At 46.6% G+C, this 120,703-nt stretch overlaps 3 protein-coding genes and 1 long non-coding RNA gene across 11 annotated transcripts; all 4 read right to left on the bottom strand.

Annotated features, from left to right (window-relative positions):
• Window positions 1-3,414: 3,414 nt before the first annotated feature.
• Window positions 3,415-30,369, bottom strand: LOC128343380 (major histocompatibility complex class I-related gene protein-like). Of its 2 annotated transcripts, none has more exons than XM_053292363.1 (7): window positions 29,962-30,369; window positions 20,961-21,103; window positions 19,005-19,280; window positions 14,972-15,247; window positions 11,217-11,495; window positions 6,623-6,790; window positions 3,415-4,842 (listed from the first exon to the last, which is right to left on the bottom strand). In XM_053292363.1, the coding sequence occupies exons 2-7, from the start codon at window positions 21,025-21,027 to the stop codon at window positions 4,832-4,834; spliced, it is 1,077 nt and encodes a 358-aa protein (XP_053148338.1). In that variant the 5' UTR covers window positions 21,028-21,103; window positions 29,962-30,369; the 3' UTR covers window positions 3,415-4,831. The 2 variants fall into 2 exon arrangements, with proteins under 2 accessions (XP_053148338.1, XP_053148337.1); XM_053292362.1 differs by lacking the exon at window positions 29,962-30,369 and adding an exon at window positions 27,991-28,111.
• A 1,541-nt stretch (window positions 30,370-31,910) lies between these two features.
• On the bottom strand, window positions 31,911-67,195 carry LOC128343369 (major histocompatibility complex class I-related gene protein-like). 7 transcript variants are annotated; one of them, XM_053292330.1, is made up of 11 exons: window positions 65,342-65,416; window positions 63,212-63,413; window positions 58,481-58,623; window positions 55,556-55,822; window positions 46,575-46,850; window positions 45,321-45,599; window positions 44,840-45,013; window positions 43,462-43,737; window positions 37,570-37,842; window positions 34,575-34,869; window positions 31,911-32,440 (listed from the first exon to the last, which is right to left on the bottom strand). In XM_053292330.1, the coding sequence occupies exons 3-10, from the start codon at window positions 58,545-58,547 to the stop codon at window positions 34,586-34,588; spliced, it is 1,896 nt and encodes a 631-aa protein (XP_053148305.1). In that variant the 5' UTR covers window positions 58,548-58,623; window positions 63,212-63,413; window positions 65,342-65,416; the 3' UTR covers window positions 31,911-32,440; window positions 34,575-34,585. The 7 variants fall into 7 exon arrangements, with proteins under 7 accessions (XP_053148305.1, XP_053148306.1, XP_053148303.1 ...); XM_053292331.1 differs by lacking the exons at window positions 63,212-63,413; window positions 65,342-65,416 and adding an exon at window positions 66,756-67,192 and having other exon boundaries at window positions 58,481-58,635; XM_053292328.1 differs by lacking the exons at window positions 63,212-63,413; window positions 65,342-65,416 and adding an exon at window positions 66,756-67,192.
• Window positions 67,196-69,611: 2,416 nt separating this feature from the next.
• LOC128343395 (uncharacterized) lies at window positions 69,612-75,099 on the bottom strand. Its single transcript, XR_008315502.1, has 3 exons — window positions 74,889-75,099; window positions 71,929-72,223; window positions 69,612-69,790 (listed from the first exon to the last, which is right to left on the bottom strand). It is a non-coding gene; the product is annotated as an uncharacterized LOC128343395 (long non-coding RNA).
• Window positions 75,100-81,390: 6,291 nt separating this feature from the next.
• LOC128343841 (uncharacterized) lies at window positions 81,391-119,913 on the bottom strand. The gene is made up of 10 exons (XM_053293276.1): window positions 119,832-119,913; window positions 111,621-111,896; window positions 110,053-110,328; window positions 106,411-106,686; window positions 101,518-101,817; window positions 86,004-86,270; window positions 85,429-85,704; window positions 83,698-83,976; window positions 83,059-83,259; window positions 81,391-81,452 (listed from the first exon to the last, which is right to left on the bottom strand). Exons 1-10 carry the CDS (start codon window positions 119,911-119,913, stop codon window positions 81,391-81,393), a joined length of 2,295 nt encoding a protein of 764 aa, XP_053149251.1.
• Between the last annotated feature and the right edge of the window lie 790 nt (window positions 119,914-120,703).

Here is a 120,703-nt window from a genome sequence, read left to right as displayed (position 1 = left end):
AATGATGTAAAAGTAAAATAGAGAAAGAATCCCACATTGGTCATGTACACAGAGTGTGGCCATAGGGACCTAGGGTGGGACAATCATGGGCAATTGGATTTGGTAGTTGGCAGAAGAACTGGGTCTAGGAGGCAAGCCCTAAAATGTGAGACTTTGGGGACCAAAAACAGCAGAAGAACTGTCTGCCTGAGGTCCATGCTGCCTGTGTGAAAACCCTGTTTCCTCCATGAAGTTAGGAATCACAAATTCTATTTGTGCCTGGGTAGCATCATGGAAGACCCACTTCTTCGGCTTGGCTTTTAATGGTTTTAAATGGTTTTTAATGAGTAGTCTTAAGATTTTAAATGGTCTTACTTTTGATTGTGAACCACACTGAGCCATTTTTGGATGGGCAGTATATAAATGAAATGAATAAACCTATAAGTAAATTTTTAAAAATATGCATTTGTAAACATATAACTGAGCTTAGATCGTCACTATATGATGGCGTGTTAAGCTATGCCTGTGTTACTACAGAACAGGGTTTCCCAACCTTGGGTCTCCAGATGGTGTTGGACTACAACTCCCTTCACTCCCAGCTTGGCCATCTTATGACTCAAGGTTGGGAACCTGCTGTAGAGTGTCATATTGAACCCTTTCTCACAATCCATGAGAAGAACTTGAAGAGGTGAGGGGAGAAATCCTAGAAAAGCTTACCTCCCCCGCAGACGATTCTCTCCTTGTTGCTGGACGGGCGGATTGGCCGCCCAGACAATTGATGGCTTCTGCTGGCAGTAAGGAGGTTTGGGGGCCAGGAAGCGAGTGTGCAGTGCATTATGGGGATTCTTGTGACACTGGCCCTCTCGGCCCTGCCAGCACTCCACCTCCTCACCATGAGCCGGCAGGTGCACTACTGCTTACTGGATTCTTCTTTACAAGCAAGGCACTCAAATTGGGCCAAACTGGTTCAACAGCATACACCAAACCACTGGCTGGTTCTAACAAACCAGTTTGTGGACTGGGGGTTTGGTGCAAATTCAGTTCAAATTCAAACCGAAATGCTGCGGACCGTTCCGTGCACAAGGCTGCCCTTCTGGTCTTGCCGCAGCTGGAATGTGGCGACACAGCAGGGAGAGAGACACTGTTCTGCTGCAAGTTAGAGCAGGGCTCCCACTTGCTTTGTGTCCCAAGGTTTTTCTGGTTCCTCCCGGTGGCTGGTGACATCAGGACAAAGGGGGTGCTGTGTCCAGCTTCCAGAATAAAACACGTCCAGGGCAGGACCAGGAGGTGGAGGCTTATGGATCTGGGTCGGGGGCAGAGTGCACTGAATCACATGCCAGATGTAGTTCGGGTTTATTTGCAGTCAGTCATCCAAGGAACTGTACATAGGATGCCATGAGGGCTTAGTCCAGCTCTATTAGGAATATAGGAAGCTGCCATATACCGAGTCAGACCACTGGCCCATCTAGCTCAGTATTGTCTACACAGACTGGCAGCGGCTTCTCCAATGTCACAGGCAGGAGTTTCAGCCCTGTCTTGGGAGATGCCAGGGAAGGAACTTGGGACCTACTGGATGCAAACATGCATGTGCTCGTCCCAGAGCAGTCCCATCCCCTAAGGGGAATGACCTACAGTGCTCATATGTAGTCTCCCATTCAAATGCAAACCAGGCTGGACCCTCCATCGCAATGGGGACAATTCATGCTTGCTACCACAAAACCAGTTCTTAAATTTTATTTAAATTTATATGCAAGAGATTTATTGGCCCTGTTAATGTTTCCAGTAGGGGTGTGCACAAAACTGGCTGGTTCTGTTCGAGTCCAAACCGGGACCAGGCCAGTTCAGTGTTGCCCGCCCCACTGAACACTCGGTTTAGGGGGGTGGGTTCATGAACCATTTTCAGTTTTTAAAAAATATATATGAGTACTTACTCCTTCCAGGGGGCTTCTCCAAGGCCATGGGGTGGGAGATGTCCACGGAGGTTCCCCTCCCAAAAACCACTCGGTTTGGGCATTCTTCATTGTAGTGGCCATTTTGGAGGCCACCACACGTGCACAATGGGTTTCTGCATGGCCTGGGCCATGACATGGCTACACAGGCCCATTGCGCATGTGTGGCCCTGGCGGGGGGGTGGGGTGGGTTGGTCCAAGGCTGAGCTGAACTGGGTGTGATTTGGCTCAACCCCAAACCTTCAAACTGAATCGGTTCAATGTCGAACCCATTCAATGTCAAACTGGTTTGCACATCCCTAGTTTCCAAACACTCTTTGAAGGTAGCCCCACAGACAGAAGGTAGCCCCATTGTGGTAACATGACTCTGTGGACATACTGCTATAGAGTGAATGAGAGCTTCTGCAACAATAAACTTGTTTGGTATTGAAAATGTCCCAGGCACTCCTGTGTGTGTGTTATGAACTGAAGAGCTCATAAAATGTGGTGCTGCTCTGAAGAGAACAGGGGCTGATGTGAGAAAGAACACTGATGCGGTGAGAGAGAGCAGGCGAATAGCACTTCCCAACTCACTGCATTGGTGCACAGGAGAGAGGAAACTTTTGATGACCTTCCCTTCCCCAGGTAGCCCTTGGGAGCCCCCCAAGAGTCGGTCCACATCTATTGGCCTATTAGAACAGGAGAAGTATTGCTGAGCACTGAAAGATCAGGGGCTCACCACTCTTGGTGCAGCCTTCAGTTTCCATCCCACCTGTAAGTATTTATCAGCCGCAAAGTCACTGCATGATGTGTGTGTGTGTGTGTGTGTTTGTGGTTTTTTGTGTGTGCCTTCTCATTTATTTAAAATATTTATGCCCCGCCCCTCCAGTACACTACTGCTTGGGGGCAGCTCACAACAATAGAATAGAAACAATGTAAAATAAAAGTAACAGAATTAACCCAGTTAACACCTTAAAGTCAGGCTAAAACCACAATCAGAATTAAGTTTCAAATTAACAATTTGTTTAAAAGTTATTTTAAAAATTGAGAATTATAAACTAAAAATGTAAGGACCTACCAGATATAACCAAAGATGGAGCATTAACATGTGTGTGTGAGAGAGGGAGAGAGAGAGCGAACGAGAACCTACCTTCTCTGGTCTCTGCCCCCACTGCTGCGTGCCAACTTCCAGCTCCTCATTTAGCCTGCCAGGCACAAATTGTAAGCTTGCTGGGATACTGAAGAAATCCACAGTCCCAGCAACCCTACCTTCTCCTTCTGGGAGCGGATTAATAAAATATTTATATCCCACCCCTCAGTACACTACTGCTCAGGGTGGGAGTGGGGGTGTCACAAAACTAATTAAATAGATACAATTTAAAGAAAAATATTAATAAAATTAAGTTTCAAAGTAAAATGTATCAAAAAACTTTTTAAAAACCCGACCAGGTATAAGCATCAGATGAAATATTTAAAAGCCTCTTTTAAAATATGTGTTTTAATTGTTTTCTAAAAACACAGGGAGGAAGCATGGCGAAACTCTTCAGGGAGGGCATTCCAAAGCACCACCAAAAAGGCCCTGTCTCTAGTCCCCTGCCAAGCAGATGTTTGTTAGTGGCAGGGCCTGAGATGTACCCTCAAGGCCTGAGATGTACCCCTGGCCCCAAGCCGTGTAGGGTTTTAAGGATCAAGACCTGCACCTTGAATCTAGCCCGGAAATGGACTGGTAACCAATGAAGCTGCTGCAGGATGGGTGTGACACTCATGAAGCGAATGGCACCCACGAACATCCTCGCATTCTGGATGGTCCAACTTCAAGGGCAGCCCCACATAAAGCGCATTGCAGTAGTCCAATCTGGATGTTACCAACGCATGAGTGACTGAGGTCAGGTCCAATGGGAGTTGTAGTCCAACACGAGCCGGAGAGGCTGAGTTTGGCCACCCCTTTTTAAATATATCCCCTACTTCCGGAAGATGGAACATCTTCCTCTGAAGGTCAGAAGAGAAAGCAGCTAAACCTGAGGAACACCTGGCCTTCCTTGGAGGTCAGGGGGGAAAGCAGCACTACTCTTTTTTCCATTTCCCATGTTTGTGTTGCAGTCTGAGAACTATGCTTAGACAACAGCGCTGGGGTGCTTCTTTGAGGAAAACGCCAAAAAGCAGTATTATGATCTTGTTTTCATCTGTGATAGTGGCTGGCATTAGGGATGTGCAAACCGGTTCGAATTTGAGCTGGTTCAGTTCAAACTCGGTCAAACAGGGCAGTGCATTGGCAGTGCCGGTCTGAGTTCGAACCAATCGAACCAGATTTGGTTCGAGCCTGTTCAAGCCAGTTCGAAGGTTTGAGAAGCCATTTTAGATGTTGTCCTCCATTTTGTGTGACTTGTGTTCTTTGATTTCATTGAGAAGTCCATAATGCTGGGGAAAATTGAAGGAAAGAGAAGAAGAGGACCAGAGGCAGCAAGGTGGATGGACTCGATTATGACAGCAATGAATGAACCACTGAGAGACCTTAAAGGCCAAGTTGAAGAAAGATCATCCTGGAGAGAATCTATGTGGTCGCTAAGAGTCGATACCAACTTGACGGCACTCAATCAATCAATTAATCAATCAACCCTTAATGCCCCTTGTCGAGGCCAATCTGTTTGTTGCACCAGTAGATAATTAGTCAGGATGTTGGCCACTGACTGGAAGAACTCTAAGATACTCTCAGAGGAGACGGAGAAAGATGTTTTAAAAACAAGGGAGCAAGTAATAAAGATGGAGATCTGTTTGAAGAGGAAGAAGGCATTACTCATGGAGATGCTCCATCGAAGAAATGTCCAAAGAATTGGTCTTGGTGCCATAGCTCTTGGTGTTTCATATCTTCCCCGTGATCTGGGATAAACCCCTAGATTGTCCCTTCTCTTGCTTCAGGGGCTACATCATCTTCTACCTGGAAGATATAAAATAGGCATGTAAGAGAGCCAAGCGTTTGCCACTTCACAGCAGTCTGCAGCATTCCACTCACCTCCGTTGCTTCATGATAGCCAAAGCAGGCCTGAAACGCTTTCAGGGGCAGCACATGTTAAACAGGGATCACACGTGCATTTCTAGCAGGGGTACATAGGAAGCTGCCTTATACCGAGTCAGGCCATTGGTCCATCTAACTCGGTATTGTCTACATAGACTGGCAGCGGCTTCTCCAAGGTTGCAGGTAGGAGCCTCTCTCAGCACTATCTTGGAGATGCCAGGGAGGGAACTTGGAACCTTGTCCACTCAAGCAGGCAGATGCTCATCCCAGAGCAGCCCATCCCCAAAGGGGAATATCTTGCAGTACTCACACATGCAGTCTCCCATTCAAATGAAACCAGGGTGGACCCTGCTTAGCAAAGGGGACCAATCATGCTTGCTACCACAAGACTATCTCCCTGGGACAGATGGAGCCATGACAGTGAAAATTGGATACCTCCAACTTGGGGCATCAGCCACCACTGCTAGACAGAAGCCAGTGCCAGGAGTTCCTCCTCATCCCGTTCCTCATTGGCCAGTGAGCGATGTCCCTCAGAAAACTCTTCTGTTTCCCCACTTGCTCTCCATACATGGGAAACCATCCCATTCCCAGACATTAGGAAAATATACAAAGAGGCTATTCTCAAACACAGCCTAACCTAGCCTAGGGAAGCTCAGCCTGGGTTAGGCTGTGCATGAGGACCGACGGAATCAGGTTCAATCCTGGTGGGGTAACACCATCTAGCCTGGCTTGTCGCTGAAAGGCATCATCTCATATTGTGCAGGAGGAGGCAATGATAAACCTCTCCTGTATTCTACCAAAGAAAACCACATGCTGGTTGCTGACCGAAATAAAGAGATTGATTGATTGAAAACCACAGGGCTCTGTGGGCACCAGGAGTTGACACCGACTTGACGGCACACTTTACCTGAGTTGAGCACTCCTTTAATCCAGGCTTCCTGCTCGTATGCAACCTTGAGCTGCTTCCAGCCTGGCTGCAGAAAGAGATGGGCTCCTAGAGAGCCCGTCTCCTGGGGGCCAATGCACTGTGCATTAGGTGTGCAATGCATTGTGGGATACCCGGAGGCTGGAATGCATTGTCCTAGCTCTCCAAAAATGGATCATGTGGGAGTGTGGATGGTGCTCACACCATTTCACCAATCATCGGGGGGGGGGGAGGTGAGTGAGGCGAAGCCTTCCCCACCACTCCCCCAGTCACGTGAACGCCAGTCACGTGAACGCTCAAAGTGAACAAAAATATAAGGAAAGAATATGATGCCCTCCATTGTGCCAAACTGATCCAATTATATTGGAATTATACAGAACTGGAATTGATCAAATTATATCCAATACGGTATCAATATTGTATCAGATTAGACCGACTGATCCCACCACTGCATCGGTTCTGATCCAATGCAAAATTGTTTGAACTACAAATTTGCTACAAATCAGATTCAATAACTGCTGTGATGTGATGCACAGCTCCAGTCACCAATTCTCGAGGGCGCAGCGCCCATTTGGGCACATCAGTGAGATGGGGATGCCTGCCTGGGGGAGAAAAGAAAGCTGATGTGGCAGCACCCCATACAGATCCCTTGCTTGATCCCCAGGCCCAGTTCCTCTGAAGCAGAGGAGGACTTCAGGCTGGTCACGGCCACGGACTGTCTCCTGGCCAACTGGCTTCCCTCCCTGGGCTCAATAAGCATCTCAGCCTAGGACTCACCACAATTAGCATAAGCCGACTCATCGCTGTGATCAGAGCAGTCGAACCAGCCATCACACTTGGATGTGCGGGGGATGCACTGGTTGTTGGAGCAGTGAAACTCGCCCTTCTGGCAGGTGCCCTCAGGAGGCTGGACTCGGGTGGTGGCAGGAACGGAGGTGGTGACATCTGGAGAAACAGAGGTAATGACTTTGTTGGAGATGGACTTCCAGTGCATTGACCTTTTGCACCAACTATTCTAATGACCACTAGGCGTACTGGGAGCAGAGATAGTGAATAAGATTCTGCCTAACTGTTCTCCCTGTCTCTACTCTATGACCCCTGATATGACTCTTCAGGTATTTCCTGTTGAGTCTCAGAATCCCTCCCTTTCCTCTTAGAGAGCAGATGGAAACATCTCTCTCTCTCTACCTATTCATTATGTAGTTCTATAGATTAGGATTAGGTCTTTCCTGTCCAAAGTATACTTCACCAGTAAATGCTTAGTATTTAGTTCTACAAGAATCTCCATGTGTCTTCTATAAGGCCATGACAACTATGGGCCTATCCCAATTAGTTTCTGAACCAACTCATGTTGCTGGCCACGCACTCGATTTGGTCTTTTGTTCGGATCAGGGGGGTGTTCCATGGGTGGGGGAGCCTGTCGTTTCCCCTTTGTCATGGATGGACCACTACCTGGTTAAGGTTGGTCTCACAGCCACAATCCACCCCTGCAGGGGTGGTGGACCTATTAGGATAGTCCGTCCGAAAAGGCTGCTGGATCCAGTGGGATTTCAAAAGGCCTTGGAGGATTTTGACATTGGTGCGACCAGTGACTCTGTTGATGCCCTGGTGCGAGCCTGGAACAGGGAATTCATCAGGGCAGTAGACATGATTGCTCCTAAGCATTCCTTCCAACCTGCTGCAAAAATGGCCCCTTGGTATACTGAGGAGCTGTGGGGGCTGAAGCAGTTGGGTAGGTGACTAGAATGCAAGTGGAGGTGAACTCGGTTTGAATCTGACAGGATACAACATGTGACCCATTTGAAGACTTATGCAGTGGCGGTGCGTGCGGCGAAAAAGAACTTTTGGTCTGCGTGCATTGCGGCTGCAGGTTCACGCTCAGCAGAGCTATCCCGGGTTGTGAGGAGTTTGATTTCTGCTCCTTTTACCTCAAATCAGGCCCCGGGGTCGTTCTGCTGTGATGCTTTTAATAGGTTTTTTGCTAACAAGATCTCCTGTATTCGGGCCGACTTGGACTCCACTATTTTTCCAGTGTCTAAGGAGGAGGTGTCCAGCGATTCCTCTTGCAGTATTAGATTGGATCAGTTTCAAACTGTGACTCCTGAGGATGTGGACAAGCTGCTTGGGGCGGTGCGGTCTACCATCTGTTCTCTGGATCCTTGCCCGACTTGGCTGCTTCTATCTAGCAGGGAGATTGTTGGAGATGGCCTAGATAATATCATAAATGCATCGCTGAGGGAGGGTAGGGTGCCCCCCTCCTTGTTTGAAGGAGCCATTGGTTAGACTGCTCCTAAAGAAGCCTTCCCTGGATCCCTTAGCGATGGACAGTTACAGGCCAATCTCCAATCTCCCTTGGTTGGGCAAGGTGATTGAGAGGGTGGTGGCCGACTAGCTCCAGGCAGTCTTGGAGGAAACTGATTATCTAGACCCATTTCAAACTGGCTTTAGAGCTGGCTATGGGGTTGAGACAGCCTTGTTCAGCCTGAAGGATGACATTTACCGGGGAATCGACAGAGGGAGTGTGACTCTGCTGGTTCTTCTGGATCTCTCAGCGGCATTCAATACCATCGACCATGGTATCCTTCTGGATCGCTTGGGGGAGTTGGGGATAGGGGGCACTGATTTGCAGTGGTTCCACTCCTATCTCTCGGGTAGATTCCAGATGGTGTAGCTTGGTGACAGTTGCTCCTCAAAACAGAAGCTGTTATATAGAGTCCCCCAGGGCTCCATTCTGTCACCAATGCTTTTCAATATCAACATGAAACTGCTGGGTGAGGTCATCAGGAGATTTGGTGCTGGGTGTTATCAGTATGCTGATGACACCCAAATCTACTTCTCCTTTTCATCTTCAGGAAATGGCACTCATTCTCTAAATGCCCACCTACAGGCAGTAATGGGCTGGATGAGGGATAACAAATTGAAGCTGAATCCAAGCAAGACAGAGGTGCTCATTGTGGGGGCTCAGAATCTGAGGGGTGAGTTAGATCTCCCTGTGCTGGATGGGGTTACACTCCCCAAGAAGGAGCAGGTGCGCAGCTTGGGAGTACTCCTGGACCCAGGCCTCACCCTGGTTTCTCAGGTGGAGGCCATGGCCAGGAGTGGTTTCTATCATTTTCAGCTGATTCGATAGCTGTGCCCATTCCTCAAAGAGGATGACCTGAAAACAGTGGTGCATCAGCTGGTAATCTCCCGGCTCGACTACTACAATGCGCTCTATGTGTGGCTGCCTTTGTACGTAGTCCGGAAACTTCAGTTAGTTTAGAATGCGGCAGCCATATTGGTCTCTGGGGCAACCCGGAGAGACCGTATTATGCCTGTTTTGAAATAGTTACACTGGCTGCCGATATGTTTCCGGGCAAAATACAAAGTGCTGGTTATTACCTTTGAAGCCCTGAATGGCTTAGGTCCGAGTTTTCTTAGAGAGCGCCTTCTTCTGCATGATCCCTACCACACGTTAAAGTAGTCCATCTCCAGTTAGCACCAGTTCGTCTGATGGTGACCCGGAGGCAAGCCTTCTCTGTAGCTGCTCCTGGGCTGTGGAATGCACTCCCGGCAGAAATTTGTAAATTGAGATCATTGCTGTCCTTCAAGAGAGCCCTTAAAAGCTATCTGTTTGGCCTGGCCTTCTAGGGTTTTTAGATGACTGACAAATTGTTTTAAATTGCTGGCCTGATTTCCAGGGGTTTTTTTAGCTGTTTTAATTGTTTAATTGGTTCTATTCTCTTTTTATAGTTTGATTTTAACTGTTGTTTTAATTGTTTTTATCGTGCTGTAAACCGCCCTGAGCCATTTTGGAAGGGCGGTATATAAATCAAATCAATCAATCAATCAGTAGCTGCAACAACTAAATTCTGCAAACTATACTGTAACTGGAGTGGATGCCTTCCTTAGTGCTCTGCTAATTAATCTGCTGGGGATAAAAATTAACAACCCCCAGCAGACTTGGGGGGTAAACAAGGAAAGGTTAATGTCAGGGAGAAATCAGCTTGGTTTGGATGGGGTGCTGCTCCCTCTAAGGCATGTGCATGTTTTTGATGCACACTCAGTTAATTTTTGATCCTACTCAGGTTGAATCAGGAAAGCTCCGTTCTGAATGCACAAGTGCACATACTGACTTTATACTGCCGCCCGGAACAAAACTCATTCTGCACAGAGAAGGAAAAAATTAGCGGCAACAGTGATTGGGGGCTCTAGAAAGGAGGTGAATTCAGATTCTGTAGCAAGTCAGGAGAAAGGGACAGATAGAAGTCCAAAGGAAGGAGAAGGGAGGTGGTGCTGAGTCTGGGAGGAGAAAGCTACCGGCAGGGAACATGACACACTCTAGGAACCGGCCACCTTGCAGCAAAAAAGCAGCTTTGGATATAGGGTGTTGCATTGTCCAGCAGACTCCAGCCCCTAAACTCCAGCAAACAATGTGTGGGCAGGGGGAAGTAATGCAGAAATAAAGCCCTAAAACAGTTTGGACCTGGGTATTTAAGAGAACGCCTTCTTCGCTATGAACCACCCTGCCACTTGAAAGCATCTGAAGAGGTCCATCTGCAGTTGCCACCAGCTCGCCTGGTGGCTACTCAGGGGTGGGCCTTCTCCATTGCTGCCCCGAGGCTCTGGAACACATTTCCTGATGAAATAAGAGCCTCTCTGTCTCTTACAACTTTTAAAAAGGCAGTCAAGATGCATTTGTTCACCCAGGCTTTTAATTAGATATTGTTTTCCTTGTGTTTTTAATAGTTTTAACATTTTAAATTTTAATTGTTGTAATATATTTTTTAAATCTGTTTTATTGTTTTGTTGTAAACCGTCCAGAGACTTGTGTTTTGGGCGGGATACAAATGTGTTTAAGTCTACACACAAACAAACAAGTAAATAAATAAATGGCCTAGAGGGGATGTAGAGCTTCGGGAGCTTCAGAAAGGAGAGGAGAGCTGGTCTTGTGGTAGCAAGCATGACTTGTCCCCATAGCTAAGCAGGGTCTGTCCTGATTGCATCTGAATGGGAGACTTTATGTGTGAGCACTGCAAGATATTCCCCTCAGGGGATGGAGCCGCTCTGGGAAGAGCAGAAGGTTCCAAGTTCCCTCCCTGGCAGCATCCCCAAGATAGGGCTGAAAGAGATTCCTGCCTGCAACCTTGGAGAAGCCACTGCCAGTCTGTGAAGACAATGCTGAGCTAGATAGCCCAATGGTCTGACTCAGTATATGGCAGCTTCCTATGTTCCTAAAGGGTTGCTCTACCCACTGCCCCCAAAATAACGTGAGAGACATTCCTGAAGGAGCCCTCAATCTGAAGCCCAAATGCCCAGAAGGGAGCCACCTCTGGTACCTGCCATCCCCTCCCCAATGAACCAGCCCTCCCCTCCCCCAGCAGTCTCTCACCTGGCCCTTCCAAGGGAATCAAGTGGGGTTCTGGCAGACTGGCATGTTCCACAGAACACAGGTAGCGCCCCCTGTCCTTGGGATCAATCGGAATGTTCGTCCGGCTGTGGTAGGTCCCATCTGAGTTGGGGTTGACAGAGAACTTGCCCTTCTTCCAGAACTCTCCATCTTTCCTCCAGGTGATGTTGATCCCCTTGGGGTAGAAGCCGTAAGCCTGGCAGAAGAGGGTGTCCTGGCCACCAACAGTTGCTTTGCGTGTCACCTTCACCACTGGGCGCTCTGGAAAATGGGAACATTACTGACATTATGAATAAAGGCACCTCTCTAGTAACAGGCAGAGTGGATGCTGTGCCTTAAGAGCAGGAAGGGAACTCATGTGGCCATCCAATCTTACTCTTGAGATACGATATCTTAAATCTACAGCACCCTCTCGAGCAGAAAATCCCCAAGGAATTGTTATATGGAGACCATATGCACAAGAGTTTTGGTTTAACTTGATACAGCTTTATTATTGAACTGAGGGATCCAGCTGCATATATTCCCTATTTTGGAATTGTACATAGGAACATACGAAGCTGCCTTCTACTGAGTCAGACCATTGGTCCACCTAGCTCAGTATTGACTACACAAACTGGCAGCTGCTTCTCCAGTGTTGCAGACAGGAGTCTTTCTCAGCTTTATCTTGGAGATGGCAGGGAGGGAACTTGGAACCTTCTGCATGCAAGGAAATAGATGCTCTTCCCAGTGCTGCCACGTGCCAAGGGGTACATCTTCCAGTGCGCACGCATATAGTCTCCCATTCAAATGCAAACCAGGTTGGATCTTGCTTAGCAAAGGGGACAAGTCATGCTTGCTACCACAAGACCAGCTCTCCTCCCATGTAGACCCGCACTGCTGGGTCTACCTCTGTGTGTGTGTCTGTGTTGACCTTGGGTGTGGAATTGGATGTTGACTCTGTGCTAAATTGTAATTTATGAAAGGTTCCCAGATTAATGCAAATATTTTATCTGAGGTATTCCGCAAATAAGCAGTGATCTTAGCCATCGAGGCATATTCCCATAGCTTTAGTAGCCATTCGACCAAGGTCGGGGTTGCCTGTGACTTCCAATAGGCAGCATAGAGAATCCTGGCATCAGTAATCATATATAAGTGTTTAGTAGGTATATGAGGTTTAGTCATATTTAACAAAAAAGCTCAGGTGAATAGGGAAAGTTTGGAATTTATTGCATCTTAAGGGTGAATTTCAGCCACTGCTTGCAATGATCTCTCTCAGCTGTGCAGGCGTGCCTTGCAGATAGAAAGACGCCGCTGCTGCTGGGGTGGGTGGAGAAGGACATAGGAACACAGGAAACTGCCATATACTGAGTCACACCATTGGTCTATCTAGCTCAGTATTGTCTTCACAGACTGGCAGTGGCTTCTCCAAGGTTGCAGGCAGGCAGAGGCGTAACTAGGGAAAACGGCGCCTGGGGCAAGCACTGAAATGGCGCCCCCCATGCCCCCCTGCCCCCCCAACATATTACATTATACTTAGGTTTTTCCTCACAAGCGCCCGCCGCCGCCACCGCCAAGCCAGGCCACTGACTGGCCGCCAGGCGCCAGCATAGCAATGGGGGGGGGCGTGGAAGGGACTGCTCGTGGGGGAGGGGGCGCCGACACGCTCCCTTGACTGCTGCAGCGCTGCTGCACTGAGCAGGAAACATTTGTGCTAACAAAAAAATTTTAAATTTTTTTAAAAAAAAAACTCTTTTTTGTCATGGCGGTGCCCCCCACGTGACCAGAAAAGATGGCGCCCGGGGCATGTGCCCCCCCTATAGTTATGCCTCTGCAGGCAGGAATCTCTCTCAGCCCTATCTTGGAGAAGCCAGGGAGGGAACTTGAAACCTCCTGCTCTTCCCAGAGGGGAATATCTTGCAGTGCTCACACATCGTCTCCCATTCATATGCAACCAGGGCAGATCCTGCTTAGCTATGGGGACAGGTCATGCTTGCTACCACAAGACCAGCTCTCCTCTCCTCAGGACTACTGGGCTCACCCTCTGGCAGCCACCCCTTGGCTGCGCAGCGGCTGAAATTAAAAACAAAACAAAATGGAAGTTTGTTTTCCATTTTGTGGAAATGAAAAAAAAAATGGAAGTTTTGTTTTCCAGGGCAGTAGGCCCCCTCAAGTAGGTTTCAGGGGGCCTTGCACCAGGTGGGGCTCACGGCCAAAATTGTCTAGGTGCACCCCTGGCTATATCTGCATTCCTAAAGAGTTTTCCCCTCTTATCATGTTAATGATTCTACATCAGTGCCTCCCCCTATTTGTTCTGGCGTTTTCAGAAAAACCCACCCCAAACCAGCATTTTAGAAACCCAGAAATACATCAGGAGAAGCTAGAATTTGGAAGAGAAAGCCCAATTTGTATGAAGGGTATTTCCAAAGATCTCAAACGGACTTTGAGGTAAGTCTGGTCGATGTGTGAAGTGAATACACAAACTTTCTTCCGGAGGACATTCGGTGTAACAGCCCTGACTGTAAAGGCTCCAGGAAGTGACAAATAACCCACCACAAAGCAGGCTATTCCCCAGAAAAAGAGATCATTGTAGTGCGCTCTACACTGACTAAAAACCACAGGGAGCTGGAAATGAGCTCCATGGAAAAACAGTGAGGGGCTTAAGGGAGGAGGCAATAAGGATGTGCTGGACCAATAGAGATGAAAAAGGCTGGGTACAAGAAAGAACTGCCTGGTCAGGATAAGCCAATCATAATGTAGAATAAAACACCTTACTAAATATGGAATTTGATTACTGTGGGGTGAGGTTAGAAAACGGGTCTGTCCTCCCATGCCTTCTGTGTGATATCTGTCTGCCTTTTTTGTTTCACGTTGTCCGTTTCTGCATACTGCTACTTTAAACTGAACACAAGGCAATATATTTTACAAATTTCACTTTGCATCGAGTTTCTGTTTTATTCTCTATGGTAGTGGGCAGTCAGGTGCAGAAGACTTAAATTTAGTCTTGCAGCTAAGCTGTCGGCCAGGGTGCTTTCCAGATTAAACCCTACTAGAGTGTTACTATGGATCTGCTAAGTGTGCTTCCATACTTCCTGTGTTCTGACACCGCAACCCGTGTGCTGACAGCAAGGTGCCGATTCTTCATTGCCGATGCCTTCCTTCGGATTTTTTCTTTGTGTTATAGTGCTACAATGTTGGAAGGCCGTCGCAGACAACTAACTTTATTTCCCCATTGTAGGAGATTGAGATCCTGGGGATTGTTTCCAATACAATCCTGCCAAGCGGAAGCATTTCTTCCCTGTTGTAGCGTGTAATCTGGAAAGTGGCCAGGTGTGAAAAACTTCTTGGCAAGGGTAAGAGCTGTTCAACAATGCAACAAAATACTTAAGGAGATAGTGGGCTCTCCTTCGCAAAAATGACCAGTCTCCTTCACTGTTTATTTTTACATTTATATCCCATTCTTCCTCCAAGGAACCTAGAGCGGTGTACTACATACTTAAGTTTCTCTTCACAACAACCCCGGGAAGTAAGTTAGGCTGAGAGAGAAGTGACTGGCCCAGAGTCACCCAGCAAGTATCATGGCTGAATGGAGATTAGAACTCGGGTCTCCCTGGTCCTAGTCCAGCACTCTAACCACTACACCACGCTGGCTGTATGCCACGTGCCTGTTCTGCCTAGGATTAATGGGGGGGGGCAGGATAGGAAAGAATTGCAGCCCTACACCACACAGGCTCCCCACCCTGACCCTTTCCCAGCCTCACCTCTCCTCAGCAGGGAGTCATTCCCATAGCCCACCAATTTTTGCAGCCATTGAGTGCAGGGCCCCTCCAGATAGCGCTTCATGTTCCGAGTCATTCTCAGCAAAGAATCCCATTTCCTCTTCATCTTTTTGGCCGCAGCACCGTCTACCGTCCAGGTGATGTTCTCTGTGTCAAAGCTGATAAAGTCCTGCCCGTCATAACCGGATTGCCAGTATCCCCATTTCTGCCCATCCTCATGCAGTCCACAGCCAAGCATGCCCTGCCAGATGTGAAGCCCTGCAAGAGACACCAAAGGAGGAACATTACAGCAGAGTCAAGCTGTTTCCTTTCAGGAATCATCAATGCCTGACCCTTCCTTGAAGGGTTAGCTCTCATTACACCTCTCGTTTCCCCTACTCAGGTATTCGACATCATGGGCGGGCGGGCGGAGGGGTGGGAGTCTTTTCTACACTCTCACCCAAACTCTAGCAAGAGAAAGCTGACAATGAGGCAAGAATGTGTGTATTGGCCGTGTTCCAAGGAAAGGGATGTATACTGTCCGTCCTTGTTACGAACAGGCCTGGATTTTCGGGCCTAGTTTGTATTGGAGAAGAAGTTCCAGTGCATCGACCTTTTGCACCAACTATCCTAATGACCACTAGGGGCACTGGGAGGAGAGACAGTGAGTAAGGGTCTCCCTGACTGTTCTTCTACCTGTCTCTACTCTTTGACCCCTGAACTTGACTCTTCCGCACTTTCTGTGCTGAGTCACAGTCCTTCCTTTCCTCCTAGAGAGCAGATGGAAACATCTCTCTCTCTCCTTACCTATCCACTATGTAGTCCTTTAGATTAGATATAGGTCTTTCCTATCTAAGTGTATTTAACCAATAAACATTTCGTATTCAGTTATACAAGGATGTCCATGTGTTTTCTCTAAATAGCTGCAATAACTAAACCATCCTCTGCTACCCACTGGAGTGTGTGTGCTCATTCCTTAATGCTCTGCTGTTTTACCTATTGAGGGTTAAAAAACCCAATCTCTAACAGTTTGAACTTTGGGGCCTAGTTAAACAGGAGACATATCTGATTTAACTTTAGTTTGAACTTTAGCTGTTGCATAATAGGGATGTGCACGGAACCGCGGAGGCGCGGTTCAGTGCCGAGGGAGTGAGTCTTTCTTTAAGTGGGGGATATACTTACTCCTCCCATTGCTTTCCCCCCTCCGGTGCTCCATCCTTCTACGCAACGTGTGACGTGCACAGCAGACGTGCGCGCGGCGGCAGACGTGCATGGCGGCAGGCGCATGTGTGGCAGTTATTTCTGCCATTTCTTGCAAGCGATGGGGGCAGGGGCCTCTTGCCTGACATCTCAGCTAATAATGGGAGAATGGTTGGTACCATGATGACACAACCATGAGCTGCCACGGAGTCCCTCCAAGATTGATAGCGGCGTGGACGTGGCTTGGAGATGTGAGGCACCAGTGTGCTCACCCTGCTCTTGGATGGACAGAGCACTGTGCAGAATGTCAGCCTACATATCTCATGACAGAACATTTGACAAAGTCCTCCATGATATTGCTGTTGATAAGATGTTAACTTGTGGGCTAGACCAGCATTTCCCAACTGGCGTGCTATGGCACATTTCCCAACTGGCGTGCTGTGGCACATTTGTGTACCATGGGACACCTCCCGGAGTGCCATTCTGACTTGCTCTGACAGGGTGTTCTCCACTTTTGCATCTGACTTGCCCCATAATGCACCAGGATGTGTGTTCCCCCCTCCCAATGCATAAAAGAGCAAGTTGGCTATAAACGCAAGAGTTTAAGCTCTCAGCGTTTGCAGCCAACTCAATCCTTTAAGTATCAAAAAGGGGTTGTATCAGGAATCCCGTTTTTATCAAGAATCCCTAATGTATCAGAAAGTTTAAATTGAATAAATAAATAAATCGAATAAATAATAAATAAGTTTAAAGTTCCTGTATTTGGAGCTGACTCACCCCATAATGCAACAGGAAGGAGGTGCTCTGCCTCCTCCTCCTTCATGAAGCAAGTCAGCTTCAAACCTGTCTTGGGAGTTGACTCATTCCATAATACTACTGGAGGTTGGGTCAATCAATCAAATCAATCAATCGCATCAGGACTTGACCACTGCACAAAGGTGCAGAAGAGGGCAACCAAGATATTCAGGGGCCTGCAGTACCTTCTTTACACGACAAGGCTACAACACCTGGGGTTTTTTATTTTAGAAAAAAGACGATTGAGGGGTGACATGATAGAGGTCTATAAAATCATGCATGGTGTGGAGAGAGATAAATTTTTCTCCCTCTCATGTAACACTAGAACCAGGGGTCATCCTATGAAACTGATTGCCAAGAAATTTAGGACCGGCAAAAAAAAGGTACCTTTTCGCACAATGCATAAATAACCAATGGAATCCTCTGCCACAGGATGTGCTGACCACGACTCGCCTGGATGGCTTTAAGAAGGGCTTAGATAAATTCATGGAGTTATATCAATGGCTACTAGTCTGGTAACTATAAGCCACCTCCAGCTTCAGAGGTACGATGCTTCTAAATACCAGTTGCAGGGGAGCAACTGCAGGAGAGGGGCCATTCCTTCCTCTCCTGCTTGTGAGCTTCCCAGAGGCATCTGGTGGGCCACTGTGTGAAACAGGATGCCGGGCTAGATAGGCTTTGGGCCTGATCCAGCAGGCCTAATCTTATGTTCACAAAAAATGGCTCCCAGAGGGCAGGGGGCAATGTACCCCAGTTTTTTCCTAATCTAAGTGTACCTTGAGGGGAAAATGATGGGGAACATGGGGCTAGATCATTCCACTGGTTGGACAACTGTACTCGAGAGGTGCTCATTAATGGCTGCATGGCAACATGTGGGAGGATATAGAGTGGAAAACCACAGGACTCTCTCCATTGCCCCGTGCTGTTCAACACTGATGATTTTGGATGAGGGAACAGAGGGGATGCTTGTCAGATTGGCAGAGGAAACAAAGATGGTGTGGTGGTAGCTCTCAGTTCTGCTCTCCTTTCCTCATCCACAAGGTGAATTAGACGTGGGGTTTTTTGGAACTGCAATAGTGATTGGATTATTCATCGCTAGAAGCAAAGGGTTAATGTTACCCATTCCTCTTCAAGGGAGGTGGGAGGAGCTGATACCGTATGTACATTTGCTTCTTGTGGGTAGCACTCTGACTTCTCTCTCTCTCTCTCTCTCTCTCTCTCTCCATCCAAGCACACGTAACCCAGCTTCCTCAGCCAGCATGATTCATATATGCTCAAAGTAAAATGTCTTACAGTTATGAATATGATCCCATGTGGTTTCTTCAGAACCCAACTCATCTGACAACTCTGTTTTCATCCTCCGAAGGTGGAATCACACCCCTGCTAACTAAGCAAAGAGGCACCTTTTCAAAGTGGGGATTCTCTTTATTGAGCCACAAGCCCTATCCATCTCCAGCACAGCATCCCTCCAGTGGCTGTTGCTGGTGTCTATCCTAGGTTTCTTTTTTAGATTGTGAGCTCTTTGGAGACTGGGGGCCATTTTATTTATCTCTGTCTCTGTCTCTGTCTCTGACTCTATTCCTTCTTTCTTCCTTCCTTCCTTCCTAAACTGGATTGGGAATGTTTGTTGAAAAGCAGTATATAAATATTCATAATATTCTTATTTGTAGGTGATAGATAATTTAACCCTGCAGAATTCCTAGCTCCCCCCACCCCCGCATCCCTGATTCCTCCTCCTGAAGAACTGCCACCTTGCGGGGAGCTCTTATTTCATCCCTTCATACTATATGTGGACACTCAAGACTCTGCATTTGATCACTGGGGTGAAAGGGAGGCACTCTACTCCCCCACATGACAACCAAAGGAGATAAGGGGGTGGATGGAACACCCATGCCCTCTTCCCAGGAGAAGCCTCCCCACCTCCTTCCTTTTGAGGGACAGGAGCCATTTTTGGAAGGGCGGTATATAACACTAATAAATAAATAAAATAAATAAATTTTGGGGAGGGGTGGAATCTGTGCCCCTCCCACCCGCCACTCACCCTCACTCTGGTTAGGATTCTTCTGCCACTCTGCCAGGTTTCTTCCAAATATCTTCTCAAAGTTCTGCATGGCCTTGGACTCTGAGTCCCATAACTGGGCCTCTTCCTTCTCCGCCTTCTCCATCCACTGTGCTCGGGCCAACACTCTCTTGGTGCTGCTGTCATAGTAAGTGACAGGCTGGTCATCCACGAACTGCCCAACCATGAACTCAGGAAGCCCCTGGTTGGGCTCAGAGAGCCACGTGTAGAAAAGGCCTAAGGAATGTGAGGAGGAGCCTGCAAGAGAAAAGCAAGAGGGTTAGGGGACCTGCAGCCAGAGGTGCACCTAAGTAATTTTGGAGCCTGGACCTTAAGGCCTTTGGAGCCCCCACTGCCCGCCTTTTAAAGGCAGGGAGAGTTGCTTCTGGCCACGCTGCAAATGTGGCACTGGTCAGATTTTGTTTGTAAAGGGGGCAATGTGGCCCTGTTTGCAAGTGAAACCAGCACCGTGTTTGCAGCATGGCTGGAGTAGCTGGCAGAGAGAACCGCTTTGGTCGTGCTGCGAACTTGGTGCTGGCCAGACTTTGCTTGCAAATGGGGCCATGGGGCTAAGCTAAGCTCACGCCCCTGCATCTGATGTCAGAAACATCTGGTGCAGGGGGTGGAGCTAGGGTCATGGCGGTGGGTTGAACCCGGACCACTGCTGGGCTCCCTCCACCCCTGCACACACACACAAACACATAGATGCACACACACCCCCCATGGCACACACAATATTTTTAATATGTGAGTTCTTGAGGGCCCAAACAGCAATTGGAAGGCCTGTCCAAATGAAGAGAACAGAAAGGAACACAAACTCTGGCAAAAGAAATGCAAAGTGACAAAAAGGGAGGCAAAAAGAGAGTCTGAGGAACATTTAGCCAAAAGTATCAAGGGGAATAACAAAAACTTCTTTAAATACATCAGAAGCAGGAAACCTGCCAGGGAGGCGGTTGGACCATTAGACAATGAGGGAGTGAAAGGGATTATTAAGGAGGATATGGAGGTTGCAGAGAAGCTAAATGAGTTCTTTGCATCTGTCTTCACAGCAGAGGATACTGAGCATATACCTGTTCCGAAACCAGGCCTTTTGGAGATGGAGGCTAAAGAACTGAGTCAGATAGAAGTGACAAGAGATGATGTTCTAAACTGTCTGGAAAAACTGAAAACTAACAAATCACCAGGCCTGATGGCATCCATCCAAGAGTCCTCAAAGAACTCAAATGTGAAATTGCTGACCTCTGCCACAAGATGTGGTGGCAGCCCACAACCTGGATGGCTTTAAGAAGGGTTTGGAGAACTTCATGGAGGAGAGGTCTATCAACGGCTACTAGTCAGAGGGCTGTGGGCCACCTCCTGCCTCAAAGGCAGGATGGCTCTGAGTACCAGTTGCAGGGGAGTAACAGCAGGAGAGAGGGCATGCCCTCAACTCCTACCTGTAGGCTTCCAGCAGCATCTGGTGGACCACTGTGTGAAACAGGATGCTGGACTAGATGGGCCTTGGGCCTGATCCAGCAGGGCTGTTCTTATGTTCGTATGTTCTTATGTTCTAAAGACACCCCAAGTTCAAAATGATTACTTTAACAAATATAATATGCATTAGGTACAAATTTCAACCAGCAATGCTTTATAACATAGATCATTTACACATCATAAAATAATATTATTTTTTTCTGATCTAGTATAACCTTTCCCTACTTTTTCTTTTGTAAGGTCCCACTTACAGACCATGGAGGTCAATGAATAGGGACTTGCCTAGGGCCCAGCTTTGCTTTGAATGAGAAATCTTAAAATCTAACCCACTCACCTGCCACAAACAATCATTTTTACCAGGCAGATATACTGCATTAGAGACACTCCAGCAGGGATAAGGCTGGGTGCACATTCTGCTCCCTCTTGCCAGGCACATGAAGGACTTGAGCCCCCAGAGGTACTTACCAGAGCAGTGAGCCAGCAAGAGGGCAGCTGTCCCCAGGACTGAAAGCTGCCGCCAAAGCAGCCCCATTGGGATCAGAAGCTGATGAAGTCTCTCACTGCACTTTCCTTGCTCGCAATTCACTTACTGCTGGCTGGTGGAAACTCTGAAACAAGAGCTTTGGTCAGCTTAGATATATTCAGCCGAAAGGAAAACGGTGCTCTCTCATCTGTTGATGACTGATAAACAGGTTTTGCTAGGCTTCCGCAGTTCAAGATTTAGCAGGAAAGGCAAAGAGGAAGACAATTTACACAAGAATAATTCTATATTCAAAAACACACCCACCCACCCACAGAAATGTTTCCTTGCTCCCAGGACCTAGTTCCGTAATCATCATTAAAAAACTGCATGAGCAGCCTGAAAGAGGAACGGCTTCTTGCATGCCAGCTCATTTTGGGGGTTACTGTAAGTTATCTAGCTCCATTATCCTATTGCACAAGGTGCAGAAGAACTTAACCCAACTCAAAGTTTCATTTTTGAGCACAGTGGGTTGGAATGTGACCCCCCCCACACACTGGTGTAGCTGCAAATTCAGAAGTGTGTGTGTGGGGGGGGGGGGGTGTTCTCCATGGAAGACCCCATAGCCATGCCTAAGTCATTGGGCACACTCCCACTTAGACAGGTTCAATAATTTGCGAGGTTCTGCTACAAGAAGTTCAAGATCCTAATCCTACAGAGCTTGAACGTCATATAGTTATTTGCTCAGAAGAGCTGTCTGGACTGTCAACCACAAAGGGTGCAGGATACTCCTTCTAGCAGGAAACAGGAAGAATGTTACTAAAATCAGTTGTAGTTCAATATTCAGTTGTGTAGCAAACTGTTGGAATAGCAAGGGGCTATTATTTCCACCCAGAAAGCAAAAGATGTCATGCCCCCCATTCGAGGACATTGGAGAGTAGTGGGAGGCAGGCGACTTACTAGAAAGTGGGGAGGCACCTGAGGAGCAGCAGCTGGTGATGTGAATGGGGAGGTAAGTGAGACAGGCCAGGGCGAGTGTTTGACTCAGGAGGGGCCAGCAGGGTGGGTGATCTTTGGAGAGAAGGGACAGGATCTGAGCCAGAGTTTGAACAGGCACTATCTCCTCGAGGACGCAGGTAGGAAAAACGTCAACAGTAGGTGAGGGAATTACGAAGGAGTAGTCGGCTGGTGAGAAGACAGAAGCCGAATTGAATCTATGGGTGCTGGTGGTGGTGGAGTGTTGATTAAGTGCACGTGGCTGTTCACTATAAATCGGGCAGCCTGTGCCTTGGACAAACTGCTGGAAACAACATGTCAAACCTGCTTGCTTGCTTATTTATTTATTTAATAAATACATTTCTATACCGCCCAGAACGCAAGTTCTCTGGGCGGTTTACAAGACAATAAAAACAACCAATAAAAAGATTAACACATTTCAACAATTAAAATTTAAAATGTTAAAGCTATTAAAACACAATTAATACACAATTAAAACAATATCTCATTACAAGCCTGGGTGAACAAATGCATGAACAAGTGCTTGGAGCTTTTGTTGGAGAGATGGTGACTTTGGAATTTGGGCTTCTCACTCCTCACTTCTGTATTCTTGTTGAGACTCTTAAACCTGACTATTTAGCAATAAAACGGAAACTTGAGCTACTGGCTATTGTGTCATATATTTCTGGCCAGCGTCTTCCGTCGAGTGAGCTTGTGACTAAAGGTGTTGCATCCCTGCTGAAACCCTGGAGGAAAGACGTACTGGGAATAAACTCTTGCCCGTGCTTGCAGCACGACACCATTAGTGATTTCCAGATTACCCACTACAACCATGGTAAAATGCTTCCGCTTGGCAGGATCGAATTGAAACGATCCCCAGAATCTACAATGGAAAATATAGCTAATTTTTTGCAATGGACATACAATGCTATAGCACTAAATAGTGGCGATACAATCCGAAACAAGGCATCCGAAATGTGAATGGCACCCTGCTGATAGTGTAGGGAGTGTGATGTCACAACACAGGAAGTACGGAAGCACACTTCGGAGATACGTCATGACCTTATTGCAGGCTCTAATCTGGAAAGCGTCCAGGTCAGGAAACGTAGGCTTTCCCTACATGCACCACTGTGGTGGGGAGGCTAGTGTTGAACTGTGGAGAAGGGGAGCATCCCCCCCTCCGCCAAAATGAAATTGAAATGCACCATTTGCCCCATGGGGTTCTGTGATCCAGAGGTTACTGGTGTTTGGACTGTGTGGAAAGGGTTCTGTGGTAGTTGAAATGAAGAGAACAGAAAGCAACACAAACTCTGGCAAAAGAAATGCAAGATGACAATAAGGGAGGTGGAAAGAGGGTTTGAGCAACATTTAGCTAAACACATCAAGGGGAATTTAAAAAAAAACTTATTTAAATCTATCAGAAGCAAGAAACCTCCCAGTGAGGTGGTTGGACCATTATATGATATCTGAAGTGATACAGTCCACTTTGTCACCTTAGGACTCTACCACTTCAGTCTGGTGCTTGTCTAGATTCTGGCTGAAAACTAGATCAAGAAGTCCTATCAGAGCAGCCATTAAGTCCAGCTTTTACCTGGCCTGCTGGGCCATTTCAAACTACATGTAGGTGGGGGCTGCACGAGTGAACCCTAGACTGAAGGTGGTGGGCGGGGGGGGGGAGACTCTCCCATGACATGGAAAGCCACTCGATCGGCCCGGGGTGTAAATGCCCCCCCCTCACTGAAGCTCAGCTCATGAAGTAAAGAAATCTTAAATGAGGCTGAATAGTGGTAACAAAAGCATAGTAAAAGCATAGTTTATATATATATAAAACACCTATGTGCCACAATAGAACACCATCCTAAATTATATTTTAAAAGGTTTTGTAAATTGTGGATGATGCAAGTCATTTAATGCTACTAGAGAAAGACATCCTTTTCTGGTAGCTCCAGGTCTGAACACTCACATCAGTTTTGGAGGATGAATACAACTGCAGGAAGCCCGGGCTGGTCCGTGGCTGGGGGAGTCAGTCATACGACTTGCCTCGGGGGGGCCCTCAAGGCAGTGGGCCCCCAGACAACTGTCTCCCCTTGCCCTATTATAGTTACGCCCCTGCAATCAGCATCTTTTGTTTCTGCTCTAAGTGGTGCCCCACGAGAGAGTCCTTGTGATGCTGTTTGGGGATCCAGCACCATCAAGCCTTTGCTTAACCCTTGAGCTTCCTGGTTCAGGGAGAATGTCAGTGATGCTGGAGCAGTTTTCTTCACGGAGAAGGACGATGGACTCGAAGGCCTCTATGGTCCCTCCCAGTCCCAGCTCAACTGTTCTGTCCAGCCACCACATGATCACTGCTGATGGCTGCTGATTCCCTGAAGGACCAGTGAAGACTAAGCCCCCAGCAGTGTTACCTGTCACGGGGGATCCCCAGATGTTGTTGACTACAACTCCAATCATCCTCAGCCAAAGGCCAATGCAGCTGAGGATGATGGGAGCTGTAGTCCACAATCTTGGGGAAGCCTTGCTCCAGAGCACACCGGCTGGCCCCCACCCTCAACGCTTTACCTGACACGGGTACATAGGCAGCAGAGCACTGAAGAGGAGAGGAAGGATACACCAGCTGCACTGGAAGAAAGCAAGCAAGCAAGGACACCGCAGGGATTCGAACCCTGTCCCAGAAACCAGGAGAGCCAGCCGCCAGTGTCTTTTGCTTTTTTTGCGTGCAGTCCCACAAGGCGAAAAGCAAAACCTGAGAGAACAACAAAAGGTTGTTCTCTCAGGAAAAGAAAAACCTCGAGGAGTCCGGAAGAGACCTGCGCCCTCCGCTTCTGACCCCCGCCCTTCCGGCCATCTGGAAAAGTCTAAGCACAGAGATTGTAGACCCCCTCCCCAATGCCCCCGCCCGCTCAGCACAACTGATCTCAGGGTCAGGTTAGAGTGGGTGGTTTGTTCTTCAGAGCTGGGAGCCAGAGGCCAGGCCAGACCAGACCAGGCAGGCTCTCTGCCTATGGTAATCAGCTGATTCCTCCTAAAGGAGGGTTCTGCGGAGCTGGGTTAGGTTTAGCAATGGGGAGCTGAGTTTAACTTGAGGGTTAGAGTGAGATTTAGCATTAGAATGCTGGGTTAGAGTGGGGACTTTTTTGGCTATGGGGTGCTGGCTGAGGGGAGGCTTCCTTGCACAGGAATCCGATCGATTCCTGAGAACTGGGTTTTGGGTCCAGATGAGCAGAGGGCAGGAATGGGGAGAATGAAAGAAGGCCCCAGGCATGAGTTTGTTCCATCCGCATCGCTCTTCCTACCAGTTTCGGTCATCGTGGGGTCCCTTCGGAGGCGAAGAGCTAGCTTTCACCTCCCAACTGCCACCAGGACATCTGTGGGCTAGGTCCTTCTCAGCAGGCAGCGGGGTCACCCCCCGACTCTCTAGCTGGTCAAACAGGCACGGCCGTCTATCCTCCGTGAGGGGACAGGCCCTGCGGTACCCCTCACAGTCGACCAGTTGGTACAGATTGGACGGCCACCGGATGTTGATACGGATGAAAACGGTGGCGTGTGGGAAGTGGGCCATTGGAAGAGGGTGAGTGGAGGGCGGGAAGGGGAGTCCGTTAGGGTTAGGCTCTGGAGCTGAACGTGCCAATGGGCAAATCTTAGATTGGCAAACGAGATAAGGTGAGCTGTCAATCATCCCCAGTCTCCGCCCCCAGGGTTAGAATACTGCGGACTGGGGCCAATGTTGGGGTGTGTGGCTGGATGGCACTGCTGCTTGTGGGTGTTGCTGGGGCCAGTCTTGAAGGGCCTTGCTGGGGAGTGTTGCTTGGGGGGGGCGTGGCTGGCACTGCTGTGGGGTGGGTGGGTGCTGCTGGGTCACTCCCCCTCCCCTCCCCTCCCCCCTCCCCCATCACCTTTACCTCCCTCTGCTTGGGGCTCTGCTCGGAGCTTGGGTGGGCTCTGCAGCTGGTGGCTGGGGATGGTGGTCACTGCTGGGGCCTGTCTTGGCGGCTCCTGCTGGGGAGTGTTGCTGCGGGGGGGGCATGGCTGGCAATTTCACTGGGGCTCTTCACTGGGGCCCTCCTCCCTTTCCTCTCTCTCTTCTAGACACGGCAGACATCGTTGGGGCCAACCTAGGAGACCAGCCATGCCTTGAGTCAGTCTTCTGTGCCCCTGACCAGTGGTCTGCCTGCTAACTCTCTCTTTGCCTCATGTGGGTCTAAGTAGGAACGCAGAGCAACCAACATGCAAGTGGCAGGGAAGTGTGTCCGAGCTCCAGGCCACCAATCACACCCCTTTGGCTTGCAGTGCAATTAGAAGAAGCACTTCCCAGTTGCCCTAGGTTTGTGGGAACACCTTGCCACCACAGGTGCCCCCCAAAGCCTCCAGATGTTTTCTTTCTATTCACGGTAGTGGCGGGGTGGGGCGGGTTGCCTCTCCACATTTTAGCATCCCTGAACATGTTGAGATGTCTTGGCAAGTAAAGTGGCCAAAGGATGTCTAGACCTCCCAGGTGAAGGAAATTGTCTGTACCCAGACAAAGTTTACCGCACTTATAAGAGCCATTGGAATGCCAGATGCCTGTGTTTGAAGCATCTTCACTTGTTTGCAGATGCTGTCCCTTTGAGCAGCTGCCCTTAAGAACATAGTCCTGCAGGATCAGGCCCAAGGCCTATCTAGTCCAGCATCCTGTTCCCACTTTAACCCACCAGATGCCTCTGAGAAGCCCAAAGGCAAGAGGTGAGGGCATGCCTTCTCTCCTGCTCTTGCTCCCTTGGGGACAGTATGGTGAAATCCACCTTTGAGTGGGAACTCTGGACTTGTCCAGGAACTCTGAACTTGGTTACAAGAAGCTTTCCTGGAATATAGACTCTTAATTCTCCAAGTATGTGAGATTTGAGGAGCTCCCTGCTTCTGAAGGGTAGTGTTGCAGTCAACGTGAATTCTCACTCAACTGCCTTAGTGGAGGATTCTTTTGTGGGATCCCACTCTATTGGATTCAAGCCACATTGGTTGGCTATGCCCCTTTTAATCTTATGGACTCATTATCTATCTATCTATCTATCTATCTATCTATCTATCTATCTATCTATCTATCTATCCATCCAACTAACCAACTAATTAATCAAAACTGTTTTATACCGCCTCATGTGGAAATTCCTGGGCAGTTCACAAGCTAAAAACAACCATTAAAATATTAACATGATTAAAACAGTTTAAAATACAGATCAAAATTCTAAAACTTGTAGTTTTAAAACTAAAAACTAAAAGTCTGACTAAACTGGTATGTTTCCAGGGCCTTCTTAAAATTATCCAGGGAAGGAAAGGTTCTAATTTTGTTAAGAAGTGTGTTCCAAAGTCCCGAGGAAATCCTAGAAAAGGCCCAGTTTCAAGTTCCCATCAACCGAGCCACTGGCAACCGTAACCAGACCTCCCCAGATGATCTTAATAGGCGGAAGGGCTGAAGAAGAAAAAGGCATTCTCTGTCTTCTTTCCCCCTTAAATTTCCTTCCTTCATCATGTCTCCAATTATGATTTTAACCTTGCACTGATGTGTATCATATGCCCTGCATTTCCATCTTAATATGTACATTATTCGTTTTGAAATGGCAGGGTGCCTTCATTTCTCTTGATTCAAAGTGATTTTATTTTGTATTATTCTGTATGTTACTCATGAGTGTTAGCACATGAAGGGGTTTCTCAGTTTTCGAATACTGTTGTAGCATGCTTCTTTAAGATCACTCACATAGGCTTTGTAGTTATACTATAGGTTATTATTTTCGTTTGGCATTCATTCTTAGAAGGCCTTGAACTATTCTAGTTTGGTTTGGATTGGGCGTTCAGAGTTTCCGATCTTTATGGTAAGTTAAAAGTCCTGTGCTTCTAAAAGCATGGTTCGAAAGATGCATCATCTTTCAGGAGGCAGGAAGAAATCTCTGTTGGATCAAACAGCTTTGTCAAGTTGGCAAACCTATTGATCCTCCACTCTGACCATACGCCAACTGACCTAAAGTATGAAGTTGCAGGATTATATATTCTAGGTAGTGTAAGGATTTGTACCTCTCCTCTCCTTCAAGGTTGATCTCCCTGATTGCCCTTTCAAATGCTTGAGATGGGGTCTCCTGCTGCATCTGAATCTGGCCAGCAGTTGGCCTTGCGTCTTTATGTGCTCTGAATAGCTGGAAACACACCTGTCTTAGCCAGGAATGTTCAGCAGGAATGCATCACAATTCCTTTGTGATGCAATACAGCCTGGAAACCCCCCCCCAACTGTCAAACTGTGCCCCAAAAACAATGGGGTGTGCTGGAGACACTGGAGAACAATATTTCAGCACTGAAATATTCCCGATAGCACACTTCTATTAACCACTTCACTGCCCAAAATGGACTGGAATGGCTTGCAACAGCCTGGACTGGACACAAACAGAGACAACAAGGTGATAAGACTTCATTCCATGAGGGAAGTAGGCCCAAAGAGGGTGGGAGAGAACCTTGTAAGGGAGAAAACAGATGTCAAAGGAAAATATGATAGTCTCTATATTAGCAAAGCTGGAAATAAATTTTAAGGGATGCACTAGGCACAGACTCAATAGAAGTCAATTGTGTAGCATTACCTAGTGGTTGGAGAACACTTAAAACTATAAGTGCTCAAATATATTGTATTCTCCAGTCTCAAAATCCCTTTGCTGGACAGCAGATGGCTCAAATCTACACACATGGTCCCTTTTTAATGAAATTCTACTGTTTGAAATGCCCTCTGTGAAAATGAGAAGGCTATTTTACCACAATTTTACAAATCTCTACAGTTTAAGACAGATTTAAGTCCAGCTACTTATTTGTTTATGATTACTCATTGTAATCATAGATGGGCCTTCTCTAGGGCGAGGTTTAATGCCTTTCCATCAGCACTATTATACGGAAAGTATAACAAATTGCCCTATGAAAAGCGCATATGTCCTTGTGCCCAGGAGATCGAGTCAATGGCCCATATTCTTTTAAAGTGCCCACTTTACCAGGATGTAAGACAGCAATTAATTAATCCCCTGCTAAATAATCTGAAGGGAAACACCGGGTATTTCCTCGTAAAGTATTTATTAGCTGATGAAGATTCAGTAATTTCCAGAATAGTTGCTAAGTACTGTTATGTGGTTTTTAAAATAAGAGTCTCAAAGTTATGAGTGTATTTTAAAACTGCCATTTTTAGATATATGTATATGCTTATTTTAAGGATATTATGCTATTTTATGTCATTTACCATTGTCTATCTCTCTTTTGGTCATTGACCGTAAATAAGGTAATCTGAATCTGCCCTCTGTCTGTCCATATCATTTCCACAATGACACTTAAGAATGGGGTGCTGGAGATATGCTTTGCCTGCCTGGCCCGCTCCAAGGGGTAAAGATGGCCATACTACACCAGTGTGCACACACACATCCCACAGCGCTACATTCCTCGAGGCGGAGGGGGCTATGGCTCCCCTTCCCACATTCCTCCAAATGCTACTTTAAGTGCATGAACCCTGCCCACCCCCATTTGAGCAGCAGCCCACTAGTGGGAGACGTGCACACTCATGCACAGTACTGTGCACATCTTTCTCATGTGGAGCAGGCCAGCCAGGCAAAGCATCACCTAACCTGGCCCATTCCAACATGTGCTCATGTTTTTCGCATGTGGGGTGGGACAGATGAACAAAAGATGCATCCACATTGGCACCATCATCAGGCATGTTTACAGCCATCAAGTACGCTGCCAGCAACCTCGCCAGCTTCCTGCTTTACCACTGAGTTTGCCACAGGGAAATCTATCTTCATCCTTGACCACTTAACTTCCTTTTCTCTTTTGTTTTAAAATATCCCCCCTCATGCAAACTTGTATGTTATCCACTCACTCAGCCGGAAGGTGCTGTCTGTGGTGGAGGAGCTGTGATGTTTCTAGCAGAGTCAATGGGAGGGGACATATTTGCTTGCAGGGTGAGGGGACACGCTTTGTGTCTGGAGGGTTTAGGAATGAAGCCCCCACTTCCATGATTACCTGTTTGCTTCAGAAATCCAAACTTCTCTGGAGAGCTCACCGGGGCCTGGGCTCTGGGCTTCCTTGCAACTGTCCCTGTTCAGCCCTCCATCATGTCCCTCTGGTTTCTGTTGTTCTGTCCCTATAAAGAGGGCTGCAGCAATCCACTAGTCTACTAGTCTGTGATGAGTGGAAAATGATGCCTGACCAGTGAAAACAGTCCTGCTGAGCAATGCACCAACGGAGCTTGACGAGAGAAATATTTTGTCTGGCTGATCAACCGAGTCAACATTTCTTCACCCCTGCCTATAGTATGACTATATAAGTAGTCATGCTGTACATATAGTTCTTGTTGATTATCAAACAGAAATATAATGTGCACAACCTTTCAGCTTGTGCCTTCTTCAGTTGCTCTGATGCTGTCTGAAAGGCAACGGTCAGGAGCAGCAGTGACAGTTATAGAATGCCCGTGGTGGGGTGTTTCCAGATGGAGAAACCTTTCATTTGAAAGTGGAAGCTCTTTTTGCTCGTCCACTTTCGGTGCAGATCAAGGCAGGTGGCAGCTTAAAATTTAGGTTTCCATCCCAGACACTTGACGTTGTGTGTGTTTTAAAGTGAAATTGCCCCAAAAGAAAACAAAAAGCATCAAAATATTTGCCAAACCTCAAATGTGCACCATATAAAACCATGCCATTTCTGTCTTCTGATGAATATCAGCAACGTGATTTTTTAAAATCTACTTTCCTCATGGAAAGTAATTTTAGGGAATCACATTGCTGTGTGTGTCTCCCCATAACAACTGCACAACAGCCCCATTCACACATTATGTTCAACACTTGTACAAGTTTCTAGAGTACACAGGTACAGATTTGTACACAGTTACAGTCATTCACATGTTTTGCTGGATGAGATTACATTCCTATCTGTACCATGCATTTGTAGGGCCTATATCCACGTACATTTTAAAAATGAATACATACAGTCATTCACACAAACAGTAAACACGTGCATGAGTGTACAGACTCGTACAGCATAATGTCTGAATTGGGATTTGGACCAAATCCAGTACAGTTGAGGTGCCACATAGGGACATCTCAATGGTATATTTTGTGATGGCACTATCCACCCCAATACAAGATGGCAGACGTGTGAGCTTTTGAAGTGGAAGTGGGCTAACCTTTGAACTGCCTGACTAATTTGCACCAAACCTGGTACACATGTTCAGATTATAGAGGACATGAAACCTTGATATTCCATCAATGAACTACAGAACCAATTTCAAGATGGCAGCTGTGTGTATCTTCTCCCTTTACATCTTCGCAATGCCTGGATCACCTTGTAGCAAGTTCAGCACAGTTGTGGTGACTTGTAGGGAAACCTCAGGGGCATATTTTGTGATGATGCCATCCACCCTAATTCAAGATGGTCAACTTTTGATGTGGAAGTTGTATAACTTGTGAACCACCTAACCACCTAGTTATTTCTTTTCCGAGTACCAGCACTGCTGATAAAATGGCCTTTAATTCACCCATTCCTGTTCACTATAGAACAGAGCAGTTAGCAGCTTAAAATTCAGGTTTCCAGATGTTTGGTAATTCTTGACTATGACACTGACCAAGAAGGACCCAGAAAGCAGAGAATATCTGCAAATACTTCACATACATACGTAGCAGGTTGGGTGTCTAATGGGGCAAAGTATTGTACATACTAGTCCAGCCATGAGCATTTACCTTCATGCAAATTGGTCCTATATTCATTAGCCTGGCTAGAAACAGACTCATGGAAATCTTTTGTATTTGCATCTCACTAAGCAGCATTAGGAATAAGGTCAGAGAATCAATCAAGCTCTGCTCTCTCTAAATTTGGAAGTGGTACCACCTAAAGGTTCACAGTGGTGGCCTTATGCAGAAGCCACCTCCAAATACAGAAAGCAGATCAATGTGTCTGTTAATAATAACAAAATTCACATGGTCAGTAAAATGCCTTTATTAGAACCAAGCAAATGATGCATGCGGGCTTTCCAGTTATGCAGAACTGTTCCGACATGAGAACATACTGTAAGTTTAGGGCTGTGACTGAAGCTCTTTCCACATTCTGAGCATTTATACATTTTCTCTCCTGAATGAATTCTTTGGTGGTAGGTAACGCTTGAGTTGTAGCTGAAGCTTTTTCCACACACCAAGCACTGATATATTTTCTCCTCTGTGTGGACTCTCTGACGGTAGGTAAGACTTGAGCTGTGGCTGAAGCTCTTTCCATAATCTATGCATTCATATCCCCCACCCACAGCTGTATTAGTTATTTGATGTGTGAGAAGACTGGATGTACTAGGTAAGATCTTTACATGTTGAGGGTGCTTCTTCCTTGTGTTTCCTTTGCAACACCCTTTTTGGATTGGAATTACATTCAACTCAGAACATTCAAAAGCAGTGGATTTGTTTGCACATTTTTGTTTTGCCTGAGTTTTCTTTCTTTGCTGTTTACTCTCTTTCTCCGTCACCTGAAGGAATAAGAAAAGAAGTTTGTGAAGGGGGAAATAGAGCTTCCATTCAGAGGACAAACCCAGTTTAGCACTGTATGAATAATAAAATGTAAAAGTCCTGGTCGTTATTTTATTTTGCGCTCGTTTATGACAGCAACAATAAACTAAAATCTTTGTGGGGAAGCACATTCTAGCAGGTATTAAATATCTTCCCCAGTTGATAGAGCATCTGCCAGATGTGAAATTATTATAATAATGTATAATATCAAATTATTTTAGACACTTGTATCCTGCATTTCCTTCACAAAGCACAATGCCCAAGGCAGCTCACATAAAATCAAAACAAGGAACAACACATCAATATAAGCAATAAGAATAGCAGTAAACAAATCAAAATAAAGATGGATAAAAGCAAGAAGTCAATGCAGCTACAGATGAAAATAAGGACATCCTTTCCAGGTGGAAGGCCAGTAATGAAGGAGCCTCTCATCATTCCTCTTCAGAGAGATCTACATAGGAAGCTGCCTTACACTGAAACAGGCCATTGCTCCATCAAGCTTAGTACTGTCTTCTACGTGGTCTGGTAGTGGCTCTACAGGCTTTCAGGTGGGTCCTTTCCCAGGCCTATCTAGGGATGCAGGGATTGGACTTGGGACCTTTTGCATGCTAAGCAGATGCTCTTCGCTTGCAGTATGGTCCTTCCCCTTGTCCGTGCTCACTAAGCAAAGAGGCACCTTTTTAAAAGTGGTGATTCTCTTGATTGAGCGGGGGGCGGGATTCCTGAGTTAAATGCAAGCACAAGCAAAATGTGTGTCTTCAAAGTTTGGTCACCACAGCGACACAGCTTACATAGACAGATGTGTGGATATGCAGATGTGTGGAAGCTTAACAATGGAGACTGCAGGTTGGGGTTAAGTTCTCTTGCTTTGACTTGCCACTTTTGCAGACATCTGGCTGGCTGTCAGACTAAAAAAAAGTAATACTGAAGGGAGGCGTCTTCCGCCTCCTCCTGGGATGTGATTGGTTGGTGGGGGGAAATCGAAACAAACACTCACACAGGAGAAAGATCGCAGGGAGTGCAGGAGGAGCCCACAGCTGTGTAAATCGTCAATTTAATCCCTGAAGTAAACATCTTGCAAATCTGCTACAAAGCAGATTCGCTCTTCAGATACTCCAGGCATAAAGCCATGTGTGAAAAACCTCCTGGACACCTACTTTGGAAAAGCTCAGGAGACACCAGTAGCTCCTGAGCTTCTTAAAGCCAGCCCTTATTTCAGAGCATGGAGTGAATGAGATGCCCTAAAGGTTCATTGCAGTTCAAAATGATGCCTCCAACTTGGAGGCCATCAGCCACCATTGCTAGACAAAAGCCAGTGCCAGGAGTTCCTTCTGCATTCTCACCTCAATGGCCAGCTAGAGATGTAACTGAGAAAACTCTTCTGCTTCCCCAATTATTCCCCATACATGGAAAAATCATTCTATTCCCAGACATTAGAAAAAGACATTTTAGACTGAACAAAAATAAGAAAAGAATTTGATTCTTCCAAATATGCCAAATGGATGCACTAGATGCTGAGGCAGAGGAACTGACCCTTCCGGCAGGGCCCCGCTCCCAGGAGCAGGGTGGACTTTGCAGTCCATTGGGGTTCAGGAGCCTGCACTCGATGGTGATGCCACGAATCAAGGTGGTACCTAGCCATGCAGGGGTGGCGGCATCTGGAGAAGGAGTGCTAATATCTTGGGAGAGGAAATAGGGGGTGGGGGTGAATGGCAGGGAGAAATAGGCTTGGTTTGCATGGGATGCATAGGATGGGGAGCTCCAGGAAGGTGGGAAACCAGATTCTGCAGCAATACAGCATGAAGGGACAGATAGAATTCCAAGGGGAGATGAAGGGAGGAAGTGCTGAGTCTGGGATGAGAAAGCAAAAGGCAGAGCATGCAACACACCCTTGGAACCAGCCACCTTGCAGAGGAAAAGTAGCTTTGTATATAGGATGCTCCCTCTCCTAGCAGCATGCAGCCCCCAAACTCCACCCCCCCCCAAGATGTGGCCTGAGAGGCATTCTTGAAGGAGCCCTCAATCCACAGTCCCAATGCCCAGGTGAGAACCACCTCCCTGAGTTTGCTACCCCCACCTCATAGACCTCCTTACTTTGAAGCCTCCTACCAGTCTCTGCCCAGAGACTGAGGTCCAGAGGTCCCAGCAGGCTCCACATGGCACTGGTAGTGGTCCTTCTCGTTGGGGACAATGGGGATCTTGCTCCAGGTGTAATAGGTCCCATCCGAGTTGGGGAAAATACCACTAGGGATGACGTCCTGCACCAAGACCGTTCCATCCTTCCTCCAGCTGATCTCGATCTCCTTGGGGTAGAAGCCAAAGGCCTGACAGACGAGGGTTTCCTGGCCATCAGAAGCTGTCTTGTGGACCACCTTCACCACAGGGGCCTCTGCAAAAGTGGCAACATTACTGACAATACAGATAACACTACTTCTCCAGTAGCTGGACAGAAGGGTGCTGCACCTAAAAAGCAGGGAGGGGACTCCTATTTTCATCCAGTCTCACTCCTGAGATAGGATATATTCTATCTGCAACATCTCTAATAGTAGGGAAAAGCATTAATCCCCGGCATGTCTCAGCATCTTCTTTCAATGTAAATCCTCAAAGAGAATAATTTATTATTTCTCTGGGTAAAGCACCATAAGCCGTTTTGGGAAGGGCGGTATAGCAATTGAATATATATATATATATATATATATATATATATATATATATATATATATATAAAAGTTCTGCAGGTTAGGAGCCATTTACTTCTGAGCTTTTGGGAGGGCATCACAACGCAGGCGGGGATCAATGAGATTGGATCCATATACATTTTCAATATGATCTACCATGCCATTCAATACCATCAAGCACAATATCCTCAGCTCTCTGTTGGAGTTGAGTTTGGTAGGTACCACCATACTTTGGCGGTCCCATTCCTGCTTTCTGGACCACTATCCAAAGATGGTTTTTGGGGGACCATGATCAGTGATAGGGTACTTGTTTTGCATACAGAAGGTCCCGGATTCAGTCCTTGGCATCTCCAGGTAGCACTGGGAAAGATTCCTATCTAAAACAGGGGAGAGCCTCTTCTCTATATCAAGTTCCTGCATCATCCCCCATGATGATATCAAATCCTTCATGAAAACATTGGATGAAAAGATCTTGAGATTTGGTGGTACTTGCCATCAGTGTGTGGGTGACATGGAATTCTATTTCTCTTTTATATGGGAACCAGGTGAGAAAGTGCAGGAGCGGTATACCTGCCGTCATGTGACTGAGCCATGGCATTAGGGGGTGAATATCCAAAGCCAGGACTGAGAGAGCCAGGTAGATGATCAGAAGCCATATGGTCCATCAAGCCATATCCACAATCATGTTCCAAAAGTTTGAGCATGTAATCAGGAGCCCAGGACAAACCAGAAGTCACACCAAGCAGATAGAAGAAACAAGACAAGCCCACCAGAAGAAAGGCATCTTGATACTAAGGCAATTCCTGCTTCAGACAAGAAGCCGTTTATTCTCTTCCTGTGTGCAGGAAAGCCAATAACTGGCTTCACAGGGCAGGCCAGAGGCAGAGCCATCATTCAGCAGATGGGTTCAAAGAACCTGACTGCAAGCCATGGAAGGGTTGCGCAAGCCTTCTTGTCGTTCATTCCCAGCCAGATTTTGCTGGCCAGGTGCTGTGTTCCTGCTCCGCCGTCCCTCAGCGATGGCTTTAAAAGGTTTTCTAAAAAGCCCTACCCCTAGGTGGCCATGCCCCCTGCCGCCCCGGCCCCCTCTAGTCCCCATCCTTAATGCATCCATGCAGTGTTGGCAGCCAACTACACATGTTTGTGATGTCACGTGCAAGGGGGTTTCACAGACACATGGGCTGCAGGCATGGTGGGGCAGCTGGGGACGGGTTAGAACCCGGGCCTCTATTCCCTGACTCCGCCACTGGGGCTGGGCCAGGAGCCTGGAAATTCCACAACAGCTATAGTGCAGCAAGTCGCCACTGAGGGCAGTGTGGAGCAGAAATCCAGCCACCGGAAAGTCTGGCACTGCCTGCAACTGGGAATGGGCTGCTGGAAGAATGGCGTCCGGCCGCCCAGAGTTTGACTTAATGAGTGGCTCTCGTTAAGAGTAGAAGCAAATGATGCAGAGCAAGTGCAGCTTCTCCATGTGCTTAGACAATGGGCATTTCTTCTATGAGCCAACCATCACCAACACCACCTGTTTCTCTAAGATGGAGGAAAATCCCGCCCCCGGTCTGCTATGCCCCACCTGCAGTCTACAATGGTCCACTCCAGTAAAAACATGACCATACAATTGGTCTGATCCTGTGCTTAGCTCTAAATGCTGGAGTCACCCATTCAGCACAAAGCCACGGTAGAAGGGGCTGTGCCATTTCAGAGTGTAGGATGAGAGGGAGCTATTTTCCAAGCCCTTCCCTCGCCCCACACTTCAAAGAAAACCCGTGCCTGCAAACCAAGCAAGTAAGGAAGGGAAGGCTAGCTTGCGATGCTTTCTTCACTTGGCTAGCTTTCTACTTGAAGGGAACTTTTTTCTTTCATGTGGGGAAACAGTCAAAAGTGCAATGACCCCCCGCCCCAACCCACCCATCCCATGCAGGAGACTGATGTGGGCATGAACAAACTCTTCAGATACCTGGGGGACTGTCACATAGAAAAGGGCCAAGACTTCTTCTCTGCTGCCTCAGGAGATAAGACTAGATTTCATGAACTAAATCTCATGAACCTACAAGATGTTAAGTTTTGTTGAACTTTAAGATAAACTTTGCCAAGGTAAGAGCAGTTCAATAACCCAACACTAAGGGGCTAATTGGCTCTATTTCCTTGATCTTCAAGCAGATATTGCACTTCCATCTGTTTGGGGTGTTTTAGCCCTGGATTCCCTGCTCTGGAGCCAGATTAGATGGCCTGCAAGACACCTTCGAACTCTCATTTTATGACTCTGTGATTCTATGGTTCACGAATGACTTCCACACTTTCATATTGAGCAAAGTGTCTATTCAGTCTAGGATTAATTTAGCGGGTGGGATATGAAAGAATCATAATCCTACACCTAGAAGCTCTCCCACACTGTCCCTTTTCATCCTCACCTTTCCTCAGCAGGGACTCCTTCCCATAGGCCACTGATTTCTGAAGCCAGTTAATGCAGTTGTCCAGGTATTGCTTCTTGTCATGATTCATTTTTGGATCAGTCTCCCACCTCCTCTTAGTTTTTTGAGACACAGCATCAGTTGACATCCAGGTGAGGGTATCCATGTCAAAGAAGATGAAGTCCCACCCATCAAATCCATATATTTCATATCCCTTTTTCTTCCCATCTTTGCTCAGCTCACAGCCACCAATGTACTGCCAGGTGTGAAGCCCTGTAAGAGACACACAAAACCAGAAGCATCAGAGCTGGATCAGAAACTCCCTCCCAACCCCTGATTGTTCGCTGAAGGGTGAGAGCTTCATTCCTAGACTTTTCATTTCTATTGTGGGCTTTGATATCATTGGTAGGTGGCGGGGGGGGCACTGGATTCCACCCCCTCCCAATCTCTAGCAAGAGAAAGTCGACAATGAGGAAACAATGTGTGAATTGAGGTGTGTTTCAAGGAAAGGAAATGACACTGACCATCCTCTTCCCCCATGAGGCTTACTTCAGATCCAAATTTTAAAAAGAGTCTGTGTCTCCTCATGGCCCTGCTTTCAAAAGGAGGAAGGTGGATATTTTTCATCCCCCCACCTTAAAAGAGCCCCTGCAAACTTGGCAAAGAGGCACCTTTTAATGTGGTGATTCTCTTTATTTAGCAGGGGGAGAGTAACTGGCCCTATCCACCCCCAGCACAGTACTTCCAGTGACTGTTGCTTTTAGATTGTGAGTCCTTTGGGGACGGGGATCTTTCTTTCTTTCTTTCTTTCTTTCTTTATTTATTTATTTATTTATTTATTTATATCTATGTAACCCACTTTGGAAACTTTTGTTGGAAAGCAGTATATCAATATTCGTCATATTCCGATTCCACCACACCCTCCGCAATGACCTGCTCCCCAGCAGAATAAAAGTCAGAAGGACATTAAAAAAAACAGTTGTTGCTCAGGATGAAATGTGTGTTGCCCCATGATCCTGTGATCAACAACTTGCCAATTCCCCCACCTTCTGAGTGCTTCCCCTGAATCTCCCTTAATCTTAAAACAGACACTCCTCCTTTCTCCCAGTTCATCGCTGGTATTAAAATAATGTGCTGCTTATTAACAACATCACTTACTCCCCACCACCACCATTAACCTCCAGATGAATAATCTGCCTTCTGCCCTTTTTGCTTTTAGATTATGAGCCCCTATTGGACACCAAGCAATCATCTTTTGCTGTGTAAACTGGGGATGTGCGAACGGGTTTGACATCAAGCGGGTTCAACATCAAACCGGTTCAGTAGGGTTGTGCGTTTTGTATTTTTTCTGTTTCGATTTGTACCAAATCCGAATCAACCCCATTTTGTATTTTGTCCGAAATTAAGCCTTCCCAATCACCCCAGTTTTGTTTTGTATCCGAATTAATCTGAATCTGAATCCGAATTAATTCAGATTTAAAAATGGGTCTTGTGGTGAAAAGAGTGGGTGAGGGTTATAGTGCCCAATGAGTGGAAGCTACCACACAAATTTCAAAGGAATTGGGCAAACTGCTGTTTTTTGGTTAATTTTTGAAGTTTGCACATCTTTCAGATTTCCTCCATAGGGTATGATGTTGGTTTCAGGAAAAGTATAGCTTCACGCGGGGTGGGGGGAAAGGGTGGCCCAGAGTGGAGTGTGGTTGGTGGTAGTGCCCAGTTGGTGCAAGGAAGCTACCACAATTTTTTCAGAGGAATTTGGCAAAGGGCTGATTATGTGTTACATGTCTTTCAGATTTTCCTTGTAGGGTATAATGGAGGTTTCTGCAGTCCCATAACTCCACTTGAGAGGAACTGGGGTGGCCCAGAGAAAGTAGCGGTGTAGTGCCCATAGGGTGCCAACCACCCACATGGGTTGCCAACCCATGAAGTACAGGGTTCTGTTCTAGAGGTGTTCTGAGAGTAGATTCTCTGGTAGCATATGTGAGTGGATTCATGGTTTTTCATTAAAAATCTCATTTGCTACCAGAGAATCTAAACTCAGCACCTCAGAAACAACAAAGCCCAGTACCCCAATGGGTTAGCAATCTAGGGGATTGGTTGGCACCCACTGTGCACTACACCACCACTCGCTTCGGGCCATCCCAGTGCCCCCCAGGTGGAGTTATGGGGCTGCTGAAACCTTCATTATTCCATATGGGGGGAAATCTTAAAAATACGTAAACCTCAAAAATTCCTAAGAAATCAGCCCTTTGCCCTATTTGTAATCTGGGGGCACCACCCTTGGGGCACTGCCACCCAACCCACTGTTTTGCCCCTGAAGCCCCACATAAACAAGTTGAAAGAGAGAAGAGAATGACCAATGAGCCAGCGTGGTGTAGTGGTTAGAGTGCTGGACTAGGACCGAGGAGACCTGAGTTCAAATCCCCATTCAGCCATGATACTAGCTGGGTGACTTTGGGCCATTCACTTCTCTCAGCCTAACCTACTTCACAGGGTTGTTGTGAGGAGAAACCTAAGTATGTAGTACACAGCTCTGGGCTCCTTGGAAGAAGAGCGGGATATAAAATGTAAAAAAATAAAATAAAACTGCCTTGGTACTATGGAACAGCTGCAAATGTTCATTTAAGTGAACTGGAGTGAGCCGTAGCCCAAACAAATCAGCCTACTGTTCAGAATTGTTGAGATTTATCATCACTGCATTTAAGAAAGTGCAAAACCATGGATCATGGTTACAAGAAAGAGAGAAGCAAATAAGATTCCTAGGGATGTCAACAGATTGACAGGTGTGTTCCCCACCCCCCTCCTTTTGTCTCCTGTAGTCCCATGTGGATGACCTGTCCTTGCAATGGCAAAAGTTGTGAACCATTGGCTTAGACATCATGTCCCACCAAATTACATTGTGGCCTAAATTACATTAGACAGCTCAACTTGGGCATCAAAACTTAGACACCACTATAACTCATAAAAATCAGAAGAAAAACAAAATAGCTCTTCAAAAGAGCCCTGAACAAGTCAAGAGATTCTTTCTAAACCTTTGGAAAGAAAAACCTCTGTAATTTCAGAACTTTCCTAACCAGCTTCTCGAAAAGCTTCTCCACACAATTTATACCATGGCTTTTAGCAAGAGCTTTGGAATTGCATTGAGCTCCCAAAGATATTTGGGTATTTCTGTCTCAAAATGCTGTCTTCCAAATCCCTTTGCAAGGTCAGTTTGCATTTCAATCACACTGAATACAACACATAACTAAACTATTCATGCTCAACAGTTTTTGCATATCTTATCTTCTGCTAATCACTCAGTGCCTCAGCTGGAGTGGAGAGAGTCAGAGAAGTCAATTTCAATTGCAATGCTTTTCCGAAGAAAAAAGCATTCTGTCCGAAACACAGTCATTTCGATTTGGAAAGAAAAATCTCTGTTTTTTAATTCTTGATTTTGTTTTGGTTACAAAACCTCCAAAATTGCCATTTTCGGGCACAAAATGTTTTGTACCCGAATCAAAATGCACAAGCCTACGGTTCGATTCAACTATTCGGACCAAACCTCCCCAGAGGTTCACAAGATTTTTTTTCTTAATTTTTAATTTATTTTTAAACTTACCCCCTTCAGGGAGTTGTCCGAGGCGGTGTGGGGGTCTGCAGAGGTTTACCCTCCCCTGCCAGTCTCCCTTAGCCCAGTAATTGGCCTGCCAGGCCACATAGAAGCCCATTGCACAGGCAGTGGCCTCCAAAATGACCACCACACCAGGGAGAAAGGCCGAAAACCGGCCGAAGAATGGTCAAATGGCCTATTTCCGGACTAAGGGAGGTTGGTGAGGGGAGGGGGAACCTCCACGGACCCCCAAGTGCGGCCTCAGACAACTCCCCAGGAGAGGGTAAGTTTTAAAATAAATACGATTTTTTTTTTAAGCTCGTGAACCCCCCCCCGGACCAAACCAAACTGGGGGGTTCGAGGAGGTGCTGGACTGAACTGGCCCGGTCTGATTTGGACTCAAACCAAACTGGACCAGCCAGTTCTGTGCACACCCCTAGTGTAAACCACTCAAAGAATTATTATTATTATTTGGCTAAAAAGTGGAATATTAGTACTCATAATAATAACATGACACTACACTAGTAGCTTTATCAGCAAAGAAGATCTGGTTAATCTAGATGCTTTATTGTTGACAAACCATCCTGGGTCATACTAATCACCATATTCTAAGTGCTCCCATACCAACAGCATAATACTCCATTAATAATAATATTAAATTAAAATTAATTCATGTTATTCAATTTATATACCGTCTGGTATAGAAATCTCTAGGCGGTGTACAGAATTACACCACCTAGAGATCTGATTATTAGTAACAGAGTATTGAGCTGTGGGTAAGGGAGCACTTAGAATGTGCTGATTAGTAGGATTTACAGTAGCATGGTTTGTCAATGGTAAATCATCCAGATTGACCACATCATCGTTGTTGATAGAGCTATTAAGCTTAGATCATGGGGATGCTCTTGACAAAGGACATTCTCATGACTAGCCCTACCTGGGCTAGCACTGGGTAGGGTTGGCCGTGAGAACCGCTGGGATTGGTCCCGATCCTGACACTCCTCCACTGGGTAGCCCAGGTTTTGTACCAAAGATAAAAGTGTTGTAGGAGGGCGCTCACACCCTCCTACCTCACCTCCTGGTCATGTGGAAGCTCGGGCTGCCAGCAGCCTGAACTTTCATAGAGATGGGCGGAAGGAGCAGCCCGGTAGTGGGGAATATGGAAGGATGCAGCCTGCTTTCCCCCCACCACATTACTGCTCCAGGATAGCTTGCATGCTGTTCATAGGGGCGCGCAGTGGACTCGGAGTGGTGAGGATCAGGTAGAGAAAGCTCGGGAGTGTCTTGCCTTCCCCTCAGCCCTCCCTTGTCCCAGTGCCAAACAGTCGTGTGCACAACCTTCTCTTGATTTCAGCAAAGCATTGGACAAAGTCCCCCCTGAAATCCTTGCTCCGAGTTCCAACTCCATCCTGGAGATGGAGCCAGTGAAGCACAAGATGTGGAAGAGGGGCAGGAGTGGAGAGGAGATGGGGTGATGGCAGGCGGCAGCAGCAGGCAGATGGGGTGACACCTGTGGTGGCAGGATGTGGGGCTAGGTTCCCATGGCTCCCTTGCCGACTGAGTCAGTCACCTCATTTCACCTCATCGGGAGCCACCCCTGAAGCGGATGCAAACTTAGCCTGCATGAACAGAGGCACAGAGTCCAGATCAAGAGAAATAAGATCAGGACGGTTTCGTCTCCAGATGCCATCAGCTTGGAATGGGGTCAGGCCTTCCTGGGGTCAGGCCTTCTCAGCCACCACCCCAGATAGTGGAACATGCTCCCCGAGAGTATAAGAGCTCTGTCATCCCTCGAATGGTTTAAGGCGGTCATAAAGAGCTGTTTGTTGAGCTTGGCTTTCAGTGGTTTTTAAATAGCTCTAATGATTTTTAAGTTAAAAATTTACATGATTTTTCTTGGAATGTTAACTGCCCTGAGCGATTTTGAATGGGCAGTAATGCACATGAATGAATAAATATTTTTCATAGATGGAAGCTGCTTTCATCTTTGGAAGGCACAATATTTGGAGGCAACATATATCCCCCCCCCCCGGAAGATTTCTATTTCCCTGCTCCCTGGTGTCTCCTCCTGAGGAACAGCCATCCTGTAGGGATCCCTTATTTCATTTCTTGATGCTCCTCAGGGTCAATCAAGCCCCTACTCTTGATCACTGGGGTAAAGGGGAGGCATCTGAGCCCCATTCGACTTCCCCACAATATCCAAAAGAGATGAGGGAATGGATGGAGGACCCATGCCTGTGCTTGAGTGGTGAGGAGGACTACTGGATGGGGTGGAATCTGTTCTTCTCCCATCCTCCACTCACCTTCACTCTGGCTGTAGTCACTCTGAATGTTCATCAGGTCCATTCTGAACTTCTCTTCCCAGTCCTGTAGGCTCCTAGATGCTGTGTCCCAGAGTTGGGCATCATCCTTCACTGCCTTCTCCATCCACTGTGCTCGGGGCTGGGCCCTCTTGTTGCTGCTGTCATAGTAAACAAAGGGCTGGTCATCCACGAATTCCACAGCTGTGAATGCAGGTAACTCCTGGCTGGGCTCTGAGACCCCCGTGTAGGAAAAGCGCAAGGAATGTGAGGAGGAGCCTACCAAAAGAAAAGGGCGGGACAGGGTTAGGGGACTGGAAAAGGAGAGCACCACCAAAGAACTGTTCTTGCTCCTTCCTGGAACAAGGGAGATGAACAAGAGCGAGGTGTAGAACCCAAGGGAAAGAGTTGTGGTATGCACGGACAAGGCAGTAGAGTGGCATCAGGAATATTAATAGTTCAATGAAATAGATATTATGTACAGAGAGGCAGAGCCACCTAATGGCACAGTGGGGAAGTAAGTTGCCTAGGGAGCAGGAAGATGCTGAAAGGCATCATCTCATACTGCATGGGAGATGGCAACGGTAAACACCTCCTGTATACTACAAAAAAAACACAACCCAACATGGCTCTGTGGTCACCAGGAGTTGACACCGATTCGATGGCACAACTTTAACTTTACAGAGAGGCAAGTGCAGTGTGTTCAGTGCTGTTGCTGCTGGCTATTTGTTAGCCCCACCTGTACTCCAGGACTGGAATACAGGTAACTAAAGCTCCATTCAAAAGCTGGCCTGGATCAAGGAATGGATTAACCAGTGGCACACTTGCGTCCTCTCTACCCCGTCCTTTTGCTTGGCCCTTGAAAGGAGAACCCCATCCTGCAAGGGTGACAGACACACCGACAGAATTGGAAGAAGGTATACTAATAATCTCTCCCTCCCTCTCTCTCCTCCTTCCTAAATCTGCACTCCTAAATCTGGAGGGTCAGGAGCTCCAGAAAGGGGTGTTACATACCCCAGGTATGAACTGGAATACATTCCTGAAGGAGTCCTCAATCCGCAGCCCAAATGCCCAGGTGAAGACCACTGTTGCAATCTGCCATCCCCACCCCAAACAACCAGTCCTCCCTCCCCTACAGTCGCTCACCAGAGCCTTTCCAGGGAATTCAGAATTTGAAAACCAAAGAGAGGATATGGGGATGGCTGTCCAGGACAGGGGAGGGGGGAAGGTTAATGTGGAAGCACCCCATACAAATTCCTTCCTTGATCCCCAGGCTCATGTCTTCTGAAGCAGAGAAGAACTCCAGGCTGGTTGCTGACTGTTTCCTGGCCAACTGAGCCTCCCTACTTGGGCTCACTCAGCATCCCTGCCCAGGACTCACCAAAGGTCTGCTCATCTCCTCCACTGGAACAGTACCACACGCCATTGCACAAGGAAGCATGTGAGATGCACTGGCTGATAGGGCAGCGAGGCGCATCCTTCGGGGAGGGGTGCACCACTGTTGGGTCAGGAGGCTTCACTCGATGGGTAGTGGTAGGAACTGAGATGGTGGCATCTGGAGAAAGAGTGGTAATGTCTTAGGAGAGTAAACAAGGAGTGTTTAAAGGCAGAGAGAAATAGACTTGGTTTGGACAGTGTGCATAGGATTGGAAGAAAGTGGGAGAATCCAGATTCTTCAATGAGACAGGTTGATGGAACAGATAGTAGTCGAAAGGAAGGATAAGGGAAGCAGCTTTGTGTATAGGATGCTCTCTCTTCTGCAAGCCCTCAATCTGCAGCCCAAATGCGCAGAAGGGAGCCGCCTCTGGAATCTGCCATCCCCACCCCAATGAACCAGCCCTCCCCCCCCAGCAGTCTCTCACCTGGCCCTTCCAAGGGAATCAAGTGGGGTTCTGGCAGACTGGCATGTTCCACAGAACACAGGTAGCGCCCCCTGTCCTTGGGATCAATCTGAATGTTCGTCCGGCTGTGGTAGGTCCCATCTGAGTTGGGGTTGACAGAGAACTTGCCCTGCTTCCAGAACTCTCCATCTTTCCTCCAGGTGATGTTGATCCCCTTGGGGTAGAAGCCATAAGCCTGGCAGAAGAGGGTTTCCTGGCCACCAACAGTTGCTTTGAGTGTCACCTTCACCACTGGGCGCTCTGGAAAATGGCCACATATATTACTGACATTATGGATAAGGGCATCTTTCTAGCACCTGGCAGGGTGGATGCTGTACCTTAAGAGCAGGAAGGGAACTCATGTGGTCAATCTCATGCCTGAGTTATGATATCGTAACAGAGAGCTGGTCTTGTGGTAGAAAGCCTGAATTGTCCCATTTTGCTAAGCAGAGTCTGCTCTGATTTGTATTTGAATGGGAGATGTGTGAGCACTGTAAGATATTCCCCTCGGGGGGTTGGGCTGCTTTGGGAAGAGCATTAATGGAGGTTCCAAGTTCTCTCCCTGGCATCTCCAAGATAGGGATGAGAGAGAGTCCTGCCTGCAACCTTGAAAAAGCTGCTGTCAGTCTGTGTAGACAATACTAAGCTAGACAGATCAATGGTCTGATGCAGTATATGGCAGCTTCCTATGTTCCTATGTAGTCTACAGCATACTCAATAGCAGAAAATCACCAAGAAATGTTTCATGGTGTTTCTCAGGCTATTTGAAAATACAATACAATATTTAGCAATACTGTAATTATCAGGGCTGTGCATTTGGAAAGATCAAAAGCCCAAGATCGCCACTCCTTCCTGCCACCATGGAGAGACAGTCTCTTGTGGGGCAATTGCCCCAGGTAGTATGGGATGGGGCTGGGGTGAGGTCAGGTCAGGGTCAATCCCGACCCAGCACTGGTGTGGGGAAGACTGGGCAGGTGGGAAGAATCCTGCCAGCGTCCATGGGGAGGTCGGGGGTGGGGGGACTCATGCAAAGGACGTTGGGGAGAAGCGCAGGAAAGCTGGGGAGAAACATGTGGCTAGCTGAGGGGTGCAATTCTTCCCAGAGCTTCTCACATTGGGGGAAAAAAAGGCTAGCTCTGCCTTTCCTGCAACTTCACGAGGCTCTGGTTCCATGGTACAATCACAGACTATTACCACCCTGGCAACCACCCCACCCTGACCCTTTCCCATCCTCACCTTTCCTCAGCAGGGAGCCATTTCCACAGGCCACCAATGTCAGCAGCCGCTCAATGCAGGGCCCCTCCAGGTAGCGCTTCATGTTCGAGCTCATTGTCAGCAGAGACCCCCATTTCCCCTTCATCTTTTCGGCCGCAGCATCGGCTACCATCCAGGTGATGGTCTCTGTGTTAAAGCTGATGAAGTCCCGCCCATCATAACCAGATCGCCAGTATCCCCATTTCTTCCCATCCTCACGCAGTCCACAGCCAAGCATGCCCTGCCAGGTGTGAAGCCCTGCAAGAGACACCAAAGCAAGAGTGCCATCGCAGGGTCAGATGTTCCCCTTCAGGAATCAACAATGCCTCGACTGGTCCATGAAGAGTGATCTCTCACTAGACCTCCCATTTCCCCTACTCTGGTTTTTGGCATGGTCAGAGGGGACTCCGTTCTTCATCCTCCTCCAATCTCTAGCATGAGGAACTTGACAACGAGGCAAGAATATATGCACTGGGTGTGTTTCAAGGAACAGGATGCACACAGACCATCTTGTTCCCCCATGGGGCTTACTTCAGATCCAGAATGAAAAAGGGGTGCTCAGGTGATCTCCCTCATCACTTCACTTCACTGCAGTCTAAAAGGAGATGGCTGACATTTTGCACACTCCCCGCAGGAAAGGAGCTTTTCTTCTCCCTTCCTTCATTCCAGAACATGGTCTAAGGGCAAGTGATACAGCCACTTTGCAAAAAATAAGCTAGTCTTGGTGTGGCCAGTTCCTGGACGTTGTTGGAAGTGAAGGACTTTGGGCTGTCTCTTGTCTCAGTGACATAGGAGGACAGACTAGCGAGTCAGAGGGCTAGAGGGTCAAGACATTGGTCCTCCCTTCTCTACTGCTCAGACACTATCCCTTTGGAATGTAGATTGCTAATCTTAGGGCGTTCCTTCCTTCCAGCCACTTCCTTCCTCTCTCCCTTTTCTTCCTGTTCCTCTACCTTGCAACATGCAAGCTCCTCTCCCTGCATCATTGTGCAGAGATGCAGAATCCATCTGCAACCAGCTAGCTAGCTAGATTAGAGAGCCTAACTCCTCACTTTCCTATCTAGAATGGAGTTCTTTAATAAATGCCATATATATTGATCTGAAACTATGAACTGACTCCAAGTTACTTTACTCTCAGCATACACGCATGCCTAACCAAATTCTGCTGTGTTGTGCCTCTGTGCACTCTGCTATAATGAAAAAGTGATTCTCTTAACAGAGAGAATTCCCAACAGAGGTGAGACCCATGTCTATCACCTTTGGGACTGTGGGTCCCTAGCTGGGAGGCAGAGCATCTGCTTAGCATGCAGGAGGACCCAGATTCAATCTCTGGCAGCATTTCTAGGTAGGACAGGGAAAGACTCCTGCCATTATGCATCAGGAGAGAATGGACTGAGAAATTTTTCTCCATCTCTCACAGCACTAGAACCTGGGGTCATCCCACACATCTGAATGCCGGGAATTTTAGGACCAACTAAAAAAGAAGTACTTTTCCACACAGCACATAATTAATCTATGAAACTCTCTGCTAATGGAAGTGGTAATGGGCACAGTTTGGGGGTGGGGCCAGGGGAGAGATCAGGAGGTAACCAAGAGGCTGAGTATTAGTGACATATATGTTGTTGTTGCTGTTAATTCAATTTCTATACCGCCCTTCCAAAATGGCTCAGGGTGGTTTACACAGAGAAATAATAAATAAATAAGATGGATCCCTGTCCCCAAAGGGCTCACAATCTAAAAAGAAACATAAAATAGACACCAGCAACAGTCACTGGAGGTACTGTGCTGGGCGTGGATAAAGCCAGTTCCTCTCCCCCTGCTAAATAAAGAGAATCACCACATTAAAAGGTGCCTCTTTGCCAAGTTAGCAGGGAATGATTGAAGAGAGAGAGAGAGAGAGAGCGAGAGAGAGGGGAGCGCTATTGGCTCCTTGGAGGAAGAGTGGAATACACATGTTAAAATTATGAATAATGGCAGCATTGTTATTATTTAGAACATAATTATATTATACCACTTTCCAACCAAAAAGTTCTTAAAATAGTTTACATAGCAAAATGAATAAAATGCCCCCTTCCAAGTTTTTCACACTTCATGGTGGGTGTTTATTTGTAAGCTGTTCTGGTTGCTGTTGCTGAAGCACATGGGGGGGGCGTGCGGAGGGGGGGTCATCAAGTAATGTAAACAAAATAAATAATGTTAAGAAGAGTCAAAACCTTGCATCACCCAGAAACCTACAAGCAAATCCCTACCTACCTTTTGCTCGCCCCAACCATTCCCCAGATCAAGGACAGCCAATCTGGGTTTTGTTAGCTGCTGTTGGACTATCAGTCCCATCATCCTGAGCCACAACAGCTGGGAATGAAGGAAGCAATAGTCCCCCAGCAATGGCAAAAGAGCCCCAAGTTGGCCATACCACAGTCAATGACTTGCAGGAGCTCTTTTCACCTCCAGCAGTAATTTCACCCACAGGAGGCTCCAGGAGGCTTTATTCACAGGGCTATTTCTTTGAATCTCCTCCGGAAAGGAGTGGGCCGGTCCACATATTAGCTGCATTTACCCCAAAGTAGCTGTGGGCTCTCAGGGACTAGTACAGACAGGACTCTGTTTTCCCCCAAATCAAGGCTGCGTATTCTGGCTTACCCTGAAGTAAGTCTGGCTTTAAAAAATCCTCTAGTCTGAGTGGCTTTGGGGGGGGGGGGAATACAGAGGCTTCTGTTATGCCCCATAGCTTCTCCTTGATGGAGTGGCCATGCCAGTAATTCAGGGTTTTTCAACACTCAATGAAGGGGAGTTTACATAGGCTTTAGGTATGCAGAATGAATGTAACCTAAGCCTTTTTGTCTGTGCTGATTCCATTAGCCTGCAAATTTTATACATGACAGAGAGAAAGCACTGAATCTGCTCTAAACTTCCTTGCCTCATAAATCGTCTATGGTGTGTCCGTGTGTGTGTGTGGTGGGGGTGGGGGTGGATGACGTGATATAACAACAACAACAGCAGCAGCAGCAGCAGCAAATATTTATAGACCACTTTTCAACAAAAGTTTCCAAAGTGGTTTACAGAGAAAAATAATAAATAAATAAGATGGCTCCCTGCCCCAAAGGGCTCACAATCTAAAAAGAAACAGAAGATGGACACCAACAACAGTCACTGGAGGGATGCGGTGCTGGGGGTGGATAGGGCCAGTTGCTCTCCCCTTGCTCAGTAAAGAGCCCAGACAACCTCTGTACCTTAACTTAGATTAGTTCTGCTTTGTGTGCAAACCTGGGTTGGAAGTTGGAAGGCAACTCTGGGAAGAGCAGACACAGCTGAGAAGCTGAGCAAGCCCTTCTAAACATCTAGCCTTTTCCACTTCAAACCAACTAAGAGGGGAGTTTTGCAGGAGCTGTTTCTCTCTAAGGGGTAGGTCTTAGTCTCTCTATCTCTGTGTGTGTTACTTGTTAGGGTTACTTGTTAGGGTTAAGATATCACAGGGCTAGGAGTTCTTAGGGTTACCTAAAGGCAGTGTTTACTTAGTAGTGGGGGTAGAGTCAGCTAGGGCTGGGAGGTGCCCCACATTCCTTCTTTTGACTCACATCCAGTGTGACAGTTGGAAGCCTACTCTACATATGAGGTGTAGGCCCGAGAGCATAGAGAACAGAGCATAGCGAACAGGGATATCAAACAGGACGTAGGAGTTTTGCAGGAGTTTAGTGGGAAGTGTGCGGGGGAGCCTGGAACAAGCCCCCGCGATCACAAGGATCACAAGGAGCCTGGTGGAGAAGAGAACATAAGTACATATCCCTCCCTCGTATCCCTTATATTCTTGGGAACTGCTGTTTGGACAGTTAAATAGCTGACCATTACAGCTGAGACCTATCCTAATAAACTATCTAATAAACGGACAGTAAGTTCCCTAAATACTGTAAAGAGCCAACTAAACCAGTATGAAGATAGAAGGTCAGCAGGGGAAGGGGCACTTCCCAGTGTATTGCACAGAGTGCCACATGTACGACTATTTGCCCCATGGGCAGAAGTCATGGGTGTGTGCTCGGTGCAAGGAGCTCCTGGCTCTCAGGGAACAAATCCGTTCCCTCGAGACCAAGGTGGCGGATCTGGAGAAGCTCAGGGAGACAGAGGGGCATGTGGACGAGACCTTCTTGGATGTTATAGAGGCATCCCACTCCAGGGCTAGTAGCTCCTCTGCTGTCAGGGAGAATAAAGGTCTTGGGTGAGGAGGACATCGGTCTGAGGAAGAGGGAAATGCTCCTTTAAAAGGGACCCCTTCCGTGGATGATGAGCCCATATCCTCTCGCACAGAGGATACTCCTCTGGGGGGTGGGGGCCTCCTTGTAGTTGGTGATTCGATCATTAGGGGGATAGAGAGATGGGTTTGTGACCCGCGTGTTGACTGCACGGTGACTTGCCTGCCTGATGCGAAGGTTGCGGACATTACGCAGCGTCTAGATAGGCTCCTAGGCAGTGCTGGGGAGGAGACAGCTGTCGTGGTGCACGTTGGCACCAACAATGTGGGGAAATGCAGTCGGGAGGTCCTGGAAGTCAAATTTAGCCTGATAGGTAGCATTTTGAAATCCAGGACCCCCAAGGTAGAATTCTCAGAAATGATACCTGTTCCACGCGCAAGTACAGTGAGACAGGCAGAGCTGAGGGGTTTCAATGCGTGGATGAGACGTTGGTGCCGGGAGGAGGGGTTTAGATTCATTAGCACTTAGCAATAGCAATAGCACTTACATTTATATACCGCTTTATAGCCGGAGCTCTCTAAGCGGTTTACAATGATTTAGCATATTGCCCCCAACATTCTGGGTACTCATTTTACCGACCTCGGAAGGATGGAAGGCTGAGTCAACCTTGAGCCCCTGGTCAGGATCGAACTTGTAACCTTCTGGTTACAGGGCGGCAGTTTTACCACTGCGCCACCAGGGGCTCCTAGGCATTGTTAGGCATTGGGACACATTTTGGGGCAAGCAAGGCCTGTACAAAAGGGACGGGCTGCACTTGAACCAAGATGGAACCAGACTGCTGGCGCTTAAAATCAAAAAGGTTGCAGAGCAGCTTTTAAAATGACACCTGGGGAACAGCCGATGGGAGCTGGGCAGTATCCTGTTTGGCAAAAGCCATCCTTTAAAGTGTGAGGCTGCAAAAATTCAAATAAAACAGATGGGGACGGAGCAGAACTGCAAAAAGAGCAGATGGGAGGCTGTGCCAGCAGGTCAAAGAGTCAAAAGAATAGCATACATCAGGGGAAAGATTCAGTGTATAGGTGCTTCTATGCCAATGCCAGAAGCCTCTGAGCCAAGATGGGTGAGCTGGAGTGCTTGGTTGCTAACGCAGAAATAGACATAGTGGGCATAACAGAAACATGGTGGAACAGTGAGAACCGGTGGGACACTGTTATCCCTGGGTATAAACTCTATAGGAAGGACAGGGAGGGGCGCCTTGGAGGAGGGGTAGCACTGTATGTTAGAGAAGGGATAGAATCTAACAAGCTAGAAAACCTAAGTGGACTGGAGTCCACAGAAACCCTGTGGGTGACTATACAAGGCCAGAAAGGAATCGTGCTACTGGGGACATGCTATCGCCCTCCGGATCAAAATGATGACAGTGACTGGGAGTTGCAGGAGGAAATCAGGGAGGCGTCAAGGAGAGGCAGGGCTGTAATTATGGGTGATTCCAACTACCCACACATAGACTGGGTAAATTTACATTCAAGTCAGGACAAAGAGGTCAAATTTCTAGATACGCTAAATGTCTGTGCCTTAGAACAGTTGGTCATGGAACCGACCAGAGAGAAGGTGACCTTGGATCTAATTCTGAGTGACACCCAGGACCTGGTGCGTGATGTCAGTGTCATCGACCCTTTAGGGAACAGTGACCACAGTGTCATCAAATTCAGCATACATGCGGGGAGAGAATCACCAAGGATGTCAAACACAGACATTTTAAATTTCAAAAGAGGAAACTTCTCCAAAATGAGGAGTATGGTGAAAAGAAAGCTGAGGGGGGAAATCAGGAGAGTCACTTCGCTCCAGAGTGCATGGCGTTTACTCATAACCACAATACTAGAAGCCCAGTTAGATTGTATACCCAAAAGGAGGAAAGGTACCACAAAGTCCAGGAGGATGCCAGCATGGCTAACGGGTACCGTCAAGGAAGCCATAAAAGGGAAGAAGACTTCCTTCCGAAATTGGAAGGCCTGTCCAAACGAAGAGAACAGAAAGGAACACAAACTCTGGCAAAAGAAATGCAAGGTGACAATAAGGGAGGCAAAAAGAGAGTTTGAGGAATATTTAGCCAAAAGTATCAAGGGGAATAACAAAAATTTCTTTAAGTACATCAGAAGCAGGAAACCTGCCAGGGAGGCGGTTGGGCCATTAGACAATGAGGGAGTGAAAGGGATTATTAAGGAGGATATGGAGGTTGCAGAGAAACTGAATGAGTTCTTTGCATCTGTCTTCACGGCAGAGGATACTGAGCATATACCTGTTCCTGAACCAGGCTTTTTAGGGATGGAGGCTAGAGAGCTGAGTCTGATAGAAGTGACAAGGGATGATGTTCTAAACTGCCTGGAAAAACTGAAAGCTAACAAATCACCAGGGCCGGATGGCATCCATCCAAGAGTCCTCAAAGAACTCCAATGTGAAATTGCCGACCTCCTTGCTAAAATATTTAACTTATCCCTGAAATCGGGCTCTGTACCAGAGGACTGGAGAGTAGCAAATGTAATACCGATTTTCAAAAAGGGATCCAGGGGCGACCCGGGAAATTACAGGCCGGTTAGCCTAACGTCCGTTCCAGGCAAATTGATGGAAAACATCCTCAAGGATCAAATTGTAAAGCACCTAGAAGAACAGGCCCTGCTGGGAGTGAGCCAGCATGGCTTCCGCAAAGGTAAAGCTTGCCTCACCAACCTTTTGGACTTCTTTGAGAGTGTCAACAAGTATATGGATCAAGGTGATCCAGTTGACATAGTCTACCTGGACTTCCAAAAAGCTTTTGACAAAGTTCCTCATCAAAGACTCCTGAGGAAACTTAGCTGTCATGGGATAAAGGGACAAGTACATATGTGGATTGCTAACTGGTTGAAAGACAGGAAACAGAGGGTAGGTATAAATGGAGAGTTTTCACAATGGAGGGAAGTAAGAAGTGGGGTCCCCCAGGGATCTATACTGGGACCGGTGCTTTTTAATTTATTCATCAATGATCTAGAAGCAGGGGTAAGCAGCGATGTGGCCAAATTTGCAGATGATACCAAACTCTTCCAGGTAGTGAAATCCAAAACAGATTGTGAGCAGCTCCAAAAGGGTCTCTCCAAACTGGGGGAATGGGCGACAAAATGGCAAATGCGGTTCAATGTTAGCAAGTGTATAGTGATGCACATTGGGACAAAAAAACCCAACTTCAAGTATATGCTGATGGGATCTGAGCTGTCGGTGACGGACCAGGAGAGGGATCTTGGGGTTGTGGTTGACAGCTCGTTGAAAGTGTCTATTCAATGTGCGGCAGCTGTGAAAAAGCCAAATTCCATGCTAGGGATCATTACAGAGGGGATTGAAAATAAAACGGCTAACATGATAATGCCCTTATACAAAACTATGGTGCGACCACACTTGGAGTACTGCTTACAATTCTGGTCACCACATCTTAAAAAGGACATTGTTGAACTGGAGAAGGTACAGAAGAGGACAACCAAGATGATCAGGGGCCTAGAGCACCTTTCTTAAGAGGCAAGACTACAACACCTGGGGCTTTTTAGTTTAGAAAAAAGACGACTGCGGGGAGACATGATAGAGGTCTATAAAATCATGCATGGCATGGAGAGAGAGAGATTCTTTTCCCTCTCACACAACACTAGAAACAGGGGTCACTCCATGAAATTGATTGCCAGGAGGTCTAGGACCAACAAACGGAAGTACTTTTTCACACAACGCGTGATCCACTTGTGGAACTCTCTGCCAGAGGATGTGGTGACGGCCAACAACCTGGATGGCTTTAAGAGGGGTTTGGATGACTTCATGTAGGAGAGGTCTATCAATGGCTACTAGTCAGAGGGCTGTGGGCCGCCTCCGGCCTCAAGGGCAGGGTGCCTTTGAGTATCAGTTGCAGGGGAGTAATGGCAGGAGAGAGGGCACGCCCTCAACTCCTGCCTGTGGCTTCCAGCGGCATCTGGTGGGCCACTGTGTGAAACAGGATGCTGGACTAGATGGGCCTTGAGCCTGATCCAGCAGGGCTGTTCTTATGTTCTTATGTTCCGGCAGGGGGGAGCGAGAAGTTGTTATCTGCTGCTGCTGCAGGTTTGCAGAGGACTGAACAGCTAATCCTTCTTGGTAGGCTCCTGTGCTAGCCCCGCCCACCTACCTCACAGCTGATGGGCAGGTGAGCCACAGCATCAGTTCAGCTCAAGTTATGGCAGCAGCAGGAGCCTGCAGGCTGAAAGCCAGCAAAGAGAGAGCTCTATAGAACTCATGCTGGCTGCCAGCCTGCTTCTGCCTGCCTCCAGACACCATAAAGCAAGAGAAATGCAGTCCCGAACAGGACAGACATTTATTCCCTGAAATGAGGGATGTCCCTCTTAATTCGGGACAGTTGGCAACCCTGTTTGAAGATGGTAGCTAATTTTAGCCTTCCTAACTCCCCCGATTCCTCCTCCTGAAGAACTGACATCAGGTGGGGAGCTCTTATTACATCCCTTCACACTTATGGTCACTCACGACCCTGCTCTCCATCATTGGGGTGAAAAGGAGGAATCTGTGTCCCCCTCCACTCCCCCACAATGGGACACCCAGCCCCTCTTTTCCCTCACTCCCAGGAGAAGTCTCTTCCCCTCTCTTTGTTTTTGTTGGACACCACCCAGAGACGCAAGTTTTGGGAGGTATATAAATATGTTACATAAATAAATCTCAGCCTTTTGGAGGAGAAGTACTGGGGGGGGTGTCTCTGTGTCCCTCCCACTCTCCACTCACCCTCACTCTGATTGGAGACATTCTTCAGCCTTACAAAAAGTGCTCTGAACTTTTCCTCCCAGCTCTTCATGGTCTTTGATTCTAAGTCCCAGAACTGGGTATTGTTCTTCTCCATCCATTGTGCTCGGGCCAACACTCTCTTGGTGCTGCTGTCATAGTAAGTGATGGGCTGGTCATCCACAAACTGCCCAGCCATGAACTCAGGCAGCCCCTGGTTGAGCTCAGGGAGCCACGTGTAGGAAAGGCCCAAGGAATGTGTAGAGGAGCCTGCAAGAGAAAAGGGAGGAGCAGGATTAGGGGACCTGCAGCTGAGAGCAATTGAGAGCACCCCCAATGATAGTCCATCAAGGATGCTGCCATTCCACAGCAATCTCTAATCGGGAAGCCCTCTGCTTCACCCTGCCACAGGGTGGAGAAGAAAGTGGAGCAGGGAAGAGGGATCCCTAACAGAAATGGGCCATGACAAGAAATTGGGGGCTCCTGAAAGGAGAAAGCCTAAGTCATATGTAGAGGGACACTCATGTATCCTGGTGGGTTTTTTAAGCACCAAAACTCCACAAATGCAAATTCAGATTACTCTTTGTATCCACCTCCCCAAACTGCATTGGAGAAATCCTGGCTCCCCCATCATGGTGCTCCATTGAGGTGCAAAGCAGGGATCCAATGCATGGATCTTCATGGATCCTCCTAGTACACGGAGTTTCGCTCCCCAAACATGCCATCACACCACAGATTCTGACCTCTTGACTTTCACTTTCAGCTTCCTTTTACCATTCCCCACATTTTTGTGAAGTTTCCTGTCCTGAAGTCCAACATGTCTTTCTTGGACTTCCTTGACAATTCTCCACTTGCATATATGCTGAATTGGATCACACTATGGTCAGTGCTACCCAATGGTTCTGCAACTCTGACATCTCACACCAGGTCCTGGGCACCACTCAGGATTAAATCCAAGGTTGCTGTGTCTCTGGTTGGTTCTGCAACCAACTGTTCCAAGGCAGAGTCATTTAGCATGTCTAGAAATTGGTTTCTCATTCATTACCTGAATGTGAATTTAGCCAGTCTATGTGTGGGTAGTTGAAGTCACCCATTAATACTGCTCTGTCTCTCTTTGACACCTGTCTTATTTGTTCCTCCAACTTCAGGTCACTCTTAGTGTTTTGAGCTGGAGGGCAATAGCACTCCCCTAGTAACACATTTTCTTTTAGTCCTCCTTGTATTGTTACCCATAATGATTCTGTGGAGGATTCCGATCCACCTAGGTTTTCTAGCTTGTTGGAATCTATCATTTCTTTAATATACAGCGCCACTTCTCTCCCCAATCCTCCTCTCCCTCTCCCTTCTGTAGAGTATATATCCAGGAATAACTGGTTCTCACTGTTCCACCAGGTTTCCGTTATGCCCACTATATCAATGTTTTCATTAGTAACCAAGCACTTCAGCTCACCCATCTTCTCTTGGAGTCTTCTGGCATTGGTATATATACACCTATAGGCTGAATCTCTTACCTGGTGTTGGCATGTGCTATCTCCCTAAACATCATTTGACCTTTTTGGCCAGCTGTCATGTCTTTCCTTCTGCTCAGCTCCTGGCTCTACTCTGTCCCCTTTTATCCAAAACGTGTGCACCCTCGCTCCTTAGGGGATTTTGCTGGCTGAACTACCCAGATACTACTCAGTTCCTGTTGACAACCCCCCAGGTGTCATTTTAAAAGCTGTTCTGTGACCTTTTTAATTTTAAGCGCCAGCAGTCTGGTTCCATCTCGGTTCAAGTGGATCCTGTCCCTTTTGTACAGGCTTCGCTTGCCCCAGAATGTATCCCACTGCCTAACAGATCGAAACCCCTCCTCCCGGCCCCAACGTCGCATCCACACGTGAAGATCCCTCAGCTCTGCCTGTCCCGCTGGCCCTGCGTGTGGAACAGGTAGCACTTCTCTCTCTTACAGAGTGAGCCCTATGGGGACAGGAGACTCACATGCAGCGCAAAGGTGTCTCATCTACTAAAGCTGCGTTATTGCAATTGCCAAAGTAGCATAACTCACGCAAATGCCAAAACTGCACAAAATGCATTACACAAGAGTGAGTCCATTAGAAATAATGGGATTACTCTCATAGAAAACCATTTGTACATTTCTGGCATTTGCGCAACAATGCAATAACACAATTTAACTACGCTGACATAACATAACATTCCGCATTGTATGTGAAGGGTTATTAATTATAAAAAGACTTTAAGCTGTTCTGTCAGAAAGAGCAGGAAATAAAGCTAACAAATATGAATGATCACATTTATAAAAAAGTAGAAACTCAACCATTTGTCATTAGCTTTTCAAATACTGTTAATTGTCTTGTCAATGTTTCTTTCCCCATCAATTATTTAGACAATTCCTTAATGGGAACATTCAAACAAAGGAATATGTCTAACATTAGTTTCATCCATTAATTCTGCTCTTGCTAGCAATCCCTTATCATATAGACTCTTATAAAAACATCACATGTTGTTTGTTTTCTACATCTTGAAATATTAAAAATCTGTACCTGTCTAATAGATTTGATACAAGGAGCCATTTGGGTTCCCATGTTTTCCCTGCACCTTTCTTGTACATACAAAGTTGAGAACGATCTAAACATTGTTGGAAAACCTGTATCGCATTCCCAATGTGGTCACTAATGCTGCTCTCAAAGTTTTTCCTGAAAGAAACATGAGCCAATTCTGGACAGGGCAGAGAAGCAAAGAGTCCCACTTACAACAACTCAGTCAGGTGGCTGAACAGAGACATGCAAAAGGTTCCACCTCTACCCCATCCCCCATTTTTACATGCCAGGATACAATATACTGCATAAGAGACACTCCCCCAGGGAAAAGGCCTGGGGGAAAATTCTGTTCTCCCTCCCCAGACTAGACTGAGCTCCCAGAGGTACTCACCAGTGCCTTGACCCAGCAGGAGGACAGCTACCCCCAGGACCGAGAGCTGCCACCAAAGCAGCCCCATCGGGATCAGAAGCTGATGAAGTTTCTCACTACACTTTCGTTGCTCCCAGTTCACTTACTGCTGGCTGGTGGAAACTCTGAAACAAGAGCTTTGGTCAGTTTAGGTATATTCTGCCTATAGGGAAAAGGTGCCCTATCATCTGTTGATGACTGATAAGCAGGTTTTGTTAGGCTTCCGCAGGTCGAGATTTAACAGGAAAGGCAAAGAGGAAGACAGTTTACACAAAAATAATCTTGTGTAAAAAAAACCAACAACCCACAAAAATGCTTCTTTACGTCCATGACCGAGTTTCTTAATAATTAAAGAGCTGCACAGGGTGGGATTATGACATGCGGGGACCCTAAATTATGTCCAACTTGAAAGGCCCCATAGCATTACAAAAATATTGATTATTCTAACAAAGAGGACCACGGATATAGAAATAATAAAGCTCTAGTTTTACCTGGCAAAGATACAACAAAGAACTAATTACTTAACAAAAGCAGCTCTCTTGCAATAATTCCTATTTGTATTCAGAGGCCCCCTTAGCTGTAGCCTAAATCTGGTACAGATTCTGTGTACAACTGGTACTCAGAGGCATCCTGCCTTTGAGGCTGGATGTGGCCTGTAGCCGTATAACTAGTATCATCATTGGCCACACTCATCGGCCACACTCCCATTTAGACAGATGCAATAATTTGTGGGGTTCTGCTACAAGAAGTTCTAAAATCAGCTGTAGTTCAATATTCAGTTGTGTAGCAAACGGTTGGAATAGCAAGGGGGCTATTATTTCTATCCAGAAAGCAAAAGCTGCCATGCTCCCACTCAAGGACCTTGGAGAGGAGTGGGTGGCAGGCGACTCACCAGAAAGTGGGGAGGCGCCTGATGAGGAGCAGGCCAGTAATGTGAATGGGGAGGTAACTGAGTCAGGCCAGGGTGAGTGTTTGGTGCAGGAGGGGCCAGCAGGGCCAGGCGATCTTTGGAGAGAAGGGTCAGGATCTGAGCCAGAGTTTGAACAGCCACTATCTCCTGAGAACACAGATGGGGAAAATATCAGTAGCAGGTGAGGGGATTACGAAGGAGTAATTGGCTGGTGAGAAGCCAGAAGCCGGATTGAATCTATGGGTGCTGGTGGTGGTGGAGTGTTGATTAAGTGCATGTGGCTGCTGACTATCAATCAGGCAGCCTGTGCCTTGGACAAACTGCTGGAAACAACACGTCAATTCTGTGTGGAGCTTTTGTCGGAGAGATGGTGACTTTGGAATTTGGGCTTCTCACTCCTCTATTCTTGGTGAGACTGTTAAACCTGACTATTTAGCAGTAAAACTGAAACTTGAGCTACTGGCTATTGTGTCATATATTTCTAGCCAGCGTCTTCCGTCGAGTGAGCTTGTGACAACAGGTGTTGCATCCCTGCTGAAACCCTGGAGGAAAGAAGTACTGGGAATAAACTCTTGCCCGTGCTTGCAGCACGACATCATTAGTGATTTCCAGATTACCCACTACAATCGTGGTAAAATGCTTCCGCTTGGCAGGATCGAATTGAAACGATCCCCAGAATCTACAACGGAAAATATAGCTACTTTTTTGCAATGGACATACAATGCTATAGCACTAAATAGAGGCGATACAATCCGAAACAAGGCATCCGAAATGTGAATGGCACCCTGCTGATAGTGTAGGGACTGTGGTGTCACAACACAGGAAGTATGGAAGCACACTTCGGAGATACGTCATGACCCCATTGCAGGCTCTTATCTGGAAAGCGTCCAGGCCAGGAAACGTAGGCTTTCCCTACATGCACCACTGTGGAGGGGAGGCTGGTGTTGAACTGTGGAGAAGGATTCTGTTCCGTACAGGGTAGTTGAAATGAAGAGAACAGAACGGAATACAAACTCTGGCAAAAGAAATGTAAGGTGACAATAAGGGAGGCGAAAAGAGGGTTTGAGCAACATTTAGCTAAACGCAACACAGGGAACAACAAAAACTTCTTTAAATACATCAGAAGCAGGAAACCTGCCAGTGAGGTGGTTGGACTATTATATGATATCTGAAGTTGTACAGTCTACTTTATCACCTTAGGACTCTACCACTTCAGTCTGGTGCTTGTCTAGATTCTGGCTGAAAACTAGATGAAGAAGTCCTATCAGAGCAGCCCTGAAGTCCAGCTTTATCCTGGGCTGCTTGGCCAATCCAAACAAGATGTAGGTGGGGGCTGCATGAGTGAACCCTAGACTGAAGGTGGTGGACGTGATGGGGGGGGCGGACCATCTCTCTTGTCATGGAAAGCCACTCAATCGATCGGCACCATTTGGTTCTGCTCTAAGTGGTGCCCCACGAAGGAGTCCTTGTGATATTGTTTGGGGATCCAGCACAATCAAGCCTTTGCTTAACCCTTGAGCTTCGTGATTCAGGAGGATGTTGGGGATGCTGGAGCAGTTTCCTGCATCGAGTAGGACGATGGACTCGAAGGCCTCCACAGTGCCTCCCAGTCCCAGCTCAACTCTTCTGTCCAGCCACCACATGATCACTGCTGATGGCTGTTGGTGCCCTGAAAGTCCAGCAAAGACTAGCCCCCAGCAGTGTTCCTTGTCACAGGGATTCCCAGACATTAACTGCAACTCCCATCATCCTCAGCCAAGGGCCATTGCAGCTGAGGATGATGGGAGCTGTAGTCCACAACATCGGGGCAGCCCTGCTCCAGAGCACACCGGCTGGCCCCGCACCCTGAATCCTTTACCTGACACAGGTACGTAGGCAATAGAGCGCTGAAGAGGAGAGGAAGGATACTCCAGCTACACTGAAAGCAAGCAAGCAAGGACACCGCAGGGATTCGAACCCTGTCCCGGAAACCAGGAGAGCCAGCCGCCAGTGTCTTTTGCTTTTTTTGCGTGCAGTCCCACAAGGCGAAAAGCAAAACCTGAGAGAACAACAAAAGGTTGTTCTCTCAGGAAAAGAAAAACCTTGAGGAGTCCGGAAGAGCCTTGCGCCCTCCGCTTCTGACCTCGCCCTTCCGGCCATCTGGAAAAGTCTAAGCACAGAGATTGTAGACCCCCTCCCCAATGCCACCCCCGCTCAGCACAACTGATGTCAGGGTCAGGTTAGAGTGGGTGGTTTGTTCTTCAGAGCTGGGAGCCAGAGGCCAGGCCAGACCAGACCAGGCAGGCTCTCTGCCTATGGTAATCAGCTGATTCCTCCTAAAGGAGGGTTCTGCGGAGCTGGGTTAGGTTTAGCAATGGGGAGCTGAGTTTAACTTGAGGGTTAGAGTGAGATTTAGCATTAGAATGCTGGGTTAGAGTGGGGACTTTTTTGGCTATGGGGTGCTGGCTGAGGGGAGGCTTCCTTGCACAGGAATCCGATCGATTCCTGAGAACTGGGTTTTGGGTCCAGATGAGCAGAGGGCAGGAATGGGGAGAATGAAAGAAGGCCCCAGGCATGAGTTTGTTCCATCCGCATCGCTCTTCCTACCAGTTTCGGTCATCGTGGGGTCCCTTCGGAGGCGAAGAGCTAGCTTTCACCTCCCGACTGCCACCAGGACATCTGTGGGCTAGGTCCTTCTCAGCAGACAGCGGGGTCACCCCCCGACTCTCTAGCTGGTCAAACAGGCACGGCCGTCTATCCTCCGTGAGGGGACAGGCCCTGCAGTACACCTCACAGTCGACCCGTTGGTACAGATTGGACAGCCACCGGATGTTGATACGGATGAGAACGGTGGCGTGTGGGAAGTGGGCCATTGGAAGAGGGTGAGTGGAGGGCGGGAAGGGGAGTCCGTTAGGGTTAGGCTCTGGAGCTGAACGTGCCAATGGGCAGATCTTAGACTGGCAAACGAGATAAGGTGAGCTGTCAATCATCCCCAGTCTCCATCCCCAGGGCTAGAATACTGGGGACTGGGGCCAGTGTTGGGGTGTGTGGCTGGGAGCCTGGATGGCACTGCTGCTTGTGGGTGTTGCTGGGGCCAGTCTTGAAGGGCCTTGCTGGGGAGTGTTGCTTTGGGGGGTGTTACTGGGGGGGGGCGGGACAGGGTTGCTACTCGCACCAGTCTTGGAGGGCATTGCTGGGGAGTGCTGCTGGGGAGTGTGGATGGCACTGCTGTGGGGTGGGTGGGTGCTTCTGGGTCCCTCCCCCTCCCTTCCCCCTCCCCCATCATCTTTACCTCCCTCTGCTTGGGGCTCTGCTCGGAGCTTGGGTTGGCTCTGCAGCTGGCGGCTGGGGATGGTGGTCACTGCTGAGGCCTGCCTTGGTGGTTGTTGCCGGGGAGCGTTGCTGGGGACGTAGCATGGCTGGCACTGTCATTGGGAGCCCTCACTGGGGGCCCTCCTCCCTTTCCCCTCTCTCTTCCAGACACCGCAGACCTTGCTGGGGCCCACCTAGGAGACCACAAGCCATGCCTTGAGTCCAGCAAGGAACTGTGTCCGAGCTCCAGGCCATCAATCACATCCCTTTGGCTTGCAATGCAATTAAGAGGAACTCAGGAGAACTCCAACTCCAGCTCTCTCTGTTGGAGGCTGATCGGAGCTTGGGTGGGCTCTGCTGATGGCAGGAGGGCCTTGTGGGGGGCACTGCTGGGGCCAGTATTTGGGGGCCTTGCTGGGGAGTGTTCCTGGGGGTCGTGGCTGGCACTGCTGTGGGGTGGGTAGGTGCTACTGGGCCCCCCCTCCCCCTCTCCCTCCTCCCATCACCTTTACCTCTCTCTGCTTGGTGCTCTGCTCGGAGCTTGAGTGGGCTCTGCTGCTGGTGGCTGGGGATGGTGGTCGTTGCTGTGGCCAGTCTTGGGGGGCGTTGTTGGGGGGCATGGCTGGCACTGTCACTGGGGGCCCTCGCTGGGGCCCTCCTCCCTTTCCTCTCTCTCTCTCTCTTCTGGACACGGCAGACATCGTTGGGGCCAACCTAGGAAACCAGCCATGCCTTGAGTCAGTCTTCTGTGCCCCTGACCCAGTGGTCTGCCTGCTAACTCTCTCTCTCTTTGCCTCATGTTGGTCTAAGTAGGAATGCAGAGCAACCAACATGCAAGTGGCAGGGAAGTGTGTCCGAGCTCCAGGCCACCAATCACATCCCTTTGGCTTGCAGTGCAATTAGAAGAAGCACTTCCCAGTTGCCCTAGGTTTGTGGGAACACCCTGCCACCACAGGTGCCCCCCAAAGCCTCCAGATGTTTTCTTTCTATTCACGGTAGCAGCGGGGTGGGGCGGGTTGCCTCTCCACATTTTAGCATCCCTGAACATGTTGAGATGTCTTGGCAAGTAAAGTGGCCAAAGGATGTCTAGACCTCCCAAGTGAAGGAAATTGTCTGTACCCAGACAAAGTTTACCGCACTTATAAGAGCCATTGGAATGTCAGATGCCTGTGTTTGAAGCATCTTCACTTGTTTGCAGATGCTGTCCCTTTGAGCAGCTGCCCTTAAGAACATAGTCCTGCAGGATCAGGCCCAAGGCCTATCTAGTTCAGCATCCTGTTCCCACTTTAACCCACCAGATGCCTCTGAGAAGCCCAAAGGCAAGAGGTGAGGGCATGCCTTCTCTCCTGCTCTTGCTCCCTTGGGGACAGTATGGTGAAATCCACCTTTGAGTGGGAACTCTGGACTTGTCCAGGAACTCTGAACTTGGTTACAAGAAGCTTTCCTGGAATATAGACTCTTAATTCTCCAAGTATGTGAGATTTGAGGAGCTCCCTACTTCTGAAGGGTAGTGTTGCAGTCAACGTGAATTCTCATTCAACTGCCTTACTGGAGGATTCTTTTGTGGGATCCCACTCTATTGGATTCAAGCCACATTGGTTGGCTATGCCCCTTTTAATCTAATGGACTCATTATCTATCTATCTATCATCTATCTATCTATCAATCTATCCATCCAACTAACCAACTAACTAATCAAAACTGTTTTATACCGCCTCTTATGGAAATTCCTGGGCAGTTCACAAGCTAAAAGCAACCATTAAAATATTAACACGATTAAAACAGTTTAAAATACAGATCAAAATTCTAAAACTTGTAGTTTAAAATTCTAAAACTTTAGTTTTTAAAACTAAAAACTAAAAGTCTGACTAAACTGGTATGTTTCCAGGGCCTTCTTAAAATTATCCAGGGAAGGGGAGGTTCTAATTTTGTTAAGAAGTGTGTTCCAAAGTCCCGAGGAAATCCTAGAAAAGGCCCAGTTTCAAGTTCCCATCAACCGAGCCACTGGCAACCGTAACCAGACCTCCCCAGATGATCTTAATAGGCGGAAGGGCTGAAGAAGAAAAAGGCATTCTCTGTCTTCTTTCCCCCTTAAATTTCCTTCCTTCATCATGTCTCCAATTATGATTTTAACCTTGCACTGATGTGTATTATATGCCCTGCATTTCCATCTTAATATGTACATTATTCGTTTTGAAATGGCAGGGTGCCTTCACTTCTCTTGATTCAAAGTGATTTTATTTTGTATTATTCTGTATGTTACTCATGAGTGTAGCACATGAAGGGGTTACCCAGTTTTTGAGTACTGTTGTAGCATGCTTCTTTAAGATCACTCACATAGGCTTTGTAGTTATACTATAGGTTATTATTTTCGTTTGGCATTCATTCTTAGAAGGCCTTGAACTATTCTAGTTTGGTTTGGATTGGGCGTTCAGTTTCCGATCTTTATGGTAAGTTGAAAGTCCAGTGCTTCTAAAAGCATGGTTCAAAAGAGGCATCATCTTTCAGGAGGCAGGAAGAAACCTCTGTTGGATCAAACAGCTTTGTCAAGTTGGCAAACCTATTGATTCTCCACTCTGACCATACGCCAACTGACCTAAAGTATGCAGGATTATATATTCTAGGTAGTGTAAGGATTTGTACCTCTCCTCTCCTTCAAGGTTGATCTCCCTGATTGCCCTTTCAAATGCTTGAGATGGGGTCTCCTGCTGCATCTGAATCTGGCCAGCGGTTGGCCTTGCGTCTTTATGTGCTCTGAATAGCTGGAAACACACCTGTCTTAGCCAGGAATGTTAAGCAGGAATGCATCACAATTCCTTTATGATGCAATGCAGCCTGGAATCCACCCCCAACTGTCAAACTGCACCCCAAAAACAATGGGGTGTGCTGGAGACACTGGAGAACAATATTTTAGCACTGAAATATTCCCAATGGTGCACTTCTATTAACCACTTCACTGCCCAAAATGGCCTGGAACGACCTGCAACAGCCTGGACTGGACACAAACACAGACGACAAGGTGATCTCATAAGACTACTTACCATGAGGGAAGTAGGCCAAAAGAGAGTGAGGCTTGTAAGGGAGAGAACAGATGTCAAAGGAAAATATGATAGTCTCTATATTAGCCAAGCTGGAAATAAATTTTCGGGGATGCACTAGGCACAGACTCAATAGAAGTCATTAATAGAAGCATTACCTAGTGGTTGGAGGACACTTAAAGCTATAAGTGCTCAAATATATTGTATTCTCCAGTCTCAAAATCCCTTTGCTGGACAGCAGGTGGCTCAAATCTACACACATGGTCCCTTTTTAATGAAATTCTACTGTTTGAAATGCCCTCTGTCTGTCCATATCTTTTCCACAATGAAACTTAAGAATGGGGTGCTGGAGATATACTTTGCCTGCCTGGCCCGCTCCAAGGGGTAAAGATGGCCATGCTACACCAGTGTGCACACACACATCCCACAGCGCTACATTCCTCGAGGCGGAGGGGGCTATGGCTCCCCTTCACACATTCCTCCAAATGCTACTTTAAGAACATCAACCCTGCCCCCCCCCCTTAAGCAACAGCCCACTAGTGTGGAGACAGGCACACTCATGCACAGTAATGTGCACATCTTTCTCATGTGGAGCAGGACAGCCAGGCAAAGCATCACCTAAACTGGCCCATTCCAACATGTGCTCATGTTTTTCGCATGTGGGGTGGGACAGCTGAACAAAAGATGCATCCACATTGGCACCATCATCAGGCATGTTTACAGCCATCAAGTGTGCTGCCAGCAACCTCGTCAGCTTCCTGCTTTACCACAGGGACATCTTTCTTCATCCTTGACCACTTAACTCAGGAACCTCCTTTTCTCTTTGGTTTTAAAAATATCCCCCCCCCCATGCAAACTTGTGTGTTATCCACTCACTCAGCCGGAAGGTGCTGTCTGTGGTGGAGGAGCTGTGATGTTTCTAGCAGAGTCAATGGGAGGGGACATATTTGCTTGCAGGGTGAGGGGACACGCTTTGTGTCTGGAGGGTTGAAGAATGAAGCCCCCACTTCCATGATTACCTGTTTGCTTCAGAAATCCAAACTTCTCTGGAGAGCTCACCGGGGCCTGGGCTCTGGGCTTCCTTGCAACTGTCCCTGTTCAGCCCTCCATCATGTCCCTCTGGTTTCTGTTGTTCTGTCCCTATAAACAGGGCTGCAGCAATCCACTAGTCTACTAGTCTGTGATGAATGGAAAATGATGCCTGACGAGTGAAAACAGTCCTGCTGAGCAATGCACCAACGGAGCTTGACGAGCGAAATGTTTTGTCTGGCTGATCAACTGAGTCAACATTTCTTCACCCCTGCCTATAGTATGACTATATAAGTAGTCATGCTGTAAATATAGTTCTTGTTGATTAACAAACAGAAATATAATGTGCACAGCCTTTCAGCTTGTGCCTGTTTCAGTTGCTCTGATGCTGTCTGAAAGGCAACGGTCAGGAGCAGCAGTGACAGTTATAGAATGCCCGTGGTGGGGTGTTTCCAGATGGAGAAACCTTCCATTTGAAAATGGAAGCTCTTTTTGCTCATCCACTCTCGGTGCAGATCTTGTGCTTCTCAGTGCCATCTGCTAGCTCTCCATGATGAGAAACAAACTCTTTTCAGACTACATTAAAAGCACTTTTAAGGTGATCCCAAAAGGGCTGATTCTCATAATGGATTGGCAGCAAATGGCCAGCAGATGGTGCTGTGAAACATCATCTGAGACTCACATCATCTGGATAGGGAATGGTAAGTGAAAAGAACTTCCACTTTCAAAAAGGAGTATTTCTCCATCTGGAAACACCCATGGAGCGTCCAGCAGTCTAGGCCTGGCTGCTGCAGACAAGTCATGTCCTGCTGAACATACCATCATGGACATTCTGTAATGGTTACTGCAGCCGCTTTTTCAAATGGCGCTATCAAGATTCTCTACCCAGTTCGACTGGTGAATATTGCAGTTTCCATATAATGCAATTGAACTTAAGCAGTTGGTGGTTCTAGACGCTGATTCTGTCATGTTTATGCACAAGCTGCTTGGAATTCTCTCTCAGCACTTTAATCTGAAACATCTGCCTTGTGCCTGAATGGTAAACTGGCCCTGAATGTCTCAGTTCTTGTTCACTAAGAGAATGGCAGGTGGCAGCTTAAAATTTAGGTTTCCATCCCAGACACTTGACGTTGTGTGTTTTTTAAAGTGAAATTGCCCAAAAAGAAAACAAAAAGCATCAAAATATTTGCAAAACCTCAAATGTGCACCATATAAAACCATGCCATTTCTGTCTTCTGATGAATATCAGCAACGTGATTTTTTAAAATCTACTTTCCTCATGGAAAGTAATTTTAGGGAATCACATTGCTGTGTGTGTCTCCCCAGAACAACTGCACAACAGCCCCATTCACACATTATGTTCAACACTTGTACAAGTTTCTAGAGTACACAGGTACAGATCACATGTTTTGCTGGATGAGATTACATTCCTATCTGTACCATGCATTTGTAGGGCCTATATCCACGTACATTTTTAAAATGAATACATACAGTCATTCACACAAACAGTAAACACGTGCATGAGTGTACAGACTCGTACAGCATAATGTCTGAATTGGGATTTGGACCAAATCCAGTACAGTTGAGGTGCCACATAGGGACATCTCAATGGTATATTTTGTGATGGCACCATCCACCCCAATTCAAGATGGCAGACGTGTGAGCTTTTGAAGTGGAAGTGGGCTAAACTTTGAACTGCCTAACTAATTTGCACCAAACTTGGTACACATGTTCAGATTATAGAGGACATGAAACCTTGATATTCCATCAATGAACTACAGAACCAATTTCAAGATGGCAGCTGTGTGTGTCTTCTCCCTTTACATCTTCGCAATGCCTGGATCACCTTGTAGCAAGTTCAGCACAGTTGTGGTGACTTGTAGGGAAACCTCAGGGGCATATTTTGTGATGATGCCATCCACCCTAATTCAAGATGGTCAACTTTTGATGTGGAAGTTGTATAACTTGTGAACCACCTAACCACCTAGTTATTTCTTTTCCGAGTACCAGCATTGCTGATAAAATGGCCTTTAATTCACCCGTTCCTGTTCACTATAGAGCAGGGCAGTTAGCAGCTTAAAATTCAGGTTTCCAGATGTTTGGTAATTCTTGACTATGACATTGACCAAGAAGGACCCAGAAAGCAGAGAATATTTGCAAATACTTCACATGCATACAGAGCAGGTGGGGTGGTCTAACTGGACAAAGTATTGTGCATACTAGTCCAGCCATGAGCAGTTACCTTCATGCAAATTGGTCCTATATTCATTAGCCTGGCTAGAAACAGACTCATGGAAATCTTTTGTATTTGCATCCCACTAAGCAGCATTAGGAATAAGGTCAGAGATCAATCAAGCTCTGCTCTCTCTAAATTTGGAAGTGGTACCACCTAAAGGTTCACAGTTGAGGCCTTATGCAGAAGCCACCTCCAAATACAGAAGGCAGATCAATGTGTCTGTTAATAATAACAAAATTCACATGGTCAGTAAAAGGCCTTTATTAGAACCAAGCAAATGATGCGTGCGGGCTTTCCAGTTATGCAGAACTGTTCCGACATGAGAACATACTGTAATTTTAGGGCTGTGACTGAAGCTCTTTCCACATTCTGAGCATTTATACTTTTTCTCTCCGGCATGAATTCTTTGGTGGTAGGTAACGCTTGAGTTGTAGCTGAAGCTTTTTCCACACACCGAGCACTGATATATTTTCTCCTCCATTTGGACTCTCTGATGGTAGGTAAGACATGAGCTGTGGCTGAAGCTCTTTCCATAATCTATGCATTCATACCCCACCCCACCCCCACCCCACCCCACCCCGTATTAGTTATTTGATGTGTGAGAAGATTGGATGTACTAGGTAAGATTTTTACATGTTGAGGGTACTTCTTCCTTGTGTTTCCTTTGCAACACCCTTTTTGGATTGGAATTACATTCAACTCAGAACATTCAAAAGCAGTGGATTTGTTCGCACATTTTTGTTTTGCTTGAGTTTTCTTTCTTTGCTGTTTACTCTCTTTCTCTGTCACCTGAAGGAATAAGAAGAGAAGTTTGTGAAGGGAAAAATAGAGCTTCAGTTCAGAGGACAAACCCAGTTTAGCACTGTGTGAACAATAAAATGTAAAAGTCCTGGTCGTTATTTTATTTTGCGCTCGTTTATGAGAGCAACAATAAACTAAAATATTTGTGGGGAAGCACATCCTAGCAGGTATTAAATATCTTCCCCAGTTGATAGAGCATCTGTCAGATGTGAAATTATTATAATAATGTATAATATCAAATTATTTTAGACACTTGTATCCTGCATTTCCTTCACAAAGCACAATGCCCAAGGCAGCTCACATAAAATCAAAACAAGGAACAACACATCAATATAAGCAATAAGAATAGCAGTAAACAAATCAAAATAAAGACGGATAAAAGCAAGAAGTCAATGCAGCTACAGATGAAAATAAGGACATCCTTTCCAGGTGGAAGGCCAGTAATGAAGGAGCCTCTCATCATTCCTCTTCAGAGAGATCTACATAGGAAGCTGCCTTACACTGAATCAGGCCATTGGTCCATCAAGCTTAGTACCGTCTTCTACGTGGTCTGGTAGTGGCTCTACAGGCTTTCAGGTGGGTCCTTTCCCAGGCCTATCTAGGGATGCAGGGATTGGACTTGGGACCTTTTGCATGCTAAGCAGATGCTCTTCGCTTGCAGTATGGTCCTTCCCCTTGTCCGTGCTCACTGAGCAAAGAGGCATCTTTAAAAAGTGGTGGTTCTCTTTATTGAGCAGGGTGACGGGGAGGAATTCCTGAGTTAAACGCAAGCACAAGCAAAATGTGTGTCTTCAAAGTTTGGTCACCACAGCGACACAGCTTACATAGACAGATGTGTGGATATGCAGATGTGTGGAAGCTTAACAATGGAGACTGCAGGTTGGGGTTAAGTTCTCTTGCTTTGACTTGCCACTTTTGCAGACATCTGGCTGGCTGTCAGACTAAAAAAAAGTAATACTGAAGGGAGGCGTCTTCCGCCTCCTCCTGGGATGTGATTGGTTGGTGGGGGGAAATCGAAACAAACACTCCCACAGGAGAAAGATCGCAGGGAGTGCAGGAGGAGCCCACAGCTGTGTAAATCGTCAATTTAATCCCCAAAGTAAACATCTTGCAAATCTGCTGCAAAGCAGATTCGCTCTTCAGATACTCCAGGCATAAAGCCATGTGTGAAAAACCTCCTGGACACCTACTTCGGAAATGCTCAGGAGACACCAGTAGCTCCTGAGCTTCTTAAAGCCAGGCCTTATTTCAGAGCATGGAGTGAATGAGATGCCCTGAAGGTTCATTGCAGTTCAACATGATGCCTCCAATTTGGAGGCCATCAGCCACCATTGCTAGACAGAAGCCAGTGCCAGGATTTCCTTCTGCATTCTCACCTCAATGGCCAGCTAGAGATGTAACTGAGAAAACTCTTCTGCTTCCCCAATTATTCCCCATACATGGAACAATCATTCTATTCCCAGACATTAGAAAAAGACATTTTAGACTGAACAAAAATAAGAAAAGAATTTGATTCTTCCAAATATGCCAAATGGATGCACTAGATGTTGAGGCAGAGGAACTCACCCTTCTGGCAGGGGCCCACTCCCAGGAGCAGGGTGGACTTTGCAGTCCATTGGGGTTCAGGAGCCTGCACTCGATGGTGATGCCACGAATCAAGGTGGTACCTAGCCATGCAGGGGTGGCGGCATCTGGAGAAGGAGTGCTAATATCTTGGGAGAGGAAATAGGGGGTGGGGGTGAATGGCAGGGAGAAATAGGCTTGGTTTGCATGGGATGCATAGGATGGGGAGGTCCAGAAAGGTGGGAAACCAGATTCTGCAGCAATATAGCATGAAGGGACAGATAGAATTCCAAGGGGAGATGAAGGGAGGAAGTGCTGAGTCTGGGATGAGAAAGCAAAAGGCAGAGCATGCAACACACCCTTGGAACCAGCCACCTTGCAGAGGAAAAGTCGCTTTGTATAGAGGATGCTCCCTCTTCCGGCAGCATGCAGCCCCCAAACTCCACCCCCCCAAAGATGTGGCCTGAGAGGCATTCTTGAAGGAGCCCTCAATCCACAGTCCCAATGCCCAGGTGAGAACCACCTCCCTGAGTTTGCTACCCCCACCTCATAGACCTCCTTACTCTGAAGCCTCCTACCAGTCTCTGCCCAGAGGCTGAGGTCCAGAGGTCCCAGCAGGCTCCACATGGCAGTGGTAGTGGTCCTTCTCTTTGGGGACAATGGGGATCTTGCTCCAGGTGTAATAGGTCCCATCCGAATTAGGGAAAATATCACTATGGATGACGTCCTGCACCCAGACTGTTCCATTCTTCCTCCAGCTGATATCAATCTCCTTGGGGTAGAAGCCAAAGGCCTGACAGATGAGGGTTTCCTGGCCATCAGAAGCTGTCTTGTGTATCACCTTCACCACAGGGGCCTCTGCAAAAGTGGTAACATTACTGACAATACAGATAACACTACTTCTCCAGAAGCTGGACAGAAGGGTGCTGCACCTAAAAAGCAGGGAGGGAACTCCTATTTTCATCCAGTCCCACTCCTGCAATAGGATATTTTCTATCTGCAACATCTCTAATAGTAGGGAAAAGCATTAATCCCTGGCATGTCTCAGCATCTTCTTTCAATGTAAATCCTCAAAGAGAATAATTTATTATTTCTCTGGGTAAACCACCATAAGCCGTTTTGGGAAGGGCGGTATAGAAATTGAATAAATAATAAAAAATTTATATAGTTCTGCAGGTTAGCAGCCATTTACTTCTGAGCTTTTGGGAGGGCATCACAATGCAGGCAGGGATCAATGAGATTGGATCCATATACATTTTCAATATGATCTACCATGCCATTCAATATCATCAAGCACAATATCCTCAGCTCTCTGTTGGAGTTGAGTTTGGTAGGTACCACCATACTATGGTGGTCCCATTCTGCTTTTTGGACCACTATCCAAAGATGGTTTTTGGGGGACCATGGTCAGTGATAGGGTACTTGTTTTGCATACAGAAGGTCCCGGATTCAGTCCTTGGCATCTCCAGGTAGCACCTCCTATCTAAAACAGGGGAGAGCCTCTTCTCTATATCAAGTTCCTGCATCATCCTCCATGATGATATAGAATCTTTCATGAAAACATTGGATGGAAGGCTCTTGAGATTTGGTGGTACTTGCCATCAGTGTGTGGGTGACATGGAATTCTATTTCTCTTTTATATGGGAACCAGGTGAGAAAGTGCAGGAGCGGTATACCTGCCGTCATGTGACTGAGCCATGGCATTAGGGGGTGAATATCCAAAGCCAGGACTGAGAGAGCCAGGTAGATGATCAGAAGCCATACGGTCCATCAAGCCATATCCACAATCATGTTCCAAACGTTTGAGCATGTAATCAGGAGCCCAGGACAAACCAGAAGTCACACCAAGCAGATAGAAGAAACAAGACAAGCCCACCAGAAGAAAGGCATCTTGATACTAAGGCAATTCCTGCTTCAGGCAAGAAGCCGTTTATTCTCTTCCTGTGTGCAGGAAAGCCAATAACTGGCTTCACAGGGCAGGCCAGAGGCAGAGCCATCATTCAGCAGATGGGTTCAAAGAACCTGACTGCAAGCCATGGAAGGGTTGCGCAAGCCTTCTTGTCGTTCATTCCCAGCCAGATTTTGCTGGCCAGGTGCTGTGTTCCTGCTCCGCCGTCCCTCAGCGATGGCTTTAAAAGGTTTTCTAAAAAGCCCTACCCCTAGGTGGCCATGCCCCCTGCCGCCCCGGCCCCCTCTAGTCCCCATCCTTAATGCATCCATGCAGTGTTGGCAGCCAACTACACATGTTTGTGATGTCACGTGCAAGGGGGTTTCACAGACACATGGGCTGCAGGCATGGTGGGGCAGCTGGGGACGGGTTAGAACCCGGGCCTCTATTCCCTGACTCCGCCACTGGGGCTGGGCCAGGAGCCTGGAAATTCCACAACAGCTATAGTGCAGCAAGTCGCCACTGAGGGCAGTGTGGAGCAGAAATCCAGCCACCGGAAAGTCTGGCACTGCCTGCAACTGGGAATGGGCTGCTGGAAGAATGGCGTCCGGCCGCCCAGAGTTTGGTTTGATGCAATGAGTGGCTTTCGTTAAGAGTAGAAGCAGATGATGCAGAGCAAGTGCAGCTTCTCCATGTGCCTAGACAATGGGCATTTCTTCTATGAGCCACCCATCACCAACACCACCTGTTTCTCTAAGATGGAGGAAAATCCAGCCCCCTGTACGCTATGCCCCACCTGCAGTCTACAATGGTCCACTCCAGTAAGAACTTGCTCATACAATTGGTCTGATCCTGTGCTTAGCTCTAATGCTGGAATCCCCTATTCAGCACAAAGCCACGGTAGAAGGGGCTGTGCCATTTCAGAGTGTAGGATGAGAGGGAGCTTTTTTGCAAGCCCCTCCACCCCTCTCAAAGGAAACCCATGCCTGCAAACCAAGCGAGTAAGGAAGGGAAGTCTTGCTTCCAATGCTTTCTTCACTTGGCTAGCTTTCTACTTGAAGGGAACTTTTTTCTTTCATGTGGGGGAACAGGCAAAAGTGCAATAAGCCCCACCCCACCCCACCCCACCCCACACAGTAGTCTGATGTGGGCATGAACAAACTCTTAAAATATCTGAGGGACTGTCACATAGAAAAGGGCAAAGACTTCTTCTCTGCTGCCTCAGGAGATAAGACTAGATTTCTTGAATTAGATCTCATGAACCTACAAGATGGTAAGTTTTGTTGAACTTTAGGAGAAACTTTGCCAAGGTAAGAGCAGTTCAATAACCCAACACTAAGGGGCTAGTTGGCTCTATTTCCTTGATCTTCAAGCAGATATTGCACTGCCATCTGTTTGGGGTGTTTTAGCCCTGGATTCCCTGCTCTGGAGCCAGACGCTGGATTTGATGGCCTACAAGACACCTTCGAACTCTCATTTTATGATTCTGTGATTCTAAAGTTCACTACTGACTTCCACCACTTTCATATTGAGCAAAGTGTCTATTCAGTCTAGGATTAATTTGGGGGGTGGGATATGAAAGGATCATAATCCTACACCTAGAAGCTCTCCCACACTGTCCCTTTTCATCCTCACCTTTCCTCAGCAGGGACTCCTTCCCATAGGCCACTGATTTCTGAAGCCGTTTAATGCAGGTCTCTTCCAGGAATTGCTTAGTGTTCTTCTTCCTTTCTAGATCAGCATTCCACCTCCTCTTAGTTTCTTGAGACACAGGATCAGTTGCATTCCAGGTGGGAGTATCCTTGTCAAAGAAGATGAAGTTCTGCCCATCATATCCATATATTTCATAACCCTTTTTCTTCCCATCGTTGCTCAGCTCACAGCCACCAGTGTACTACCAGGTGTGAAGCCCTGCAAGAGACACACAAAACCAGAAGCATCAGAGCTGGGTCAGAAACTCCCTCCCAACCCCTGACTGTTCCCTGAAGGGTGAGAACTTCATTCCTAGACTTTTCATTCCTATTGTGGGCCTTGAAATCATTGGTGGGCGGGGGAGACACTGGATTCCACCCCCTCCCAATCGCTAGCAAGAGAAACCCGGCTATGAGGAAACTCTGTGAATTAAGGTGTGTTTCAAGGAAAGGGATTGTCACTGACCATCCTCTTCCCCCATGAGGCTTACTTCAGATCCAGAATTTATTTGTTTGTTTGTTCATTAATTAATTTATTTATTTATTACATTTTATATCCCACTGTTCCTCCAAGGAGCCCAGAGCGGTGTACTACATACTTAGGTTTCTCCTTCCAACAACCCTGTGAAGTAGGTTGGGCTAAGAGAGTAGTGACTGGCCCAGAGTCACCCAGCTAGTCTCATGGCTGAGTAGGGATTTGAACTTTCAAAAGGAGGAATGTGGATATTTTTCATCCCTCTCTTAAAAGAGCCCCTGCTAACTGGGCAAAGAGGCACCTTTTTAACATAGTGTTTCTCTTTATTTAGCAGGGGGAGAGTAACCGGCCCTATCCTCCCCCAGCACAGTACTTCCAGTGACTGTTGCTGGCATCCGTCTTATGTTTCTTTTTAGATTGTGAACCCTTTGGGGACAGGGATCCATCTTATTTATTCATTTATATCTATGTAAACCACTTTGGAAACTTTTGTTGGAAAGCGGTATATCAATATTCGTCATATTTGGATTCCTTCACACCCGCCACAATGACCAGCAGAATAATAGTCAGAGGGACATTAAAAAAAAAAAAAAAAAAGGTTTTGCCCAGGATGAAATGCGTGTTGCCCCATTGCCCTCATGATCCTGTGATCAACAACTTGCCAGTTCCCCCACCCTCTGAGTGATTCCCCTAAATCTCCCCCAAGCCTTAAATCAGACACACACCCTTTCTCCCAGTTCATTGCTGGTATTAAAATATTGTACTGCATATTAACAACATAACTTACTTCCCCCCCGCCCACCGTTACCCTCCAAATGAATAATTTGCCTTGTGTCCTTTTTGCTTTTAGATTATGAGCCCCTATTGGACACCAAACAATTATCTTTTGCTATGTAAACTAGGGATGTGCGAACGGGTTTGACATCAATCGGGTTCAACATAGAACTGGTTTGGTTCAACTATTCGGACTGAACTGCCCTGGGGGTTCGCAAGCTTAAAAAAATATTTAAAATTTATTTTTAAACTTACCACCTTCGGGGGAGTTGTCCGAGGCAGTGTGGGGGTCTGCAGAGGTCCCCCCTCCCCCCCGCCAGCCTCCCTTAGTCCAGAGGCTCTCTGGTGCCTCCTCCTGATGAACTGCCGTTCTGTGGGGATCCCTTATTTCATTTCTTGATGCTCCTCAGGATCAATCAAGCCCTTACTTTTGATCATTGGGGTAAAGGGGAGGCATCCAAGCCCCAATCGACTTCCCCACAATATCCAAAAGAGATGAGGGAATGGATGGAGGGCCCATGTCTGTGCTTGAGTGGAGAGGAGGACTACTGGATGGGGTAGAATCTGTTCTTCTCCCATCCTCCACTCACCCTCACTCTGGCTGAAGTCACTCTGAATGTTCATCAGGTTCAGTCTGAACTTTTCCCCCCAATTCCGTAGGGTCCTAGATGCTTTGTCCCAGAGTTGGTCATAATCCTTCTCCCCCTTCTTTATCCACTGTGCTCGAGGTAGGGCCCTCTTGTTGTTGCTGCCATGGAAAGCATAGGGCTGGTCATCCACGAATCCCGCAGCCGTGAATGCAGGTAACTCCTGGCTGGGCTCTGAGACCTTCGTGTATAAAAAGCACAAGGAATGTGAGGAGGAGCCTACCAAAAGAAAAGGGCAGGGCAAGGTTAGGGGACTTGCAAAGGAGAGCACCACCAAAGAACTGTTCTTGCTCCTTCTTGGAACAATGGAGAAGAACAAGAGCGAGGTGTAAAATCCAAGGGAAAGAGTTGTGGTATGCAAGTGATGTGTTTGAAAACCAAAGGAACTCCATGTTTGCCTAGAAAACCTCATTCTAACTTAAAGTAACCTAGCCCAGCTCAGGGACATCACTGCTTCTCACGATTAATGTCATGATCTCTCTCCAGCTAAATTGTATCTATGAAACATGTTAACACAGCTAAGGTTCCCACTGCTAGAAAACAGGATCTAACCAAATAAGGACACTTGCTGGGTGACACGGGCAGCCACTCAAATGGTTTAGCCTGCCTCACAGGGTTGTTGTAAGGAGGAAGAATGGGATACAGAAAAGACTGTGAGATGCCACATGGGAACAGGACCAGAGGCATATCTAGGGAAAATAGCACTTAGGGCAAGCACTGAAATTGCGCCCCTGTCCAAACATCTGACACCCATCTTTCAGATAACTTTACCATAATATCAGCTCAAAAATACAACTCCAGACACTTTCAGAAGAAACAGGTTGTAAGCAACACACACATGCATACACACATACAACCACACATGTGGCACATATGTGCCAGTAACCTTCCCAAGGAAACACAGCACATCCATGTGCTGGGCGTCTCTCCATAGAGCTAAGCAGTGAAAGCTCTCTTTAGCAAATGCTCTGCCAACTCAGCACACCTCACTACAGGTTCCTGCTTCCAAGAAATTCAAGGAAGGGTTTTTTCTGTTCAAACAGCTTTTGCCTTCAAGGGAGATAGTTGCAATGGGAAATCCTAGGGGCCCCAAACAATCTGAAATTATCCAGCACCTTACAATAGGCTTGGATCCAGCAGCCTGATCAGGAAGAAGGTGGAAGTTGCAGCTAGCCACAGAACAGCAAAACAGTGTGATATTCAGTTTTTTGTTTTAGTTTTAAAGCACCACACAAGTTAAAGGCAGACACTTTCCAAGTTTGAAATCCCACAAACCTTATAATCAGATTGCTTGACAAATATTCAGATAAAGATAGAGCTCTGTATAGAGAATTAAACAGCATGCGAGTGAATGTTTCCCTTTTTTTCCCCTTGCCTCTCACCCGCCCCACCCTTCAGTTTTGCCAGCTTACAAGGTATTAAACTAAAATTGTCTTTTTAAGGGATGTTTTGTCCACTTACTTTTGTGCCATTTATATCTGTTTTTTAAAATGCTCGGGTCCCTTGCCAACAACTTTGCATTCTTCTGACTCCCTAAATCAAGGAAAAATCTAGACTTGGGTCTTGCAGATGTCATTTTTGTTTTCAGCAGCCTTTGTTTTATTTTTTAAAAATGGCCACCGCACATGCTCAAATGGTCCCTGCAAGGTCCTATGCCTTGCCAGGCCTCGCAGAGGCCTTTTGAGCACGTGCAGCAACCTCCAAAATGGCCACCGCACTGATCTTTGTAGGCCCAAACAGGCCTGAAAATCAGCCTGGGACGGGCTGCAGCAGTGATCTAAGAGGCCGGCGGGGGGAGGGGGAACCTTTGTAGACCCCCCCCCTTGGCCTTTAGGAAGCCCCCCAAAGGGGCTACAGGTTTTAAAAAATCTACTAATTGGGGAGGGGGTGGGGGTGCAGTATGGCACTGGTGTCCCTTCCAGTGGCGCCTAGTTTCACCTATGAACAGGACTTTGTTAGCAGTTACACCCAAAGGGCCTTGGTGAAATTCAAGCACTGGAGTTTTATGCTGTGGCCTCTCGAGTGATGAGACTATGTTTGACCTGTCAGGCTTTAATGTCTCCTCAAAACCCCAAACTCATGAGTGAGGTGAAAATGTGGATGCCCTTTTTCCTATGATTTTATTGCTTTGCCTTTTGCCCAGGATTGCCGTTTTGTTCTCGTGATTAGAGGCCAGCCTACAACACAAGCCAACAAGCCCTAAATGTGGACATCATCCCCTGTTCTGCACTTCGCGGGGAGAGGGGCTCAAGGCATGCAGGGAAACAAAAACATAAATTGGAAAAAATGCCAAAAGACCAAACTGAAAATAGCCTCAGACTTAGTCTCAGGACGCTGTCCCTACATGGGGGGAGGGAATTGGTAACACACTTGCCTGTCTTTCTCTCAGGTAAACAGGTTTGCAACCAACAGTGCCTTGAATTGTCTTTCCAAGAAGGATTGGTCCTCCCCAGATTGAAGGAATACCTGGATCCATGCATCCAATCGCCAGGATGTGATTCCCAAGGGAGTCTCCAGAGGACATCAACCCTGACCCAGGAAAACTAACCAGCAGCAGCAGCAGCAGGTACCCAAGGGGAGTCCCTATCTGTGTTTCCAGTCCGACCCAGTGGTGACAGAACGTCCATCTGCTACCCTGTCTTGTGTTCGAGGAAGAGGGCTTAATGCAAAATTCATCTTCCTGCTCTTGAGTGCTGTAGGAGAGGAATAGTCAACAAATGCCTGAAGAGTGCCTGATAGCAAACAGGCAAGCCAATTTGTTTACTCTTCTCTGGAGTCATACATGCATCTCCCCAAGCTTTTGGACACTCCTGTAAAGCCCTGGAACCATCCTACCTGGGTAAGATGCCCTGCCAAAGACACTATTTCAAATTCAGCCAAAGCTACTTTATAAAATTGCCCACAAGTGGGGGAGTCAAGGCTCCCAAACACATGAATTTTCGAGCTTGTTTATGGACACTAGTCAAACACGCCAAAACAACACAGATCAGAGAACATCCAGGATAGCCAAAATCCTGCAACGCTGGACAAGAGCATTTGGAAGGCAGAACCAATTGAAGGACTAAAATGACTTTTTAAAAAAATAACCAAGGACTCTTAGTTTTCAGAATTCTACGACTCTCCTTGGCTTCCTTTTGGCCATGGCAGACTCTAGAGGACACTAAGGGGGGTGGGAGTTGATGATTTACACCACTTTCTTGTAGTGACTATGTGCTATGATTATGTTGGAAACCTTGCTTTCCCCTGTGCTGTAAGGACATGGATCTCACATGCTTGCTCTCTGGTCTTTTCCTTCCCTGACATCTTGTGCCATTCATCTCACTGTTTCACCCAGGGCATCTACCTGCAAGTCTGCACCTTTCCACAACTTACTGGTTCCATTTGCACTCTAAAGACATTAAGCTAGCCCAAGCTTTACCTACTAATTTTCTAAAGACCTGTATCTTGGGATATCTTTTAACTAATGTGACTGTAGATGACTTCTCATTGCTATTGCTTTGCACAAGCTGATAATCCATTAATTGCCAGAAGCACCTGGTTCTACAACGCAAGGCTGTTATTGATACTTTATTTGGGATGAAGATGGGTTAAGAGACAATGTTGCTTGCTATAAGTTGTATGATATATATACATACACCTTGCTGCTATGTGTAAAACTTTTTATCTATATCAAATCAGGCCAGATATGGGTGGTTAAGGATGTGTGTTGATTTATGGAATTATACTAATTATGCTTGTAGCTCTAGGATGTTGTATGCAATGTATTGAGTTTTATTGCCATGTGTACAGCCCATTTAGCACCTACCATTTCTGTAGAATCTATGCTTAGGCATCCCAAAACCACATATGTCCCAGATCCTTTAGCCACACAAAACACAGAACTATATTTCCAAGGCAAGGAAGATAATTCTAGTTATAGCATGTATTTTCTTTTTATTGATAATCACATTTTGCTTCTTACAATGCATTCCAGCTTTAATCCAAATGTTTATGAGAACCTTTAAACCTCTCCATAATGTAAGACCCAAATATACAGCTGTACCTTTACAAGCCTTAATAAGAACATCCTGAAAATTCAGGATAATCCAATTTCAGGGGGGAATTGCTGTGTTTAGAAAACCAAAGAAACTCCATGTTTGCCTAGAAAACCTCATTCTAACTTAAAGTAACCTAGCCCAGCTCAGGGACATCACTGCCTCTCACGATTAACGTCATTATCTCTCTCCAGCTAAATTGTATCTATGAAACTTGTTAACACAGCTAAGGTTCCCACGGCTAGACAACAGGATTTAACCAAATAAGGAGTAATCACCCAATGAACAACGAAAGAGGCATTCGCATGCGTACTAGATACTTAGACCACAATTGTATTGCCACGTATACTGTGTCTAGAGTGACAGCACCATTTAGATTGTCTGTATAAATGTAAGGTGCACCTTTAACCAAACTGTAATCGGTTTGAGAGCATGAGCCTACTGATTACCTATTGCTATCTGCAGAAGCAATAAAGCCTCAATTAATGATTCCCAACCTTGTGTCTAACTGATTGGTTAAGCGGACCCAGGAATGAGCCCCATCATGTAGAAAAAGCGCAAGGAATGCGGGGAGGAGCCTACCAAAAGAAAAGGGCAGGGCAGGGTTAGGGGACTGGCAAAGGAGAGCACCACCAAAGAACTGTTCTTGCTCCTTCTTGGAACAACGGAGATGAACAAGAGCAAGGTGTAGAATCCAAGGGAAAGAGTTGTGGTATGCAAGGACAAGGCAGTAGAGTGGCATCAGGAATATTAATAGTTCAATGATATAGATATTATGTACAGAGAGGCAGAGCCACCAAATGGTGCAGTGGGGAAGTAACTTGCCTAGGCAGATGCTGAAAGGCATCATCTCATTCTGCACAGGAGATGGCAATGGTAAACCCCTCCTGTATTCTGCCAATGAAAACCACATGGCTCTGTGGTTACCAGGAGTCGACACCAACTCGATGGCACAACTTTAGCTTTACTGAGAGGCAAGTGCAGACTGCTGTTCAGTGCTGTTGCTGCTGGCTGTTTGTTAGCCCACCTGTACTCCAGGACTGGAATACAAGTAACTAAAGCTCCATTCAAAAGCTGGCCTGGATCAAGGAATGGATTAACCATTAGCACACTTGCCTCCACTCTACCCTCTCCTTCTGCTTGGCCCTTGGAAGGAGGACCCCAGCTTTCCCCATCCTGCAACGGTGACAGACACACCGATGGAATTGGAAGAAGGTATCCTAATAATCTCTCCTTCCCTCTCTCCTCTCCTAAATCTGCACTCCAAGTTCTCTCTCTGGCAAGCTTTAAGCTGAGTTAATCGCAATTCAGACCCTTAAGTGAAAAACGCCTCGTCATGACTCTGATTTACATTGCTGGTTAAAGTTTTTGCCTTCATTAACTACCTCATCATTTTTCATTTCCTGTGCTCCAATAATTCTTAAATAAATCTGATTGTACCATATTCCTATCTCAAGCCTTTATTTCCAGACCAAATCTTTGCCCAAATTGATATTGTAATGTAATGGACGGTTCATTCTAGTTGTGCTAATTCGCAGCACAATCCCCAATAGTCTCAGGACGTTCCACTAGCATTCCAGAATAGTTCTATTAACAGATGAGAGATCTGCAGGCAAGGAGCATGACATACCCTTGGAACCAGCCACCTTACAGAGGAAAGGTGTACAGAATGCTCTCTTCCAGAACATGTCAGCCCCTAAGCTTTAGCAAGCAATGGGAGGGATGCAGAAATTAATAAGACGGGAGAAATGGGCCTGGTTGGGAGAGGATGTAGAAGGTCAGAAGCTTCAGAAAGGGGTGTTACATCCCCCAGGTATGACCTGGGATACATTCCTGAAGATGCCCTCAATCTGCAGCCCAAATGCCCAGGTGAGGACCACTGTTGTAATCTGCCATACCCACCTCCAAAGAACCAGCCCTCCCTCCCTCCCCCCCCCCCAAAAGTCTCTCACCACAGCCTTTCCAGGGAATTGGGAATTTAGAAAGCCAAAGAGAGATAGGGATGGCTGTCCAGGACAGGGGAAAAAATTGGTTAATGTGGAAGCACCCCATACAAATTCCTTCCTTGATCCCCAGGCCCACGTCTTCTGAAGCAGAGAAGAACTCCAGGCTGGTTGCTGACTGTTTCCTGGCCAACTGAGCCTCCTTACTTGGGCTCACTCAGCATCCCTGCCTAGGACTCACCAAAGGTCTGCTCATCTCCTCCACTGGAACAGTACCACACGCCATTGCACAAGGAAGCATGTGAGATGCACTGGCTGATAGGGCAGCGAGGCGCATCCTTCAGGGAGGGGTGCACCACTGTTGGGTCAGGAGTCGACACCGACTCGACACCGACTCGACGCTGCACTTGATGGGTGGTGGCAGGAACTGAGATGGTGGCATCTGGAGAAACAGTGGTAATGTCTTAGGAGAGTAAACAGGGAGAGTTTAATGGCAGAAATAGGCTTGGTTTGGACAGGGTGCATAGGATCCAAACCAGATTGGAAGAAAGTGGGAGAATCTAGGTTCTTCAATGAGACAGGTTGATGGAACAGATAGTAGTCAAAAGGAAGGAGAAGGGAGGTACTGCCAAGTCTTACCAACATGGAACAGGACACACCCTAGGAACCAGCCAACTTGCAGACGAAAAACAGCTTTGTGTATAGGATGCTCTCTCTTCTAGCAGACTCCATCCCCCAAACTCCATTATTAGCCCCTTCCTTCCCAGATATGGCCTTAGGAGCCCTCAATCTGCAGTCCAAATGCCCAGAAGGGAGCCGCCTCTGGAATCTGCCATCCCCACCCCAATGAACCAGCCCTCCCTCCCCTACAGTCTCTCACCTGGCCCTTCCAAGGGAATCAAGTGGGGTTCTGGCAGACTGGCATGTTCCACAGAACACAGGTAGCGCCCCCTGTCCTTGGGATCAATCTGAATGTTCGTCCGGCTTTGGTAGGTCCCATCTGAGTTGGGGTTGACAGAGAACTTGCCCTGCTTCCAGAACTCTCCATCTTTCCTCCAGGTGATGTTGATCCCCTTGGGGTAGAAGCCGTAAGCCTGGCAGAAGAGGGTTTCCTGGCCACCAACAGTTGCTTTGCGTGTCACCTTCACCACTGGGCGATCTGGAAAATGGCCACATTACTGACATTATGAATAAGGGCATCTTTCTAGCACCTGGCAGGGTGGATGCTGTACCTTAAGAGCAGGAAGGGAACTCATGTGGTCAATCTCATGCCCAAGTTATGATATCATAACGGAGAGCTGGTCTTGTGGTAGAAAGCCTGAATTGTCCCATTTTGCTAAGCAGAGTCTGCTCTGGTTTGTATTTGAATGGGAGATGTGTGAGCACTGTAAGATATTCCCCTCGGGGGGTTGGGCTGCTTTGGGAAGAGCATTAATGGAGGCTCCAAGTTCCCTCCCTGGCATCTCCAAGAGAGGACTGAGAGAGAGTCCTGCCTGCAACCTTGAAAAAGCTGCTGTCAGTCTGTGTAGACAATACTAATCTAGACAGATCAATGGTCTGATGCAGTTGTTGGAAGTTAAAGGACTTTGCGCTGTCTCTTTGCCTCAGACAGTGGAGGACAGACTAGTAAGTCAGAGGGCTAGAAGGTCAAGACATTGGTCATAACTTCTCAACTGCTCTGATGCTATCCCTTTGATATGTAGATTGCTACTCTTAGGGATTCAAACTTCCTTCCTCTCTCTCTCCTCATTACCTGGCCTCCTACCTTGCAACATGGCAAGCCTCTCTCCCTGCACCATATGTGCAGAGAGGATGCAGAATCCATCTGCATCCAGCTAGATAGATAGATTAGAGATCCTAACTCCTCACTTTCCTATCTAGAATGGAGTTCCTTAATAAATGCCTTTTATATTGATTTGAAACTATGAATTGGCTCCAAGTTACTTTACTCTCAGCAAACACGCATGCCTAACTAAATCTGCTGTGTTGTGCCTCTGTGCACGCTGCTATAATGAGAAAGGGATTCTCTCACCACAGAGAATTTCCAACAGCAGTATATGGCAGCTTCCTATGTAGTCTACAGCATACTCAATAGCAGAAAATCACCAAGAAATGTTTCATGGTGTTTCTCAGGCTATTTGAAAATACAATACAATATTTAGCAATACTGTAGTTATCAGGGCTGTGCATTTGGAAAGATCAAAAGCCCAAAATCGCCATTCCTTCCTGCCACCATGGAGAGACAGCCTCTTGAGGGGCAATTGCCCCAGGTAGTATGGGATGGGGGTGGGGTGAGGTCAGGTCAGGGTCAATCCTGACCCAGCACTGGTGTGGGGAAGACTGGGCAGGTGGGAAGAATCCTGCCAGCGTCCATGGGGAGGGCGGGGGTGGGTGGGGACTCATGCAAAGGACGTTGGGGAGAAGCGCAGGAAAGCTGGGGAGAAACATGTGGCTAGCTGGGGGCTGCAATTCTTCCAAGAGCTTCTCACGTTGGGGGGGAAAAGGCTAGCTCTGCCTTTCCTGCAACTTCACAAGGCTCTGGTTCCATGGTACAATCACAGACTACTACCACCCTGGCAACCACCCCACCCTGACCCTTTCCCATCCTCACCTTTCCTCAGCAGGGAGCCATTCCCACAGGCCACCAATGTCAGCAGCCGCTCAATGCAGGGCCCCTCCAGGTAGCGCTTCATGTTCGAGCTCATTGTCAGCAGAGACCCCCATTTCCCCTTCATCTTTTCGGCCACAGCATCGGCTACCGTCCAGGTGATGGTCTCTGTGTTAAAGCTGATGAAGTCCCGCCCATCATAACCAGATCGCCAGTATCCCCGTTTCTTCCCATCCTCACGCAGTCCACAGCCAAGCGTGCCCTGCCAGATGTGAAGCCCTGCAAGAGAAACCAAAGCAAGAGTGTCACAGCCAGGTCAGAAGTTCCCCTTCAGGAATCAACAATGCCTCGGCTGTTCCATGCAGAGTGATCTCTCTCTAGACCTCCCATCTCCCCTACAATGGGACACCTAGACCCTCTTTTCCCACAACCCCTTCCCATCTCTTTGGTTTTTTTGTACACCACCCAAAGAAGCAGGTTTTGGGCAGTATATAAATACGTTAAATAAATAAATCTCCAGCCATTTGAAGGAGAAGTACTGGGGATGGGTCTCTGTGTCCCTCCCACTCTCCACTCACCCTCACTCTGATTGGAGACATTCTGAAGCCTCACAAAAAGCGCTCTGAACTTTTCCTCCCAGCTCTTCATAGTCTTAGATTCTAAGTCCCAGAATTGGGTATCATTCTTCTCCATCCATTGTGCTCGGGCTAACACTCTCTTGGTGCTGCTGTCATAGTAAGTAATGAGCTGGCCATCCACGAACTGCCCAACCATGAACTCAGGAAGCCCCTGGTTGGGCTCAGAGAGCCACGTGTAGAAAAGGCTCAAGTAATGTGTGGAGGAGCCTGCAAGAGAAAAGGGAGGAGCAGGATTAGGGGACCTGCAGCTGGGAGCAATTGAGAGCACCCCCAATGATAGTCCATCAAGGATGTTGCCTTTCCACAGCAATCTCTAATTGGGAAGGGTGGAGAAGAAAGTGGAGAAGGGAAGAGGGATCCCCAAACAGAAATGGGCCATGATAAGAAATTGGGGGCTCCTGAAGGGAAAAAGCCTATGTCATATGTAGAGGAACTTTCATGCATCCTGGTGGGTTGTTGTTTTTTACACCAAAACTCCACAAATGCAAATTCAGATCACTCTTTGCATCTAACTCCCCAAACTGCATTGGAAAAATCCTGGCTCCGTCATCATGGTGCGAAATTGTGTTGCAAAGCATGGATCTAATGCATGGATCCTCCTAATACACAGAGTACCCCTCCCCAAACATGCCATCACACCACAGATTCTGATAGATGCTCACAATTTTCACACAGATTTTCCTTAAACTCAAATCCCCTATGATACCTACATCTGTAGAAAAGGCAGGGAAAGGAAGAGCCAGGAAACTACAGAACTGTCAGTTTGACACCAATATTGGGTGAAATCATAAACAGAGTATTAAGCATTCTGTCTGTGAACACTTACAAAATAATCTGGTGATTAGTAGGAGTCAGTATGGACAACCTACCTTCTGGACTCTCCGCAGAGAACTCTATCTTTCCCTTCCTCCCTTCCTAAGAACATAAGAACAGCCCTGCTGGATCAGGCCCAAGGCCCATCTAGTCCAGCATCCTGTTTCACACAGCGGTCCACCAGATGCTGCTGGAAGCCTAAAGGCAGGACTTTACTCCCCTGCAACTGCTACTCAGAGGCATCCTGCCTTTGAGGCTGTAGGTGGCCTATAGCCCTCCGACTAGTATCCAATGATAGAGCTCTCCTCCATGAAGTGATCCAAACCCCTCTTAACGCCATCCAAGGTAGTGGCCCCACATCCCATGGCAAAGAATTCCATAGATTAATTGTGCGCTGTGTCTATGTGTGGGTAGTTGAAGTCACCCATTAATACTGCTCTGTCTCTCTAAATTTCTGACTATCCCTAACCCTAACCCCTGCAACTGGTACCCAAAGGCACCCTGCCCCCGAGGCTGGCCTACAGCCCTCCAACTAGTAGCCGTCAATAGACCTCTCCGCCATGAAATTATCCAAACCCCTCTTCAAGCCATCCAGGTTGTTGGCTGTCACCACATCTCATGGCAGAGAATTCCACAAGTTGACTATGCGTTGTGTGAAAAAGTACTTCCGTTTGCTGGCCCTAGATTTCCCAGCAATCAATTTCATGGGATGACCCCTGGTTCTAGTGTTATGGGAGAGGGAGAAGAATTTCTCTCTATCCACTTTCTCCACACCATGCATGATTTTATAGACCTATATCATGTCTCCCTGCAGTCATCTTTTTTCTAAACTAAATAGTCCCAGGTGTTGTAGCCTAGCCTCATAGGAAAAGTGCTCTAGGCCCTTGATCATCTTGGTTGCCCTCTTCTCCACCTTTTCCAGTTCTACAATGTCCCTTTTTAGATGTGGTGACCAGAATTGTATGCAGTACTCCAGGTGTGGCCGCACCATAGTTTTGTATAAGGGCATTATGATATTAGCAGTTTTATTTTCAATCCCCTTCCTAATGATCCCTAGCATGGAACTGGCCTTTTTTACAGCTGCCGCACATTGAGTTGACACTTTCAACGAGCTGCCCACCATGACCCCAAGATCCCTCTCCTGATCAGTCACCGACAGCTTAGATCCCATCAGCATATACTTGAAGTGGGGTTCTTCATCCCAATGTGCATCACTTTACACTTGCCAACATTGAACCTCATTTGACACTTTGTCTCCCACTCACCCAGTTTGGAGATATCCTTTTGGAGCTCTTCACAATCAGTTATGGATTTAACTACCCGAAAGAGTTTGGTATCATCTGCAAATCTGGCCACCTCGCTGCTTACCCCTGCTTCTAGATCATTTATGAATAAATTAAAAAGCACCGGTCCCAGTACAGGAAATAAAGCTAACAATTATGAATGATCATGTTTATATAAGAGTAGAAACTCAACCATTTGTAATTAGGTTTTCAAATACTGTTAATTGTCTTGTCAATGTTTCTTTCCCCATCAATTATTTAGACAATTCCTTAGTGGGAACATTCAAACAAAGGAATATGTCTAACATTAGTTTCATCCATTAATTCTGCTCTTGCTAGCAAACCCTTATCATATAGACTCTTATAAAAACATCGCATTTTGTTTGTTTGCTACATCTTGAAATATTAAAAATCTGTACATATCTAATAAACTTGATACAAGGAGCCATTTGGGTTCCCATGTTTTCCCTGCACCTTTCTTGTATGTACGAAGTTGAGAACGATCTAAACATTGTTGGAAAACCTGTATCGCAGTCCCAGTGTGGTCGGTAATGCTGCTCTCAAAGTTTTTGCTGGAAGAAACATGAGCCAATTCTGGACAGAGCAAAGAAACAAAGAGTCCTACTTACAACTCAGTCAGGTGACTGAACAGAGACTTGCAAAAGGTTCCACCTCTACTCTGGATAGTGATAGAGTTCCATCCTCCATTTTTACATGCCAGGATACAATATATTGCATAAGAGACACTCCCTCAGGGAAAAGGCCTGGGGGCAAATTCTGTGTTCTCTCCCCAAATTTGATTGAGCTCCCAGAGGTACTCACCAGAGCAGTGACCCAGCAGGAGGGCAGCTGCCCCCAGGACCAAGAGCTGCCACCAAAGTAGCCCCATTGGGATCAGAAGCTGACAAAGTTTCTCACTACACTTTCGTTGCTCCCAGTTCACTTACTGCTGGCTTGTGGAAACTCTGAAACAAGAGCTTTGGTCAGTTTATTATTTATTTACTTATTTATTTATTTATTTCTCGATTTTGTACACCGCCCCAAACCTTTGTCTCTGGGCAGTTAACAATAGCATAAAACCAGTTAAAAACATATACAAAAAACTTAAAAACAATTTAACAAAAATAAACCAGAGATTAAAACCCAAAAATATTAGGAAGCTGAGAAAGCTTGGGTGAAAAGATGGGTTTTCAGGTGTTTTTTGAAAATTGCCAGAGATGGGGAGGATCATATCTCATCAGTGAGCACATTCCACAATCTTGGGGCAGCGACTGAGAAGGCCCGTCTCTATATAGCCACCAAACAAGTTGGTGCCGGTGACTGGAGACAGACCTCCCCAGATAATCTCAATGAGCGGTGGGGCCCGTAATGAAGAAGACACTCTCTTAGATACCCAGGGCCTAAGCCATTTAGGGCTTCATAAGTTATAACTAGCACTTTGTATTTAGTTCGGAAACCTATTGGCAGCCCGTGTAACTCCATCAGTAAAGGAGTAACATGGTCTCTTCGAGATGACCCAGAGACCAACCTGGCTGCCGCATTCTGAACCAACTGGAGTTTCCAGGCTACATACAAAGGCAGCCCCATGTAGAGCGCATTACAGAAGTCAAGTGTGGTTACCAACAGATGTACCACTGTTTTGAGGTCACTGATCGCAAGAAACAGGCACAGCTGGTTTATCAGCTGGAGCAGATAGAAAGCACCTCTGGCCACTGCCTCAACCTGAGAAACCAGAGAAGTGTGAATCCAGAAGTACTCCCAGACTGCGAACATGTTCCTTTGGGGGAAGTGTGACCCCATCTGGAACAGGCAGATCAAAATTGTCTCTAGAGTTCTGACCCCGCATAATAAGTACCTCCGTCTTATCTGGATTCAGCTTCAGTTTATTCTCCCTCATCCAGCCCATTATTGCTCCTAGGCAGGCATTTAGGGAGGATATGCCAGCTCCTGAAGAAGTTGGCATGGAGAAGTAGATCTGGGTGCCATCAGCATACTGGTAACACCCAGCTCCAAATCCCCTGATGATCTCTCCCAGCGGTTTCATGTAGATGTTTAAAAGCATTGGAGAAAGTACGGAGCCTTGAAGGACACCATACTTAAGCTCAGATTATGAAGAGCAACAGTCTCTAATCAACACCATCTGGAATCTGTCTGAGAGGTAGGAGCCGAACCACTGTAAAACAGTGCCTCCTACCCCCAACACCCTCAGATGTTCCAGCAGGATACTATGGTCGATAGTATCGAAAGCTGCTGAGAGATCCAAAGGGAACAACAGAGTCACACTTCCTCTGTCAATTCCCAATTGGAAATCATCCATCAGGCCAACCACGGCAGTCTCCACTCAGTAGCCCACCCAAAAACCAGTTTGAAATGGGTATAGATAATCAGTTACCTCCAAGACTGCCTGGAGCTGAGAAGCCACCACCCTCTCAATTATCTTGCCCAGCCATGGGAGGTTGGCAACAGGCCTATAATTGCTCAACTCTGAGGGATCTAATGCAAGCTTCTTTAGAAGAGGTCTAATGATTGCCTCCTTAAGATAAGGAGGCATCCTGCCCTCCCTCAGAGAAGCATTTATGATTTCCGTCAGGCTGTCTACAACAGCCTCCCTGCTAGATAGAACAAGCCATGTGGGACAAGGGTCAAGAGAACAAGTGGTAGGCCTCACCACTCCAAACAGCTTGTCCACATCCTCAGGAGTCACAGACTGAAACTGATCCAGTTGAATCACATAAGAGGAGTTGTTGGTCACCTCCAGCTCAGACACCAAATTAGTTGTGGAGTCTCCATCTAGGTTGGCCCGAATCCAAGATATTTTATCTGCGAAAAACTCTTTAAACACATCACAGTGAGTAACTGATGACTCCACATTCTGGTTCAAGGGACAGGGAGCAGATACCAGTCCCCTCACAACCCTGAACAACTCCGCTGGATGTGAACTCGCAGAGGCAATACGGGCAGAAAAGAACCGCCTCTTTGCTGCATGTATTGCCTGAGCATAGATCTTTAAATGTGCTCTATGTTGTAATCTGTCAGATTTGAGTCGAGTCTTTCTCCACTTGCGCTCCAGTCGCCTACCTTGCCACTTCAGCCCCCGTAGGTCTTCCATATACCAAGGGGCCAAATTTGAAGCGGGTCAGAGGGGATGCTTGGGAGCAATCGTGTCTATTGCCCTGGTGAGCAAGTTGTTCCAATTCTTAACCAGGGCATCAACAGGATCATTGGCAAAGCCAATATTGAATCCCTCCAAGGCTTCTTGGAATCTTACTGGATCCAATAACCTCTTTGGGCGGACCATTCTAATGGGACCCTCACCCCTGCAGAGGTGGGAAGTGGTTGTTAAGTCCAACCTTAACCAGATGGTAGTTCGTCCATGACAAGGGGGATATCACAGGAGTCCCCACCCACGGAACACCACCCTGATCAGAGTAAAAGACCAAATCAAGCATGTGACCTGCAATATGCGTTGGTCCAGTGACCACTTGGGATAGGCCCATAGTTGTTATGGCTGCTATGAACTCCTGAGCTACCCCAGACAGATTGGTCCCGAAATGTACATTGAAGTCCCCCAGCACCAAGACTCTGGGAGACTCCAATGCAAGTTCCGCGACCAAGTTCGTGAGTTCAGTAAGGGATTCCGTTGGGCAGCGGGGCGATCGGTACATCAACAGAAGTCCCAATCTATCCGTGGTCCTCAAACTCAAGTACACACATTCATTATGGTCCGATACCCTAACAGAGACCCTGGTAAGGGAGATTTATCCTTATAGACCACAGCCACTCCACCTCCCCGCCCACGTCCCCTCTACAGATATCCTGGAGGGAGAAGCTGGGACCAAACTGGACCACTAGCTTCCCCCAACCAAGTCTCAGTAATACATACCAGGTCGATCCCTTCATCCAGAGTTCAGGTTGATTTTGGACTGACCTAGCATTACAGAGGAGCAGGGAAAGGCTATGTGGGTTGCCGGTAGTGCTCCCCGAGGTCAAAGAGCTGGCAGGACAGCCGGAAGGGGAGACAGCTATTAAATTTCTGACTATCCCTGGAATGGCCTGCTGACCTGCCAACGTTACTTATTCTATTCCCCACCGCCACCGGGATAGCTGCCCCATTTTCAATGAAGGTGCCTCCTGTCCCCCCATCTCCAGACGAACCCAAACACATTACAGCAACTTCAACCCATCTAAAACAGCTTAAATCTAGTTAAGCGGAAGCCCTCTAGCCCTCCCCCTCAGGGGCAACCCACAGGCCCGCCACCACAAGGACCCTTCCTATAAAGCCCAAAACTGAGCAGGTGACCCGAGGAACAGCTGAGTACGCAGGAGCTGGTTCCAATCCTGCCCGCACTTCCCACCAATGTGAACCTTAGGCTGCTGCCCCACAGGGAAGCAAAAGCAAGCAGGCAACTGCGGAAGGAACCCCAGTACCCACCTGGTCTCTCACTCCAGGCAGCACTGGGTGGGAGGTAGATGGGCTTCTCAGCAGAGAGCTTTTCAGTTTAGATATATTCGGCCTATAGTGAAAAGGTGCTCTATCATCTGTTGATGACTGAAAAGCAGGTTTTGCTAGGCTTCCTCAGGACACGATGTAACATGAAAAGCAAAGAGGAAGACAGTTTACACAAAAATAATCTTGTGTAAAAAAACCAACAACCCACAAAAATGCTTCTACACTTCCATGACCGAGTTTCTTAATAATTAAAGAGTTGCACAGGGTGGGATTAGGACATGCAGAGACCCTAAATTATGTCCAACTTGAAAGGCCCCATAGCATTACAAAAATATTGATTATTCTAATAAACAGGACCACGGATATAGAAATAATAAAGCTCTAGTTTTACCTGGCAAAGATACAACAAAGAACTAATTACTTAACAAAAGCAGCTATCTTGCAATAATTCCTATTTGTATTAGAAATATCTTTAGACGAAAATACATTATGTAAATATGGATACATTATGTTAAAATCTTTTTAAATATATATATTCAGAGGACCCGCAGCTATAGCCTAAATCTGGTACAGGAGCTGCAGGAGCAGCCTGCAAAAGGGACCATGTTTCCATAGTATTGCATACCAAACAATCTTTTGGAAACCATAAGTTACATAGTTTCATCATCATACCTTACAAAATGCAGACGGGCCCAGCCCAAAGGTGTGGTTTCAGAGCAAATTGTGTTGAAGGAGGATGCCGCGAGGCAACTCTTACAAATGATGAATAAGAGGCATGTCTAGGGCATATCAGTCCCTGCATATCTAGGGCATATCAATCCCGGCTCCTCCTATCCATACCATCAGGTCGATCTCCCTCCCTCCTTCCCTCTCACTCACTCTCTGTCCAACTCACCCCCACACCAGTCAGACTCTCCCAAGCTTGTTGCTGCACAGTGCTGCTTGCCAGGTTTGGGGGTGCATGCAAAAAGCCACATTTTGCTGCAGAGAATGCAGAGATCATAAGTAACTTAACTCTGCAGAGTGCAGGGGCAATTTTGCATCCCACAGAACTATGGAGAGGGCACAATCAGGAAATAATTAACTGCCTGCCTACTCCCTGCTGGAGGATGGCAACGTTGCTGATAAGACCACTTAGCAGGCAATGAGCACACAATGGTTGCTGCTTCCTGAGTGGAAGGCTGTAAATGATCTGCAGAGATCACTCAGGAAGTATTTCTTGCTTTCAGCTAAAAAGCACTGGAAATGGTCAGGAAGGGCTGGGAGTGCAGACAGAGGAAGCCAAAAACCCAAACATAAATGCACCTGCACAGGCCATTCACGCTGGCTACAAATAAGGCAGGAACATGGGTGGGGCAGCCATTGCACTTTCGCCCCCTTCAAGTGGCGCCCAGGGCACATGCCCTGGCTGCCCCACCCTGGATACACCTTTGCCTATTAGTATGCTTGTTTCAGTCAAACCAGTGTGTCAGTGCTCTTTAAGTCCGTGTGGATTTTTCCATAGTCATGCTGTGACAAAACGCAGATCCCCATCTTAGCTTAACAGCATCTTACTTTTGTTACTGAGGGGACAGGGCCATCAAGCTAAAGGTCTAAGCCTTTTCCACAGTAGGTAACCATGTCTGAAGCGGAATCCGGTTTGTCTGAAACAAATTAGAAGCAGTTTATTGAGGCACTAGACCCTACACACAAGTAATGAGAAATAACATGACAGCAGTCTGCTCGATACTTATGACAAATAAACTCTTAATAAACGAACCTTTAATGCACATGAAATAGCATATATTTCAAATAAATAGCATGCCAACTGTCATATAAGGCAAAAATGAACAGTGGAGAGAAGGACTCACAATGCATTCAGATACATCACAATGCAAAGCAATCCTGAGCAACAAATCACTCTAAGCAACAAATGATGAAATATTCCTACAAGGTCCATATTACTTCTGCACATTCAGCTATCTCTCTGTTTGCTTCTGCTCTTCTACTTAAAAATTAGTCTGTGCAAATATTCAGCTCTGAAGAGTCAAGACCCAATATTCTCCACAGCTGCCCAGGCACTGCATGGGATGTTTTTGGTTAATCCGTTTCTTGATCCAGGCCAGATTTTGAATGGGGCTTTAGTTACTTGTATTCCAGTCCTAGAGTGGAGGTGGGGCTTAAAAACAGCCAGCAGCAAGAGCACTGAAAAGCAATCTGCACATGCAATCTGTACATGCTATCTATTTCATTCCACTCCACTGCCTTGTCCTTGCATACCACGCCTTTTCCCCTTGGATTCTACACTGCACAGTCCACATCCCAGTGATTTCCACCCAAGTTCTCAGACATCACTGGGAAACAGCAGGTCTCCTTTTCTCTTTAAGAGACTCCACATAGGGCACAGCACAACACTCCATGCAGGTGAGCAGTAGAAATTACCCTGCCAACTGAGCAAAGAGGCACCTTTTAAGTGGTGATTCCCTTATATTTAGCAAGGGGAGAGCAACTGGCCCTATCCAGCCCCAGCACAGCATCTCAACAGAGGCCATTGCTGGTGTTTTATGTTTCTTTTAGATCCAGAGCCCTCTTGGGAAAGGGGACCACCTGGTTAATTTATTATGTGTTTTTCTATGTGAACTGCTATGAGAACTCTGGTTGAAATGTGGTACATCAATATCCATAGTAATAGTAGTAGAAGAAGAAGAAATGGTCACCTCTGAATGGGCTGTACAATGGGCTGAATGGGTTGTACAAAGCCAAAGAGCCATTTGGCTTTGGCTCTTCATAGCTACATATTTGCACAAGCCTATTAGAAAACATGAAGTCCTGTTTCCCATTTGGAAGCATACTCATAGGCAAGGACATTCTTAGGCGTATCCAGGGTGGGACAGCCAGGGCACATGCCCTGGGCGCAGCTCGAAGGGGGTGCAAGTGCGATGGCTACCCCACCCACGCCATGACCCACCACAAAAAATTCACACTTTTATTTATTTATTTTTGGAACCTGGCGCCCGCACCCCCCCATCCCCACTCATTGCGAGGTCTACGGTTCTGCATGCCCCGGCCAAGCTGGCACCTGCCCGCATCCCCTGCCCTCATGCATTCACACTGTTCCTCCAAGTTCCGACACCAGCCAGCCACCAGTAGTTCCTGGCTTCTTTGCTCACTCTGGAGTTTCTCCCTCTCTCCTTTCCCCATCTCCTTTTTGCCTCATGGTCGAGGAGAGCTCTCATTGGCTGGCGGGTGGACACATGATAAGATCCAGAGAAAGGCACAGAGCTCACACATTGCTGTGAGGGACACCCACGCCAGCAGTCTGGCCATATGGTGAGAGGTTGCTGCTGCAACAAGATATACAAAGACATGGAGAAGGCTGACGACTCCTCAAGTTAGTCTAAACCTGAGAGAGACCCTTCCTTGTTGTTGGCAGAGGTGGGGGTGGGGAAGAGGGAGAGCTGGCCAGGGTGAGCGAGCAAGCAGGAGACTACTCATTACTGTGAGGGATGCCCACACCTGCCTGGCTTGGTTTCTTTTCATTTTCTGAGAATCTCTTGGTGGAGGAGAAGAAAAAGGGTCTTTTTAGTGTAAGGAGGGGTTGCAACGTGCCACTAGAGCAGAGAAGAGTGTGTTCCCGCCTCTTTTGTAGCCAGCATGAATGATTCATGCAGGAGCATTTATGTTTGGGTTTTTGGCTTCCTCTGTCTGCACTCCCAGCCCTGGCTGACCATTTCCAGTGCTATTTAGCTGAAAGCAAGGAATGCTTCCTGAGTGATCTCTGCAGATCATTTACAGCCTTCCACTCAGGAAGCAGCAACCATTGTGTGTTAATTGCCAGCTAAGTGTTCTTATCAGCAATGTTGCCATCCTCCAGCAGGGAGCAGCAGGCAGTTGATTATTTCCTGATTGTGCCCTATCCATTGTTCTGTGGGACGCGAAGTTGCCCCTGCACTTTGCAAAGTTAAGTTACTTATGATCTCTGCACTCTCTGCAGCAAAATGTGGCTTTTTGTGTGCACCCCCAACCTGGCAAGCAGCACTCTGTAGCAACAAGTTTGGGAGAGTCTGACTGCTGTGGGGGTGAGTGAGAGGGAGGGAGGGAGATCAACCTGATGGTATGGATGGGAGGACCAGGGATCATAAATTCACTGATGGTCCTGCAAAACAAGTAACACTCCTCCCCCCCTTTAATGAGCATAGTATGGAATGAAACTGGTTCAGAAATACCATAATTTTCATGTAGTGCCATAATTTGCTAATTAAAAGATTAATGAGCTTGACTTGTATTTTTGAGCTGATATTATGGTAAAGTTATCTGAAAGATGGGTGTCAGATGTTTGGACAGGGAGTGGGTGCAATTTCAGTGCTTGCCCTAGGTGCCATTTTCCCTAGTTACGCCTCTGCTCGTAGGAACATAGGAAGCTGCCATATACTCAGTCAGACCATTGGTCTATCTAGCTCAGTATTGTCTTCACAGACTGGCAGTGACTTCTCCAAGGTTGCAGGCAGGGATCTCTTTCAGCCCTATCTTGGAGAAGCCAGGGAGGGAACTTGGAACCTTCTGTTCTTCCCAGCGCAGCTCCATCCCCTGTGGGGAATATCTTACATTGCCCACACATCAAGTATCCCATTCATATGCAACCAGGATGGACTGTCACGCCCTCGATCTCAGATCGGGAGGAGGAAGGGGAAGCTGACAGCCTTTTCGCCGATGCAGGGGTGCCTGAGGGGCAGAGCCCAGCTGTCAGTTCCCAAGAGATGGCTGAGGAAGGTCCGGCTGATGTTTCAGAGCAGGCACAGCAGTCTGCGGCAGCAGAGACAGCTACGGACAAACTAGAAGATGAGCTGTGCAGGCAACCCCCACTGGCTCCACAGCAACGGCATGTCAGAAGGCAGAGACCACAGCTGGAAACTATCAAGAGGAGTAAACGCCTCTTGCAGAGGGCTGATAAGCCTTGAATCCCTGCCAGCTGAGAGTTATCAGCTTAGACTATAAAGCAGGTCAGCAGCTTTCTGTTAGCTACTGGAAGACATTTGTCAACCCTTGTGTCGACAGCTTTCAACCGAGCCTGATGTTTCGTTTCTGCAACCCAGTTTGTATTGTGGACTATCTTCCTGGACTTCCCTTCTGGGTGGCCAGATTGCTAACATGGACCCTGCTTAGCTAAGGGGACAAGTCATGCTTGTTACCACAAGACCAGCTCTTCTACTCAAGTTTGTTTGTTTGTTTTAATGGGGTACACTGACTTTCCAACACAGATACAGCTGTCTCTTGGTAGGGACAGTGGCAAAGCCACCAGGCAATTTTTATTTATGAGTTAAAAGGTGGCTCCAAAAGTGGTGTTTAAACTCTCTGGAGCCAACTTGCCCCTATACACACTGGATAGGACATGTCTTTCCCAGTGTATGAGGGAGTGAGCCAGCTTCAAATGTGGGGCACTTAAATGCCCCAGTTTTGGAGCAGACTCGGAGGAAATCAGCATGGCACCCCAGCCAGTGCCCAAATTTGAGTGTTTCTTTTTATTTACTATTTGTTTGATTGATTGATTGATTGATTTCTACACTGCCCTTCCAAAAATGGCTCAGGGCAGTTTACACAGAGAAATAATAACTAAATAAGATGGCTCCCTGGCCCCAAAGGGCTCACAATCTAAAAGAAACATTAGATAGACAAGCAACAGTCACTGGAGGGGTACTGTGCTGGGGGCGGATAGGCCCAGTTACTCTCCTCCTGCTAAATAAAGGGAATCACGATGTTAAAAGGTGCCTCTTTGCCAAGTTAGCAGGGGTTTTTAGAAGGCTGGTTACCTTTTAAAGTCACCTTAAGTGGTGCAATGGGGAAATGCTTGACTAACAAGCAGAAGGTTGCCGATTCGAATCCCCGCTGGTACTATATTGGGCAGCAGTGATATAGGAAGATGCTGAAAGGCATCATCTCAGACTGCGTGGGAGGAGGCAATGGTAAACCCCTCCTGTATTCAACCAAAGAAAACCACGAGGCTCTGTGGATACCAGGAGTCAAAATCGACTTGACGGCACACTTTACTTTACCCTTTTAAAATGTTATTGATGCAAAAAAAACCTGCATATACAAGACCTGAAAGGCTGGATATGTTTATTTTATAATTGTATTATAAATATTCTAAATTAGGTGAAGTTAATGATCCTGAAGTACTATATTTGTTCCTGGACTGAGATTTATGTGATTTTTTTAAAAAAATGGCTTTGTGTACATTTCTGAAAATATTTATTTATTTATTTAAAAAAATTTATTGCTGCCCCAAACGAAAAAGTATAATGGGGAAAATGTATAGAAACAAAACCCTGCTCCAAAGTTCCAGCAAGGCCAAAGTTACCTGGATATTCAGCAACATAGCTCTGTGATATCCACAGTGTTGACTACAAACCTCTCTTCAGAGGGGAACCTTCAAGCCCCAATTAGGGGAGATATAAAACATTTTGCATTTATCCAAAACTGTTGAACTAACAAGTTGCTCCAAGGCTGGAGTTTCCATTCCATTTTGTGGTAGCACAAACATGTTTTCACTTGTGCAACAAGGTACATAACCCGTGGCACACCTCATATGTTTCGCAGGGAACTTTTGCAGAAGATCACAACCCCCCAAATCCTTGTGCAGCTATGGGACCTTACGCTAGCACACCTTGGTTTGTTGCACAAGGTGGTTAGGGTTAGGATGTTTTGCTGCTGATCAGAACAGCACTAAAGCTACTCTTGACAGAAATACAAGGATAGATGGATTAAAAACAAGGAAGCAAGGGATTAAGACATGAAGTGAACTGATACGAGGATGAACTGTATGAAGAAGAAGGAAGTGATGCTTGCAGAGATCTTCACCGAAGTGTCGTCCCAAGGAACTTGTCTTGGTGCCATATCTCTTGGCCTTCCATGTATTTCCTCTGGACCAGGGAGAAAATCGCAAATTTCCCATTCTCTTGCCTCAGGGACTACATCACCCTGTAGCTCCTGGAAATAAATGAAATAGGTATATAGATGCATTGAAACAGGCTGGTATCTGGAATTCCATGCACATGCCTTTGGGACAGGATTTAAGCATAGGCCAAGGATTGGGCTTAATGCTCTTCAAATACCAGGGGTCATCCTATGAAACTGAAGGTCGGTCAGGAAATTTAGGACCGACAAAAGGAAGTACTTTTCCACATAGCGCACAATCAGTCTATGGAATTCTTTGCCATGGGATGTGGTGATGGTCACCAGCTTGGATGGCTTTAAAGGGGGCTTATACAAATTAATGTAGGGCAGGTCTATCCGTGGCTACTGGTCTGGTGGCTATAGGCCACCTCAATCCTCAGAGGCAATATGCAACTAAATACCAGTTGCAGGGGAGGAGAGAGGGCAGGAGCTGAGCCTGCCCTCAGCTCTTGTTTGTGGGCTTCTCAGAGGCATCTGGTGGGCCACTGTGTGAAACAGGATGCTGCACTAGATAGGACTTGAACCTGATCCAGCAGGGCTGTTCTTATGGCCTTATGATATATCCTGGGCTTCTCTGGATGTGTGAGCTATTGGCAGGGAGGTTGCTCTTGTTAATAAAACCACCTGGATTTGGTACCAATTTAGGCACTTCATCTCATGGGGTTTGCATGGGATGGAAGTGCCCGTGTGGGAGAGAAGAGAAAGTCATTGTGGCAGCACCCCATTCCGAGTCCTTCTCTGATCTCTCAGGCCCAGTTCCTCCAAAGCAGACTCCAGGCTAACCACCGACTCAGTCCTGATCAATGAAGAGACTCTGTACACTTCCCTAATCAGGACTCTGCAGTTCAACTCAGTACTGCTGTCAGAGCAGTCTCATACACCATGGCACAACTTTGCTAAGTGGGCAAAGAGGCATCTTTGAAAGTGGGGATCCTCTCACACTTAGCAGGGGGAGAGCAACTAGCCCTACCCAGTCCGATCACAATGTTTTACCAGTGGCTGCTGGTGGTGTCTATTTTATGTTTCTTTGTAAGTTTGTGAGCCTTTTGGGGGCAGGGAACCCATTTCTTTTTCTGTGTAAACTGCTTTGGCAACTTTCTTTTTAAAAGGGTATATATAATATCTTTAGTAACAATAATAATATTTGCACAGGTAGTTGCAGGAGACACACTGTTTGTTGGAGCAGACAGCCTCATCCTTCCGGCAGGGATGCACCATCAGAGGTAGTGTGGGCTTCATGGCCCATCAGAGCTCAGGAAACCGCATTTGGTGAGTGGTGACAGAGGACGCTGTGGGAGCAGGAATTGAGGGGGTGGCAGAAATTTACTATTTTTGCTTGTTTGATTTTTATCCACCCCAAAAAAATTTTCTCTAGGGAATTTGCAAAGAATAAAAACAAAAACAAGCAAACCTTTAAATACCAAAATTAAAAGAACTAATAAAAAGAGCTAAACGTAATTAAACCCATTCAAACAATCCAGGTGGTGGTAGGAGATGATGTGATGGAAGGAATCCAGGTGATGACTGGCCACGAGTGGGTGACCTCTGGAAAAGGAGTGACAATGAGAGTAAAGGGTGGTGGGTGGGTGTTAATTGCAGGAAGAAATGAGCCTGGTTTCAATGGGGTGCATAGGACTGGAAGCTCCAGAAAGGGGGTGGGTCCAGATTCTGCAGCAATACAGGATGAAGGGACAGAAGGACAGTCCAAGGGAGGAGAAGGGAAGTGGTGCTTAGTATAGGATTAGAGAACTACAGACAGGGACCGTGACAAACCCTTGGAACCAGCCACCCCACCGAGGAAAAACAGCTTTGTGTATAGGGTGCTTCCTCTTCTAGAAGACTCCAGCCCCCAAACTCCACCATCTACCCCCAACATGGCCCAAGAGGCATTCCTGAAGGAGCCCTCAATCTGCAGCCGAAACGCCCAGTAAGAACCACCTCCAAGAATCTGCCACCCCCACCTCAAAGCCCTCCTTACCCTGAAGGCTCCTACCAGACTCTTCTGAGAGACTCAGGTCCAGAGGTTCCAGCAGGCTGGGATGTTCCACATGGCACTGGTAGCAGTCTCTGTGCTCTGGGTCAATCTCAATAATGATCCAGGCGTGGTAGGTTCCATCCGAGTTGGGGGCGGGTTCCACACTGGAAGTCTGTTCAAAGATCTCCCCATCCTTCTTCCAGGTGATATCAATCTCTTTGGGGTAGAAACCAAAGGCCTGGCAGATGAAGGTTTCCCGGTCATCAGAATCTGCCTTGTGTGCCACTTTCACCACTGGGGTCTCTGGGGAAAATGGCTACATTACTGACAATACAGATAACAGCACCTCTCCAGTAGATGGATAGGTGGATGTTGTACCTTAAGAGCAAGAAGGGAACTCCTATGTTCATCCAGTCCCACTCCTGAGATAGGTTATCTCTTATCTGCAGTATCTCTAATAGTAACAAAAAGAATTATTCCCTGGCATTTTTCACCATATTTTAATTCAGAAAATCCTCAAAGACAATAACTAGTAGTTCTGCAAGTTAGCCAACAATTTACTTATGAGCTTTTGGGACATCACTATGTAGCCAGGGCTCATAAGAAAGTAAGAACAGTCCTGCTGGATCAGGTCCAAGGCCTATCTAGTCTGATATCCTGTTTCACTCAGTGGCCCACCAGATGCCTCTGAAAAGCCCACAGGCAGGCCCTCTCTCCTGTTGTTGTCCCCCTGCAACTAGTATTTAGAGGCATCTTACCTCTGAGCCTGGAGGTGGCCCATAGCCACCATATAAGCTTTCAATATGATGTACCATGGCTTCCTACACTATCAAGCATAGTATCCTCAGCTGTCTGTTGGGGTTGGGGTTGGAAGCTACCATGCTTTGGTGGTCCCATTCCTTTGGATAGATATCAAAGGTGGTGATAGATAGCTAGGTAAGTAGACAGACAGACAGATATCCTTCCGAAAATGGAAGTCCTGCCCAAATGAAGAGAACAGGAAGGAACATAAACTCTGGCAAAAGAAATGCAAGGAGACAATAAGGGATGCAAAGGAAGTGTTTGAGGAGCATTAGCATATAGCTAGAAGTGTCAAGGGGAATAATAAAAACTTCTTTAAATATATCAGAAGTAGAAAACCTGCCAGGGAGGTGGTTCGCCCCTTAGATGTGAGAGGGATTATTAAGGAGGATAACGAGATTGCAGAGAAGCTGAATGAGTTCTTTGCATCTGTCTTAACAAACCGTCAGGGCCAGATGGCATCCACCCTAGAGTTCTGAAGGAACTCAAGTGTGAAATTGCCGATCCCCTACCAAAAATATATAACTTGTCCCTACAATCAGGCTCTGTACCCAAGGACTGGAAAGTAGCTAATGTAACTCTGATTTTCAAAAAGGAATCCAGGGGGATCCGGGAAATTTCAGGCTGGTCAGCCTAATGTTGGTGCTGGGTAAATTGATGGAAAGCATACTTAAGGACAAAATTGTTAAGCATATGGAAGAAAAGGCCTTGCTGAAGGAGAACCAGCATGGGAAAGTCTTGGCTCACTAACCTTTTGGAGTTCTTTGAGAGTGTCAACAGGCATGTGGATAAAGGTGATCTGGTTGACATAGTATACTTGGACTTCCAGAAAGCTTTTGATAAAGTTCCCCCCAACAAAGGCTCTTGAATAAACGTAGCAGTCATGGAATAAGGGGACAGTTTCGTGTGTGGATCAATAACTGGTTGAAGGACAGGAGTAGGAATAAATGGACAGTTTTCACAATGGAGGTAGGTAAGAAGTGGGGTCCCCCAGGGATCGGTACTAGGACCAGTGCTCTTTAACTTGTTCATAAACAATTCAGAAGTTGGGGTGACCAGCGAAGTGGAAAAATTTGAGGATGACACTAAACTATTTAGGGTAGTGAAATCCACAACGGATTGTGAGGAGCTCCAAAAAGAGCTCTCCAAACTGGGGGAGTGGGTGACAAAATGGCTCTCCAAACTGGGGGAGTGGGCGACAAAATGGCAAATGTGGTTCAGTGTAAGCAAGTGTAAAGTGATGCACATTGGGGCAAAAAACACCAACTTCACATATACGCTGATGGGATCTGAGCTGTTGGTGACAGACCGAGGAGCGAGATCTTGAAGTCATGGTGGACAGCTCATTGAAAGTGTCATCTCAGTATGCACAAGCTGTGAAAAAGGCTAATTCCATGCTAGGAAGCACTGATTTCTTTTACTAACAGTTTAAATTCTGCGTGAATAAACATCTTTGAACCTGCGGTGGTGTTGTGGAAGGATTTATAACTTTGACTTGGAAAAGACTCCCTAACTCTGTGATCATTTTGTTTAAGTAGACTTTAAGGAAAAATCTTAAAAGAACATTAATTCCAAAGGATTATAATTTATTTTATAGTGTGTTTTTAAAAGACTTTTCTACTGCTGTCTCTTAACTGGAACTATTTTTTTTCTTTTTCGTGGTCATCTTCGGTGAATGTAAAGCTTCAAATTCCCAATTGGAACTAATTCTTTGTTTACTCTTCTTTATTTACATGCCACGTCTTCTCTCTTCCTGGAGCTGCAGTGGACAGTGATCTCAGTGGCTGCCACAAGGGAGGACCAGATTACCACTCATTTTCTGGAGTATTGAAAACTCTTTAAAGAGAGATTCTATTTGGCTTCTGGATATTTGTGGGTTATAAAAAACTGTTGAGTCTCAATTTTTATTTTATTTTTATTTTTTGTATTCTGGATATTACTGTATACTGAATGTTTCTATACTTGACACTTAGAGAGCTTTAATAGAACACAACATAACATAAGAGTTTTTAAGTCCTATAGTTAATTTCATTTCAGTGGTTGACTATTAAAATAGGGTATCTTTAATGGAATTTATGCCTAAACATAAGTTTAAAAAAATCTTTTTCCTGACTTACTCTTCTCTTTTTATTAGCTGTTATTGGGGTAAGCTGTAATAACATTGCAATAACTTTTGACACTTTTTACATGACTATATTTGCAAGATAACAATTTAGACCCATGATATAGAGTTTGGATTTTGTATTCCCAAAGGAAATAATAACTTTTAATTAGAAGTGATTTAAATTAGCAAAATCATTTTGATACAGCGACAAGTATAATTCATTTAAGTACATTGTTCAACTTTTGAGTCCCAAAGAAGTCAATAGCTTTTTAACCTTAAAAGGCTTAAATTAGGGACATTAGTTTGATAAATTCACTCAGATAAAACCCAAGAGAACAATGGCCAAGACAAGAGGAATGAACTCTTTAACTAACACAGCTGCAGTGGTGAGTCTCAACTTGCAAGAACAGATGTCTCTTTTCGTTAAATTTCAAGAAATTGTAACAGCCAAATTGAGAGCAGTTTTTAATCAAATTGAAAAGAGAATGGATCTTCTGCAAGCAACATTTATACCAGGATATCACGTTATTGAAAGGAAACCTATGGAACACGATCAACTGACACAAAGAATTTCTTAAATTCAGATGTCATTGGACATGACAGTATGAGAATTTGACGTGCGATCCAACTTGAAATTCTGTGATTCAAAGGACTTCTTAGACATTCAAGAATCCCATAGCATAATCTATGGTTATACCAGAAATAAGGATCTTTCAGGAGACACTAAGACAAAACTTCAAAATGGAATGACCAAACAAGCAAGTTTTTCTTTCCAAAGAACCCCTCTTTGGGAAGGTGGAAAGCGGATTGAAGGGCTACCAGATCTTTTGGATTTGAAGCAAAACCAAAAGTCAAAATCTGCAATAATTATTTTCCAGGCAAGGAGAATCAAATACAGATGGGCAATTCCTTTCTGGCTGGAAGTTCTTCTGGAAGCGTGTAGGCACATAAATTTTCCGACATGGAAGGTTTCCTGGAATTTTTAACCATAACTAGATTCTCTGCTAAACTCTTGGATAAGGATCAATCAGAAGAATGAATTGAGGAGGAAGAATTAGATGTTATCTCTTTTTCATATAAGATACTGCCAAAATAAGATTACGGGAATAATGTAGGACTACAGCAGCAGATTCCTCACTAGTATCAGTTAAATCCTTGAATGAGGATTAAACACGAGAATGAACCAAAGAGGAAGAATTCAATATTATTTCTTTTTAATACAAGATATTGCTGAAATAAAATTACGGGAATAATTATGGCTATATTTGATGGCCCGGGAATCTTTAATACCTCTTTTTTTTAAAATAGAGTAGTAATCTATGTCTAAAGTTCTGTTTTTATTAATGATGCTTATTATTTAGGTTTATAGGCTGATCCAAATATAAAAGGTCAATCTTTCTTAGCTAGAATTTTTAATCGTAACAGATCCCCTGCCAGTATTAAGCAAACCCTTGGATGAGAATCAGTTAGAAGAATTAACTGGAGAGGAAGAACCAGATGTTATCTCTTTTCTATACAAGATACTGCTAAAATAAAATTATGGAACTAAATAAGTAGGGCTACAGCAATACCAGATTCTTCTGTGCTGCCCCAGCTGGAGATAAAACTCCATCTCATGAACTTTGTTACATGATGGTAGTTTTTGTTGAACGTTAGGAGAAACATTATAAAGATAAGAGTCCAACAATGGGACACATAATGGGGGTTGGGGGGCTCTTCTTCAAGCAGAAGCTGGACTGTCGTGTGTTGGGGGGGTGCTCTAGCCCTCAATTCCCTGCATGAAGCAGAGGTGTGGACCACACAGCCCCCCAAACACCCTCCAACTCTGTTATCTTAGGACTCTGTGATTCTGTGGTCCACTCCTTGTCTTCCACCAGTTCTGTCCTGTGCAAAGTGACTCTTCACCTAGGATTAATGGGGGGGAGAGGTAGCAGAATATGAAAGAATCACAGAACAACACCCCAAAGCTCCAACCCTGTTTCCATCCTCACCTTTCCTCAGCAGGGACTCTCTCCCATATTCTACATATTTCTGCAGCCAGGTAATGCAGGCCCCTTCCAAGTATGCCTTCTTGTCCTGATTTGTTTTCAGATCAGCATCCCACCTCTTTTTGATATTTTCGGCCACTTCATCGGCTGCCATCCAGATGAGGTTCTCCTTATCGAACATGATGAAGTCCTTCCCATCATATCCATACCTTTCATATCCCCATTTCTTCTCATCTTTGCTCAACTCACAGCCCCCAGTCAACTGCCAGGTGTGAAACCCTGCAAGAGACATACATGACCAGAAGCATCAGAGCAAGGTCAGACAATCCCTCCCAGCGCCCCGCAGTCCCCTGAAGGGTGAGTTCACTGGACTTCCCTTCATTCCTACTGTGGTTGATGATATCCTTAGGGAGAATGCTGAACTCCACCCTCTCCCAATCTCTACCAAGAAAAGCCTGACAGTGAGAAAAAAATCTCTGCACTGGAAAGGGATTGAGACTGACTTCATCCATGGGGTTTACTGCAGATCCAGAATGAAAAGGGGTTTATTCTGCCCCCTCACAGCACTGCTTTCAAAAGGGAGAAGGTGGCTGTTTTTCATTCTCTTTCAAGAGTTTCTGTTCTGTCCTCCTCCATACACACCCCAATGACCAGTTCCCCACCAGGAGAAAAGTCAGAGAGGGACTTAAAAAAAAAAAAGTTCACCGTTGCCCAGGATGAAAAGGTCCAGGGCCAGATGGGTTTTACTCCATTTCCCCCTGCCCCACACTGTGATCAACAATATCCCAGCTCCCCCACCCTCTGAGTGCTGCTCTTAACCCTTCCAGAAGCTTAAAAGAGACACTCTACCTCTCCCCAACCATCATTGGCATTAAAATAATTTATTACATATTAACATCATGATTATTTCTTTCACTTTGTTACCCTCAAAATGTGTAATCTACCTTGCTTCTTCTTTGTTTTTAGATTTTGAGCCTCTTAGGGAAAGCAATTTTTTTCCCCCATTTGCCGTGTAAAGTGCTTAAGGATTATTATTTTTAACTGAAAAGTGGAATATCAATGTTCATCATCATCATCATCTATTTATTTTTATTTTTTACATTTTATATCCCTCTCTTCCTCCATGGAGCCCAGAGCAGTGTACTACATACTTAAGTTTTTCCTCACAACAACCCCGTGAAGTAGGTTAGGCTGAGAGAGAAGTGACTGGCCCAGAGTCACCCAGCAAGTCTCATGGCTGAATGGGGATTTGAACTTGGGTCTCCCCAGTCCGAGTCCAGTACTCTAACCACTACACCATGCTGGCTCGTGGATCACCAACACCACATAATATGACATTAGTGGCTATTTTTAAAAATAAAAGGTTAATCTGAATGAATCCGATGGAGCGGAGAGCTGGTCTTGTGGTAGCAAGCATGACTTGTCCCCTTAGCTAAGCAGGATCTGCCCTGGTTGCATATGAATGGGAGACGAGAAGTGTGAGCACTGGAAGATATTCCCTTCAAGGGATAGAGCCACTCTGGGAAGAACATCTAGATTCCAAGTTCCTTCCCTGGCAAAATCGCTAAGATAGGACAAGATTTTTAGGAGAGGAGAGCTGGTCTTGTGGCAGCAAGCATGACTTGTCCCCATAGCTAAGCAGGGTCTGCCCTGGTTGCATATGAATGGGAGACTTGATGTGTGAGCACTGCAAGATATTCCCCTCAGGGGATGAAGCTGCTCTGGGAAGAGCAGAAGGTTTCAAGTTCCCTCCCTGGCTTCTCCAAGATAGGACTGAGAGAGATTCCTGCCTGCAACCTTGGAGAAGCCACTGCCAGTCTGTGAAGACAATACTGAGCTAGATAGACCAATGGTCTGACTCAGTATATGGCAGCTTCCTATATTCCTATGTTGACTTATTGGAATGAAATGATGTAACCATGCTCTGTCCTACTAATCACTGCATTCTAAGTGCTTACTTACCAACAGCTGGTTCAGTCCGAATTTGATCCAGCCAAGTCTGGTACTGGTTTTGGCCAAACCAGGCCTAGTCCAGTTTGGACCACCAGACCAGTTCAAATTGATTCACAGACCGGTTCGGGGCTCTGCTTGTAAAGGGAGATCCAGTGAGGATTCCCATTTACAAGTAAAGGGGATTCCCTTAGCCCAAAGGGGATTCCTACGGATGGGTGGGAGGGGGAACCTTAACAAGAACTGCAGCAGCGGCAGCAGTGATGGCATCTGGGCAGCGGTGGGAACAGCAGTAGTATGGCAGCACCTCCCCTCAAACCCTGCTGGCCTTCTGAGGGGCAGCGCAAGATGGCTGCAGCCCAGGTCGGGCCTCCATGCATGTGCAGAGACCCAAACCAGGCTGAAACATGCCCCCCACCCCAGAAGGCTGGCAGGGGTTAAGGGCAGCCACTGACACTATCCTGCCACCACTGCCGCCATCCCCTCTACTGCCACAGCACTTGGTAGGGTCCCTTCTTGCTCCCCCCACTCTTAGGAATCCCCTTTAGGCTTAGGGAATCCCCTTTACTAGTAAAGGGGAATCCTCACTGGAGTCCCCTAATACAAGAGTGCGGAACCATTTTGGACCAGTTCTGTTTGAAATGGTTCGAACTCAGCTGGTCCAGTTCCAGTTAGGTCAGAACAAACCAGCACCCCCTTTTTGTGGACTGGATGGTGTGTTTCAAACTTGGACCAGTCAAATCAGCCTGGTTCAATTCAAACTGTGGTTTGAATTGAACCAGTTCACACACCCCTACATAATCCTCTGTTAATAATAACAATAATTTGAATGTTTTTAACATAGTATTAAAATGTGGGGTAAATGAGCTATTAAAATGTGGTAATTCATAGGATCTAGCATGGGTTTTCAACAACAAAACATCCAGATCAACTATATCTTCTCTTCTGATAGATCTACTAGCTTAGTAGATCATAGGAATTCCCTGGACGTAGTATATCTTGATGTCAGCAAAGCATTTGATAGAGTCTCTCATGATAGTCTTGTTTTCATGTTCATATCATGTGAGCTAGATGATGCTCCCCTTAAGTGGATTCAAAGGTTGTTGAGCAATGGCACAATGTCCATCTGTATGGATGCTTTGAGTAAAGTACCATAGAGCTATGTCTTGAACCCTGTGCTGCTGAACAGATCTATAAATTATTTAGATGAGGGTATAAAGGGATACTTATCAAAGCAGCAGATGACACAAGGCTGGGGTGTTAGCTATCACTCTAGAAGACAGGATCTGGATTCAAACCAATCTAGACAAGTTCATCTTCTTGGGCCAAAGCCAAGAAGATGAAGTTCATCAGAGGCAAATAATGTGTTGGAAGGTGGTAACATTTGAAGGTGACAGATATTCCCCCCCTGCAGATTTTCCATTTTCCTCTGATGCCTCCTCCTGAGGAACTTCCATCCTGTGGGGAGGTATTCTTTGGCCCCAAGTAGCATTAAGGGATTAATCAAGCCCCTGCACTTGGTCATTGGGGTGAAGGGGAGGCATCTGAAGCCCACTCAAGTCCCCCCCAATATCCAAAAAAATATGAGAGGGTGGATGAAAGACCCATTACCTTCTCTCCCAGAAGAAGCCCCCTCACATCGGGTGGTGAGGAGGACTACAGGTGGAAACCACTCCTTTTCCACCTTTCACTCACCCTCATTCCGGTTGCAATAATTCTGTATTTCCACCAGGCTCATTCTGAACCTTTCCTCCCAGTTATGTATGGCATAGGACCATATGCCCCGGTACCGGGGATTCTTCTTCTCCAGCTTCTCCATCCACTGTGCTCGGGGCAGGGCCTTCTTGGTACTGCTGTCATAATATATGAAGGGCTGGTCATCCACAAACTGCATAGCCATGAACTCAGGCAGCCCCTGTCTGGGTTCTGAGACCCCCATGAACAAAAAACGCATAGAATGTGAGTCGGAGCCTGCAAGAAAAGAAAAAAAGAGGGGCAGAGTTAGGGGACCTGAAAATGAGATCACCCCCCAAAGACCCATCCATCACAAATCCTGCCATTCTGTTCCTTCCCCAGTTAGTAAGTCTTAGTGAATGCTTTGATTGTCTATGAGTATAGGACAGGAGAGTAAAGCAGGAGATGAACTACTTTCTCCAATCAGAAAGTGGGCACAAGAAAGAAGTAGAAGGTTCCACAAAAAGAGCAGATAAAAGTCACATGTATAGAGTACATAGAAATCCCCCAAATCCACCATCAGTTCACATCATGCAAGCATCTCCACGGACTGCAAAACTCATGGCTTCTTCATCCTGTGGCTCCTTCGAGGTTCAAAGAATAGATGTGATGCATGGATTTCTAGTTTTTACAGCTATCCATGCCCATCTGAGCCAACATGCTCCATGGCCAGGCCTTCTGTTCTCCCCTGTCCAAACACCAGCACATCACAGACCACATCATGTCCATTGAATGCACCATAACATCATTACCCCAGTGTTTCATGATGCCCCTTTGGCACAAAACCATGGATCAAGGGAAATGATGCTCATGGATCCTCATGACTTTCATCTCAAATTCACCATCAAATCAAAGTTCACACCTACATCTGTGGACTGCACCACATACAGACCAGATTCAACCATTAGTAATGCCACCATGATGTAAATCTTGATTCCAAGGAATAGATCCCCCAAATCCCCCAGATACTCTGTCAATATAGCTTGCACCCTTCTCAAGGACCATACTGTAATGAATTTGGAGAGTAAAGAGTGTGTGGGGGGAGGTAATGGCAGGGCCTGGTTAGACTGGGATCATAGGATTGGGAGCTCCAGAAAGGGGGATCCAAATTCTGCAGCAAGACAGGATCATGGGGCAGATAGAAAGCCAAAAGGAGATGAAGGGAGGAAGTGCTGAGTCTGAGATGAGAAAGATACAGGTGGGGGACATGACATACCCTTTGCACCACCCACCTTGCAGTGGAAAAGCAGCTTTGGATATAGGATATTCCCTCTTCCAGTAGATTCCAAATGACAAACTCCAGCAAACAATAGGAGGGGGGAGTTAAAAGGAATGCAGAAATGGGTCTGGTTGGGAGGAGATGTAGAGGAACAAGAGCTCCAGAAAGGGGTGCTCCGGATATGACCACAGGGACATTCCTGAAGGAGCCCTCCATCCACAGCCCAAATGCCCAGGCAAAAGCCAACTCTGGAATCAGCCATCTCTACTGTAAATAATCAATCCTCCCTCTCTCCCCTGCAGTCTCTCACCAGACCATTTCCAGGGAATCAGAAGAGGTTTTTTCAGTGTTGGTGTATGTTCCACAGAGCACCAGTAGTGACTCTTCTCCGTGGAATTAATCTGGATGCTGATCCAAGTGTGGAAGGTCCCATCTGAGTTGGGGACAACATCTCCATGGAAGGTCTTCTCTTCATTTTTCCTCCAGGTGATGGTGATCTCCTTGGGGTAGAAGCCATAGACCTTGCAGAAGAGGGTGTCTCGGCCATCAGACATTGCCTGGTGCGTTACATTCACCACTGGGATATCTGGAAAATGGGAAGTTTACTGGCATTGTAGATAACAGCACCTTTCGATTACTGGCAGGGTGAATGCTGTACCTTAAGAGCAGGAAGAGAACTTATCTGTTCATCCAATCTTACTCCTTAGAAATGAAATCTTAAATCTGCTGAATTCTCAAGAGCAGAAAATCCCCAAGGAAGATTATATGTATCATATGTGTGTGTTATATGTATGGATTGGCTATTATTTGTTACTTGTAGTATCAATACAGATCCATGTTCATGTCTGATTGATTGATTGATTACATTTCTATATCACCCTATCCATCCAAAAGCTCTGGGCAGTGTGCAACAACCAAAAACAAAAACAAACAGACATTTGAAACAATCAGCTTAAAACAATATAAAAATAGATTTAAAACCAGTTTAAACCCAGTTTTAAAATATTTAAGAACAATTTTAAAACCTGAGAAGGCCAGGCCAAACAAATAAGTTCTCAGGGCTCTCTTACAAGCCAACAATGAGCCCAAACTATGAATTTCTGCCAGGAGTACATTCCACAGCCCAGGAGCAGCTGCAGAGAAAGTTCCAAATTGCCACCAGATGTACCAAGTCACCACCAGATGTACCGGTGCCAACCAGAGATGGACCTCTACAGATGACCTCAATGTGTGGTGAGAATCATACAGAAGAAGGCACTCTCTAAGGTAACCCAGACCTAAGCCATTCAGGGCTTTAAAGGTAATAACCTTTAAGCACTTTCCCAGACTTTTGCCTTATAGCTTTTACTGTTTCAGCGTATCTTTTTAAGTTTTTAGAACAATTGCTTATTGTTGTATGTAAACTGCTTGGGAACTTTTGTTGAAAAGCAGTATATAAATATTTGTTGTATTTGTACAGTCGTCTCTCGGCAACCAAGGGCTTGCAATTGGGTTTCCCAATCGCAAATTTGAGTATCTATGACTGGGAAATTGTGACCACCTTTGCCAAGCATGACCCGAGTATCTGCGGTTTGGTGAGGCTTTTATTTTTATTTGGGCGGGGGGATTTCAAGGGTCAGGAGGTCATTGTGCTGGAATAGGACCAGGAAGACCCAAGTTCAAATCCCCATTCAACCATGATACTTGCTGGGTGACTCTGAGCCAGTCACTTCTCTCTCAGCCTAACCTACTTCACAGGGTTGTTGTGAGGAGAAATTTAAGTATGTAGCGCACCACGCTCTGGGCTCCTTGGAGGAAGAGTAGAATATAAATATATAATAATTATTAATAATAATTATTATTACCCCCATAAATAAGAAGAAGAAGAAGAAGAAGAAAGAAAAACAAGTTAAAATAATCGACATAGCAATACCAGGGGATAGCAGAATAGAAGAAAAAGAAATAGAAAAAATCACAAAATACAAAGATCTACAAATTGAAATTGAAAGGCTGTGGCAAAAAAAGACCAAAATAATCCCAGTGGTAATTGGCGCCCTGGGTGCAGTTCCAAAAGACCTTGAAGAGCACCTCAACACCATAGGGGCCACAGAAATCACCATCAGCCAATTACAAAAAGCAGCTTTACTGGGAACAGCCTATATTCTGCGACGATATCTATAACAATTGACAATAAAATTCTGGCATCCCAGGTCCTTGGGAAGGACTTGATGTCTGGATAAAACAAACCAGTCAATAACACCTGTCTGACTGTGTAAACAACAACAACAACAATAATAATATAATATAATCATCATCATCATCATCATCATCATCATCATCATCATCATCATTCATTCATTCATTTATTTATTTCCGGGGGTCAGGGAGCAATATATAGGGGGGAGGGGTTGAGGGCAATTTGGGGGTGGGGGTTCAGGGTGATTTTATAATGTTATAGTTTTATAGTTTTTATGTCTTCTGACTTTCTATTTACTGTTTCCAGTTTCTTGGCATAGAAGAAATTTCTTGCTACTAATGTTCTAGCCATTAATATAGTTGTAATGTTATTTTGCCTTACGCTGGCCAAAGACTGAAATAAAGATTTTGATTGAAATTTGGAGAGATGGTTAAGAAAAAAGCCTCCTCTTTTTACACCAGAATATGCTCAAAGGAAGGTTGATTTAAAAACAAAACAAAAAACAAAAAAAGCCAAGGAAATCCTGAATAACAGACTTCCCCATGACCTGCAGATGCCAAATTTTGCATGGACAATCCTGCCCCTTAAATTAACTGAATGCACTACATTTTACACCAGAATATGCTCAGGGGGAGGCTGGTTTTCTATTTTTAAAAAGAAATTCTGAACTTTCCTATGGCCTGCAGAAACATGGCTGCAGCGGCTCATCAGGGGCTGGACTGCAGAGCTCTGTGAGCCGGCAGTTTGATTCCCCAGTATTAAGGGGTATGGTGGCCCTCTTCAAATACCTGGAGGGCTGTCACACCGGTGAGAGCAAAGACTTGTTCTCTGTTGCCCAAGAAGAACGGACTAGATCTCACGATCTTTAGCTGAACACTAGGAGAAATGCGGTAAAGGACAGCTGGTCTTGTGGCAGCAAGCATGACTAGTCCCATTTGCTGAGCAGGCTCCACCCTGGTTGCATTTGAATGGGACACCACATATGAGCCCTGTGAGATATTCCCCTCAGGGGATGGAGCTGCTCTGGGAAGAGCAGAAGGTTCCAAGTTCCCTCCCTGGCATCTCCAAAATAGGGCTGAGAGAGATTCCTGCCTGCAACCTTTGAGAAGCCGCTGCCAGCCTGTGTAGACAGTACTGAGCTAGATAGACCAATGGTCTGACTCAGTATATGGCAGTTTCCTATGTCCCTAAAGGTAAGAGCAGTTCTACAATGGAACAAAATGCCTAAGGGGATGGTGTGCTCTCTTTCATTGATCTTCAGCAGAGACTGGATTGTCATTTGTTGAGGGTGCTCTGGCTTTCCTGCCTGGAACAGGGGGGTTGAACTAGATGGCCTCCAAGGCCCCAGATATTATGGACTTCCTGAGAAATCAACCAGTGTTCAGCTGAAGTAAAGCATCACTTCATTGCCAGCCGGGTTTTCAAAATTTCCTCCCAAGCATGCAAACCGGTCACAGCCTTGGAGGCCCGAACTGGCAGAGAGCGATGGTTCCTATAGAGATCAGAGTCATGGTAAATACATTCTTGGCATTGATGAAGGCTGGCAGATATTTTGTTAGGTGAGAATATCTGTGGCTTGACTAAGAAAACTGTTCACACAGATCTCCCAACATAATCTCTTGGGTAAGACTGGGAAACTGAGCGAAGAGCAAAGGGCAGATGCTTGCTATGAATCGGCTGAGAGAGACAACACCTCTTCTTCTGGATAATCCTAAATCATATAGACTGAAAGTTGCAGACAGTCACATAGGCTTGTGGCTAAGCTGCACAGCAATAACACTGTTTCCTACTTTGCAAGCATTCAAAACCTGGGATGCCCTCATGGCAGAACATTTTCTAACTCTGCAACTCCAGGAGTCTCTGATTCTATGGTACAATCCCAGACTTTCACCAACTCTATAAGGCTGGTAAGGTAAAGTGTGCTGTTGAGTCTATTTCAACTCATGGTCCCCTCAGAGCCCTATGGTTTTCTTTGGTACAATACAGGAGGGGTTTACCATTGCCTCCTCCCACGCAGTATGAGATGATGCCTTTCAGTATCTTCCTATAGTACTGCTGCCCGATCAGGGGCGTAACTATAATAGAGCAAGGGGAGACAGTTGTCTGGGGGCCCACTGCCTTGCGGGGGGGGCAGAGGCAAGTCACATGACTGACTCCCCCAGCCGCACACCCACCCGGGCTTCCTTCAGTTGCATTCATCCTCTGAAATTCATCTGAGTGTTAAGACCCGGAGCTATCAGAACAGCATGTCTTTCTCTAGTACCATTAAATGACTTTCATCGTCCACAATTTACAAAACCTTGAAAAAAATAATTTAGGATGATGTTCTATTGTGGAACATAGGTGTTATATAGGGATGTGCATAAAACCGGTTCTCCCGGTTCGGTTCGGATCCGAACCGGGTCCGAACCGGACCAGGGTGGTTCGGTTTTGGTTTTGCCGAACCGAACTGGTTCGGATCTCAAAAAATAGCTGGTTTGAAAGGGGACCTTGTGTTCTACCTGCCACCCAAATTTCAAGTCGATTGGACCTTCCTCTGATTTTTGGCGATTTTTTAAAGTTTTAGTGACTTTGGGGCAGTTCGGGGGCATAGCATGGGATCTGGGCAAAAGGAGTGGGGTGGGGTGGTAGTGCCTAATGGGTGCAGGCTACCACCCCAATTTCAGGGGGATTGGGCAAAGGGCTGATTTTTGGTAAATTTCTGAAAATTTCATGCCTTTGGGGCAGATTGGGGCATATTGGGGCAGAAAGTGGGGGCTGGGGCAGAATAGTGGGGTGTGGTGGTAGTGCCTAATGGGTGGAGGCTACCACCCCAATTTCAGGGGGTTTGGACAAAGGGGTGATTTTTTGAGAATTTTTGAAGTTTTAGTGACTTTGGGGCAGTTTGGGGGCAGAAAGTGGATCTGCCCCAAAATAGTGGGGTGGGGTGGTAGTGCCTAATGGGTGGAGGCTACCACCCCAATTTCAGGGGGATTGGGCAGAGGGCTGATTTTTTGAGAATTTTTGAAGTTTGGGTGTCTTTGGGGCAGATTGGGGGCAGAAAGTGGATCTGCCCCAAAGGAGTGGGGTGGGCTGGTAGATAGTGCCTAATGGGTGGAGGCTACCACCCATCCCCAGTTTAAGAGTGATTGGGCAGAGGGGTGAATTATGGTGAATAGAAAAGGTGTGAATTCTCATTCTATCATAGCAAATGAGATATTTTTCAATTAAACAACTCTCATGACCCCACTTTCACTTTTTCACACTTTCCTTTACTATGAATAATATGAGGAAGTAATCAATTTAGCACACTTCACCTTATGAAGACAAACCTCATACAAATAAATTCACCATAATTCACCCCTCTGCCCAATCACTCTTAAATTGGGGATGGGTGGTAGCCTCCACCCATTAGGCACTATCTACCAGCCCACCCCACTCCTTTGGGGCAGATCCACTTTCTGCCCCCAATCTGCCCCAAAGACACCCAAACTTCAAAAATTCTCAAAAAATCAGCCCTCTGCCCAATCCCCCTGAAATTGGGGTGGTAGCCTCCACCCATTAGGCACTATCTACCAGCCCACCCCACTCCTTTGGGGCAGATCCACTTTCTGCCCCCAATCTGCCCCAAAGACACCCAAACTTCAAAAATTCTCAAAAAATCAGCCCTCTGCCCAATCCCCCTGAAATTGGGGTGGTAGCCTCCACCCATTAGGCACTACCACCCCACCCCACTATTTTGGGGCAGATCCACTTTCTGCCCCCAAACTGCCCCAAAGTCACTAAAACTTCAAAAATTCTCAAAAAATCACCCCTTTGTCCAAACCCCCTGAAATTGGGGTGGTAGCCTCCACCCATTAGGCACTACCACCACACCCCACTATTCTGCCCCAGGCCCCACTTTCTGCCCCAATATGCCCCAATATGCCCCAAAGATATGAAATTTTCAGAAATTTACCAAAAATCAGCCCTTTGCCCAATCCCCCTGAAATTGGGGTGGTAGCCTACACCCATTAGGCACTACCACCCCACCCCACTCCTTTTGCCCAGATCCCATGCTATGCCCCCAAACTGCCCCAAAGTCACTAAAACTTTAAAAATTCACCAAAAATCAGCCCTTTGCCCAATCCCCCTGAAATTGGGGTGGTAGACTCTACCCATTGGGCACTACCACCACACCCCAAAATTTTGCCCCTGGGCCCCTTTTTACCCCCCCCAAATCGATTCGGATTTGGATTCAGATTAAATCCGAATCCGAACCAAATCAAGGGTGATGCGGGTGACCCAGATTCGGGCACAAAACAGAACAGGGGTGATTCAGTTCGGGTCCGAGCCAAATCACCCGAAATCCCAAATTGCACACCCCTACTAAGCACACACACAGAGAAGAAGCAGGAGGCGGAGTGTGGATTCTATGATAGCATATTAGAGTGGATTGATGGTGTCTCATTGAAAATCTCATTTGCTATCATAGAATCCACACTCAATACCTCAGAAACAAGAGAACCCTGTACCCATGGGGGTGCCCCTACCAGAGATCCCTGTACCCCATGGGTTAGAAACCCATGGGGGTGGTTGGCACCCTATGTGCACTACACCACCACTTGCTCTGGGCCACCCCAGCACCCCCATGTGCACTTATAGGGCTGCTGAAAGCTCCATTATAACTTATTATGAGGAAAAACCTTAAAGACGCGTAAACTTCAAAAATCACTTAAAAATCACCTCTTTGCCCAATTCCTTTCAAATAATTCTGATAGCTTCCTTGCCCACCCTAGGAACTACCACCCACCACACTGCACTCTACGACACCCCTTTCCCCCCGACGTGAAGCTATACATTTGCTGCAATCCTAATTATTCTCTATGAGGAATTCAAAAACACTTAACAATTCACCAATAATCAGAGGAGTGTCCAATTGCCTTGAGATTTTTTGGGTGGTAGGCACCCATTCCTGTCTACCACCCACCCTGCTTTTGTGCTCCTAGGTCCTCCACAACAGGGGATATGGACTGGTTCGGGTCCCATTATACTCAATGAGAAAAATAATTAAAAATATTTCAAATATTCATAAAAAATCATAGGGGTGTCTGATTGCTTCAGGGTTTGCATGGTTGTTGGCACCCATGAGTGCTCCACAATAAGAAATAATGGCCTGGTTCGGGTCCCATTATATCCTATGAGAGAAAAATAAAAATATTTTTCAAAAATTCATAAAAAATCGTACGAGTGTCTGATTGCTTTGGGGTTTGGGTGACAGGTACCCCTGGGTGCCAGCTACCATCTGACCAATTTTCAGCTTTCTGAACCGATCCGAACCGATCCGAACCGGTTCGAAACGAACCACCCCCAGTTCGATTCGGATTCGAACCGAACCAGGGGTGGTTCGGTTCGATCCGAACCTCCGAACCAGAACCGGTTCGGACCCGAACCGGTTCGGATCCGAACCGATTCGCACATCCCTAGTGTTATATCTGTCTGTCTGTCTGTCTGTCTAAATTTTACTATGCTTTTTGTTACCACTATTCAGCCTCATTTAAGATTTCTTTACTTCATGAGTTGAGCTTCAGTGCGGGGGGGGGATTTTAAAATCATGTCTCTGGGCCCACTCCAACCTTGCTACACCCCTGTGCCCGATATAGGTGTTTCCCATAGTCTGGAAAACATACCGGCAGGGATTAGAACCGGCAACCTTCTGCTTGTTTTTTCCCTGCCTCACCACCTAAGGTGGAGCAGCCACTTAATTGTTTGTTTGTTTGTTTGTTTCTATACTGTCCAAAATGTATGTCTCTGGGCAGTTTACAGTAAAACAGCATAAATTACAACAAATTAAACTGTTAAAACAATAAAATAATTTACAATTTAAGACCATGTTAAAAACCGTGAATCTGAATAAAAGCCTGGGAGAACAAACGTGTCTTAAGTGCCTTCTTAAAAGTTATCAGAGATGGGGAGGCTCTTATTTCAACACAGAGCACATTCCAAAGTCTCGGGGCAACAAAGGAGAAGGCCCTGAGTAGCCACTAGAGTTGCTGGTGCACTCAGACCTCCCCAGATGATCTCAACAGGTGGCAGGGCTCATAATGAAGCGGGGCTCATAATGAAAGGTATGAATTAAATACCCTTAAATATGTTAAATGGCTACTCATTTTAGGATTGATTGATTGATTGATTAAGTTCCGTCAAGCCGGTGTCGAATCTTAGTGACCACATAGATAGATTCTCTCCAGGATGATCTGTCTTCAACTTGGCCTTTAAGGTGTCTCAGTGGTGCATGCATTCATTTTAGGATTGGGGGGGCAGAATAAGAAAAACTTGCAGCCCTGCACCCACAGGCTCCCCACCCTGACCCTTTCCCATCCTCACCTTTCCTCGGCAGGGAGCCATTCCCATAGTCCACCAATGTCTGTAGCCGCTCAATGCAGGGCCCCTCCAGGTAGCGCTTCATGTTCGAGCTCATTGTCAGCAGAGATTTCCATTTCCCCTTCAGCTTTTCAGCCGCAGCATCGCCTACCGTCCAGGTGATGGTCTCTGTGTCAAAGCTGATAAAATCTCCCCCATCATAACCGGATCGCCAGTATCCCCGTTTCTTCCCATCGGCACTCAGTCCACAGCCAAGCATGCCCTGCCAGGTGTGAAGCCCTGCAAGAGACACCAAAGGAGGAACATTACAGCAGAGTCAAGATGTTCCCTTTCAAGAATCAGCAATGCCTGACCCTTCCTTGAAGTGTTATCTCTCGCTAGTCCTCTCATCTCTGGTATTTGACATCATCAGGGGGGGTGGGGACTCAGTTCTTCATCCTCCTCCAATCTCTAGCAGGAGAAACTTGACAATGAGGCAAGAATGTGTGCATTGGGTGTGTTTCAAGGAAAGGGATGGACACTGACCATCTTGTTCCCCCATGGGGCTTACTTACATTTCTGATCAGGGATCCGCAGCGCCTGACCATTCCCAAAGGGGTTACCTCTCACTAGGACTTTCATCTCCCCTGCTCTGCATTTTGACATTATCAGGGGGGACTGCTTTCTCCACCGTCCCTCAATCTCTAGCAAGAGAAACTTGATAATGAGGAGAGAATGTGTACATTGGGTGTATTTCAAGGAAAGGGATTTGACACGGACCACCTTATGGCAGCTTACTTCAGATCCAGAATGAAAAGGGGCACTCAAGTGATCTCTCTCACCACTTCACTGCACTGCTGTCTAAAAAGGGCTGACATTTTGCACCCCAGCTATAA

This window comes from Hemicordylus capensis, chromosome 2, assembly GCF_027244095.1.
Source record: "Hemicordylus capensis ecotype Gifberg chromosome 2, rHemCap1.1.pri, whole genome shotgun sequence".
In the NCBI taxonomy this organism is placed as follows: domain Eukaryota; kingdom Metazoa; phylum Chordata; class Lepidosauria; order Squamata; family Cordylidae; genus Hemicordylus; species Hemicordylus capensis.
The sequence above is the reverse complement of the archived record's forward strand: the minus strand, read 5'-3'. Positions and strand labels throughout refer to the sequence as shown.

What these genes read in the sequence shown, in the direction of transcription:
- LOC128343380 (XM_053292363.1), bottom strand. Translation starts at nt 21,027, where the DNA reads ATGGGGCTGCTTTGGCGGCAGCTTTCAGTCCTGGGGACAGCTGCCCTC. An exon ending in TGACTCCCTGCTGAGGAGAG is followed by an intron (nt 11,496 to 14,971) that starts GTGAGGCTGGGA and finishes CCCATTTTCCAG; the next exon opens with AGCGCCCAGTGGTGAAGGTG. An exon ending in GATTCCCTTGGAAGGGCCAG is followed by an intron (nt 6,791 to 11,216) that starts GTGAGAGACTGC and finishes CTGTTTCTCCAG; the next exon opens with ATGTCACCACCTCCGTTCCT.
- LOC128343369 (XM_053292331.1), bottom strand. Translation starts at nt 58,547, where the DNA reads ATGGGGCTGCTTTGGTGGCAGCTCTCGGTCCTGGGGGTAGCTGTCCTC. An exon ending in TGTCTCCAATCAGAGTGAGG is followed by an intron (nt 46,851 to 55,555) that starts GTGAGTGGAGAG and finishes TGTCTCTTGCAG; the next exon opens with GGCTTCACACCTGGCAGGGC. An exon ending in AGGAGATGAGCAGACCTTTG is followed by an intron (nt 43,738 to 44,839) that starts GTGAGTCCTGGG and finishes TTCTTTTGGTAG; the next exon opens with GCTCCTCCTCACATTCCTTG.
- LOC128343841 (XM_053293276.1), bottom strand. Translation starts at nt 119,913, where the DNA reads ATGAAGCGCTACCTGGAGGGGCCCTGCATTGAGCGGCTACAGACATTG. An exon ending in GATTCCCTGGAAATGGTCTG is followed by an intron (nt 110,329 to 111,620) that starts GTGAGAGACTGC and finishes CTTTTCTTGCAG; the next exon opens with GCTCCGACTCACATTCTATG. An exon ending in GATTCCCTTGGAAGGGCCAG is followed by an intron (nt 83,260 to 83,697) that starts GTGAGAGACTGT and finishes CTGTTTCTCCAG; the next exon opens with ATGCCACCATCTCAGTTCCT.